This window comes from Rhipicephalus microplus, chromosome 5 (assembly GCF_043290135.1).
Source record: "Rhipicephalus microplus isolate Deutch F79 chromosome 5, USDA_Rmic, whole genome shotgun sequence".
NCBI classification, from domain to species: domain Eukaryota; kingdom Metazoa; phylum Arthropoda; class Arachnida; order Ixodida; family Ixodidae; genus Rhipicephalus; species Rhipicephalus microplus.
In genome coordinates this window covers 203306642-203450820 of record NC_134704.1, presented here as the reverse complement: position 1 = coordinate 203450820, position 144179 = coordinate 203306642, and the positions used below count along the sequence as shown (strand labels likewise).

Below are 144179 nucleotides of genomic sequence, written 5' to 3'. Positions count from 1 at the left end.
CTAAAAACGTTGAGGCATGGAGCAACGCCTAGATTTCCCTTGCCTGCCGGATGAGCGCGAAACGCCCGTCATCAATGGAGACGGTGCCTACGTAGGAGTAAGGGTCTTTGTACTTGACCTTTGAAATTGGCAGTTTGGTGGTTGCTACTAATTTCAGAGGCTATGCCTTGTATTGAAAAAGTTGCTTGCTGTATGACGGTGTCACGTACGTAGGGTTTATTACAATTACGTTTACGCCTTTTAAAAACATTTTTACGTTATTTCTGTTGCATATGCGCTTCAAAAACGTAAAAACCTATTTGTAGACACCCCTACTTTAGTGGCACCACCACCGTAGTTCAGACGACCGCCAGTGTCCAAGTGACCACCGATAATCTGGCAAGCGAGGGAGTGTAGCAGGCGTTGCACGGAGAAAGGAAAGGAAAGAAAGCCCTGAAGTCACTCGCTGTGAAGCCGCGATAAAGCCGGAAGTCAGCCATATCGACTGGGCAAATTCTCCTCTCTTGTTCACATCAGAATGTAAAGCAGAAGGCACGACTCTCTCTCCTGCTCGGAAAGCATGTGAGCTGCGCATTGCGTGTGTCGTGACGATCCGAAACTAATGTAACAGGGCTCAGCACTCTTGGCCAGTGCGAAACCTTCGGCCAAATCATTTAGTCCCAGTATTAATAGTGAGTAACAGCTCACCGACAGCGAAACAAGTACAAGAGAACGTGCGCTAGATGCACTGACAACTGTGAGTTTTTTCAGGTCATTAATTCAGCAACTGTACAGAGAATACGATCGGTCGTGCGCCTTCTACGGTTTCATTCCGCCACGTGGCCGACGCAGCGTCCGGCTACTGTGTCCGTGTTCCGTGCGAAACTCACCGGCGTCAGCATTCTGCGACCGTGGTGACTTTGAGCACGGGGCAAGTGACACTTGAACGCGATTGCGGTTACGTTGAGATTACATGCAATGCTTGGGGAGAGTATACAAAGCGGAAGAAAAAATGTGTTTTAATACGCCCATGCAAGTTGTTACTGTACAGACACAACATGAAACTAGGTATGTGCACATGGTCCTGATGGCGTCTTGCTGGGCTCAACAGCGTCGTCCGTTGTCACAGGCAGGAGCACTGCCCTACTGTTACTGACCCTCAAGGCGTTTGTCGTCGTTCCGCTTCGTCATGGTGCCCAACGCAATTTTGCGAAACACTAATTGCTTCATCCGCGTCATTTGCCGCATGACAATGGATATGCACTCGTTCTATGCACTGCTGAAACCCTGTGATTGACAAAAGGATTTGTAAACGTTTCTAAGAGTACAGTAACTCCCAGGAGAACACTGCGTAAACAATAACGTGGCGCAGGGCAAGGATATTGTCCACCACAACTCAGCGCGAAACCTGGGGAGGCACACATGCCACCTTCAGCTGCGGCCGCTCACTGCTAGACCAGCTCCAATGCGCAACATGTAACCATAGCAACGCCGCCATTGTGCCGAGTGAATATGGCCGCCATGATGTCGTTTCCTCCACACTTTTCCCGCCGCGCGCCGGCTGAGCATGCCCTCTCCTATTTTTCCTTCCTCCGTGACAACAGGCCTGTCGGTTATGTACTTCAGTCCGACTCGGCGCAGAAAACAGCGCTGGATTCTAAGGCAAGCAGGTTATCATTATTTATTCTACCCTACTTGTCGCGTGTGCGATACGGATCGCGCTTGCCGGCAACGGGCTCGGTCGTGTTGTATATCGCACGCACGAAATGCATCGCGAATGTCAGATTCGGTGTCAGCAGTTCGCCTGTGCTTTTCGACCGCCTTGAAATTGGCCGCCTTGCCGTCGGCCTCCCGGACGCTCCCTCATCGAGTGCTCGCCTGTGTTCGCCGCCACAATGAGCACCGGGCTGACGATATTGTGCTCAGACCTCGTCACTGGGTCGGGAGTCGTCGAAAACACGTCGCGAGTTCTCGTAAAGAGCTTGGTTGTAGTTTGTCGTGCGCTATAAGTGCACCAGCACTGGCTGGCAGGGCTTTCGCTAGCGTCGGAACCCAATGAAAATTGGTCGCCATTACAGTTGGCTTTCCCATCAGTCGGTCGCAAGCAGCTCGGGGCAGTTAGTTGGCCGCGGCGGCGGACTCACGTTTGCGCGCTGCACTCGCTCGAGTTTGCGGAAAAGGGCCGCAATACCGTCGATTTCTTCGGCGCTAACTCCAAAACAGCTCGGCGCTGTTCGTGGCGGCGGCCGAGCGTACGCTGGCGGCAGACACGGCGCTGCACTCCGCGTGCAGCGCCATGTTTAGTCTCACGTTGGCTGCTCGAGCTTAACGATGTCTCTTTCAAAAGTTAATTAGAGCGCGAAAACTTGACACAATCACTCACACACGCACACACCCATGCATCAAACACACAGCGCTCACTTCCAACTGATTTATTCATGGCTCAAAGGCTTGAATATATACAGGACACATTGTGCGCACACACACCAAAGAAGGCCAACAGCAACATTATCAAAACGTACAGTTAATCAATGTCATCGCCTAAGATCGATAAACTGAAGTTCGCTTGGTATCAACAAAATTGAAGGGGCGCTTACACAGTTATCTTTATTTTTGTCAATGAAAAATGCTTCTAACACTTCACGTGCAGTTTTACTTGCGCTTCTGCCCAGAATCTTTGTTTCAGAAAATCGTGCGTCACATCCACACGAGATGACATGCGCAACCAGGTGTGCATACTTGTCATCTCTTTTCGTTAATTTTTGGGCGTGTTCCCTTAATCGGTCATTAATACACCGTTTGGTTTGGCCAATATTCACTTTTCCGCAGGATAAGGGTATGGAGTACACAACCCCCATGGAACACTTAACAAAGGCCCTCTCATGTTTCTTCTGACAGCCGCGCTTCTTTCTATCGCACACGCTTTGGCACAGTCTTCCAAGTTTTTCTGGTGCGGAAAACACCATCGGTACGCCATGCCTGGCCGCGACTTTCTTAAGGTTGTGCGAGACCTTATGGATATATGGCACAACTTGTGGCCTAATCCTTGAGGGCTGGGTAGCAGTCATCGCTTCCCGTGTTCCACGTTTAAACTTCTGCAGAAGTTTAAACGTGGAAAAGTGAATATTGGCCTGCGGTTATCCTGCGGAAAAGTGAATATTGGCCAAACCGAACGGTGTATTAATGACCGATTAAGGGAACACGCCCAAAAATTAACGAAAAGAGATGACAAGTATGCGCACCTGGTTGCGCATGTCATCTCGTGTGGATGTGACGCACGATTTTCTGAAACAAAGATTCTGGGCAGAAGCGCAAGTAAAACTGCACGTGAAGTGTTAGAAGCATTTTTCATTGACAAAAATAAAGATAACAGTGTAAGCGCCCCTTCAATTTTGTTGATACCAAGCGAACTTCAGTTTATCGATCTTAGGCGATGACATACTGTACGTTTTGATAATGTTGCTGTTGGCCTTCTTTGGTGTGTGTGCGCACAATGTGTCCTGTATATATTCAAGCCTTTGAGCCATGAATAAATCAGTTGGAAGTGAGCGCTGTGTGTTTGATGCATGGGTGTGTGCGTGTGTGAGTGATTGTGTCAAGTTTTCGCGCTCTAATTAACTTTTGAAATGATCTACCAACTAGCCCAACAACAAGTTCTCTTAACGATGTCGCTCGCTTAGGACTCGCCGACTTGTTAGCGGCACGGTGGTTCGCGGAGTTGTGGCTGCAGCCGCCGCTTCTAAGCTGTTCCGCTTCGGGGATCGAAATGAGTCTTTGACGATGGGTGACATGACGGTGAAATTATTAGCATGTCATATCCTACGTATGTCTTCATATCACCTTGCACGTATTTCTCATATGCATTTGTATTCATCCTCTGTTACATGTGACTCACTATTTTACATACATATTGTGCAGCCGTGGGCACACACTGTGCTGAAGACTGTGTGCGCTGGCGTCTGCGATGCCTGTCATCTATGTCTTTCGTCAGAACAGCTTCAGAAGGACTGTGCGAGATGTGAAGGTAAAGTTATTTGTGTGTCATATTTTAACGCTTGTTTTTATATTAACGTGCACGTACTTGTCATATGCCTGCATCTTCATCTTCTGTCACGTGTGTCTAATTATCTTTACTATATTAATATACGTGCAGCCGTGGTAACACAACAAACAGAAGGCTGCGTGCGCTGGCGTCTGCAATGACTGTCATCTATCGCTTCACTGTGCAGAGCATCGTTGGCGCAAACTTAAAAGACGAAAGAAGAGACTCGTAAAAGCGCACACTCGCAACTAACTTTTATTGAACCGAAGCTCGTCTTATGAAACCCTCACGCATGCGTACAACCACAAGAAGAGACCAACCAACTATAATCACAATCTATCAGATAGAAAAACAAATTCATTATCATACAATGACAGAGATGGAACACTGATACAATGTTCGCCAAATTTTCTAACAAATATTGTCTCTGCCAATTCACGTGCCACTTTGTCTTTGCTTCTTAGTAATATTCTCGTACGGTGCAGTAGCGGTTCACACGAGCATTCCTTAGAATCATGCGGCAAATGCGAACCCGTGCCGTTTCTCATTGACAGTGCATGTTCCCTTAAGCGATTGTTTATCCAACGGCCCGACTGGCCAATGTACACCTTGCCACAACGGATTATAATCAAGTATACAATGCCTACCAAACAATTCAAAAACTTCCTTTCGTGCTTCCTTAAACAGAGAGCACTTGGTAGGCCACACGAACGAGCACAAATGCGCGAAAGCCTCTGAGGTGCCGAGAACAAGACAGGGACCTCAAAACGAGAGGCGACGTGCTTCAAGGAATGAGCCACTCCGTGCACATACGGAATGACAACAGGTCGCTTTTTTGTGTATTTTTCTTTGTGCCGGAATCGCCGGAGGCGTCATGTCGACATTTCCTCAGTAAAGCTTCGCAAACTATCATTAACACCAACAAAGGAAAACCCGCCAACACAAGCCTGGTTATTTGCTCCCTAAAACTTTCATCAATAACGTGGTGGCAAGACCTAGTAAGAGCCAACTGTAATCTCGCACCAGCAATGGCCCTTGTTACTACTTTAGAATGAGCAGAATTATACGGCAAAAAAGCCTTCTGAGCACGAGGGTGATACACCCAACACACATGGTTTTTGTCAAGCCTGAGATGAAAATTTAAAAACTGCAATTCGTCCTTGACAGGAAGCTCATGTGTGTTTTGAGACTTTGTCCAAATGCTCTAAACTTATCTAAAACAAAAGTGACACATGCAGAGTAGTGCTCATTTGACTCCTTTTTCAAAAGAACCGAAAATTGTCGACGTATTGTCTCTGGACAAAACAGAGTCAAGGTGTCGGTCAATCTGATCCAGGAAGATATTATACAGCACAGGCGCTACACACGCACCGATACAAATGCCTTCCTTTTGTGCAAACAACTTGTCTGCAAATAACATTAACGTGGCTCAAAGATAAAATTCTACGAGGGCTAAAAAACTCTCTACCGGCATGGTTCATAAAAGACACAGACCACTTGTTCTCTATGCACGACTGCACGCACCCGAGTAACTCCCTGTGTGGTACCGAATAAAAGAGGTCCTCGACATCGACAGAGAAAAAATGTCCTACAGAGCTACTGTCCTGAAGATACTCAATTATGTCACAGGAATTCTCGACAGCGAACGGGTCGTCTAACAAAAGAGTATTAAATTGTTTCAACAAGTAACGACTTACCATTACCTGCCACGTAGTATTTTCGCTGACAATTGTCTTAAAAGGCATTACTGCTTTGTGAGTTTTCGCACTAAAAAATACATACAGCTTGTCTTTCTTGCACTCACTAATGCTCTTTGCCAGCCTTGTCAGTCCGTGCTCATTACACAAGGCAACAGCCTTAGACTTTTCCTTGGGGGCAGAAACCCGCACTGCCTTGAAGTTCTTCCGTATGGCGTCACTGGCCTTTACTTCGAAGATCTATTTCTTCATGAGCACAAGACCACCTTCTTTGTCCGACACTAGCACACGCAAATAATTCTTCCTGAGGAAGCACACCACCCCATCCATAGGGTTACACTCATTACGACTTACTTTGGAAACTGTCCTTAGCAAGCTATCAGTGCCCCACCGTGGTGGTCTAGTGGCTAAGGTACTCGGCTGCTGACCCGCAGGCCGTGGGTTCGAATCCCGGCCTCGGCGGCTGCATTTACGATGGAGGCGGAAATGTTGTAGGCCCGTGTGCTCAGATTTGGGTGCACGGTAAAGAACCCCAGGTGGTCGAAATTTCCGGAGCCCTCCACTACGACGTCTCTCATAATCATATGGTGGATTTGGGACGTTAAACCACACACATCAATCTAATCATCAAAGCAAGCAATCAGTTCCGTCCAGAACGACACTTTGCGAAGCTTAACTGAGGAAATATCGACATGACGCCACCGGCAATTCTGGCACAAAGGAAAAAAAAACACAGAAGTGACCTGTTGTCATTCCGTATGTGCACATAGTGGCTCATTCATTGAAGCAGGTCGCCTCTCGATTTGAGGTCCTTGTTGTGTTCTCGGCACCTCGGAAGCTTTGGCGCATTTGTGCTCCTTCTTGTGGCAAACCAAGTGCTTTTTGCTTAAAGAAGCACGAAATGAAGTTTTTGAATTGTTTGGTAGGCATTGTCTACTTGATCCTGCTCAGTTGTTGCAAGGTGTACATTGGCCAGTCGGGCCGTTGTATAAACGATCGCTTAAGGAAACATGCACTGTCAATGAGAAACGGCACGGGTTCGCATTTGCCGCGTCATTGTTAGGAATGCTCGTGTGAACCGCTGCTGCACCGTACGAGAATATTGCTAAGAAGCAAAGACAAAGTGGCACGTGAATTGGCAGGGGCAATGTTTATTAGACAATTTGGTGACTAATGTATCAGTGTTCCATGTCTGTCATTGTATAATAATGAATTTGTTTTTCTATCTGATAGATTGTGATTATAGTTGGTTGGTCTCTTCTTGTGGTTGTATGCATGCGTGAGGGTTTCATAAGACGAGTTTCGGTTCAATAAAAGTCAGTTGCGAGTGTGCGCTTTTCCGAGTCTTTTCTTTCGTCTTTGAAGTTTGCGCCAACAATGTTCTGCACAGTTACACACCAACTAGCCTGACAGCATACGTTACTGATCTATCGCTTCCATCGGAGGAGCTCCCCATGGAGTAAACAAGATTTGACACCGAGACAGGACTTGTACATTTCACCTTGAACTCACTTAAAAGAATGGAGAAATTTCATGTGTATGTAGAAAAATAGAAAAAATTCGATGTCTCACTTGTGTCTTTCGTTGTTGCCATGACTGCGAAAGTAGTTACACATAGGTCATTAACTACTTTTTCGCGAGTTCTTTTCTGCGCAATTCGCTGCTCATGCGCAAAAAAAACAGGCGAAAAAAGTATTCAGCCTGGCGAAAAATAAACAAAAAACTCAGTTTGAACTGGGGAAAAAGAGTTCATCCGATATGAGTATTTGAGTGGAGCAATCATTCGACCGGCAAGGTACAACTGTGAGGACTAACGGCTGCCCGGTAAGGTATAAATGTTGGAAGTAACAGTTGCTCTAAAAGTTGCAAATGTGAGGACTAAATGCTAGTTCTTTGAGGTGAAATGGGGGACTAACTGTTAATCAATAAGGTGTAAAGGTGAGGACTAAATGTTAGTCTCTTGAGCTCGTCTGTGGGGACTAACTATTAGACACTGTGCCGTTAGATCTTAAAGGAATTCATGGTTGTGGCAGCCCCATTAGTCACCAAAAGGACGAACCACACACCCTTCTAACATTTTTTTGCCTTAGATTGTATTTACAGAGGTAATTGCAAACAGAATTAGAACAACATTTGAATTCAATCAACCATAGAAACACGCAGGATTTCGAAGAGGCTACTCAACAATTGACCACATTCATACTATCAATCAGGTAATATAGAAATGCTCGATATGTAGCCAACCACTATACACAGCCTTCATAGATTACAAAAAGGCGTTTTATTCAGTAGAAATATCAGCAGTCATGCTGACTTTGTGGAATTTAGGCATCGACGAAGCATACGCAAACATCCTGGAAGAGATCTAAAGGGGATCAACTGCTACCATAGTGATTAATAAAGAAAGCAACAGAATACGAATCATGAACAAGACGAAAACAGGGTGTAAGGCAGGGGGATACAATCTCCCCAATGCTATCTGCCGCGCGCTCACAGGAGGTTTTTAAAGGCCTAGAATAGAAACAGTTAGGCATAAGAGTTAATGGAGAGTACCTTAGTACACTGCGCTTCGCCGATGACTTAGCATCGCTGAGTAACTCAGGGGACGAATTGTTACTCATGATTACGGCGTTAGACAAGGAAGGCAGAAAAGTAGGTCTTAAAGTTAATCTGCAGAAAATGAAAGTAATGTCCGACAACCTCAGAGGAGATTGATTGATTTGTGGGGTTGAACGTCCCAAAACCACCATATGATTATGAGAGACGCTGTAGTGGAGGGCTCCGGAAATTTCAACCACCTGGGGTTCTTTAAAGGCACCCAAATCTGAGCACATTGGCCTACGAAATTTCCGCCTCCATCGGAAATGCAGCCGCCACAGCCGGGATTTGATCCCGCGACCTGCGGGTGAGCAGCCGAGTACCTTAGCCACTATACCACCGTGGCGGGGATAACCTCAGAGGCGAACAGCACTTCGAGATAGGTAATAGGGCACTTGAAGTTGTGAAATACTATGCCTACTTAGGACAGGTAATAACCGTGGAGCCAAACCACGAGACTGAAGTAACTAATGAATAAGAATGGGGTGGAGCACATTTGGCAAGCACTCAAGAATCTTGACAGGTAGATTGCCACTATCCCTCAAGAGCAAGGTATATAACAGCTGCATCTCGCCGGTACTGAGCTACGGAGTGGAAGCCTGCAGATTTACAAAAAAGGGTTCAGCTTAAATTGAGGACGACGCAGCGAGCAATAGGAAAAAAAACATGTTAGGTATAACTTTAACAAACAAGAGGAGAGTAGAGTGGATTAGGGAACAAACCTGGGTTAAGTTTATCATAGTTGATATCAAGAAGATCAAGTGGTTATGGGCCGGGCATGTAGCATGTACCCTGGATAACTGCTGGTCATTAAGGGTAACTAACTGGAAGGCAAGCAGGTTAGGGGTAGACAGAAGGTTAGTTGGGCAGACGAGATTAAGAAGTTTGCGGGTATAAATTGGCAGCAGGAAACACAGGACCGAGATGACTAGCGGAACATGTCAAGTCAAGTCAAGTCAAGTTTATTAAATAATTCAGTTGAGTTACATGGTTAGCATTCTACAGCAGGAGGTCCCAAAGTTTCAAAGAAACTGACAGGGGGACCTTCTATGGCTACATAGATGGGGTAATTAGAAAAATACAGCAATAAAATACGGACAAGTGAGTAATAACGAATAAGCTTGATTAACAATAAAAATACGATCAATAAACAACATAATGGTAATACTCACTATTGAAAAATAACATGGAAATAGTTCAAAAGCAAGTGAAGACAAAATACAATAATAATGAACAACTCTACGTAACAAATGCAGCACGTTTCATTATCAGTGTTATCAATTATAGAAAGGCAAATTGATGTAGTAAAATAGTACAGAAATGTGGAGAGCTATTAACAGTTAAATACACAAATTGGATGAGTTGATTAATTCCAGAACGTAATATTTATTGCTGCGCGAAGTGAAAATATGAATTTTATGCGATGATTTCAATTCGAAAAGCGATGCATCCTAAATGGCTATGCTAGTAAATGAGGTTGAGAACTTGCTGTGGTTTGTCCTTACGGCCGGCAAAAGAAGATTATTGCACTGGTAAAACCGGGTGATGTTACTATTAGTTAAGTAACCATGATCAATACATGCGATAAAAATGCCATGCGTGATGAGTCAAAAGGCGACAATAAACATTCTATGACAAAATAATTGTCTCATCGGGAGTATGTTAAGCTGAGGAAACAACGAGCTACCGGAGAAGTAAAATGTGCTGAAAGTCATTATTCTAACTGCTTGATTCTGAAGTCGCTGCAAACGTTCAATGTGCGTGAAATATGTGTTCGCCCAAAATGATACGCAATACGAAATATGGCTATGAATATAAGCAAAATACAAAGTACGTATGATGTGAGGCGGAAAATTAGTTCGTGTCTTGATGATAACGTGAATACCAAATGCAATCTTTTTAACGAGTGATGCTGCATGTTTATGAAATTTTAGTTCGCTAAGATGACGCCAAGAAACCGCGATTCACTGGAAATGTTTATGACGGTATTACCAATGTGAAAGGAACGTTGTATGTCAAGTGAAATGCACGGAGAACGGAACAACATAAATACGGTTTTAGTAGCATTTATCTGAAGATAATTGGCCTGACACCATAAATTTATGTTATGTAAATCTGTGTTGAGGTCAGACTGGATTGAAGAAACTGATTTAGATGACTGAAAGACGTCGTCAGCGTAAAGTATGCACTTGGTCCTTGTAAGAATGGTATGTAGGTCATTAGTAAATAACAAAAATAATAGTGGGCCTAAAATTGATCGCCGTGGAACACCAACGTTAATTAACTTGGGCGTTAAAAGATGGCCATTAACGTGAACCATTTGAGACCGGTTACTTAGGTAGCTCTTAATAACATTCAGTGGCGGACCAGGCATACCAAATGATTCGAGTTTAGCAAGTAGTACGTGATGATTTATAGTGTCGAAAGCCTTAGTCAAATCGATAAACACAGATCCCACAAGTAACCCTCTATCAATAGATTGTTTGATTTCCTCCATTAAGGTAATTAGTGCCAGCTCAGTTGAATATCCTTGGCGAGATCCGAAATGTTGTGGAGATGAAAGCATAAATTTTTCAGATAACGCATTACTCTAATGTAGAATAACTTTTCAATTACCTTAACGAAGAAAGGCAGGACACAGATTGTTCTATAATTCTGTACAAAAGTCTTATCACCCGTCTTAAAAACTGGAACTATTTTACCAGCCTTAAGGCAGCTCGGAAACACACCCGCTGAAAACAGCTTGTTAATAATTACTGCCAAAGGTGGTGATAATAAATTTGAAGCTAGTTTTACTTTAAGAGTATCAATATGATCTAAACCAGCACTTGTGGTCTTCAGTGATGTGATGACCTGAAGGACTTCATCTGCAGACGTCGAATGCAGATAAAAAGAATGAGTACGACGTGGTATATCGTGTAAATGACCTGGTGATTGCTGCGCATCCGCAGATGCACAGAAATGCTTACTTAACGTGGCAGCCACTCTTACAGGGTCGGTATACATTTTTTCGCCTTGCTTTATTTTTATTGTGGGCTCTGAGCAGTTCCTTGTGTTCAAGAATTCTTTAATGATTTGCCAGCAGCGTCTCATGTTACTTGTGTTTTTTACAATGAGATTCTGATAGTAACTGCGCTTAGCACGCCTAAGTAGGGAAGATAATGTTGCTGAGTATTTGTGAAATCGGGATTTTAATGCGAGGTTATAAGGCTGCGACTGTAGTTTCTTATGAAGGTTATTCTTTTTAATAATAGACTTCAACAACGAGTTGCTTATCCATGGATATATAGGGGAACGATACCACTTCGTGACAGTAGTGAAAGTGGTGCATGCTTTTATACCTGAAGCTATTACTTCCGAGAAAAACTCAAAAGCCTTTTCTGCGCAGACTAGATTAGTCACCGATGTCTTGTCTACTGTGGTAATTATTTGCACAAACTTGTCCGAATCGAATCGGCATTTCGTAAAGATGTTACTGGCCTTGGCATTTTCCGAGCCCAGAATAAAAAATACGGGATTATGATCTGTAATGCTATGATCTAATACACCTGCAACGTGTTCAGTGGAAATGTTGGAGATGTTATGATCTATTAGCGTATTCGAACCTAGTGAATCGTTTCTAGTTGGTGCGGAATTATGCGACCTAAAGCCAAAGCCGTATAAACAGTTTATATATTCTAAGCACGATGCACTATCAGGATCAATAATTACTATATTAAAATCACCACATAAGGCAACATTTTTATTTTCCTTGCCTAGGCTATTAGGAATGATGCTTAACTCATTACAAAAATCGTAATACGATGACGAAGGTGACCGATAAATGGAAGCCATAATAGTACTACGGCTATTAAATGGTGTAACACTATGGTTGAATTCAAGCTAAACACATTCACATAAAATATTGTTGAAGGTGATGTCACTTCGGCGTGCGTAGGTTAAGGATGAGTTGACAAGTACGGCACTACCACCACCATGACAGAGCTCTTGATTACAGTATTCAGAATAATAACCTGGCAATCCGTACAAGTTACCCTAATTTCCACACAACTAAGCTTCAGATAAACATATGACAGAGAATGAATGTTTAAGCAAGGAAATCAATGCAACAAGATCATTCTGGTGCTTTCTAAGACTGCGAATGTTTAAGTAAAGTAGTGATAGGGCTGGTGACTTCTTGAGTAGCAGTTACGATGTTTGCTGGCACGAGAACGCAGCCATGTTGATCTAAGGTCGGTTTAAAAAGGGGACTGATAGGATATCTAAGAGAATACTCGGAGATCTTCCGCACATGAAATTCAAAACACGTGACTGTCATCCACCTTTCTGGCTTTGATTGTACAATTGTCAGTCCAGAGGTGCTTCCACTGGTTGGTTTTCTTAAGCGCAAATGCCTGTGCAAAAAGGCACTTTTGCTACATACACAGGTTTAGGGCCTGTGTATGTGAATGGGAGAGGCCTTTGTCTTGCAGCGAACGTATTCACGATATATATATATATATATATATATATATATATATATATATATATATATATATATATATATATATATATATATATATATATATATATATATATTGTTGGCAGTTTGTATATTCATCCTCTTCATCTGTACATTATCACCATTATCATGTTGCTCATGCATCTTCATCGTTGTCGCGTAGCATCATCATCTTGGTTCGTTCATCGTAGCTGCCGGCTTCCGGTTCCTCGGGCCTAATAAAGGTCTTCCAAACCAAGACTACATACGTCGCACCAAGATGAGGTCGGTGCTGCAGCCGTTCCGACATCGCCACCGCGTGCCGCGCCTTCTCACGCCATTAACAGCCTCTAGCGTGAGCCCCACCCCTTCGCTGGTATGCGCGAGGAAGATGTGGAGGAATGGCTAGACAATTTTGAACATGTCGGCGCTGCTAATCGGTGGGATAACACCTACAAACTCGCTCACGTCTCATTCTACCTCACGAGTTTCGCGAAGACGTGGTTCCTTAACCACTTCATCGACATCCCAAGAACTACTGCAATCACTCTGTACGCAGGTGATACTAGTGTGTTTTTCTCTGACATGCAACTCGATAAAGTAGGCGTTCAAGCTAATGCATGGTTAAAAGAATTAGCATCATATTTACATATAAATAAACTTAACCTGAATGGTAGTAAAACAAAAAGCATTGTATTTAAAGCACGTAACAAACCAGATAACTTCGAACTTAAACTTGCATTTGGAAATAGTGTAATTTAACGTGTTTCTTCCTACAAGTTCTTAGGTCTCTTTTTTGAAGAACACTTAGATTGGTCCCATGGCATTAATAAAATTCATGCTAACATATCAAGGACCCTCGCTGTACTCCACAAGCTTACGAACTTCTTCCAAAAGTGGCAGCTATATTACACCCTAATTCATTCACACTTTCACTACTGTATAGTGATTTGGGGGTCTACATCTAAAAGTAATCTTGTTGGACTAATAAGATTCCAGAAGAAAGCAATACAATATGTAGAAGACCTATCATACAACGATCACACAGGTTCATACTTTTTAGAACACTGTGTTTTAAAGCTGAATCAACTATATGAGTTTCATTTACTCTGTTATGTTTTTAACGAAATTAAGCTTAATCATTCTAGATATATAGAACTGCAATCTAGTAGCAATGTGCTTTATGAATTAGGATACGACCCTTACAGAATTCCACTTTTCCGAACCACGTATGGAACGCAAGCACTTACATATTAAATTCCCAGTCTTCTCAACAAACATATTCATGTCATAGAAATCACGCAGAAATCTTTGTTTCTGAAATCTTTCAAAAAATATATCAAAGCTTACCTTCTATCCTGTCATCAAGATTGATAAGTTGTGTATATAGCAGCCGTATGTTTCTCTGGTTTCGTTATTTGTAGTGTTATGACTCTTTCTTAATTACTGTACAAGTATGTACTCAATTTACTCTGTACAAAACAATGTTACGCATGCTATATTAAAGTGTTATATTGTATTTCTTTGACCATGTTCTGAGTGGTGCCTTCGGGTACTTGGGTCCCGTCAGGCAGAGGACATCTGCCTTTTGTCCTTGTATCCGAGACATACATTTGTCTGAAATAAAGAGAACAACAACAACAACAGCAACAACAACAACATACGCGACAGGTGAGCCTTCAAAGATCAGCTTCGCCATGTCTTTGGCGCACCGGTTGTTCAATCGGCTCTCGCAAAGAAAGCTTTCGCGGCTTGGAAACAGCACATCGGGGAGTCGTATATATCCTACTTCGAGGATGTTCTTTCACTTTGCCGCCGGGTTGACACACCAATGACAGAGTAGGACAAGGTACGCCAGCTTCTTAAGGGGTGTGGGCAAATGTGGGCACAGGTTAGCCAGATGAGGACAGCGGACGTTCGCGGACAACGAGAGGCTTTTATATACACGAAGACGGACAAATGTATACACACAACATAAACTCACACATATATACACGCGTTCACGGTCCTACGCGAAAGGGATTTAATGTTCTTGTTCGTCCACTCACATTCTACTCTTGGGGCGTGAACGTTGCGCTTGACCTTGAGCTCTCTGGTAGTCAGGAGGCGGTGTGCCTTGTGCTTGCGGAGTTCGTACCGAGGTGGGGCCCGGTCTAGAAGATAACCGCCAGGGGCATCCCAGTACGGTGGTCAACGCCTGGGCTTGCCTGTACACCACCGAGAACAGCGCACCGCCGACTGCCGCGAACAGACCTAGGACAGCGTCTCGCTCCGAGACCAGAACAGCAGCTGGCTGTGACGAATGTTGCTTCAGACTAACGTGGGGGTGAGGTGGGGCGACGCCCAGCCCAGGACGCACCCGAGGACTTCAACGCCGAGACAAGGCCCGGACACGGAGGGTCAGAACGAGCAGCCGGGGCGTGGCCCGAACTTGTCCTTGCGCTCTGCTCTCTGGTTAGCCGAGCTGTCCCCGTGGCTCGGGAGCTTTTTCACGTGGTACGCGCACGAGCACGCGCATAGGCGAGCTCATAGTTTTACCGCTATCACCGTCATGATGATTCCCGCGCACCCTGAAATACTAAATCAGCCCCGCACACCAATTTTCTACGTCAAAGCATGACGCACACTCTCCAGGGCAGCGTTTTTTTACCACAAGGGGATTGCACCAGTCGCATTCAATGCCCTTGCAATCCAGAATCCGGCTACCGTTGTTGATGTTGCGACAACCTGTCAGTGCCTCGAAAAATTAAGTCTATGCGCCTACAACCGAACAGTGACGCGGCACATATTACGGCGGATCCAAACCTACGAGATAGGATAAGGGTGATTATACGCGAAGAAATAAAATCAATGCGATTCACACTACCTTTAGTGTGTCCCATTCAGTCTTCTACAACGTCATTGCGGGATTTACTCAGGGAAAAGCTCACGTCCACGACCCACATGGCTCACCTGCAGCCCACTGTCACTCGTACTCTCCCATCGTTCTCGCATGCCGCCGCCGCGCCATCAGGCACAGTCGGCTCGACGTCACCGCCACGAACGTACGCGTTGGTTGCTGCCGCAACTCCCTCAAGCTTTCCCACGAGCTTTCCATCACCCCAGCCTGAGCCGCCATCTGTACCTGTCACTGCTCTCTCTACCAGTGCAGCTAACGCTAGCTACTACCCTTCTTATCAATCAACTCGCCCTACGTGCTATTATTGCGGCTATCATGGTCACATTTCACGCTTTTGCCGCAAGCGCCCGCAACACGAGCGTCAAAGGTTCGACATACGCGAACGTGACTATACCGCAAGACCCTTGTACCAGGGCCACCGTTATTCGTCACCACCGCGTCAGTCTCCATCTCCGCCAGCATTGGGTGAACTGCGCATTGGGTGACCTGCGTCATCGATCAACCTGATGCCGTTCACCGTCGCCCTACCTTCGCTCCTCTTTTCCGCTTCAGCCTGCTTCCCTCGCTTCTGAACGTCGTCCGGAAAACTGAGCGATGCAATTTTCGGAAGACAAACTGCATTCCAACACAGGACTCCAATTCCTCCAGCGCACCCTTACAATGTGTTTTCAGTCACAGTTGAGGGATCGAACGATGATGCTTTGGTGGGCTGTGGGGCTGCTTTTTCTATTATTCGTGCTGATTTGTGTGCCCGTCTTCGAAAAGTCACGGCGCCTTATGATGGGCCAACACAGGTTACAGCACAGGGAACAACGATTCGCACTTCCGCTTTCTGTAATGTCCGTGTGCTAATCGACGGTATTCTTTACCATATAGAATTTGCTGTGCTATCCCCGTGCTCCCTCCAACTCATTTTAGGCTGGGACTTTTTTTCCTCTGTTTCCGCCGCTATTTGTTGTGCACAACCTGTCGTCCACCTTACTAAGATAGACCACTTGCTCAGCGACGAAACCAACAGGCCACTTCAATTCATCGCTGCTGTATACATCGAACTATCACCACACGAACATCAATTAGTCCCAGTTTTGTCCAATGACGTCGACTCTGGTGAAGTTTTGGTCCCTCCGTCACCCCATTGCCTTAATAAAGGCATAGCTCTCGCATCAAGTGTGGCTCGCTTCAAAAATGAATCAGCTGCTACGAACACCACACCAGATAATATTTTACTGCCGCGGGGCACTACTGTCCCCTGCGTTGCCGATCTGGAGCCTGTGTGCGTCGTGCCTCTTACCCCAGTCTCCTCTAAAAGCCATCCTGCTGATCATGCTACTTGCTGCGGCCTCTACAGCAGCCATCAAGAAAGACTTGACAGACCCCCAGAAGCAGCAGCTGCTTGATTTGTTGAAAAAGCATGCAAACTCTTTTGACGTTCATTCATCCACCATAAGCCAGACAGCCGCAACAACACATCGTATTCAGACCGACGGAACATCTATTGTGCACCGCCGTCCATACAGCGCCTCTCTAGCCGACCAAAAAATCATTGAGGAAAACGTAGACGATATGCTGCAACGGGAGATAATCCGACCCTCAACCAGTCCTTTGTCATGTCCCATCGCTTTAACAAGATGCTTGATTGGGCTGGTTTGTGCTGCATGGTAGACGAAGAAAGTGCTTAACAGAGCAAACGACAGGAGGTCCAGTGTTACCGTACCTTTGATTTTTCTTCAGGGCTGTGAATTTCATTATCTAGGGTCCCCTGATATGACTGGCTCTTGACAAGGTAGGCTGTTTGGCACGTGTACGTCCGATTTTACTGATGTTGCGTAATTATGCACAGATTCTGTTTTCCTATATATTGCAGTTGGACTGCAATAAACTTTAGTTGTTAGTTCGGCGCTCTGTTCTCGTCTCTTCTTTCCCCTCCTGTCGTGTGCGCTGTTAAGCACTTTCTTCGTCTCTTATCGTTCTGGTGCGTAAAAAGACAGTTCAGTACGATTTTGCATCGATTACCGAGCACTCAAAGATCACTAGGAAGGACCTCTACCCCATGACACGCATCGACGACCCCCTCAGTTCTTTACAAGGTGCTGAATTTTTTTCAAAACTCGACTTTTGTTTCGGCCATTGGCAAATCCCCTTGCATGAAGAGGATAAAAAAATAACTGCGTTTGCAACCCGGATGGTCAATCCGAATTCAATGTTATGCCGTTCAGTCTATGCATTGCGCTCGCAATTTTTGAGCGCATGATTGACATCGTGCTGCGTGGCCAGAAATGGAAGACTTGCCTATGTTACCTCGATGACATTGTTGTCTTTTCATAGACGTTTCCTCAACATCCGCAACGCTTGGACGAGGTCGTGACTTGCCTTGTGGGCGCTGGTCTTCAAGTTAACACCATGAAGTGCCATTTCGCCAGCAGATCTATCAAGGTCCTCGGTCATGTCGCGAGCAAGGACGGAATTTGTCCAGACCCTCCTAAAACTGCTGCGGTGGTTCGCTGCGGGGCGATCAAACTGCTGCGGGGCGATCAATAACAGCTTCCGGGGTGATCTTGAAAGTGGCCCAAGTGGTAAATTCTGCACGGTGGTTTGTGATCCACAGGCTGGCGACATCTTTGACATAAAATGGGACATAGTACAATTTCGAGGGGTCATCCCACTTGTTGGCAGCGCTCACTTTTTCAAACAGATGCAACCAGTCTTCCACATCTTGGTCCTCAGTGCCGCTGAAGAAGGGGGGATCCCGTTGGCGCAGGGTGGTATGCATGATGATCAGTTGAGATTGGGCCGTGCTTTGCTGGGTGGCACCTTGCTCGGTCATCTGATTAGGCTTTGCTGATGCAGTGGGCAGCTTCCGTCTTCGAAGTTCCAGATTTGCTTACCCAGCACATTTCCACCACTTTGCAAGGAAGTTTAACAGCGACGCCAAGTAGTAGGCAGACAGTGGGTACCGACACAAATGCTTGAGCCGTCCAGCGTCTACAGCTCTTCACACGCTCGCGCTTCGCACTCGGAGATAATCCCAAGGTCATTGCCTTGTGAAGTCCTCACTACAATATATATATATATATATATATATATATATATATATATATATATATATATATATATATATATATATATATATATATATATATATTGTTACACAAGGTAAGGTAACTTAATGGGGGGTTTTTAATGGGCCTTGAGTCCGCGATCGCAGTATAATGATGATGATCTCCACCGCCATGGCTCGTACCCACTCAGGGGAATCGCAGTGGAGGCAACGTCGTCTTCCTTCTCTCTCCGCGCTTCCTTTGTTTTTCCTAGTAGTAATACCCCGTATCATTCCTCCCGTCTCAGACGAAGCCCTCTGGGTGAGTCATTCTTGCATCCTTCGAGTAAACGGCTTCAGGCGGGCAACATGCGTCACCTCTGTCTTGCATGAACGTCGGCCACTAGTGATGACACGTGCGATTTCATAGTTGACCTCGCTGAGACGACGGAGTATCACAAAAGGACCGGCATAGTGTGCCAGTAGCTTTTGGCTCAAGCCACGTCTGCGTATTGGTGCCCCACCCACACTAGATCACCGGGGGCATAGGTTACATGCCTGTGTTAACTGTCGTAGCGAGTTTTGAAGGACTCTTGCGCTGCCAGTGTACGTAAGCAGGCAAGTCGACGTGTCTCTTCCGCACAACACAAAGTTTCCGCTATTGTTAAATCGTCATGGACGACAAAAGGAAAGATAGTGTCCACCGTATGTCGAGGTGAGCGAGCGTAGAGCAGATAGAAAGGGCTGTAGCCGGTCGTTGCGTGTTTCGACGTGTTGAAGGCATACGTGACGAATGGTAATACTTCATCCCAGTTTTTGTGGTCGGAGGTGACGTACATTGACAACATGTTGATCAACGTTCGGTTTGTGCGCTCAGTGAGGCCGTTAGTTTGTGGATGATACGCATATGAGTGTCGGAACTTGGAGGTCCACAAACGAAGTAATGATTCGACAATATCAGCGGTAAATTGTCGTCCACGGTCACGTATTATCACGCGAGGAGCTCCGTGTCGGAGGATGACTGAATGCAACAGGAACTCCGAAATCTGGACTGCCGTGGCGGAGCATAAGGCAGCCGTCTCGCAATACCGCGTCAGCTAGTCGGCGCATACAATTATCCACCAAGTACCTTTTGAGGAGCGTGGAAATGGTCCCTTCAGATCAACGCCGACCTTTTCAAAAGGGAAACCGGGAGGCTTTACAGGTTGCAGGTGACCAACTGGACCCGAGGAGGGCCGCTTGTGGCTCTGGCACTTCGTACAGCTGGCCACGTAGTTCTGAATCATTTTGCTCATTTTCGGCCAATAGAACCGCTCTTTCGTGCGACTAAGTGTTCGTGCGGTGCCTAGATGGCCAGAGGTGGGGTCATCATGCGTGAGACGCAGAACAGACGTTTGGAGGGACACAGGAACAACCAGCAGAAAGCGGGCGCCCGCCGTGGACAAGTTTCTCTGGTAAAGAAGACCATTTCGGACGCAGAATCGGCCTTCGCTTAATGAATTTCTCGCTCCAGGGAAGAGAGCTTTTAAGCTTGGGTCATTACGCTGCTCAGCGGCGAAGGTCATGGCATCGGGAAAGCCAGACGACAGAGAAGCGATAAGGTGGTCAAAGTTATCGGCTTCACAATCTGTCGATGGTAGCGGCATTCTGGAGAGGCAATCCGCATCAGCGTGTAGACGGCCAGTCTTGTATGAGATGGTGAAGACATGTTCTTGCAAACGAATGGCCCATCGTGCGAGGCGGCCGGATGGGTCACGAAGGTTGACAAGCCAACACAGGGAATGGTGATCTGTGACGATAGTGAACGGGCGACCATAGATGTATGAGCGAAACCGTTGCACGGCAAAGACTACCGCTAGGCATTCCTGTTCGATCGCTGTGTAGTTGCGTTCAGGCTTGCTTAAAGAACGGCTTGCGTACGCCACAACGTGTTCCTTCTTGCCAGAACGCTGAACGAGAACGGCACCGATACCGATGCCGATCACACTCGGAGGTCCACTGAAACTGGCTGTTCTTGCGTAGAAGGCTCGTCAGGGGGTGAACGACATCCGCAAACTTGGGTACGAACGGGCGGAAATACGAGCAGAGCCCAATGAAGCTACGCAGTTGTTTCACAGATTTAGGACGCTCGAACGATTCAACGGCCACTGTCTTTTGTGGGTGAGGTCTAATGCCATCTTTGTCGACGAGATGTCCTAACACCAATGTTTGTCGCTCGCCGAAGTGGCACTTTTTGAATTCAATACAAGGACAGCTTTTTCAATGCAGCTGAGCACTAGGTCTAGGCGAGTGTTGTGCTCCTCAAACGTAGGTCCAAAAATTACGACATCATCAAGGTAACACATGCATATCTGCCACTTTAAACCACGCAATATAGAGTCCATAAATCTTTCGAATGTCGCAGGAGCATTACATAATCCGAATGGCATAACGTTGAACTCGTAAAGTCCGTCGGTTGTAACAAATGCCGTCTTTTCTTTGTCAGCTGCGTGCATCGGAATTTGCCGGTAACCTGATCTCAGGTCGACAGATGAAAAGTAGGACGCGGAATGCAGGCAGTCTAGAGCGTCATCGATGTGTGGCAGTGGATAGACGTCTTTCTTGGTACCAGAATTTAGTCGGTGGTAGTCAACGCAAAATCTCCACGTACCATCCTTCTTCCTCACCAGAATGACGGGAGCAGCCCACGGACTTGCCGATTCCTGTATTATTAGATAGGAACAATAATAATGTTCCTTTAAAAAACGTGAAAAAAGTGCAGAAGAATGCGATAAACAAGAATATACAAAACGAATTAACAAGAATGAGGAAGGGGGACAAAGAATTGGATAAATCTGGCACTACCACTAGCAGCGTATCCTTCCGGTTGCCTGAATGAATTTATGTAGCGCTGACAGAATAGCACTGCGGCCCACACCCAACTGACTGGCTCCAAACGATAATAGGGTGGATGTATTGACTGGCAATCCGAGCATACCAATCGGTCTTTCAAGAATTATTTGTCACAGTGAGGCGAAGCGGCAGCATCTGAGAATAAAGTGATATATTGTTTTTGGTTCATTGCAAATTGCACATAGGTTAGTTAACGAAAATCCTGACTTGTTGAGATGAAAATTTAACCGAGGAACTCTACAGCGAAAGCTTGTGAAGGTCACCTCACATTGACGGGAAAGGCATTTTGCGGTGTTCCATGTAAATTGCAAGTGCCGAAATTCTTCAGATTGTAGGAGAGACGTTTCGTTAATTTTTAAGATTAACAGGTGTTTGAATCGTTCGGCAGTAATAAAAGGAAACTGTGGGGCTACTAGCACGACCGGAAAATTTAAAGATGCCGAAGCGAGCGAATCAGCAATTTCATTTAGTACAATTCCAGGATGCCCGGGGACCCAAATAAACCGAACTTCTGATAGGCTATGCGGTACGAGAGACCAAAATATCCTGAGAAGACGAGACTGCTTTGCGGACGTTATATGTGTACATACAGACAAAGAATCGGAAATAACAATAGCTTTTGATTGCTGATAATTTAGTTTTTGAAGAGCCAATGTAATAGCCAGGAATTGTGTGAGATAAATTTGTGTGAAGTCAGGCAATCGAAGCGCAAAAGACCAATTAAGCTGATGAGAAAAAATACCTACTTCAGCCTTCTGAAGATTTTGTGTTGCATCCGTCGAAATCACTACGTATTTAGCAAAACGACTGAGATGGTCTTGAAGGAGGCCCTCCAGAACATGCTTTGGAAGTAACTTGGCATTTTCGGAAAAATTTCATCGAAAATTAAGTCAACTGGCACCGAGAATTGGGTTTGGGGAGTTAAATGCTGGAGGGAAACGTGAAGATTTGATAACAGAGATTAGACGAAAATGACTTGGGGTCTTTGATAACGAAACCACAGGCGCTGAAAGAAAGAAACTGGATGTTTGACGAAAACTGTCTGTGAACAGAAGAGGGGCGCATCGTAAAATGTTAAATATGTTTGCACAGTAAGCTGTCGAAATCTAGCATCAAGTCAAATGATTCTAGCTTCCAAATAAAGAACGCTATTCGACACACCTAGGTAGCCCAAGACACAGCCTTTCTAGCAATATAAGAGGTCTTAATTTGTACTCAGCACTTCCAGAAAACAGAACACAACCAAACTCCAGAATTCGGCGTACGTAAAGTTTGTAGATCATAAGTAACATATCCCTGCGCATCCCTCAATTCTTTTTGCAAAACCGGCGTAGCAACCCTAGGGTGCTTTCTGCTTTACGGGTGTTTGATTCTATTTGTTGGTGTCAATTTAAATTGTCCATGTAAACAATGCCAAGATATTTTAGCGCTGTTACTTGTGGAATCGGATCATTTCGATAATGCAGTGAAAAATTTCGGGAACGGATAGAGGGAATACAAGCAGAGCACATTTGCTAACATTAAGTGAAAAAGACAGCCCGCCAAGCCATACCTCAAGCTCACTCAAATATGACTGTAAGATTTGATACAAGCTATTGATATCTCGAGATGACGAGAAAAAAAGCAATATCATCGGTGTAGACCTAAAGAGGAACATTTTTATGAACGGGAATGGATGATATTATTATATTAAATAAAAGAGGTGACAGGACTAATCCTTGCGGAACACCTCTTGTTTGCTTATATGAGGCAGAAGTAATTCCCTCGCGGCAAAAAAAGAATTGTCTCTGAAAGAGAAACTCCTGAACCCAAGATATAATGTACTTGGGCACCTCACAGTCCACTAATCTTGAAATTAATGTACTGTGTTCCACACTATCGTAGGCTTTTGCGATATCTAACGTGACTAATGCAGAAAGCTCACCTGATACTTTTGTAAGGCAAGTTCGGCTTTCCAAATCAACATGAGGCGACCATATAGAGCACCCTTGTCTATATCCTACTTGTTTTGGTTAAAGAATGTCCTGACGAGCGATGAATTCACTGAGCCTTCTATGAAGAATTCTTTCAATTATTTTAACTAGGTTTGAAGTAAGCGAAATTGGCCGAATGTTATCCAGGACATATCCGAGGCTTGGATTTTTCGCAGCAACACAACTTTAGCAATTTTCCATGCGCTTGGAATCCATGTGTGCTTGCTGTAAGGAGCAGTTAACAATATTCAAAAGCTCATCGAGATGATAATTGAATATCAATTTAATCATAGGGTTTGTAATCTGATCTGGGCCGGGAGCCGCTTGCTTTACAGTTAGTATGACATCTGCCAGCTCCGTCATAGTGACTTCCCGAAAGTCCGAGGTAGCGCTTTTTAATATCACAGGTCTCAAGCATGACGAAGCGAAACGCGTTTCAAGTCCTTTCACGATGCCCTCTAACAAATCTGTTGTCTCTTTAGGAGACAGCACTACTGAATGCGAATATGCTGGTACCTGCGTCAATTTTTCGTTCTGTACAGGGCAGATCTTTTATCAGGTTTTGATAAACGCGAATGTAAGTCAGAATTGTGTTTATCTTTAGCTATAGCAAATGTACGTTTAAACAGCGCTGCGTGGAATTTATAGTCGACCCAATTTTTTAGAGTATGGTTGTGGCGTAAACGTTTCCAAGCAGCCTTACGTCGCCTATACGCAAGCGTACAATCTTCATTCCACTAAGCTGAACTTGACGGTGTGTTCCCGTACTTAACAGAAAACTCTGCCGGCTGGACAGAGTCACTTAGACACGCTACTACTGAAGCAGCTCGTTGCTGTCCGACGCGTCCTCTCAATGACGAGAGCACGGAGTTTGAAACAGTTTTATAAATTTTATAGTTGGTGAACCGTTGTTGCCGGATAGCAGAGGTAAGTTGTGGTAGCATTATTTCATAGATAATCGGTACATGATCCCTACTCGTCCCATTATCAAACGTTTCCCACGATGAAATCATAAACTGGCCACACGAAAATGTTAGGTCTAATGTTGATGAGCTTATCCCACGTAGAAAGGTAACTTGTCCAGAGTTATGACAGCGAAAATTATTATCCTGCAACCGATTCCACAATCTTTTGCCACAGCCATCTGTTTTAATCCACCAAGAAATGTGATGCGAGTTAAAATCACCAGCCAATAAAATTGAATTGGACGAAGAATTCTTGATAACACAATCTAGGTAATCTGTGCGTCTTACTCCATTCGGAAAGTACGCATTAATCACTTTAATCCTGTTTGAGTCAGGTAACAAACAATCTATTCCTAACAATTCACAATCCGGACAAATATGTTCAAAAGTTACAGTAACATGATGACACATTTTTGAAGATATTAGGGCCAATAATCCACCTCCTCTACCTGGCCGATCCAGTCTAAATGTTCGAAAATATTTCAGAGTAAATGTTTGGTTAACTGAAAGCCAAGACTCCTAAAGTAAAATTATATTAGTATTTATTTGCTGTATGAGATAAACTAGATCTATGTAAGCGGAAGATACGGGACGACAATTCCACTGGAGAACTTTTACAGGCGCTATGATGGTCTTAATATAATGTACTCGACTGCAGAACGCAAAGCGTCCTGCTCGTTGTTGGTATTAGTAATAACTTTTTTTGGTTTCGACATTGGCAAACTGGTTGGAGACAATGGAGCATTGCATCGTTCATGAATGATATTACCAAGCCTCATGTCACCAAACGACCCACTGGACCCCACAGGGGTCGGCAAGTGAGCGCTGACGAGCGTTTCAGGGGTACCATCTTGATGCCGATTACTTTGTTCATTGTCGAGATGCTCAGCTTCACCCTGGACCGTGAAAGTGTGTGCAGCGAAGAAGGGAATAAGGCTGTTTAACCTGGCGGCGAGCATCTCGGTCAGACCTTCAGCAAAGGTGTTGAAAAGCCGCTCCATAATCATCGGCATGGCCTTATCTATTGCTGCCAACACTGTGGAAGCGACCGTCGCTTCAGTTGACCCACACTGGCGTGACGTAGCAGCAGCGTACCCCACTTCGCGCTCTTTAATGAAGGATGTTGCCTCAGACCGAGAACAACGGCGTTTCTCAATTATATCTCGAATTTGTGTTTCACGTTCTTGAGCAGGGCAGCTATTGTCCATGGCTGTGTGTGCTCCATCACATAGGCAACACCTGCAGTTGTCTACCTGACAATTTGATGCGGCATATGCCCCACCGCAATTCGCACATCTGAATGAGGACCTGCAAGCATTAGCGCTATGTCCAAATCACCAGCAGTTACGGCATTGCAGTGGGCGAGGTGTCAATGCCTCTATACGGAATAGATAAGGCCAGGCCTTCAGCTCAGAGGGGCGTGTGAGACCAGCAAAGGTAACGATGACGCTTTCAGTAGGGACTCGCGTATCACCTACAGGTCTGCTGCATCTGTAGACAGATATCACGCCAGCTGAAGAGACCATCCTTAAGAATGCTTCAGGACTAATGTTAGTTGGAACACCACGAACAATGCCCTTCACGCAAGCAAGATGAGGGGGGATAAAAGCGCGAACAGCAATGAACGCAAATTTCGTGGTGGCCAGTAAGTCTGTTAAGCATTGAATATTTGAAGACCTGCATAGTATGCCATTCTTGCCCAAACGCCTCACCTCCGAGATGTCCAGAAAATGACCGCTTATGTTGCGAAGTTCTTCTTGAAACACCTCCGTTTCACTCAACCTAATGGCTCCACCATCAGTGGGCACAAGCGCGACAGGCAAACTGCTTACGCCGTTCTTGAGGAAACACTCCAGTGGTACCGATTCAGCAGGGCGACTGGCCGAACAGGGCGAGCCCTGACCGGGACCGGAGACCGGCATTGATGGCTCCTGAAAAATCAGCAAAACGAAATTCTACCGCTAATAAAAACCAAAGGTGATGAGTGTGGCCGATTCCCTCTCACAGGACGCGCAATTGAAAGCACCAGCTACTGCAGGCTTGCGTTCTGCTTCGCCAAACCTCGTTCTCGTTCTGGGCCAGCTGTTCTTATTCTGACTTCGTTCTTCTCTTCTTTGCTCTAGCTACCGGCGCGCCGAAGTGCCAGCGGCTTTCTTGGTCCTGACAATCTATAAATATATATATATATATATATATATATATATATATATATATATATATATATATATATATATATATATATATATATATGATTCAAAAAAGAAATTCTGTGGGTCCGGTGCAAATATAGTGAAGAATAAAGGAGCACACTTACGAAAATTTGATAATTGTTTACTCTACGTTTCGGCCGTGAATCCTGACGAAGGCCGTGCCACGGCCGAAACGTAGAGTAAACAATTATCAAATTTTTGTAAGTGTGCTCCTTTATTCTTCACTATATATATATATATATATATATATATATATATATATATATATATATATGTTTGTGTGTGTGTGTGTGTGTGTTGTTAAAACGATAAGTTAGCTGTTACAGGCACCAGCAATGACGACAGCGCATAACCACGGCGTTCCAGTCACTTCGTGTAGTGATGTCTTGTTGCTCTTGTGAGATTTCACTGTTCTGTAATAAAAGTCTCAACCACCACCACAGTCACCAGAGTCATGAATGCCGGAGCACAGTACCATTCCTATACCTATGTGTGGTAGATACTGCAGAGTGGCATCCATCACTTGTGATGTCTGTCGCCAATGTTGATCCCATTGCTCAATTTTCACAAGCAAGGTTGAGGCGACGGTACCTTGCCCGCTGTTACGAGGCAGCCATGCTTGACTGATGATGATGAAAGTGGCCTACGTTCTTTAAATTTTTCTATCGTTTTCTTCTTTCTAATTTCTTAGGATAGTGTTTACGGACACCGGTGGGGGCACCAGTGGACAACTACGCCACTTTTCGCTTTTAAATGTGCGTGTCACTGGAACGGTGGAGAAAAGAATGAAAAAAAAATGCTGCACAATCACATGAATAATGGCAATCAGCTCCACACTTGCAGCAAGCTTCTTAAGCAAAAAAAGCAAGAGACACGAAAAGAACGCACATTTATTAGCAAATATAGAGCGACCTCTCGAAGTTGTTACTCCAGCAAGCTTCTGCTTTGGCTTTTCCAGCTAGCTGCAGTGCACTATTTTCGCAAAAGAATAGAACTGCAGTGGAGAAGTCACCTTCATGCGGCGTATACGTTGAACGTAACCTTTGCGGCGCAAGAACTGCATAGCTGCCACCCTCAAGATATAAACTTAGGCGATCGCTCCCAAAGTCAGAGGTCCCTAGTTCGGAAAGACATTAAAGTTATAGTAACGGGAACCCAATTGGAGCTGGCATGTGATAAAAATGTTCTAAGTGCAAGTACCCATGTGCAGAATTCTAGCCATCCTTGCATTCTTGCTGTTCCAAGACCTAAAATCGAAAAGTGACGTGAATTGGCTATGATAAGATGCAAACGCAGCGCGGGCGATGATGTACTCCATCGCCCAGAAAAATTGCAGTATGCTTGAACTTCGCCGCTAAGGGTCTAACACGAGAGAGATATCCTGCCCCTCTGGCCGCTGTGAGAGATGAAGAGGGAAAGGGGCAACTTCACGTCCCGCCCTCACGCGGGTCAGGTGACCGCTACTCGAAACGGGTCACTACCGTATATCCCGACAGCTTCCTGTGCTTCATAGTATGCGATTGTTCGGTAATAACATCTGGGGTTTAGCATCCCAAAACCATTAGATGAATATGAAAGACCCCGTAGTGGAGGACTCGGGAAATTAAGACCACCTTGAGTTCCTAAGCGTGCACCTAAATCTAAGTACATGGACCTCAGACATTTCGGCCTCCATAGAAAATGCAGTCGCTGCAGCCGACACTTGATCCCGTGACCTTCGGGTTAGCAGTTGAGCACCGTAGCCATTATACAAGGGTTGATAGGTGGATAGTTGGTATATAATCTTAGTGAAATATTGGGAGTGCAAACTAACGGAACGCAAGAGAGGAGACAAACGAGAACGAAATTTCAGAATCTAACAGTGAGACGGTGAGCTGGCACAACTATCAATATTTTCTTTTATGAACAAGGCTTCCGCAGTCTCTCTGGTTTTTGTGTCATGATGGGTCTATAATATGTACGTGCACGAAAATTCGTGTACGCAGCCAGACTTTTTCGCAATAGGCGGACAAATGTGGACCCGGGGCTGACTTCAAACCATTGTAGTGTCCTTACTAGAGAACGTTCAAGCAGTGCCCAGTCTGCCAATATATAACATGCCACAAGACAGTGGGATACAATAAACCACGTTTGACCGACAATTGGTGAAACGATTGGCATGCTTAACGCCACAACCTTTCTTCGCAAGGCTTGCCTTTATTCTGCTTTTTAAGCCAATTCTAGAACACATACGCTGTGATTTTCCACTGGCGGAAAATACAACGTTAAGCTTAACTTTTTGCACATTTTTTAACTTATGCGAGAGCTATTGAACATACGGAACTACCATTACCTTACGTCGTTATTCTGCATCTTTTATGGGGCATCCCTTTCCTTTCTGCAATCACAATACTTTCTGAGGGTCCAAAAAATACACCATTATATGGAAAGCGTGCCTCTTGCAACCCAATTATTTCATTTGAAAAAGCAGGCCATATTGTGGTCACAAGATTTCGTTACAGCATAAATGAGAAGGTTCATCGCAATACCCAATTTTCCTACTCTAGAATGCGAATAAGAGTAATCTAAGACTGGTTTGGCTTGGAACCACGCAGATCACCTATGCTGGTGTTACTCTCCCCGTTCGTTTTTCTGAATTCCTTGTGGCGGTGCTGACAACACTCACGCTCACTGCCGATTTTCAAAGATCTTCCTTGGTAACCTTCGACGGAAAAGTTTTGGTCTGTCTGTCTGTACGTCTGTCTGTACGTCCGTCTGTACGTCCGTCCGTCTGTACGTCCGTCCGTCTGTCTATACGTCTGTCTGTACGTCTGTCTGTACGTCTGTCTATACGTCCATCCGTCTGTACGTCTGTCTGTACGTCTGTCTATACGTCCATCCGTCTGTACGTCCGTCCGTCTGTACGTCCGTCCGTCTGTACGTCCGTCCGTCTGTACGTCCGTCCGTCCGTCCGTCCGTCCGTCCGTCCGTCTGTACGTACGTCCGTCCGTCCGTCTGTACGTACGTCCGTCCGTCCGTCTGTACGTCCGTCCGTCCGTCCGTCCGTCTGTACGTCCGTACGTCTGTACGTCCGTCTGTACGTCCGTCTGTACGTCCGTCCGTCCGTCTGTCTGTCTGTCTGTACACTTGTCTGTCTGTACACTTGTCTGTCTGTACACTTGTCTGTCTGTACACTTGTCTGTCTGTACACTTGCCTGTCTGTACACTTGTCTGTCTGTCAACCCTTAACGATACCTCAAATGGCACCAAACGGCCGACCCCATCCGCAGCGCGCGCTAATATTTCTCAAGCTGCAGCGTTCATAGTTGTGCGATTGTCAATGAAAAAGCAATTATTGTGCATCTATGATGTGCAATTACAGCACATCAATGTTTTGTATGTGTGCCTTTATACTAGAAGAGGCACACAAAAGCAACTCTGAGGACTGTAGCGTTTATCGCGCTGCGCTGACAGTGCAACGCGATGTTTAAAAAAGGTAAGTGTTTCCAACGCTTTGCTAGCACGATACGGTGGTGGCACCTGCCTGTCGCTTTGCGTTCTACACATTATCACCTCCGAGACAGGCACGCATCTTTCTGTGCGAGTGCGCACGCCTTCGTTCTCGAAGATAACTGCCGGATGGTGCCCGTGTCTGACGCGCCTCGATGCGCTCGTTCGTCTCCACTACACGATCGAGGCACTCTAACGCGGCGCCCCCAAAACACTATTCACCAATTTTCTTGCACACAACATCAAACAAACGTTTTGTTCACTCTCTAGGCGCGACACTATCGCCTTTCGACGACGTTTGCAGTGTAACATGCAGATTCGGGGCCAATTTTTTCTCTAACTTCAAATTGCGCGTTTATTTTTTGTGGTGACACGTAGCAACATAATCGAACTGAAACGAAGAAAAATTAACCAGCAATGCTTCAAATACTTTTTTTCTGTTGAAGTACCCCAAAAAAGACTGTCGTCGTTAAAAACTCTCCTTAAGCGGCTGCAATTCAAACCCAGGCCTTTCGAGGGGAAAGCGGGTGCTTTAACACTGCGCTACTTCGGTTGGGTGCCATGTGACAGTAGAACGATGACACATTCATGGGTCTCTACCACATGCAACACCACAATCTGCAGGACCCTGCTTGCGTTCGACTGTTCGGTGCTCTTTCCGCATGCTCCCCTGTTCTGCACGCTTACCGACGGGAACCCCACCCTCTTTTCCTTCGAACGACAAAGCCAAAGGTGAGACAGCGCACTAACACTCACACACACGCCCCAATGTGGCCAGTGCCCCATGATCCCGCGCTCCGCCCGTGAGTTATGTCAGATCGAACATGAAATAAAATAAGGCTAAGCCACTGCAGACACAAGCGCTCCATGACACAGGACACCAAGACACGCTCTAAAGGCCGGCACCCACTCCCGCCAGAAAAAGAGAAGATGCAGTGTGGACTTGAACCATGCGCAAGACAAGCCACATCCTCCCGCGAAAGCAAGAAGCTGCAGGTATTCCGGGACATGTGCGTGCTTCAACTACCTTTTCCTCACCCCCCCCCCCTCCTTCCTTGTGGCTCCAATGGAAGGAAGAGGTGGGAATGTCGAGTAAAATGCGTAGGGTACAACAAGCGTGAGATGAACATTACAGATATAATGTCTACCAAAACTTTTAGACGCATGTCCTTTTTCACTTTCGGAAATCAGTTTTCATAACCGGTCCTTCAGGTTGAAACCACGCACATGCACGTGCTTTTCGAACCCTCCTCGCAAACTAAGTTCACCGGCGGGAAAACTGAATTGTTATAAGCGTCCGGCTCTCGTCTTCTGCGGAGGGACGCTTGAAGTACTTGCGGCTCGCTAGAGCATCCTTGAACATCTTCTTGAGCAGGTCATAACCCGAAGACCCAGTGTTCAAGGAGTATTGCGGTGGTAGTGCAGCGGCAATCGGAGCGTCTTTCGTTGCACTTTCGCGCTGTCCGTCAGCGTGGGCTGTTGATGTGCCTCGAGTAGAGCCAGCAGGCAGGACGGTCAGCGCAGCACTAGAGCCTTGCACACGAAGCCTGGGTTGTCCCCTCGCGGCGTACATCTTGATCAGCTCTCCTGGCCTCAGCCGACAGCGGTCGTAAGTTTCGCTGCACGTCCGAGCACTGCGCGATGCGTGTCCAATGAAAGCTGCATATTGGAACGGGAAGCTTGCCAGCCTTGACTTCGATGGGTCGGGAAGGCGGGGCTGTTGCCTGCAAGGCATAGGAGACATCTGCCTATTAATGGTGGGTAACACTTACACAAAACGCGAAAGCATTAAACTTTCTTTGCAAACCCGGTTGCATCTCTGCAATATAAAGAACACAATTGATAACTTGCGGCCAATGCTTCGACATTTTCAAGGTTTTAGGAATCACTTTATTTATCTACTGAATTACGCTCAGCGTGAGAAGATGCAAAAGTGGAGAGTGCTTTTTGAAATAAAATTGTTCATATTTGTTAGCACCTCTGCCAGAGTCTCACACTCAAGGGCGGATCAATTTCCAATTTTCTGGAGTCGATGAAGGCGGGTGATTGGTCACATAATTCGACTATCTTCGCTATGAAAGAAAGGACAAGTTTACACATAGCTCGAGCACTCCCGCTGAGCTGTCCCTGTCCTCTGTCTTCGCTGGCCTCGAGGTTTCCTCCGGTGCTTCCTGAAGCCTGAGCGTCCCGTTTCAATTCAAGATCTACCTCCGCTGCTACCTCAAGGGCGCTTTTGTGCTTCCTCCATTTGGGCTGCGGCCGGATCGGGCGGTGCTCTTAAGCATATCAACCTGATGTCTCTCTCCTCTCCCGGCTAGGCATATTCTGCGTGGTTGGCTTTCCTTCCTAACAATGATTTGCCAATCGATCTGTTTTTGCGCAGTGGTATGAAGAGCATTCCGGTGGCCCTGGTTCCAACCAATGGAGAGTTCATCCGCATGAAAAATTTGAAAATAATTCAGGAAGAACTCCGGAAGGTTTCTGATTATCACCAAATAATTACCGAGGTGCGTCTATTATGACGTGAAGGCATCCTGTGCTGCTCGCCGGACCAGGCCTACATCACTGATCTCCTAAAATGCACAATATTTGCCTCAAATCCGGTGAGCTGTTTCGTGCCTGTCCATTTGGCCTGTGGGAAGTGACTAGTTCGAGGAGGAGACTTGAGCTTTCCACCACCTGAAATACTTGAAATGTTTGCGGCTGCATGAGATGTCTCTGTATTTCGATGCCCCCAAAACGTTGAGAACAAAAAGGCCCCCACAGAATCAGTGATCGTGACTTTTGCCGGGACAGTTCAACCAACCGAAGTTAAAGCATGGCCACTAAGTTATCGTGTTGGTGCGTTATCTTCTCGCCCACTGCAGTGCGAAAAATGCTGGAGGTATGGGCATACCCTCAAGAAATGTAGATCGGATGTGACGTGTCGCACATGTACAGATACGATAAAAGTTCAACCCAAGAGGTGAGATGCAGTCTGTGCAGAGGAAATCACGCAGCTGACGATGAAAGCTGCCCCATGAAAACACTTGATTTGCAACTACTAGATATCATGAACAACAACAATGCTCCCGGCGTGAGGCGCGATCTAGTCTCTCTGAGCGCTCACGTGGCTATTTCACCGTTGCCAACCAGGTAAATCAGATGCTTGAGTCATCGTTGCCTGATATAATAAAATAAACGGTGGAAAGGGTCATGACGAAGCTGATGGATTCTCTATTCGTTTGCCTAACAGAGTCATTGGCACAAATAGTGAGCACTTAGTTGACTCAGATCTTGCAGGGAGGTAACAAACCTACATCGCCCCCTTCTATACCTTCACCAGTTAAGGTTACTGATACTCCAGCGGAACAAGGCCCTTCGAAGTCAAAGCAAAACACGCTGAACTCTGGCCGTGGCATAATTGTACCTTTTGTGTAAGGCTTAGATTGGAGCTCTGACTCTGATTCCAATGTCTCACAACCAGAACAAATGGATTCTGACTCAAAAAGTATAAAAACAGAGGCTTCTCCTGAAGCACTGTGCTCCTCAGGTAGTCTTAAATAAAAAATAAGAAATTTCAGAAGAAAAATCCATTAAAAAAGAGATTTTTGAAGGATAGCATCTATGAGAAAGCAGTGAGTGCTGCTGGTATCTCTTCAAAATAGGGAATTTAAAAGTAGTACAATAAAATTGCCGCTCCATTTTTTCAGCAGCTACAGACGTACTTCATCTTTGTGATTATTTTCCCCTGATATTGTTGCTTTACAAGAAACTTGGCTTGCAGAAAATAAGTGCTTTAGAATTAAAAATTACCGCACATTTTGTCTAGACCGCCTAACTCGGGGTTGAGGTTCGGCAATATTTATCTCATCTAATATCGCCCATAAAGCTAAATTTATATATCAGTAAATGACATCAGAAAACTAGATTTTAACATTAGGCATTACTATTCCTGGGTTTCTCCCATTCTCATTTATCAATACTTATTTTCCTGTGGCTGTTCTAAATTCTTCTGTTCTAGATAATGCAGTTTACTATTGCCAAAAATATATTGTATTAGTGGGTGACCTAATTCGCATCATACTTCGTGTGGGTTTCAAACTGATTTGAATGGGAAACGTTTGTGGGACTGGGTGAACAAGAATAACTTCTAATCCATGCACTTTGATATCAGTATTGCACAATACTTTTTCCAGCATTGTTGCCCAGCCCTGATTCTAATTATGTTTTTACTCTAAGTGTTCAGAAACTTTACTCGCAGATAGTGTCTTTCAGCCGACGACTAGAATGTTCTTTATAATAAATATATTCGTCAGCTCACTAATACAAACTAAGTAGTCTGGCTGCACCAGCTTGAACTGACTGCAGCGTTGCAAAGTGTACCTGGTAAGTTTGCAACAGCTAATGATAGCTCGAACACAGCTGGATTTGGCTGTTCTACTTGTCTTTTACTTGTCTTATCGGCAGCGTGGTTGAGCCGACTATTGAAAGCCTTGATAGACAATTCAAACAACGCACTGACCAATATTAAAGCAAATATATGCACTTTCATTTGCTTTTACTCGATATTAAGCACATGTATTTGCTCTTAATTGTAGCCAGTGTGCTGTTTTAATCGTCTTATTATGTCTGTTTCTGCTCAGGCGGGTTTCTGTCCAACTGTCAATTTCATTGACAGCCCTGGCTATTATCAGCTGCCAATAATAACACTTCGCAATGCTGGATCAGTGCAAGGCACTCCAGGCCAAGCTGTGGAGTGGTCGTAAGTAATGATGGTGATTCTACATCTTAACAGATTAAAAGAGGACAACTTCAGCATCCCCTATAGTTAAGGCTTGGGTGTGCAGAAAACTTAGGCATTTTGTTCTTGGTTAGCTCCACCTAATGTTGCTCAAATTTATCTGAATATGATTTTGTGTACGAGATTGATACAGGAGCTTTCTAAAATATTTTGTTTCACGTGGAATGTCAAAATCTCAAGATGTTCTGCAAGTTTATGTGGCTGCGAAACTGGACTACGTACTCACTTGCTATAAGTTTCTGGTGCTTAGGCAAGCCTATGATGTGAGACAAGCTTTGTGACTACTTCATCACTGACGATGGCAGCGTACCCTGGCAACAACGCAACATCAAAAACCTCATATGAAAATCACGTAAGTGTCAAGAGCACGTAAGAAAGTTTTGATAAGCATTTAAGGTACACTGTGAAAGTGAAACTGTAAATGTAAACAAAGGTAAAGCTTCGAAAATACACCTCACTGTGCATTCTGTGCATGGCAGATCTTCAATCTGACAATGAACACAAATCAGTCGTCCACATGTGATGCACATTTACTGCATGCATACATTTAAACAATTGTTGTTCTGCAGTTTTATGCAACAAATTTAAAGTTGCAACCACTAATGAGCTAGTAATTTTAAATGTCTTGTAAATCATGCCCAACAGAAAAACCTTGCAATGTAACTGCACTTCACACTGCCGTGAATACAATGACTAGCTGCGACTACTCATCAGCCCACATTTGAGTGTATACAGAGTAGCTAGAGTGAATAAAGTGGTTGAAAAACATGATAACATAAAAGCTTTGCACGGCACAATTCTGTGCACGCGATGACTAGCTGCGACCACTCATCAGCCCACATTCCAGGGTATTCAAAGTAGCTCGAATGAATAAAGTGGTTAAAAAATATAATAACATAAAAGCTTTGCACGGCACAATTTTGTACACGTGATGACTAGCTGCGACCACTCATCCGCCCACATTTCAGTGTATTCAGAGTAGCTAGAATGAATAAAGTGGTTAGAAAACATGATAACATGCACATAAGATGCACATAGTTAGTATGAGGTAACCATTAGCGGCGTGTTGTGTTTAGCGCAATTAATGCGGCTGATGCAGAGCGTGGAGCCAGTTCCCGACCCATCGAATAACGGAGCTGATCGGTTCCGCGAAGGCGAACGCGGGAGACCCAATCACGCGACAAAAAGTAAACTCCTTCGTTGACACGGTTCACGAGCGGAGCCGTCAAGGTCACCCCGTCTGGGACTAGAAGGGGAAAGCTTACTCTGAGGAGCGTGTTGCAAAAAGCAGGCCAAGCGCCACGGTCTGAGTTTAAGTCATTGTTGGCATACACGCGTGCCATTGAGAATGACGCAGGGACGCGACCATGGGCTACAGTGTACTAGAAGGGGGCAGTGGAATGACCAAGGCGGCCGCGCCGCATCTCGGCTGATTCTCCGGCGGGTGACAGTAGTGGCGGCGCTGCACTCGCATGATGCTGAAGATCTCAGAAGCGTCTGCATTGGGAGCGTGCACGCCATAGCCTGCAAAAGTGTGCAATTGCTAGTTTTTAGTGCGTTTATGGCGTTTCTGAGCCTTTATCAGTGGACGCACCCGCTACGCGTCATGTTGCACGAGTGGATATGCCGACACACCAAAATTGCGCCGATACATTCAATGTTTCAAGAGCCTTTCAACCCACTCGCACGTGCGTACACGCACACGCACACACACACACACAAACACACACACACACACACACACACAAATGTCAATCGGAATTCGCTCGTATTCATCGAGCTTCTCACTTAAGCAGCGATTTGAGCGGCGTTACATCATAAGTGGTTACTGGGAAACTACAAAAGAAGAAGTATCAAAACCACGATTAAATCTTCCTCATATGAGCCTACATGCACTCGATTGTTTCATGAGAATCTCGAGTATAAGTAACGTTGTCACAACATTTATATCGATAATAACTCAGTTTTATATTGCCAATTTTGAGGAAAATAACAAATATTGCTTTCTGAAAGCCTCAATTATTACTTATTATGAATAATGAAAACAACACACAAACATAATAAAAAGTGCCAATTGTGTATATAGTCCGTCTGTTAATTTGCGTAAATTTATTGTAACCGTGCAGTTCTCATTTTGTATAGACAGCTTAAGTTATGCTGCTTTCCAAACAATTCTATTGGCGTAACGTCATTGCAAGCCAGCAAATTTATGATGATGTTTTGTATTACAAGTGTAGTTCTATAATTCAGTGTCAAAAGTGTAGGCAGGCAATGGTGCATCTTATTTTGAGACATTTCTCTTGTATATGTACACAGCAAACACACACACACACTAATAATATATATATATATATATATATATATATATATATATATATATATATATATATATATATATATATATATATATATATATGAGATCTTACAGACAGTAATGCCAAGCAATGTACAGGGGAAGTTATTAGAACCAATTGAATGTCACGGCTGGTTATTTTTTCATCCACTTTTCTTTCTTCTTATTTACATTCAATTGGTTGTAATAACTTCCCCTGTACATTCCTTGGCATTACTGTCTGTAAGATCTCATTAATATTGTGTTAAAACACGGAAAAACGAGCCCTTAGGTATACAACACTTCTTTTCCTTATTTTATATATATATATATATATATATATATATATATATATATATATATATATATATATATTGCCACGTTCTTGTTCTCAAGACTTGTTATCGCCCCAGTACACTACGTATTTCTCAGCGCAACCCACGCCTGCAGATTAGATAAGCTTCAGGACTGTAGTAGGTAATAAGATCACGCCCACTCCGCGAAATATACAGATTATTTTGGAGCCTACGTCACCGCTAGCGATAACGCCAGAACATTAGACGGCAAGTGTAAAATGCCGACGCGCTTCGCCGCTTGTCAGTTGATCGACGGCTGACGATCCGTTCGCTGTTATCAGTGCAGGTCTGCTACTGTGATCCGCCTTTCCGTTTACCGGGCACAAGTTCGCCAAAATAAACAGTTTAACCTTTATCCTACTGTCTGTTTCTTTGTTGACGTGTCGACCCTGTGACATCTGGTGGAGGTGCTGCTTCTTTGATGTTCCGGACGCCCCCTTCAAGCCGCGAACCTATTGCAAACGACAAAGAAGACACGGACGCCAACCTAGAACAGCAAACAAGCCGCAGGCAGAGAGGACTACAACCAGAGTATGGACCCCTTCCTGAAGCAGCCGGGCCGCCCCGGATCCCTACATCAACTAAAGCAACCATTACCACCCTCGTGCAGCCTGCACCAGTCATTCTCCGGCAGCCCAAGGAACCCCCAACGTTCCATGTATCGTCAGGCGAAGACCCTTAAAGCTGGATGGAAGTATACGACCGAGTCACCGCCTTGAACAGGTGGGACCCCAAGGAAAAGTTACGCCGCGTCTATTTCAATTTAGAAGACGCCGTGAAGACGTGTTATGAAAACCACGAATCCACACTACGAACCCGGGAACTCTTTCAAACGACGTTTCTGCGCACGTTCACAATCGTCGTCCGCAAGGAAAGGGCTGCCGCATTGCTGGAGACAAGGGTGCAACTTCTTAATAAAAGCGTAACCTTCTTCGTCGAAGAGACGACCCGGCTCTTTCGACACGCCGACTCTAACATGGCAGAGGAAAAGAAGCTCCAGTTGCTCATGCGTGGAGTCTGGCGCGAGCTGTTCGTGGGACTTGTTCGGAACCCGCCCAAGACTGTAAGCGAATTTCTTGCCGAGGCCACAACTATAGAAAAGGTGCTCTAGATGCGCACAACGCAATACAACTGCTGCGCCTCATAGAACTGCGCGGATACCTTCAATACCGACGACCTGCGCGAGACGATTCGAGTGATCGTACGGGAGGAGCTGCGGAAGTTGTTGCCTTCAACGCAGCATCAAGCCAATTTGATCGCTGACATTCTCCGCGAAGTTCAGCAGTCGCTTGAAATCGCAGAAGCACCGCAGCCTGAACCAGAAGAAATGAGCAGTAGAGTGCGCTGAAACGCTCCTCTACGCCCTCGTCAGGATACAGGCCTGCCGCAGTTCTTCCGCCAGGCACCGCTGCCACCACCGCCGACGCCGTACCGCCCGCCGGCCGGCCAGCACTACGCTGCAAGGAAGACTGACGTCTAGCGCACCCCTGACCACCACCCACTGTGCTACCACTGCGGTGACGCCGGGCACGCCTACCGCCGCTGCCAGTGCCGACAGATGGGACTGCGTGGCTTCGCTGTCAATGCACCACGTCCGCAGCCAAGGGAATGACCACGGGACATCGCCGACTACCTGGAAGGAACACAATGGACACCACGAAGTCTTTCCCGTTCACCGTCGCCCAGCCGCCGCATGTCACCGCACCACCGGCAGTACCCTGGTCCAACGCGGGGCCGGTCTCCTAGCCCGTATCCGGGAAACTAAGGGCAGCAACCGGTGGAGGTGTGGGTGCTGTGTGAGTGACTACCGAAGATTCTTCGACGGCGACGACGCCGCGACGGAGCTTTCCGAACACGACGCCAACCAGGCAAAGTGCTGACGACGAAATCTCACTTACCGAAGGTGACCTGCCGGCTGCGGCGGCTGCATTTCCGATGGAGGCGGAAATGTTGTAGGCCCGTGTGCTCAGATTTGGGTGCACGTTAAAGAACCCCAGGTGGTCTAAATTTCCGGAGCCCTCCACTACGGCGTCTCTCATAATCATATAGTGGTTTTGGGACGTTAAACCCCACATATCAACCAAATCAAGGTGACCTGATGACGCAAATGGAAGCAGCAGAACAAGCCGATGCAGCTGTGACCCAACGCCATGGCACCACACTTCGTCGCGTCTCCGCGGCTGCTTGCCTGCCGTTTCGCAGTCATAGGCCCGTGCACATATGCCCGCGCCGCCGGCACGGCTGACCTCCACCAGTCATCGAGGCAAACGGGGAGGATATTTGTACATATTTATGCTCGTGCGTTTATTTGTATATGTGCGTGTCTACACATACAAAACTAAAATTTTTAGAAGAGTTCACACACCCCCTCCTCACCTACGCTCATGTTGGCTAGAGAGGAGTAAATCATAGCAACGCACCATCTCTGATTCCTGAAAGCGGTGAATCTACGTGTATGTACAGTGGTGAGCACTGTTAGGGTGAACACGCGAGCGTGTGACCAACGACACTATGAGCGCCACGTAACAGCCATCGTTGGAAACATTGCACATGCGCAGCATGTGCTTTGCGAAACACTCTTTCCCCGCGCGCATCACGTCATCGATAGGCTTGTTCGTCGTCTGCTAGCCGCATTTTTGTTCGCTTAGCTGATACCTTCTGCATTTCAAGGTTCATCTGGATTGAAGATTGGCGCGTGAAGAAAAAAAGTTAGTGTAAGAGGGATAATTAGTAAACTTTTTATTCAAGAAAACTACACTTTGGAATTCAAGTTAAACGAGAAAACTTGAGCAAGTATAAAAACGAACAAATCTAATAGCGAGTCATGTGACCACTTACAGCGACGACTGCAGCTATTCAGGACGGTAACGAGTCGTAAAGTGATCAAACGTATTCCTGATCGGCTTTTAGCCTTTCCCACTGGTTGCTGACTTGCACCCACAACTCGTCCGAAGTCGCGGAATAAAAAGGCTTCCTGGCCAAGGAAGCTTTCAGATGGCCCCACACATTTTCTATCACATTCAGGTCCACTCCTTTCGGAGGCCATTCCAGTAGCTGCATGTGCTGCTCCGCCTTGAACTCCTTGACAGCCCGCCCCGTGTGTAATGGTGACCGGTCCTGTTCGAGCAGATAATCACCGTCTGGGAATAAACTGCCCGCATATGGCAACAGCACATTGTTCAAAATGTTGAAGTATTGTTCCGATGATAAGTGTCCACATATACGTTGCAGGGGCCCTAAACCATATTTTGAAACAGCACCCGACACGCTCACACTCGATTTCCCACTGGCAGAAACACCTTGCACATTGTCTGGGTCGTTCCTGCGTGGCATTTTGACGTTAACTAAAACAATTGCTTTTCAAAGCAGGAAGTTTGCCTCACCGTGTGCCTGGTAGTCTCCAAACACGCAATCTTTGGTCTTGTCACGTCGAAAACGTCGACTCATCTGAAAAGATGACGCGACCCCACTATTCTGATGTTCACGCTTCGGGCAACTCAGCGAACTGCCGTCGTGCGTCCTTGTGTGCCGCCGTTAGTAGTGGCTTCTGCGCTGCGGCGCAACTGCGAAGGCCCGCAATACGCAGGCGACATCGAACAGTGGTGTCCGAAACGCCCAAATCCAAGCCCTCGCGTATTGCTGGGGCTGGTAAGAAGGGTTACGAACAGCAGCTGCAACTATGAGGACGTCATTATCATCTGTTGTAGCTTTAGGGAGGGGCGAGCGGGGTGCATCCTGAATGCGACCTTCATACTTGTAGGTTTGAATTATTCTGTTCACAGTCTTCAGGGGCCTATTACCTAAAGCGCTAATATACCGCTGGGAATAACCTTTCAGGGAAAGATCGACAATTGAGCGCCGTTCATCATCAAGAACCCTAGCCATAATACGATCTGGCGACAGAATGAACGGCTGCAAAAGATGTTTGGTTGTTTTATATACGGCGTTGCATGCACAACAACTTTGAAAAGAACGAATAGACACGCCCTCATAGATATACAAGTTTTTTGTCTTGTTCTGTTCAAGCACAGATGTTTAAAGAAATCTTAAAATGCAGGATGCATGGGCTTAGAAAACAAAAATGCGGCTAGCAGACGACAAACAAGTGCATCCATGACATCATGCGCGCGGTGGAACAATTATTTCGCGGAAGGCGTGATGCACATGCGCAATGTTTGCAGTGATGACCGTAACGGGGCGCTGACAGGGCCATCGGGCACGCGCTCGCGTGTTTACCCTAACAGTGCTAACCGCTGTACATCGTTACTGCCCCAATGTCAAACAGTTAAAGTCACCGTAGGTCCTTCGTTTTTGCCATTATTGTTATCCTGTGTTTTCTGTCTTACGTTCGCATATGCAATTGCCTTTTTTGGTACCCTCGCTGAGTACAGAAAAGGTGGAAGCGAAGTGAGCCTGTTTGCCAAAGCAGCCGTTATTGCAGTCAACCTAAACACCTCCACTTCTCTTTATTATTCAAACGAATTGTCTATAACTAGGCTTTACTAAGCACAAATGCTGCTTTTATACCTGCAGGAAATCTTTTCATTTCCGTCATGGGCGTGGATACAGGGAAATAAAAGTATTTGTGTAAGTTCCTCCAGAGTGATCGCAAGGGCGAGGAATTTTCTGAAATGCATAAGTGGCGCCCGCTTTCTATCCCGCATCTGGCGCGGTGTGATTGCATATGTTGACACTGTCGTGATACCGTATCCAATCACACAACAAATAAACGTGGCATGAACTTTATGAATATAAAATGCGACTTTTTTAACAGTGTGCATTGGGGCTGGAATACCGAGGATAACAGCGTTCGTCCTCGATGTGTGATGTTACAATTAGGGCTCCGTGCCGTCGGATAAATAAATAAAAAAATAAACTCACGTCAGTATATGTTTCACCATTCTGTTTTATTGATCAACTCTGAGTTTAACGCAACAAAGGGAAAGAGCTCGTTTTGCAGAAATTCCGCCATTGGTCTCACCTTCGGCGTCATTTGCTATGAGCGAAAAATCACCATATGCGTCACCAAAGTATCGATAACGATGCAAATAGAATAAATAACGAAAACTCCTGGACGAGAGTGGGGATAGAATCCGGGTCAATGGGGTGCTAGCAAAAATTGATCACGTGTCATTTTAGTGTCAAGCGGATCTTCTACCATGCGGTCAAGCGTATGCTTGTGATTACGTTGAGCATTGCTTCCTCTGCTTGAAAACGCAGTGAAAGTGACACATGTTTTACAAACACACGCGTCGTGTATGCATGCTTCACAATGCAACATGAAATAATAATAATGCGTGATACAAGCGCCCATGGAAATCAGGCGTCAAAACATGTGATTTTTACGTTGACTTTCTGGTTTAAAGCCGGTAACCCTCTACAAAAAGCGCACACGCTACTGAGTCTGTTTTTAGACTATGTAAAGGATGCATAGCTAGTTTGAAAAGGTTTCATGCATTAAGTGTTTGAAGTAAGCACTATAGGAACAGCAGATCACTATCGCGTTAAAGTCTTAAAGACGAAGCTTTAATATCCCTTATTTTTTAACGACCACTGTAATATTGTTTCATTTTTATCAAATGAACACGATCTCGGCCGTCATTGACACGTCAGCCGCAAGGACGTTGACAGATTTTTTTTTTTGGGGGGGGGGCAGCATGCACTCCTTTGATATGGGCCTTTTTCGTCGAAGTAGCTTATGCCATAGCGAAGAAAAAGTTCGGTAAGGAACCGGGGGTCGGCGGGGGGGGGGGGGGCACGGGCCTGGTGTGGTGCCATGATATGGCTACGCCATCGGTCGACCTATTCGGCTATTCGGCTAATGAAAACGTCACCATAGTTTTGCTGCGATTCTACGGAATTTTGCTGATGGATCTATTAGACTCTTTCGAATAAAGTGTCTGGTGGCACGCACGATGCAAAGTACTGGCTAACTATAATGGGCCAACTAGCCCAACTTTCAGCCTTGCTTCAGTTTAACTTTCAGTATTTGATAACTATATCAGAATTATAAACAAATGAATTAAGTTCAAGGGGGAAGCTTGCGAGAAACGATCCATAAACAGAGCTTGTATCAAGACTTGTCTTTCTCAACGCTAGAACAGAACAGATTTTTTAGAACTAGCATGTCTACGCTTCGTACTCTCTCCTAAATACATAAGTAACTATATGAAGATGATATGAAGAAGATTGTGTCGACAGACCGTTTTATGAAACACTGCCCCATCATTAAAATCGACCATTCACTGAAGGTTCGCAGATAACAGGCCGAGACAGTTTTTGACCATATGTGGCTAGGAGCTTCCTAGGCGTAGGACCACCATGGTATACTAACAAGTGGTTCAGCAGTGCAAAATATCACTCGGTGTATGCTGATAAACCCCTTCTTCAGAGGCCGGGAATCACCTCTCGAAAGGAGTGTGCTTCCATGACTAACAACAACCTCGTAAAATATTTTGCATTGGTTACCAGTGTACATTTGCGTATATTGTAATAATACAAAGTACTAGGCTAGGGTGTCAGTCATCTTCTTTATTTCTAACCTCTTCTTCCTCCTCGTCTACCTCCGACCCTGCCTCACGTCAACGTACACTCCCCCTCTTTGAAGACTCATCCCTCCTGGGGTGATACATGAAAACGTTTCCAATGGTCGCAAACTCCAGCGCACCATCATTGTTGGTGTAACCGACTCTTTTGAGGACGCCATGTTGCACTGTGATCTGCACCACGCGATAAGGTCCCACATACACCTGCTTTGTGCCGGGAAGGCCTTTTCTGACAAGCACCAGATCGTTCAGTTGTATCTGAGGTATCCGCGTGTTGTAGCGACGGTCAAAGTTCCTCTTCATACTTTCCCGGTATCGCTGGTAGGCTTCCGAAGTTTTTCGTTTTTCGCACAATTGCAGGTGGTCTGCAATGCAAAGTTCTTGATCAGCAGGAAGCACTGGTACCTTTCCGAAAGCTGCAAAATATGGGCTACAGCCGATGCTCGCTGTGTGCGACCGATTGTGATGAGCGACAGCTGCTTCCAAGCAGCACTTCCATCCACCCTGAAAACCTGGATACATTGAAATGAACTGCTTCAAGTCCCGAACGATTCTTTCAGCCATGCCATTTCCTGCAGGATGGTACGGAGCGCAGCGTCGCAATACAACTCCTCGTTCCTGCGCCCAATCTTGCAAACGCTGATTGAGAAACGCTGGCCCATTGTCTGATATTACCATTTTCGTATTCTTCAACACCTCTCGACTCAAAAGAGCGATCACACTATTTGCGTCATTCCTTCCCGGCCGTGCAGCCACTATTCTTGTGCACTGGTCTATTGCCACAAGGAAAGACTGCGTTCTTCTTACTACTGCAGCCTTCTTCGTGAGCTCTGCGAAATTCAGACGATTGACTTCAAATGGTACGTCGGAGTGTTCAGGCAAAACCATCACGTCTGTTCTCTGAAGGTACTTGGCTTTGTGAACTTGACATTGATGACAAGACTGAGCATACCGTTGAACGTCCTCTTTCATGTGTTTCCACTGAAAAAGCTGACGAATCTTGTGATATACCCTCCAAAAGCCGTCATGTCTACCTGAGTGCGGGGAGTTGTGATAGAGCTCTAAAATTCGAGGCACCATTGTTTCTGGGACTGTGAACTTTCTGTTATGGAACTTAAGTTCTTCAGTTCCCTCCCACAACAATGTTGCGTTGACATTTTTATAATCAGGAATTACCGCAAGTCTTGAAAGCGCATCTACGTCCTTGAGGTGTTCTCCTGGCCTGTGGTGGACCATGAAAGTAAACTGCTGGAGTTCACTCACCCACCTAGCAATTTTTTGTCGAGGCTCGGCAAGGTTAAGGATATACGTTAAGGCTTGGTGATCCGTAAAGAGCTTGAAGGTTCTGCCATCCAGGTAAGGTCAAAAATAGCGTACCACCATTAAGACTGCCAAGGCTTCCTTCTCTGTAGTTGTGTAGTTCAGTTGAGTTTTTGAAAAGGTGTACAAATAGTACCCGACGACCTTCTGTTGACGGCTCTGTGGAGAGTCGGTATCTCTCTCTCGTAAAGCACTGCGCCTGTGCCATAATAAGAAGCATCGGTGTTCAGTTCAAAAGGGCAACTTGAAATCTGGAATAGTCAGGACCGGATCCGATGAAACAATGGTCACAAGGCTGTGATAAGCAGATTCACACTCACTAAAATGGCACATTCTTCTTAGTCATTTCTGTGAGGCATTTGGTTTTGGTCGCAGAATCTCTAATGAATGGCCGGAAATGCTCTGCAAGACCTAGAAATACCCGCAAAGAGTGCAAGCTATATGGCTTCTGCATTTTTGCGATTCGTTCGACTGAGTCCTGTTTTGTTGTCTTGGTTTGGCCGTCAAATACTCTTCCAAAAACACCACTTTACTTTGGAAAAACTCCTTCTTCTTGTCATTAATTTTGAGCTCGGCATCACAAAGGGCTTGAGTTACACTAGCCAGATGGTTTCAGTGCTCTTCCTCGTTGCGGGAGTATACTATTATATCGTCTATGTAGACGTTGCAAAACTTCCCAATAAACGGTCGCAAGACGTCGTTCATCATTTTCTGGAACCAAGCGGGTGAGTTCTTCCATTCAAATGGAAGTCGGTTATACTCATAGTTGTCAAAGGGCGTGATGAAGGCAGAATATTTATTGTACTTTTCAGAAATTGGAACATGCCAAAGTCTTTTACATAGGTCAATGCGCGAGAAAACTCTGCAGCTAGCCGTGTCATCTACGATAGAGACTATACGTGGCATAGGAAACGAAAAAAAGCTCAGTCTGCTTATTAATTTGTGTGTAGTTCGTGCAGAGTCGAAGACTTCCATCTTCCTTTGGTGCAATGGTGATGGGTGAAGCGAACGTAGACGTGGATGGACGGATAATCTACGCATCCAACATCTTTTGAATCTCGTTCTGAAACCACACTTTCTTCTCTCGTGACATACTATAGGGCTTTTTTCTCACCACCGTCGTATCACTGAGCTGGAATGGAACCTCAAACTTCGTAGGTGCTGTAGGATATCCTTTCAGACACAGCAATTCCAGGTAAAGCGTCCTAACATCTTCACCTGACGATGGTTTCCGCAGAGTCCTTGAAGGCGAAACTGCAGCGTTGATAGCGCGGCGCTTTTCTTCTGTGGTAATTTTGCCTGTCAAGCAGATATTAAGGCGAAGTGCACTGATGACTGGACGTGAAAGCAGTAGTTCATACGGAACTCCGTCGAGGACCAGTGCTTGTGCAGTGACAGTGTTGCCGAGACAGGATATGATTATACAAGTCTATTTTTCGTGGACATCTCGTCTTCCATCGTATCCGTGCACTTCTACCGGTCTTCCTTCTTTTAATTTCGCCCTCTCAACAATATTTGCGTTATTAACCATGACGCTTGCTCCGCTGTCCACTAATGCACTCCGTTCCTTTCCATCCACAATAACAGATATGTACAATAGACTTGTATGAGACATTTAAACAGTGAGTGAGTGAGAATTTATTAGAAGGCAGAGAGGTCGGCCTGAGCTAGTTCGCTCTAGCCTGCTACTCTACACAGGGAATAAGGGAAAGGGGAAAGAAAGAGGGGTGAAGGGTGATGATGAGGACAAGAAGGAGTGGTGCGTATGTACAGTAGCCACTTAGCATAGTACCCTACAGTCTAGTTTCTAGTCCAGTGCTTTTTATAAAGTCTAGAACAGCCTTTGTAATAGTTTTTGACACTGTTTGGTCGTTCATTGCTGACAATATGTGGCTTTCACCTAATGGTGTTCGTCCAATGCTTGCCAACGTTCTAGTTAGCATTTTTCTTTGCGCCACGTATAATGCACAGTCACAAAATATGTGAGCTATCGTTTCGCGCACTTGGCAGCGTTCACAATTCGGGTTGTCCGCACGGCCGATTAGGTGGGTGTAGTGGCGAGTGAAGGCGATGCCCAGGCGAATTCGGTGCAGTATATTAGCATGTCTTCGGCTTATTTTATCTGGAAGACGAAAAGTCATACTGGGGTCCTTTTCCGGCAGGCGCTTGTTCCGGTGATCTGGTAGCGACCGGTATATGGCAGCGCATTCGCGCATGAGTGATCTCAACAATGTGTTGATGTCATTTCGCGAGTACGGTACTTTGACGTACATAGGAGCGTTGTATATTGCCGCTCTTGCTTCGTTATCGGCTGTTTCATTGCCAACCAGGCCGCAGTGTCCAGGAATCCATTGGAGTGTAATTAAGTGACCACTCCTGTGTGTTAGGTCAAATGCTTGGACGATTCCTAACACTAACTCGTAAAATTGGCCTCTTCTTGAGCAAGAATGGATAGCTTGAAGCACTGATTTTGAATCAGACAGAACCGTCCATTTACGTGGTGCTTGGTCGTTCACAAATTTTATGGCTTCTTGTATAGCAACAAGTTCTGCAGCTGTCGAAGATGACTTATGATCTAATTTGTACTGTCGGGAAATACTGAGTTGAGGGATCACGAAGGCTGCAGCTGAGGCGGATGAAGTTACGGATCCCTCGGTGTAAATGTGCACAGAGTCGCTGTATCGGTCATCTAAATGTGCCAAGGTGAGTTGCTTGAGGGCAATATAAGAAACACGTGAGTTATACGAAATTCCACGTATGTGAAGGCACACCAGCGGTTTAGTCAAGGTCCATGGAGGCACTGCAGGGATTACGGCTGGTGCAAAGCCTGAAGGGATCATGTGCCTATGCGTGTCGAGGCATCGCGAATAGGTACAGACTGGTCGGTCCACTTGTAGCGAAGACAACGGGTGCTGTGCATGCCGGGTCAGCAGACGAAGGTGCACTCGAAGAGGCTCACAGGACGTGTAAACCTGTATAGGGAAGGTGCGGGACTCCTCTATAGTGCCAGAGGTTCTCTTGATGTCGTCGGGTGGAAGCCGAGACCCTCGCTATTTAGTTTTTTGTTACGTCATCTAGCTCTTCGCCATGGTCTGAGCCTCCCTGGGCGGTCAAAAAGTGTACGGGTGTTGCAGTAGGTCTCCAGCTTGCTAGCGGGCGGCGTTCCTCAGCTTGTGTGGCCTCGGTATTCCTTGCAGCAGGTGTCATGGGTTGACGCTGGGTTTCTTGGCCCTGGAGGTAGAGGTCTCGCATTCCCTGTAGAAGTTCTCCGACCGCCTTGGGTCCTCGCATTTGTATTTGCTTCTGGAAGTCCGGACTTAAACCGTAAATGATAAGCAGAACCACAGACGTCTCAGGCAAAGATGAGTCCGCCAGCTGTAGCAGGCGCCTTTTCTCGTAGAAATAGCTGAGTGCAGATCCAGACCTGTATTTGAACGTGATTGCTTTTTCACATAGCAACACCTTGTTCTCGCTGAACAAACTCAAAAAGCTTGCTTTCCACTCTATCCATGGTTTGTTGCTGTGAGCGTTGAGACGTTATTCGTACCAACTCTTTGCTATACCCGATAGGAATAGTCGCATGTTTTTCACTTTATCTTCGTCGCTGCACCAGTAGTTTTCATTGCATGCATACTCGTAAAATGTGAACCAGGACTCGGGACTACTAGACTCTCCGTCAAACATGTCTGGCTTCACGTGTTCGCGACTCGGTCTGCTAAATCTTTCCGTCGCGTTTAGAAGCAAGCACATTAAATAATTTTGCTGCGTATTCTGTTCTTGGTGCAGTTCAAGAAACTTGTTGATCAGCTCGACGGAGCTGTCAGGCGAAGCAGCGGCTTGAGGCGTTGCAATCAAGATCCGGATGCCACCGCGTTGATTTGCTCCATTGGTGAAGTCCACCCACAACTTGAATGTCCGCACAAAAACTATACGCGGCTGCGCCAATTTGTAATACTACACAGTACTAGGCTGGGGTGTCAGCCATCTTGCTTGCTTGCTTGCTTGTTCCTTTCTTTTGTGACTCTCACCCACTAAGAGGGATTGGCCAAGAAGCCGGTGGTTAATGCAAGTCAATACCTTTAGATTTTCTGGACTAGGGGAATATGATTACCGTGTTTTGACTGTGAAATTAATTTGGCGAATTGTAAAAAAATTTTTTATTTCTAACCTCTTCTTCCTCCTCGTCTCCCTCCAACCCTGCCTCACGTCCACGTACATATATTATCATAGCATTTAGGATTATGATTTGGACTAAGTCCTGTATTCCAGTATTTCAACTTAATTTTGCTTGTGTTTGTGCGCATCTGCCTAGCAGTTGAATTATACGTCATGTGTTATGATGTTCTTGTCCTTACATACACAGAATCTGATTTTGGAGCAATGTGGGAAAACTGAGAAAGCAGACGCGAGTTTTTTTACACAATTGAGGATTAGTAATCTATGTATACTGCGATAAAGTAATAATAACCTCCGAAAAACACCATGCGAATTTTAAGAAATAAGCAACTTATATAACATATATTAGGAAAAGATTCACTCCGAACAGGGATATTTTGGTAGCCCTCATTTACCGCTGCGGTGGTCTAGTGGTTAAGGTACTCTGCTGACCCGCAGGTCGCGAGATCGAATCCCGGCTGTGGCGGCTGCATTTCTGATGGAGGCGGAGTTGTAGGCCCGTGTGCTCAGATTTGGGTGCATGGTAAAGAACCCCAGGTGGTCATATTTCCGAAGCTCTTCACTATGGCGTCTCTCATAATCATACGGTGGTTTTGGGACGTTAAACCCCACATATCAATCAATCAATTGGTAGCCCTCATAAACGCTTATCTCGTTCATGTAAATCTTTTAGTCCATTCGGGGTGTCTCAATGCCGGGTAGCCAGGAGTTGGAGCTGCTCTCATCAGTTTAACCTTTACTCATTTGTAGTACTGTTTTTTTTTTCTTTGACAGACTTTGATTATCTCATTTGTTGAGCTCGTTGCAAAGACAAAGTCGCGGTCCACTGCGTTCTCAGCAGTCACAAAATATTTGTTGAATGATTTCTTCGTTGCCACAGTGGTCACACAGGCTGTGGTATCAGCCATCTTAATGCGGAAAGTGAAGTACAAGTGGCTATACTTTCGAGCATAGATATATGTATATGCGCTTCTCACCAAGAAAGCGAAGACGGAGTAGAGCAAATGAAACATGCAAAAAAATGTAGATAGACTCATACAAGTTCACGAAATTTCGAAACGCAATTAATGTGCATGAGCGCAGGTTCCCCTGCTCTTTTGAACAACAAAAAAGACTTAATCGTGATCATAAAACTATGTTCTATTGATGACGGTTTGTTGTTTCGTCTGACAGCTCCAGTCTCTGGAAGTTTTCGAAAGCTTTGATCTACATACGTCTTATCCCACAGACCTATCTTATACAGCGCACAGAGCTTTGTGATGGTCGAGAAAGAATGCATGGTGGTCATTTTCTATTCACGTAGCACTTTTGATGTGACAACTTATGACAAAATATCCCAGTTTCAACGCAAATGTGATGTAATGAGTGTGGTAGTGAGCAACTAACTAAGGCTAAATTTTTACATCCAGTGTTGCGTAACTCTACAAAACGCTGCTGCAATAGAACAAAGCCGCTCGTGGTAAGGAATGGGAATCCGCACAAGCGCTTCTCGTGGAGAGCGAAGAACGCAGAAGAATATACAAGCCACCCGCTGATGTCTATCAATATAGCATATGCCCCCGCGTCCTTATAGTCAACGTTCAAGGCCGCTGCTCGAACGCTCTTCCCCAACTCCCACCTTCAGCTCCGTATCTTTTCGTGCGCCTTCAAAGCAGACATGACGTTTACCCTTTGCTTCTGCAGCATTTGAAGGCATGCTTCACCCGCGGCTTAATCTTATCGCATGCGCCCTCTGATCGATGGAGATGGGCCGATACGTTTGGTCAGCCGTGTTCGTCCCCGCCGCTCACGCGCTTCTACCTGCGCGTAGATTATACGATACACCGACGATTGATGCCATGGCGATGACGGGGATGACGTGACGTCGATGACGATGATGAACATGAAGGTGATGGTGACGTCAACGGCGAGAACCTATCGATAGTGTCCATACCGTTGATATCACAATAACACACGGCTGAGATAAAACACGAAATTATAGGTTTACTGGAATGCTATTTTTCTTTGCCTCTCTGAGAAAGCAAACAAACAACAACAAACAAAGATTGACAAACGTTCCCATCCCAGAGACAGGATAGACTTTTCGTTATTTTTATTAGCAGATCCCACGTAACATGGGGATCAATGTAAATCGAAGCATTCACAAGGAGTGTGACCTTGTTGTATCTTTAATTATTTATTTATTTTATTTATTTGCAGAGTACCTACATCGCCATATAGGCATTACTTGGGGGGGGGGACAAAAAACAATCCCTACAAATGAATTTGAAGCAAAATACATAAACGCACATGAAAAACAATGTCAAATTTATCAGAACATAATAATGAATCGTAAGCACGTTTTCTTTCACACAGAACATACACAATGCAAGGAGAATTTCACAGCATAGAAAAAATAAATCATGATTTGTTATACTAACCAATTCATCACTTAAGCTGTTCCACTCTCTTATTGTTTTTGGAAAGAATGAGTAGAAAAATGTATTGGATCTGCATCTAAAGGTAGACATCTTTTCGTTATTGTCATAGTGAATGACGGGATTGATTCCTGTGTTAAAGTAATATACCTGGTGCAACAGTTGAAGCCGTAGTTTTTGTCTACGTGCAAGTAGCAGATCCCATCCCAAAGCGGCCTTCATTTGTGAAACGCTGGCATAGGGGCTATAAATAATTAAAACGAACCTTGCCACTTGATTCTGAAGTTTTCTATTTTATTTATAAGATAGTCTTGGCGGCGGTCCTATAGACCCTTTTCATAAATACGCCTCCTGATGGTAAGCTTTTCGTCCGTTTCGCTTCGCAAAAGAGCGCGGGATAGCTAGCGCCATCATGAGGGCATGAAAAGCGAGCCGTCAAATGCGTGAGTGCTGTGATGTTTGTGTTGGCGGCTTGTTCTCCGTATCATTCGCTGCAATCGCACCGCTTTCTAGCTTGAACGAGCTCCTAATACTCTCCGATAAGCTTTATGAGCTTCTTCCACTACACAATGAGCAATATTTGTACCCTTCAACGGGTTGGATGAGCAGTTTGGCTTATTATGACTGGCATTGCATGGATCCGGCCTGCAAGAGACTCCCATCGGCTTGCCCTCCCGGCACGGTCCGTGTCCTGCAGGAACGCAAGACGTGTCTGTGTGCGCTGCAAGAAATGCGCATCAGTGTCGCTGGGACACAGAGCCTGCGTCGTCTGCTGCGGTGCCCTCACAATGGCGGCAGACTGTAGTTCGCGTCTGCGGCGCTAGGGGCACCCTTTTTCGAAAAGGGTCTATACTACACATGCATAATCAAGTATATACCTGACCTGCAAGAAATGTAGAGTTTCCTTGATTTCGCGCGACGCCTGTTTGAAATTCCTTCGAATAAAGTATAGCATCCTACCAGCTTTTGCTATGACAGTGTCAATGTGTTTGCTCCATGTGTATGATTCATTAAAATGAACACCAAGATACTTATAGTCGCAGTGTGTGTTATTGAGTACGCCATTGATGCTATATTGATGAAATGATTTGGATATTTTTTTGAGAAGCTCACACTGGAACTCTTTTTAATGTTTAAATTCAATTTCTATTTTTTACAGCAAGCCAACATTAAGAAATTATGCTAAATACATACATGTACAAATATTTTCACTCGGGCACATGTTAAACAGTAGCATATGCTTTATATAACGAGATGTTTACAGTTGTGCATTAATAGCAGCAGCAACATAGTTATTACCAACACCGAAGAGGTAAGCGGATATAGCGCTTGGGCTTGAAGGATGGTAACTCTGGTTAGTGGTGCGTAGACCAACTTCAGTGGAAGTTGATGAAGCGTATAACTGACACCGAGCCAACGTGAATCATGTGTCATAGGAGTACATATGTGATGTTTATAAATTTCAATGACCAGCAAAGCAACCACCATTGCCGTTTCGCCAGCAATATGGCGTTGCCCCGCTGCGGTGGTCTAGTGGCTAAGGTACTCGGCTGCTGACCCGCAGTTCGCGGGATAGAATTCCGACTGGGGCGGCTGCTTTTTCGATGGAGCCGGAAATGCTGTAGGCCCGTGTGCTCAGATTTGGGTGCACGTTAAACAACCCCTGGTGGCCAAGATTTTCGGAGCCCTCCACTACGGCGTCTCTCATAATCATATCGTGGTTTTGGGACGTTCAACCCCACAAATCAATCATCTATACTTTTAACTATTTAGTCCTCTGTACTGCTTTTTACAACATCCCAAATTTTCCCGCAACGTACCCTTAAAACTCCCGCAAAAACTAACACCTCAAAGCAATATGGCGTTTTTACAAAGCCGTTTTGAGACCTAACGTGGCGCTGTGGTACTGTACTTGATTGTCACGCAGAATGCTTGTTTTAAATTTCTGCTGGGACCCTAATATTTAACTTTTACATTCATCGGGTCTCCTCGTTTCAGTTTTTCTTGGCACTATAGCACTTGAACTACAAATGTTTGTTCCCGCCGCTCCAGGGTCCTCTATGCTAGTCCTCTATGTTGTATACCAGCATACCGCCAAATGAGATTTATTTAGTTTATTTATTTACAATACAGTGCAAGTAAAAAAGTTGATATAATACAGAAGGAGGTCCCAAAGTGAAAACTGTCAGGGGGACCTCCTGTGAATTCATGTATAAAAATATAGGACAAAGGTTGGCAACTAAGGAAAAATCAGCAAGCGAATAAAACAAAATGAACGTAATGAAAATTATTATTGAAACTTATGGTAGTTCAAAATATTTACATGTAAGTGATAAAACCAAAGATAACTAATTGGATTAAGTGAATATAACATAACACTTACATAACTAATACAGTGTCACTTAAGAACCTATACACGTACACATAAATGCATATAACCGTATTTAAACACACATATGTATACACATACATACGAGACCTTCGTTCGCCCACAACTTGAATTCGCCGCATCGATCTGGTCCCCATACCAAAGTTACTTAATCAACATGCTTCAAGCTATTCAAAATAGGGCAGCCCGATTTATCTCACGAAATTACGACTACCATAGCAGGATAACGGAAATTAAACTTTGCCTTTCTCTTCAACTGTTGAGTACTCGGCGGGATATTTCTCTCCTATGCCTCTTCCATAAGTATGTTTACAGTAACAAACCATTCCCATTTCAACTCGATAAACCTTGCGTTACATCTTGTAGGCTGCATAATAACTTAAGTTTCACGCGATTATATGGGTCAACGGACGCCTTTAACTCATCGGCTCTTCCTCGCGTCATCCGCTTGTGAAATGATCTCTCGAATGACATTGCATATCAATCAGACCCCGAAAAATTAAGACAACTTCTTCACTCTTTCTTTCAGTCATAGACACTTCGATTGGTTCCTTTTTACAAGTACTTATTGCACCTCCTGTATTGTTCCAGTGTAATTATATTCATTCGTTTTTTTCCATTTCCTCCCGCTTACAGCTTAGGGCCTTGTGTTCGTTCAGTAAAGAGCACGCGTTTTTTTTTTTTCATCACACTATGTGACCGCCTGCATTTTCCTACTTTATAATGTTCTTATACACACGAGAAAAGCTCTCTTATCACCCTTTATTATCCTGTATTTCTTAAACAAGAACAAATCGCTTTCTGCGCGCTGCTCTAAAATATTTTTGGCTACGTGTGTGCTAGGTGTTTTTTAGCAAGTGTATTGCGGATATTTGTTCTCCTCCCACCAGCAATGTTCCGTTGTGTAACTTCAAATGACTTTTTGTACATTCTCTTTTTAGCGACATATAACGCGTTATTTTTTGTTGTGTTCTTTCAAAGTTTGATGTTTCTTTACGGTTTTGTCGCGACACTCACCCTTTGTAACCCCCCTTACACAATGCCCTGAAACAAGGGCCTTCAAGGTATTTTTAAATAAATAAATAAATAAACATATATATTCAGGTGTCGCATGTTGTTTGTAAGAACTGCTTTAGATGCTGCCGGAAACAATGTAATGAGGGGCTTGATGTAATAATTTATGGTAATGAGTTCCAGAAAGAAATTGCAGGAAACAAGGCTGTCATTTTGCCGTAGTTAGTGCTTACTTTTGGAAGCAGAAGGTTACTATTTTCAGAAAACCGTGTGTTAATAGTATTGTGGAGATGTGTGAGGGGAAGTATGTCAGTGGGAATGTCACTGACTCTACTTCTGAATAATAAAATTCCAAGTTTGAGATCAAAGGTGGAAATGAGCGGTAGAATTTCGAGAGCGCTAAAGAGGGGTGCTGCTGATGCTGTGTTCGGACTGCTCTTTTCTTCGGACTGCTCTTTTCTGAAGGTGAATGAGAGATATTAGGTGTGTGGCGTAGGTATTCGCCCAGAATAAAATGCAGTAGGTTAGGTTACTGTTAATGAAAGCCTAGCAAAGTGATTTTAAAATGTGTTGCTAAAAACAATGTATTGTGCGAATAAGTATGCGGATGCCAAAAGCAGTCTTCTTGATGACAGATTTCACGTGAGTGTAATATTTGAGTTAAGGGTCTGATGTGACACCTAGAAAAAGAGTGAACTTTCATGGGGTGATGACTCAGTTATCAATGTATATTTTGGGTGAAATCGTAATGCTTTTTTTGGGACGAGTGAAATTACATAAAAGTTGTTTTAACAGGGTTGATTTTCAATAAGTGATTTTTGCACCATAAAACAAGTTTCGCGACATCAGTGTTTAATTTTGCTATTAGATTGTTAAGATCTTTGTCACTAGAAAACATCGTGGTATCGTCAGCATAAAGGATGCAGTCAGATTAGTTAAGTGATGATGATGTGTGGATATGTGCCATAATTGTGTGGAGAAAAAGTTTCTCGTCGTACATACGCAACGAAATTTGCAAGTTAATAATGTCATGACCCGTCAAACTTATTCGACAAGCTTTCTTACCTTTGAATACAAATTCTGGTTTACCCCAAGATAAGGAGGAGATACACGAAGTATATATAGCGGTATATGATAAACGGTGATATATACCACGATATATACACACACAGACAGACAGACACACAGAGACACACACAGACAGACACACAGAGACACACACAGACAGACACACAGACACACACAGACAGACACACAGACACACACAGACAGACACACAGACACACACACAGACACACACACAGACACACACACAGACACACACACAGACACACACACACAGACAGACAGACAGACAGACACACACACACACACACACACAGACAGATAGACAGATAGATAGACAGACAGACAGACAGATAGATAGATATTACGCAAAAAAGCGCTTCCCATTCAAAAAGCAATGGCAAAACGTATAACTTCACATATACAATGCCTTGCTTCTCTATTCTTAGTTTGTGTTCTTTCCACCGATGAATTGTGGGAACCTGAGAAGAGCATAACAAAATCATGAAAGTGGCAAGGAAGTTTACACTATATTACGCGAAAGAAAAAAAGAAGGTGCTTTGTTTTCCCAACTTGATTGACTGTTGTTTTGCTTAGGATGTGTAAAATAATAAATTAAGAATTACAAATGTACATATTAAGACTGTGAAATGCGTGAAGTATTTAAAAATGCACTAAAAAGTTATGAGTGTGAAGAAAAACAAGACTTCTCGAGGTCACAGTGACAAATCAAAATGGAAACAGAAACTTGTTTGATTTGTTTTGGTAGCGACATGTCATGAGATTCTGCGGAACTACTTAACGGGCTGGGGAAAAAATTTCTCTGACGTGCGACATTGAACCTATGACGGCGCGCTGATGTTGCGCCCCTCAACTATGCGATTAACGCACTCGGCGACAAATGCCACTGAGCAGGTGGCGAGACACAAGAGTTTATTAGTATGCCACAAGCATTTGGAGCACTGCGTCACAAAAAAACGCGTTAGAGAACAATGTTTTGCCAATTGCGGCACGTTGAGAATGGCTTTAATCGAAAGCTAAGTATCAGGACTAAATACGGCGCACTGACCAATAATAGAACCTGCTTAGTTTTTCGGCAGAGAACGTTTTTGTCTCGAAAAACAGGTCACTCTTTTTGCTGTTTCCGTAGACTCCCATTGTACGATTTTTACCTGCTCTCGGAACGAAATTGAAGCTTACCCCAACATGATCACTGCCGCCTTCTCGTTTGTTTAGTTTCCCAGACACGCGCTGCTGTTTGCGTTTTTCAACATTCACTCTCCTCAATTAGTTAATCGAGAAAAGCTCACTGATTCTATTGAAAACGCGCTAGCTTCGAGCCGGGACCACCAGGGGCGCTGGCTGTTATGTGTCCAGCTGACATAAACAACTACCGTCCATAACAGTGACATCAGTGGTCTACAGGCTGGCGATGCAGATTATAAAGGAAAGACTGCAGGCGTGGATAGAGGATGAGGGGGTGCTGGGGGAACTGCAGAATGGATTTCGGAAACACAGGAGGTTGGAAGACAATCTGTTCTCACTGAAGCAGTGCATCGAAATAGCAGAAAAGGAACACAGGCCCCTGTGGCTAGCATTTTTGGATATCAAGGGAGCGTACGATAGCGTGGTTCAAGAGGAATTGTGGGGAATACTGGACACACTAGGCGTGGAACATGTAGTCACTAATCTTTTAAAGGGTATCTATAAAGGTAACAAGGTAGTTATAAAGTGGGAAAAACAGGTATCCAAGCCTGCAGAGGTAAAACGGGGGCTTAGGCAGGGGTGCCCCCTGTCACCCTTATTATTCATGATGTACCTACAAGGAGTAGAGGCAAAATTAGAGGGAAGTGGACTGGGCTTCAACCTCCCTTTAGTCAAACAAGGAAAACTTATTGATCAGGCACTACCAGCATTAATGTACGCAGATGATATAGTGCTAATGGCCAACAACAAGGAAAATTTGCAGAGATTGATGGACATCTGCGGTAATGAGGGAGATAGGTTAGATTTCAGCTTCAGTAAGGAAAAATCAGCAGTCATGATTTTCAATGACAACGAAGGTAGTGAGCTTAGAATACAGGAGGTCACGCTAGAGATAACAGATAAATACAAATATCTGGGCGTATGGATAAGCAATGGGACCGAGTATCTGAGGGAACACGAAATATACGTGACGACTAAAGGTAACAGGAATGCAGCAGTCATGAAAAATAGGGCACTGTGGAATTACAATAGGTATGATGTTGTGAGAGGAATATGGAAAGGGGTCATGGTTCCTGGGCTGACGTTCGGCAATGCGGTCTTGTGCATGAGATCAGAAGTTCAAGCAAGATTAGAAATTAAGCAACGTGGAATAGGTAGGCTTGCTTTAGGAGCTCACGGGAATACACCAAATCAGGGAGTACAAGGTGATATGGGATGGACATCATTTGAGGGCAGGGAAGCTAGCAGCAAGATAAAATTTGAAAAGCGATTGAGAGAAATGGGGGAAGAGCGTTGGGCTAGGAAGGTTTTCAGCTACTTGTACATGAAGAATGTCGATACAAAATGGAGGAAGCGAACCAGGAAGTTGACTGGTAAATACTTAGAAAACAGCAGGTGGCCAAACCAAAAAGAACTATCGGTTAAGAAGAAAGTGAAGGAAACGGAGACTGACATGTGGAGAATGGGCATGATTAAGAAGTCCGCACTAGAGGTCTATCGAACGTTTAAGCAGGAAATTGCCAAGAAAAGGATCTATGATAATACTCGGGGTAGTTCTCTACTGTTTGAGGCCAGAACGGGAGTACTGCGAACCAAGACATATCGGGCCAAATACGAAGGGGTAGACACAGTATGCAGTGCGTGTGGAGAGGAAGAAGAAACTGCCGAACACTTGATAATGTTCTGTAAAGGGCTTCACCCTATAGTTCAGGATGATGGCGCAGAGTATTTCAAAGCACTGGGGTTTAGGGACCGGGAGGGCAAAATAGACTTTAAGCGGGTAGACTTCACTAGAAGGAGGTTGTCTGATTGGTGGCTAAAGTCAAGGCGCGAGTGAAAACTAAACTCATCACTGCAAAGTACGAATCCTCAAACTCTTTTTTAAGGAAAAAAAATAAATATAGTTTTTGGTTCATTATATATTACGGCTTGGTGGCGCTAGCCACCGCCCGATCTAAAGGGTACAGCCATATCCATCCATCCATCCATCCATCCATCCATCCATCCATCCATCCATCCATCCAGAGAAACTGGATATGCTCTTTTTATTAGGGGGCGGCAACATACGCAATGGTTGGGTGGGACGCATACGTTTTCTGCAAAAATTGGCTCCTCGCTTTTCTTCTACCGTCGTGGTGTTTGGCCAACATGTTCTTTGTCTGTGGTTTTATGAGGAAATTCTAATGTGGAGGGAGATGACGGAGGGATCGTTACCCGTAGAAAGTACCATGTGGCCAATTTTAGGAACAATCCAATGCCTCGTCCTGCTTCCCTGTAATCAGTGAGTTTGCACCGGGAGATGCGCTTCCATATGTTCTAATAAGGTGTTGTGCAGTTCAAGGCTGAGGAGGTGCTCTGGCGAGGTGTTTCGGGGGAGCCCCAATGCCACCTTATAATCCTTGTGTATAAGCCTGCTTAGTTGGGTTCACTCAGGCTGACTGAGGTGCCAATAAGGAAGGTCGTGCGTCAAGCCCAACAAAACAAAGACCTGGATTTTCTGAAGCAGCTCCTCCTCCTTCATGCCTCGGTTGCTCGCACTCACTCGAGATATGAGGTGGGGTGTCTGGCTGGTTGTTACGGTGATACGGTGTAGGGTAATGTTGTTATGGTGGTTTGTTTGCACAATAAGTCCCAGTACTCTCCTGTGGGCCACTTGCAGTATTGGTGTGTCATTGACATACACGTTAATATTATAAAGCGGAATCTTAATTTTTTTTGGCGGTTTGAAGGACTCTATGATAGTAGCTTCGATTTGCTCTGCGAACACTCCAAACCTGCATTTGACACGCGCTGAATGACTGCGTCAATAGTCCTATGAAGAGTTTCCTCAATTTGACCTTCGGATCCCACAGTAGTCATGAGCGTGATGTCATCGGCGCATAGGGTGTATCGCAGGTCGTGTACGATGTTTTGAAGGTGGTGACCTCATAAAAAGGTTGAATAGAAAAGAGGACAAAACAGCTCCTCACGGAGTGCCGCGCTCACCGAGAGGGATGAACTTAGATCAGAGGACGCCCACCAAGAAATCAACTGTTCGATGAGATGAGAAATCACGGGTGTAGGTAAATATGCGTTCTTCTCATTGTAGCTCGGAGAGACTACCTAAAATAGCACTGTGCTCCACGTTGTGAAATGTTTTGTGAAGGTTAAGACCTAGCAAAGCCTTGGTACTAGTGCCACTCCCACGTCGTCAGAGGTCGGGGTGCAACTGGATGAGCACATCCTGAGGACATAGATGGGCCCTGAAGGTCAGCATCGTCGAGGGAAGTAGGCGCCACCCTTCCACGAAATTTTGCAAGTGCCAGAACGCAACATTCTTCATTGCTTTGCCCAGGTCAGTGAGATTGAGTGAAGATACTCCAGGTCTAGTTTCTTGCCAGCTTTCGATATAAACATGACTCTAGCGTGTTTCCATTCTGTTGGTAAAAGGCAGGACCTCCAGCACTCATTCATATATTCAGTATTGGCCCCTACTGACTTTGGACTCGGGTTGCACAGCGTCTTATTTGCCACCCTGTCAGTGCCGAGTGCAGTGCAGTTTATGTAGCGCTACGCAAATCTCTCTTTCCAAAAGGTCGGCGTCCAACTGTTTGTTGGCGGTTCTAGTGTACTTGGCAACTACTCAATGCTGCTTTGTTTTTGAGATGTGTTGTTATAGCACGTGATGAGCTCCTCCGGCAGCTCTACGTCAATGTCTGGGTATTGATGAACAATTCATTCAAGCTGCTAGCGTGCCACTGTCTTGGAGCTACCAGGGTCCAGCAGCTGTCGCAGAAAGCGCCATGTGTTTTTGCAGCCCATCTGACCTTTGAGGCTGCCGCTAGGTTGGCCCCACTGTTGGCATGTTAGCAAAGCGGTGTGAACTTCTCATCGTGTTCGAGCCTTGAAATGTGGTGGGGGCGCCTAGTGTTGTGACGTTGGCGCAGCCACATACGCATAAGGCTTTCATGCACCTCCCACATATGTAGAAGACGTGAATCTGTTGAAGGCTATCCGGGAGTTACGTCGATTTGGTATGTTGTAGCTTCCACATCTTGTCTAACATGTTTGCAAGTACAAAAGAAACTACAACGTGCGGTATCGACGTCTACATATCTCAATATCTGCGGACTGCAAGTGTCACCGACGAAAAGTGCAACTCTGCCATTCACGAGAAAATACATGGCTTGCTACCCCAGCGTGATAGATGGGAACATAATACCTTCGGTAACTCATCACAAGTTCCTCGGAGTTATCATCAGTGGTTATTTGTCTTGGTCGAAGCACATCTCATCGCTAAGAAAAAAACTAGACAGCTTTGTCCAGGTCATTTGCCATACGTCTGGAAAATCATGGAGACCATCGAAATCATCTCTTCTGCAGCTATACCAGGCACTTTTTATTGGATACCTTCGCTACAGTGCTCCTGTTTTCTCCCATGCTCGCACATCGGCTGTACGTACACTCGAAGGAGCTCAGGCGCGTTCCCTAAGAATTTGCCTAGGAGTACCTCGATGCACTTCTACATGGGGTGCCATTGCAGAAGCACGTGCTTGTCCAGCTCGTATTTATCTTCAACACGTACCACTACAAGTACATTTGAGGCTACTGACAAGGCATCGGGACCATCCACTGAGAGACACTTTTAACAAACGAGCCCCGCCACGGTGGTCTAGGGGCTAAGGTACTCGGCTGCTGACCCGCAGGTCGCGGGTTCGATTCCCGGCTGCGGCGGCTGCATTTCCGATGGGGGCGGAAATGTTGTAGGCCCGTGTGCTCAGATTTGGGTGCACATTAAAGAACCCCAGGTGGTCGAAATTTCCGGAGCCCTCCACTACGGCGTCTCTCATAATCATATGGTGGTTTTGGGACGTTAAACCCCACAAATCAATCAATTTTAACAAACGACCCAATGCTGCATACTCCGAAGCCGTTACGTCGCACCGAGATCGGCTGCTTTCAAATTGTGCACCACATGTTATCTCCGATCTAGCCCTCTGGATTATTCCTAAGCCGATCGTGCGACTTTCGATCCCAGGAATAAAAAAAAGTCAAAAATACCAACTGCTGGTCTTAAGCATTTTACTTTGTCGTATAATGACTATAGTTACGGACATACAGTACACATTTTTGCAGATGGCTCTGTCACGCAGACCTTCTCAGCAGCGGCTTTCGCTGTGCCTCAAATGTGAATCACTCAACGCTTCAAAATAGCACACCGGACATCATCTCCTGCCACCGAGCTGACCGGCATCCGACAAGCTGCGTGCTACATTTTACAGCAGAGTCCAGCGAAATGTACATTACTTTGCGACTCCAAGCCGGCCCTTCAGCTAATTAGAAACTACATGAAACAAGACACTGCATACAGTCCTCTGGTGTGTGACATGATGAATATGTTGAATGAGGCCGGACATACCGTTGCGTTGCAATGGAATCCCAGTCATTGTGACATATTGCTGGGAATGAACAAACTGATGCAGAAGCGAAAATGGCGCACACTAGTGGCGAAGTGATATCAATTCACTTTTCCCGATGCGACATCAACGCCTTGCTGCCTAAAGGTATGAAGACATCTATGCAAAGACTATGGAATGATCCAGATTATCGCCACAACCGCATTCACAGGCTTGACTCTTGTCGTGTTTTTCGCCTTCCGTTCCTACTAAGTAGAGACCAAGAAACGCTACTACATAGACTAGGGCTTGGTGTTGCATACACGTGACGATACTTATGCATGATAGGACAAAAGCAAAATCCTAACTGCAACTTGTGTAACACGCCACAAACTATTAATCACATCCTGTGTGTGTGCCCTTCATACGCAGTTGAAAGACAATCTCTTAAGTGCCTCACAGATGACCTAGACTGTCGACCCTTTTCGGAAGAAAAACGTTTGGGTGCTTCGGACCGTTTGGATCACGCTCAACGCAGTTTAAAGGGCCTGCTCGCATTTCTAAGCAAGAGAGGTTTAGATTCCCATCTTTAGAGAATGTGATAATGTAGAGACTTTTGTGCGTGTACTACACCGAGCAAGGCATTGTGTGCAGTGACTCATTGGGCTATACCACAATCCCCCCTCATCATACTCTCCTCTTTCTTTCCCTTTTCTCCTTACCCCCGTGTGGAGTAGCAGGCCAGAAACTCACCTCTAAGGCCGACCTCTCCTCTTTCTTCTCATTAAACACCTTCTTCTTCCACATCTCGACTAAAAAAATGCATCCATCTGTTCAAGTCTGATACAGACTCGGGTGCCGTTTCTTTGCCCAGTTGACAGAATTTATCCCAATATGTAATGCGAGTCGTGGCTCGTTTTTTCACAAAGCTGGTGGTCATCTCGATGGTTATCGCTAGCAGAAAATGGTCACTTCCTACCGTGTGTCCCGTATTTTGCCATCGGGCACTCTCTGTGCTTTTGCAAAGGGAGAGGTCTGGTGTAGTATGGCTACATACGCTGTTTCCGACTCACGTCAATTTCATTAGGTTATTGAGAACACTTACGCCTACGTCGTATGTAATGCCCCATATTTGCCTACCCTTGGGATCGGATTTGCAAGGGGTATCCCCATTTAGGCTGTTTTGCGTCAAAATCGCCTAGTACGAGCAGCTTTCCACACTTTGCCAGAATCGTTGCTTTCCGATAGATGCAGGAGAGATCCGCATCTTTATTTCTCGAAGGGCTATATATAAATAAAATTAGAAGGGGCTTGTCTCCTATTCTTTTTGGTACGATTTGCACAAGTGCGTGATGAACGCTCGTACCCTCAATTTCATGTTGAACGCCTGTGAGACTTTTGTGTACTAAGATGGCAGTGTGGCACTGTGCGATTACAGACATGTCTAGTTTTTGATTATATGATGCGTATCCGGGCAGTTGAGCGGCTGTGTTCGTTTACTGCAAAATTGTGATGTCTGGCGAACATTCCTCATTCGATGCAGGGTTGTGAATATGCTGGACATGTTGCTGCAGATGGCCCTTTTTATTGCGGAAGCCCCTGCAGTTCCACTGCCCAACGGTAAGCGCTTGCAGGGACGCCATGACTACGTAGTTCTCGGTGTGGAGGCTGCCGTTCGCCTGCCATTGGATGGTGTGAGGTTCGGCCCACTGCACCCGGGTGTCGGCCAGTGCAGCTTCAGTCGAGCTCTGTAGCACGGCAAACGAGGTGGTTGTTTCAAGGATACGTTAGTGGATCACATTAAAGCGTGTTTCCAGTTAAGATTTTGAATAGGATCTCAGCGTAGAGGATACCGTGACTGTCGTCGTTACTGTTGCTGTGATGTCCACTTCTGCACAGGGTGAAGTGACGGGTGTAGCTGCCTTGCGTTTATTGACATTTTGAGGTTGAGTAGCTGGCACGAGCGCCATGTTGTTCGGTGCCAGTGGGTTCGGGTGTGTTTCTTGCATTTAGGATGATGTGGGCGTAGTTTGTTTATGAACGCTTAGTGCTCTATCAATTTTGGCTTTTGGTGGTAGCGGTTGTGGTTGTGATGTTGCAAAGGCGAGGTTAGTCTGACCTCAAAGGCCAGCAATCTTTCCGCCTGAGCATCTCTTAAACTAAAGGCGTCATTCACCAAATGTCACTCAGCCCAGTGTCTCGCAGAAAAGTCATCACGCTCTTTCTCATCACCGTGTGTCCTTCAGGAAAAAGGACAGTTTCCAATGTCACATGCTCGTGAAAACCTTTCTGCAAGCTACATAGCATCTCTGTTCTTTCTCTCTCAAACTGCGGGCACAGCCCAATGCAATCTTCGATGTCACTGATGTCACCACAAATTGCAAAAAACGGGAAAGCATCCCGCGCTGTTTTTAATTACCAAGACGGCGTGTATGCAGAGTAAGTTCTTAACCAATAAAGCAGCGTCGCTTGTTTTCTGGAAATTTCGTGGATTAGGCACGACTGACGTGGAAACTTGCGAACCGCCCTGAGGTTATTGCGTATTACATTCTTGTTGTTCTGGTAGTTTTCGAAGCTCTTATTTTTAGAACGAAAGTTCGCGCTTCGCGTGCAATGGCATCAGTTTTTTATTGCCTTCAATTCCGACGGGCGACGGGATCCATCCAAATTTTACATTAAAGCTCTTACTGATCAGCTGTTTATTGAGCGCCAGAGATTGTCTTGTGAATTTTTTCGTAGTGGCTCTCGATGCAGCCACTGCAACGCCGACTTTGAATCAGTCAATGCTACCATATCTTGTGCAAAAAGCGTTTGTAATTGTCGAAAATCTGCGGGTATTGCAGCGTTGTTTACTGTTGCGGACGACACAACACAATACAGGAGGCCTGACCTGGACACGCCCACAGAGGGTATGCAAAAAGCCGCTGCACAACTATCCGCCTGGGTGCACACCAATTCGTCATTGCAATTTTGTAGGTGACCACGGTGCGTGGTACTGAAATGGTCCAGTACCAGGAACATGGCTTCCTCAGCTGGAAACGTGCGTTAGATTGGCTGTTTAGGGCCCCTGAAGTTACATGCAACATCCACAAAGTACCATGGCGGATTGATAAGATTCCGTTGAGGTGATTTTAAGCCTAAATGTCGAAATGTGTTGGGCGCCGCGTGAAAATGTGACTCAGGTCTTTCTTTTAGCCACCAGAGAAGGGTCGGGCCTGTGCAGGACTCACCCAGTCTTGATTGCTGCGTCAAAAATCCTGAGACGCCAGGAGGCGAAGTGGTAGCGACTGGGCTTCATCACTGACCTTGTTGTTTGACGCCACCTGAGGCACTCCCATCGCCAATCGAAGACCCTTTCTGTGCACTGCCTCCAAGCGTGTGAACTTGCTCAATGAGGGCGATATATCAGCGGCAGCTGGTAAAGAATGCGGCTTGGATCACAGCATTCAGCTTAAGCATCGACATAGGTTTTTTGCCCCAGCATACACTTGCCATGCAACGAAGAGTGTTGAGTCTCTGCACGGATGTGGCCACAATACCATCAACCACATATCGTCATAGTAACTTGTCATCGATGGTAACGCCCAGGAAACGAACACTCGTCTAATGACGGATGGAATGGCCTCTGATACTCGGCGACAGGTGCGTTGACTTCCACCGCACCCGCGGAAAGAGCTTGAAGGCAGACTTCCCCGCTGATAGAGACAGGCCAAGTCTCAACAACTGGCGTTCGATGATTGAATTGGCACCCTGTGCTATCCGGGCCAGACATTTGTGTTAGTACCCTGAGATGCAGATATTATCGGAATAGACTGATATTTTAACTGGTTTCAGAGCTACTTTCGGAGTTCCAGGAAGGCTGGTAATGGCATCGTTTAAAAGCAAAGAATATAAAACACTTCCTTGTGGAGCACCGAGGGAAACGCTTCGCTCTTCGCTTATCAAATTTCCGAGCTCGACCCGGGCGCGCCAGTCTGTGCTAAATTCATGTACAAAACGATGAGCAAACGGGCATTGTCCATTGCTGATGCCTGTTTCAAGCACACAGTCATATGCTTTGGCAACGTCCATGAAGATGGCGAGCGTCGAGACGCCGCTGACATGGCGGTGCTCGATTTCACTCAGCAGGTCCGAAACACTGTCCCGAGTGCTCAGCCATGGCTAATATTCCATCATACACGCGTGCCATCTCCCTTGTTGCTCAAGGTACCAAGTTATCCTTGTGCATACGAGTCTTTCCATCAACTTAGATATGTATGATGTTAGCGATACCGGACGATATAAGCTGAGACTCGCAGGACATTTTCCGGGCTTCAGCACTGGCACCACTCATGCTGTCTTTCATACAAATGGGATCTCTCGTGTGCTCTAGACATGATTAATTATGCCCAAAATGGTGCGTCTTTAACCATGTGGCAGATTTGTAAACATCTGATTGCTATCATATCAGGACCTACAGCACAGCGCCTTTTTAATTGGCTAAGTGCCATATTCAGTTCTCAAAATGTAAACGGCGTATCCACTGTATGGAATAATCGAAGTCGCAGAGGTATCACCACTCCTGCTGATCTACCACATGTGTATTTGTCTGGGAAATTTTCGGCAAGGTTTTGCAAATCTTTTTCTTGCTTCAAATCGAGTGCTTTGAATCATCTGTGAGAGTTGATCTTTTCAGAAAGACTATTTATGACTCTCTATAATCTTGTCAAGGGTGTAAGCGGTGATAAATTTTCCCAGAAAGCAGCCTATTGAACTCTGCGTTGTTTTGTGTGTGTGGTGTGGTGTGTGTGGTGTGTGTGTGTGTGTGTGTGTGTGTGTGTGGCGACGAACGACAGCGTTAACTGATTATATTCAGTTTTCGCCGATAAGCTTCCTTTTTTTTCCTCGTGAGTTTCCGCTCCACTCTTCTACGTGATGTACAAAGGTTCTTTATATTAAAGTGAGGAACCGGGAAATGATCGGGCAATTTAGGTATCAACATAGCCGCTCGCATACTTTGTAACATATCAGCTAACACTTCAACGGAATATTCGTCCAGCGTTGTTTTGTACGTGTCCCAGCGAATCACATTGCAGAAATGTCGACCAGTGGTCCCACATCCGATTATAGTTGTGAATATGGGAAAATGGTCGCTGCCCATCTTGGCTGGAGCCGTTGCTGATGATACCAGAAGGTTCGCGGATTTTAATACAAGGTCTATAGTACTCCGCGAGTATGGTGGACGAAAAAATGTTCGTTTGAAGTATATTTATTTATTTATTTATTTATTAGTACATACTGCAGCCCTATTCAGGGCTATCGCAGGAATGGCACGTTATATAATAGTAGGCATTGTTGAAAAAACAGGTCACTGACCAATGTCAAAAAAAACAATGACGTTTCGGGACCCGTACGGGTCCCTTGTTCACAATGGAATGACGGCTGAGCAACAGGTTCTTATGTAACGTTGAGCGCATGACGCAAAGTCCGGGAGTACACGTGGTTTAGTGTGCCAGATGATCTATTGATTGTGTTACTTGTCGTCTGAATGATTAGTGATTCGAGGTTCAGTCTGGTTGTAAAATTCTTCTCCGTGGCCATGATGCGTGCGTTGTCCCAGCTTATCTCGTGGCCCGTCTTCTCGGCATGCTCTGCGAGTGCATTTGTCACTGTGTGGCCCTTGGCGACGTCATTCTTGTGTTGCATCAGACGTTTGCAGTAATTTCCACTCGTGCCAATGTACACCGATTCGCAATCGGCGCATGGTATCTTGTAGACCACACCAGGAAAGTGTTGCCGAGGGAGAGGATCCTTCACGTTTAGCAACTCAGCCTTAAGCTTGCTTGCTGGAACATGCGCGATTTGTACACCACGTTTCCTAATAGACGGGCTAGGGCTTCGCTTATATTTCGAATATAAGGAATCGATGCACGCTTTTTTGTAGACGATGTGTTATGCATGGCCTGACTAGTTGACTGCAGTTTATGCATGACGGATTTAGTTGTTTTTCTAATAAAAGTCCTGGGGTATCCATTCTTGATCAGGTCATCTTCAATGGTCCGGAGCTCCTCCTGCAGGCTTTCTTCATCGGAACAAATGCGAATCGCTCGTTGAACTAAAGACCGAATCACTGAGCGTTTGTGGGCTACCGGGTGGACTGACTCATAGTCGAGGTATCTACCGGAGTGCGTTGGCTTTCGGTACACAGCGAAGGCGAGGCCTGTGGGAGAACGTTTTACAACTGCATCCAAGAAAGGGAGGCAACCGTCTTTTTCTTCTTCCACAGTAAACTTGATGGAAGTCTCGACGCCATTTAGGCAGTCAAGGAAAGCTTGGACGTCTTTCTTCTTTATCACGCAGAAGCAGTCGTCGACGTATCTCAGAAAAACCTTGGGTCTCGACTGAAATGTTCCCAATGCTTTCTGCTCAATTGCTTCCATTGTGATATTCGCAGTTGTGACCGAAATCGAAGCTCCCATTGCGGTACCGAAAACTTGCCTGTAGAATTCACCCTTGTACGAGAAGTAAGTGTTGGATAGGCAAAACCGTAACAAGGTGCACAGCTCGGTGACGTCGAACGGTGTGCGATCGGCCAATGTCGTGTCCTTGTGAAGCAATTGTCTGGAAGTGTCTACAGCAAGGTCGACGGGAACACTTGTGAAGAGGGAGCAGAGATCAAATGAAACCAGTACTTCGTCGACATCCACAGTGATACTCTTCATTTTGCTTTTGAAGTCATTGGTGTTCCGGAGGTTAGTTTCAGTCTTGCCTGCAAGGGGAGCCAGGATGCCGTGAAGATACTTTGAGAGGCTGTATAGGGGTGACCTAGTGAAATCTACTATGGGCCTTAGAGGCGTTCCGCTTTTGTGAATCTTCGGTAAAACGTATATCGCTGGAGCAGAACCATTGGTGCGCAGCAGCCGGAAGTATAACCTTTTTGCTGATGCAGGAAGCGTCTGAAAAATACTAGAGAGCGTCTTTTTCAGGCCCGTTTGGACTTTCGAGGTAGGATCCTTGTTAATCTTGGCATACGTTGTACAGTCCCCCACTATCTCCGTCATCTTCGACTCATACGTCGACCGGTCAAGCACAACCGTCACGTTGCCTTTGTCCGCAGGAAGTACGGCAATCTTCTTGTTTTTGTGCAATGCCTTAATCGCTTTTTCCTCGTATTCTGAGAGGACTTGCTGGCAGCCATACTTGCGAATTCTCGATAGTATACCTACTGCTCTCGTACGGATTTCGTCTCGTTCACTTTCTCCAAGTAGACCAATAGCGTTTTCGACAGCACACACGACCTTGCGTGTGTCCGGCTGCTTCGCTTGGTTGAAGTTGAGACCACGGCTCAAAACTTGGCATTCCGCAGGAGTTAGCTCGTATGACGACAAGTTCCTGACCTCGAACATGGGTCCTCTTGCAGTTAAAGCACCCCGTGAAATCGGCATTCGGTCATCAAGTCATTTCAAAAGCTGAACGGCAGCTTCTTCAAGCACGGATAGAAGACTGCAAGCAGACTGTGAAGCGCCTTGAGACTGACATTTTCTTCACAACACGCCAGCTGGAATTCATCATGCCTGAATTACTCCCTGAAATACATCTCGTGGCAAACCAAGCATCGCGACGACGAACAGAAAAGCAGGAAACGTCACAAGAGCGCAAACTGAGTGCTTTGCTAGAAAAAGGCAGAAAAACCAGAGGACCCATGTTCGAGGTCAGGAGCTTGTCATCATACGAGCTGACTCCTGCGGAATGCCAAGTTTTGAGCCGTGGTCTCAACTTCAACCAAGCAAAGCAGCCGGACACACGCAAGGTCGTGTGTGCTGTCGAAAACGCTATTGGTCTACTTGGAGAAAGTGAACGAGACGAAATCCGTACGAGAGCAGTAGGTATCCTATCGAGAATTCGCAAGTCTGGCTGCCAGCAAGTCCTCTCAGAAGACGAGGAAAAAAGCGATTAAGGCATTGCACAAAAGCAAGAAGATTGCCGTACTTCCTGCGGACAAAGGCAACGTGACGGTTGTGCTTGACCGGTCGACATATGAGTCGAAGATGACGGAGATAGTGGGGGACTGTACAACGTACGCAGAGATTAACAAGGATCCTACCTCTAAAGTCCAAACGGGCCTGAAAAAGACAATCTCTAGTATTTTTCAGACGCTTCCTGCATCAGCAAAAAGGTTATACTTCCAGCTGCTGTGCACCAATGGTTCTGCTCCAGCGACATACGGTTTACCGAAGATTCACAAAAGCGGAACGCCTCTAAGGCCCATAGTAGATTTCACTAGGTCACCCCTATACAGCCTCTCAAAGTATCTTCAGGGCATCCTGGCTCCCCTTGCAGGCAAGACTGAAACTAACCTCCGGAACACCAATGACTTCATAAGCAAAATGAAGAGTATCACTGTGGATGTCGACGAAGTACTGGTTTCATTTGATGTCTGCTCCCTCTTCACAAGTGTTCCCGTCGACCTTGCTGTAGACACTTCCAGACAATTGCTTCACAAGGACACGACATTGGCCGATCGCACACCGTTCGACGTCACCGAGCTGTGCACCTTGTTACGGTTTTGCCTATCCAACACTTACTTCTCGTACAAGGGTGAATTCTACAGGCAAGTTTTCGGTACCGCAATGGGAGCTTCGATTTCGGTCACAACTGCGAATATCACAATGGAAGCAATTGAGCAGAAAGCATTGGGATCATTTCAGGCGAGACCCAAGGTTTTTTTGAGATACGTCGACGACTGCTTCTGCGTGATAAAGAAGAAAGACGTCCAAGCTTTCCTTGACTGCCTAAATGGCGTCGAGACTTCCATCAAGTTTACTGTGGAAGAAGAAAAAGACGGTTGCCTCCCTTTCTTGGATGCAGTTGTAAAACGTTCTCCCACAGGCCTCGCCTTCGCTGTGTACCGAAAGCCAACGTACTCCGGTAGATACCTCGACTATGAGTCAGTCCACCCGGTAGCCCACAAACGCTCAGTGATTCGGTCTTTAGTTCAACGAGCGATTCGCATTTGTTCCGATGAAGAAAGCCTGCAGGAGGAGCTCCGGACCATTGAAGATGACCTGATCAAGAATGAATACCCCAAGACTTTTATTAGAAAAACAACTAAATCCGTCATGCATAAACTGCAGTCAACTAGTCAGGCCATGCATAACACATCGTCTACAAAAAAGCGTGCATCGATTCCTTATATTCGAAATATAAGCGAAGCCCTAGCCCGTCTATTCAGAAAACGTGGTGTACAGATCGCGCATGTTCCAGCAAGCAAGCTTAAGGCTGAGTTGCTAAATGTCAAGGATCCTCTCCCTCGGCAACACTTTCCTGGTGTGGTCTACAAGATACCATGCGCCGATTGCGAATCGGTGTACATTGGCACGAGTGGAAATAACTGCAAACGTCTGATGCAACACAAGAATGACGTCGCCAAGGGCCACACAGTGACAAATGCACTCGCAGAGCATGCCGAGAAGACGGGCCACGAGATAAGCTGGGACAACGCACGCATCGTGGCCACGGAGAAGAATTTTACAACCAGACTGAACCTCGAATCACTAATCATTCAGACGACAAGTAACACAATCAATAGATCATCTGGCACACTAAACCACGTGTACTCTCGGACTTTGCGTCATGCGCTCAACGTTACATAAGAACCTGTTGCTCAGCCGTCATTCCATTGTGAACAAGGGACCCGTACGGGTCCCGAAACGTCATTGTTTTGTTTGACATTGGTCAGTGACCTGTTTTTTCAACAATGCCTTTACCTGACCAGACGGCATTCCGTCGAACTCTCGACTATAATAGTAGGCAACAGAGAAAAATACAAACAAACAATAGAAATTGTGAAGCAAGTACACTCGTAACAAAGCAAAAGTAAAAATGAAGTTAGTTACGCGTCAGTAAGATATTTATCGACAGCAACTATGAAGTCGGTTAGTGGTAAGGAGCAAATGCTACCAGGCGGGGAAATCCATAGTTCTATTGCACGCGGAAAAAAACTGTATATAAAGGTATTAGTACGAGCAAAGAAAGGTGTTACATTCAAAGCGTGGTAACTGCGGGTACAACTATCATCAGTAAATGTGATGAGGTTACCATGACCAAGGTCGGAGGAGGAGTTAATAATTCCGTATAAAAATTTTAAAGCTTCGTTTTGGTATTGCGAGAGTTGTGATGGGATGTTTAATGATTGAAGGGCTGTGGTCGGCGAGAATTCGCGGCTATAGTTATGAAAAACGAAACGGATAGATTTTCGCTGAATGTTATCTAGCAAGCTTATTTCACAGTGTTTGTAAGGGAACCAAACTACGGATGCATATTCGAGAACAGGGTGAATGAGTGATTTATATAAAAGCAGTTTAGTATCTCGAGGGGCGTTAGGTAAAGTGCGGTGCAAATAACCCAATTTTTTTTAGAGCTTTACGACATATATGATCAATGTGGCTAGTCCACGAAAGGTGTTCGGTTAGAATTACTCCTAAATATTTGTACTATGAAGTCTAGTGCCATCTAGAAAATAGTCAAAAGAGAAGGGGTTGCGCCTATTGGTAAAAGACAATACGGCTGCTTTAGTGCAGTTAACGTTCGTTTGCCACGTGTCACACCAGTTGCTAAAAGACGTGAGTGATTGCGCGAGACGGTAATGATCGTCAATGGAGTTGATAGTTTCATAAAGGACGCAATCATCTACGTAGAGTCTTATTTTAGATGAGATGCTATGAGGTAAATCATTATTGAAGAGTAAAAATAATAAAGGGCCTAGAACTGATCCCTGTGACGTCAAAGGGAGATGAATCTGTCGAGCTGAAAAAAAAACGAATTGTGAGAGCGAATGAGGAAAACTAGCTATCCAAGAAACAATGCGAGGGTTATAAAGAATGAGGTTTAGTTTTAACAATAGCTTAGAATGAATGACGGAATCAAAAGCTTTGGAGAAATCAATGAAAACGGCATCTATTTGGTTACCTAGGTCTAAGTTATAAGCAAGGTCATGCATGAAATCGACTAATTGTGTTACAGTACTATATCCGCGACGGAAACTACGTTGAGCTGATGATAGGATATTATTAGAGTCAAGGAATTTGATTATATGGTTGTGAATGATGTGTTCTATCATCTTGCAAGAATAAGGCGTAAGAGATATTGGTCTGTAATTAGAAAAAAGTTGTTTATCGCCTGATTTATGCAAGGGAAGTACTCATGGCAGATTTGCATGATTGCGGTATTACAGCAGAGTCTAAGAATTTCTGAAAAATTAAGATAAGGTATTTTGCTGTCCATAAAGAGTATCCTGAGAGAAAAGGATTAGGAATGCCATCGGAACCGGTACATTTTTTAGTATCAAGTTTTTGGATAATGTTTAGGACACCATCACAACTAATTGCAATATTTTCTAGTGTATTATTCTGAGCAACATACCCAAATTCTGGAACTGCATGGTTATCGAGGGTGAAAACAGATTGGAAGTACGAGTTGAAAACATTCCAAATGACATCAGGGTCGTTGGTTATAGCATCGTTAATCTTAAAACAGGTACTGCCAGTCGTACTAGGCGACTAGGCGATACTGATGTCCAGAACTTTCGAGGATTTGATTTTAGTAGTTGAGGAAGTTGTACTGAAAAATAGAAATATTTAGCATTTTTAGTAATAGTGCAAAGTTCATCCTTAGCTTTTTCAAAGGAGACGCGAGCCACAGGATTATATTATTTTACGCAGCCTGCTAACACGTCGTGATAGGTGCAAGATATCGCGGTTAATCCAAGGAAGTTTACTGTTTATTTTTTTTTTGTTTTCAGTGGAACGTGGCAAGTTATGCATGACCTCACTAGCGACTCAAAGTCATCGACAAGCACGTCAACATGACACTCGGTACCGAGCGACACAAAATGATCAAGATTGTCTGCCAGGGCGTCAACAATAGCCGTATCATCAGCCTTAGAAAAATCATGATATGTGGTATAGCTGAAACGTTCATGTGGAATGGGACAGTTAATGTGCACGTGGACTGAATTATGATCAGACATACCTTCTAAGATCTCGTATGTGACACCTAAATGAGCAAGACTGTTCCTAACAAACACTAGATCAAGAATGGAGTTCTGCCGAGTATTTTTATGAACTAGTTGTATTAGGTTATGTGACAAGGAAAACGTAACTAGATCCCTACAGACAAGGGCACTAGAAGCGGAATACGTAAGTGAAGGCCAGTGAATGGCGGTGATGTTGAAGTCCCCTAGAAGTATCAAATTCGAACTATCCAGGTGATCCTCATGTATGAAATGTGAGAGATCGTCGAACAGATCGTTAGGGCCATTAGGAGGGCGATAATTCCATATATGGTTAAATTCTGCTTATTTATTACTACCTTGCACCAAACTGATTCAGCGTTAGGGGGACCAGATAGAGCCTTAAAACTAAAATGTGAGCGTAAAAGCAAGGCGACACCACCCCCTTTTCTATTCTGGCGATCACAACGGAGAGCAAGGTAACCAGGAGGCGTGAATTCAGAATCGTGAATTTCATCGTGAAGCATGTTTCCGTGATGCATTTAACATGAGAAGAACATGAAGAAACTAGCGAAAAAATTGGGGGAATTTGTTAGCAATTCTTCTGGCATTAACGTTCAAAAACGCAAGATCGGAGGCGGGTTGATAAGACGGTCAAGGCAGTGATGCAGATGCGTTAGTCGTTCTGGCATTGCTGTCAGAACCACGAGCTATTATTAGTCTGTTTGAGGGGAGTTACACCGAACGTTATCGATAAATAAATGATCAAACCTCATCTTGACAATTGATCCGTTATTACGATGCTCAGCTGAAGCGTCCCATAGCTTTTTACGTACGGCGCGTACTTTCGAGGAAACGTCTTCGGACAGTTTTATATCAGAATTTTTCAACTTGTAAGCATTATTTAGCAGTCATAGTTTGACATTGAAATCTAGCAATACCAGAATGACAGGCCGAGAACGTCCAGGACGTGTTCTACCTAACCTATGGGAACAATCAACACGCGGACAATCAACGGCAAGCCTGTTGAACACGTTCACTACCTTGGAATGCAAAGTGTCACGATTCTCATCCTTATCTTCTGGTATACCATGAATAATGATGTTGTTCCTTCGTGAACGGTTTTCAAGATCATGAAATTTAGCCGTTATGTCAGCCACTATGCGTTTTAAGCAAACGAATTCGGAACGAAGTTGCTCAGAATCTTGCTCAGTCAGAGCTTTGGAGCATGTGTTTTCGAGAGCAGTCACACGCAGTTCCAAGGCGTCAAAACGTGTCTTCACAGTATTTCTTATTTCGCATAAGTCTTGCGATAAATTTTTCTGGCAAGCGAATAAATCAGAAAGAACCTTCACGAGGGAAGGATTATCACAATCTGACACTGCCAGCTCAACCAACGACTCAAGAGCGCTTAGGGAATATTCACGTGACTCGTCAGGTTTACTCAATTTTGAAGCAGCCACTTTGGGCCTGGGTTAAGCTCAACGTCCCCGCTCAGGAGTAGGCGACTGAGGCAATAAACGACATGGGAACAGCAGCACAAAAGACCAATACGCGAATAACCATGTGGGCAACACTACAGCAGCAAGAATCGATCGTCAGACCGGATACAGCACGAGTTGTCAAGGTAACATACCTGTGCAAACAAGAAGACGCATTGAGGCAACATGCCGAGGCTGCTGCTGCTGCTGCTGCATTGCCCACTGCCGAGATGTGTGAACGACCAGGCTTTTATACTGGTGACGCCTGACGTCACCAATGTGGTGGCGTCACTTAGCGGAGCTGCGATGATTGTAGCGTCCACGGGTGTGCGCAAGATCCCAGCTGTGTCAAGCAAACACGCCGAGAAACCAAGCCAATGCCGCTCTTCGCTGAGGGGACTATCCCACAGAAAACCACCGGTGATTGCCATGTGTGCGTCTGAACTAGAGATCTCCGGGCAATGGACACGAGCGGCGAGGCCGGCAATGAAATTCAGGAGCTGTGCAAACAAGAAGATGCATTTAGGCAACATGCCGAGGCTGCTGCTGCTGCTGCTGCATTGCCCACTGCCGAGATGTGCGAACGACCGGGCTTTTATACTGTTGATGCCTGACGTCACCGATGTTGTGGCGTCACTTAGCGGAGCTGCGATGATTGTAGCGTCCACGGGTGTGCGCAAGATCCCAGCTGTGTCAAGCAAACACGCCGAGAAACCCAGCCGATGTCGCTCTTCGCTGAGGGGACTATCCCACAGCAAACCACCGGTGATCGCCACGTGTGCGTCCGAACTATAGATCGCCGGGCACTGGAAACGAGCGGTGAGGCCGGCAATGAAATTCAGGAGCTGTGCAAACAAGAAGATGCATTTAGGCAACATGCAGAGGCTGCTGCTGCTTCTGCATTGCCCACTCAACATTACCCACTCAACGGTGAACATATGAAGTTTATGTTCACCGTTGCCTCTATTACCAGCAATGTCATGTCCAAGAGAGGACACATAAACATGAATATTCTAAGCCACCTACAAAAATGAGGAAATAGCAGAAGAGATTAGAAGAGAGGGCCGAGTGGAAAGAAACTAGGAAAGAAAGAAATTTGGACGCTAACGCTTATCGCTAACGCGCTGGCGACGACGTTGATGCTGGCACTCATCGCTGCGTTGCGCAGGAGATAACCTTGGGGAGGTGCAAATCACGCAGTGATGAACCGGTGTTTCGTATTGGAACATGTCCATTGGTAGTGATGGGCAGTGGTAGACAGTATACTCTGATTAGACACAGAGACTCGCTATCGGCTTTTAGTTTACGCGCTCACTGCAAACTCGTTTGTTCAACAACGCACAAGAGAGATCTCCTTTGAAGAAACGTAGAAACCAGCATAGGGACGCGTACACAAGAGGAGAAAACAAAACATACACTCTGGAACTTGCAAGAGGTTTAATGAAACCAAGTTCTCAGAAAAGGCAATCGCGCATGCGTACAACAAAAAAAACTAGATACACTACAAAAGAGACTGTCATCAGTACCCATATTTCTAAATAAGCAATCTCTTTCCTTGATAGTGGTAGCAAAGGTGCAATAATGCATTTTTTAGTCATGTTGCCACGCTTCAACCACTTCACGTTCCTGTTGCGTGGTTCCCTTGCCTATTATTTACGTAGCTTTCAGATCAGGAGAACAGCCGCACATCTGGCAATGAGCAGGCGCATCTGCTCCTCCTCCCGACCTGATAGACGTTTCATGCTCTTTTAATCGGACATTAATGCATCGTCCCGTCTGTCCTATATACAGAAAACCACACGACAAGAGAATACAATAAATGACCTTGAGTTGCGCGCAGCGAAAGATGATTCATGGGCGGTAAAGAAAACATTCTCAGGTTTCCGCCCATCAATCTTACCACAGAGACTTGATAGCTTCCACGGCGCCGAAAACTAACGCGAACACCATGCCGTATGGCAACTTTTTTTCACGTCATGTGAGACCTTATGGGTGTAAGACATTACTTCTACTCACTTGCGGTCATAATTATCAATATTACTAGCACTGCTAACTCGTCCTTCTTTATTTCTTTGTTTCATTTTTTTAGCTTTGTCTCAGTTGCTGCTTTAAGGACCGCTTTTGGAAAGCCAGCCGCCTCCAGACGTTTTACCTGTTCGTGAAAGCTTTGTTCCATCAAGTGATGACAGCTTGTGTTCTGGGCATCGTTGATGCATAAGTTGGCTATAGCAGGCTTCACTATTTTAGAGTGCGAATACTGAAACGGTAGAAGGTTTTTTTTGGTACGATGCGCGTACATACAGCACACGTCCCATTGATAGAGGAGCCGAAAAACCTTATAGCGTTCCGCGATGGTAGTTCCATAGTAAACCTTCGAGCGTTGATTGATTGATATGGAGGTTTATCGCCCCGAAACCATCGTATGATTATGAGAGACGCCGTAGTGAAGGGCTCTGGAAATTTCGACCACCTGGGGTTGTTTAACGTGCACCCAAATCTGAGAACACGGGCCTACAACATTTCCGCCTCCATCGGAAAAACAGGAGAGCGTTGCTGCGCGCATTAAAATGGCTAAAATATCATCTCACACTGATTCTATCTTCAGAAGGTCCTTCAGGTTTAACAAAACAAAAGGTTATCAACATACCTGAAGGTTTTCACTACCTTAACGCCATTGAAAGAGCTGCTCACAACGTTGTCAAATTTAGAAAAGTAAATGCGGCATAACACTGGCGCTACGCTGGATCCTATGCAGATCCCATCTTTTTGCACAAACGATTTATCCTCAGCTTATCTAACTCAACAACCGTCGACGATAAGTACTAGGCGAGCAGTTCCAGAAACGAGTCAGCTGGGTTACCACAAGCTATCTGAAAGGATATTGCCACGTTTTTGTCTGATGAGTTCTGGTACAGCCACAAACAGTTCGGCGTGTGGCAGAGTGGAGCAGCTCCTCTACGTCTAAAGAGAACTCCGACGGGCTGTTTATTGCGCAGAACGTTCACAATCCAATCCGAAGTGGCAAACGGGTCAGCTACAACTATAGCGTGTCCAGCCATCGTTCAAAGTACTGACCCACAAGTTGCTACCAAGTTTCCTTCTCCGTCACTATGGCTCTAAAAGGGCATTGTACCTTGAGAGTTTGGCTGCAAAGAAAACTGACAACTTGTGCGTCTTGCTCTTCCGTGGCTAGTTTATTCAAATTTACCTCACTGAGAAACTTGATAGCTTTCGTCTTAAGTTTTGCCAGTTTAAGGTTGCAGGTTTGAAGGTTTTCATAGTGGGTGGCACGGCTTTTTATGGGAAGAGTTCACGTGTGGAAAATCCGGCTTCTTTATCAACTTGTAGTAATCTGAGGTTGCGCTCATGAAAATTGCTGACAACAGCACGTAGTGCACGTTCGCTGTTTCTACGTGGTCTCTAACCAGAAGGAAATCCACGCCATCCGAAATGCATATTTTCTTCTCAGGGTGCGATGTGATGGATCGCTGAGAGAAGCCGTGAAGAGGTTACAGATGGTTTCAGGCTGAACTTTGTCCCTTTTTCTAGAAGCGTCTGAATATCAGGTGGTACTGTTGGTGCCTTCAAGTATGTCACAGATCCAGAAGGTTGGCTTGATGTCAACGGCTTGCGCCAGAAATGCTGTCGCATATAGTTCCAGTACACTTCCGTCAGCTGAGTAGCCATGAGGAAGTGTTTCCGCAGTGCATACAATGAGCTGAAGTTTTTTTTTACATTCAAACAAATCACCTGAAGTCAATCTTGTAAATGGCTCACCTGTCTGTCGCCATCGACCTTTGTAGTAATTATTAACAAACTGTATATATCCTTAAAAAATGGAGCAATGTGGAAAGTATAAGAAAAATTCAGCTTTTACTCGGCCTATCTCCTCCATAGGATTTGAGCCATGTACAGAGGAATACCATGGCAATAACAATAACATCAACACAGCTTCTGACGTCTGATGGCAACGTACGCTTGTGCCACGCAGTGTTACTGGGTGATTCCACGTAAGACCGAACAAAGCACTGCTGGTCCACCTCCTAAATTTATTTAAAAATAATACAAATTGTTGTGTGATGGTTGCGAAGAAAAACTCTGCAATTGGCTTCGCCGGAAAAAATTTTGAAACAGTAAATTAGTAATTACGAATATGTGAAGCCTCACTTACCTGCTCGGCTATCTTTTTTTACTTTCGCGATGAATTGAACAGAAAAAACTAAAGCTGCTAACTTCAAACTTCTTTGGCTAGGTATATACGCATTTGTTCTTACGTTCAATTATATTTCCATTCTCTGTGCAGTGCAGATATTTTAATCAGAATTCACGAACTTGACCTACAAACGTGTTTTTTTTCGCAGTTTGCAGGCCTTTGTTACAAAAACGGCATATGACAGAACGGGGAAGCTTATAGTAATACCGCTTTTCAATAAAAAAGATATATTCACGCTAACTTCAACAAAATAGCACGCATGGTAATGTTCTGACGATGAGTAAAAAAACATTTTCCATAATATTTGAACTTTCCCCATATATTCTGCTGCATATCAGCTTTCACTAACAGCAGTCCCGCCGTGGTAGTCTAGTGGCTAAGGTACTCGGCTGCTGACCCGCAGGTTGCGGGTTCAAATCCCGGCTGCGGCGGCTGCATTTCCGATGAAGGCGGAAATGTTGTAGGCCCGTGTACTCAGATTTGGGTGCACGTTAAAGAACCCCAGGTGGTCAAAATTTCTGGAGCCCTCCACTACGGCGTCTCTCATAATAATATGGTGGTTTTGGGACGTTAAACCCCACATATCAATCAATCAATCACAAACAGCAAAAACGTGTTGAGTAATGTGGTTTCATTTACAGTAACAACCTGTCAAAAACACCCTCTCGCAAGGATAGTCCATTGGAGATCGGGCTTTCTGCCCGCTAAGTATGTACTGCAAGCCCATACTTCAGTTTCCGAAAGGGCAAGCAGCAGTGAAATAGCTATCGGCTGCATTGAATATGCCAATTTCGAAATGATTTGGTCATGGGAGCGGCAATGAGCGCGAGAATACTGAGCAAACAGGCGCGCACCGTCCTTACTCCGATGTGAACGGGGCCCGTTCAATAAGACTTTTTCGCAAGAATGAGCACAAAATGTAGGTCTAAAAATTGTATGTAATTGTGATCGTGTACGGTTTTCCTATTTGGCATGATATTGTATTGAGTAATTATGTCTTCTCGCTGCAAATTATCAGCAGTTGTAAGCATGGTAGTGAATGACTAGAACTTAGTGTTGTGCGCGTGAGGCTCAAAGCGGCATTGCTATATGAAGCTGTGATGTATAAGTCGGCAGCTTTGCTACAATTTTGTGTCTTTGAAGTGAGCTTCTTGTGCTCCGAATGGTATAGTCTGCACTGTATTTTGGCTAAGAGCCATAATTTGCCGCCACAAAATGCACAGGAGCAGAGCGAAGCACGAGCAGTATCCGAGTCGAATGAAGTCTGAGCAGTGGACTGTGCGCACGGCCAGTACAAGATGGGTGGACACACCCAGATGCGTATAGATTGGCATTTGTTCCCTTTTGATTTGGTTCCTCGAGCAGCACCTATCAAGGTTGTCACTGAGATTAATTCATGCTGCGAGGTTTCTCTAGCTAAAGCGGCTGTCGCCCGCGTGCGGGAGGCGAGCACTTGCAGCTTCCTGACAAGAGTTTTCAGGTGCTTCCCGCCATGGGAACGCAGTCGAACTTGAACTTCCACGTTGACGTCTAGAAGTGTTTCTTTTGTGGTGCCGCATGGGGTCGGGGAACTCGACAACGAATCCGTGACCGGTCGCCTCGGTTTACGCGCCAAGCACATGCGCTGGACTCCTGCCGTGTCCAAGTTAAATCAGTAGGTTCGGGACGCTTTTTTTATATACTAGTACGTGTTGCAGACGTGTTTTTATTCACGCCTACTTTGAACACACAAAAAGCGCAAACAATGCGTGCTCTGTCTGCAATGTTAACAGCGCGTGGCTCCTATGCGAGCAAAGGCTGGATAAAATAGCTGTGCTACAATTGCCATGCGTGGAATTTACGTCCGGCTGTATCGCAATTTGTCTGAGGACACGAAAACAAGCCCTGTTGCCCCGGAACAAGTCGGACTGTGGACGCTTGCTTGCTCGTTACTCCAGTACTCTTGGCCGTTTCCATGACCAAATCTGTTCGAAATTGTTAACTCAGTGCAGTCAACAGCGATTTCAGTGCTGTCTTGCCTTTTAGAAAACCAAAGTATATGGCTGCATCCCACACTCTGCGGGCAGGATGTCCAATCTGCAATTGCCTATCCTGACGCAATGGCAATTTTTCACGGGCCTTCATTGCAAGTGAAAGCATAATATGCAACATGTTCTTACTGATTAGGAAAGCTTATGGGCTAGAGAATGAGTAGGAAAAGTTCACAAAATATCAAAAACGGGCTTATTTTATTCGACGTCAAAAGTTTTCCTAGCATGCTAATTTCTTAAAATTAGCGCAATTATATCTTTTTTATTGAAGAGTGTTATTCTTTTTATGAATAGGCTTGCTGAGAATGTAGTGCGGAATTTCCCCACTCTGTCGTAAGCCGTTTATGTGATAAAAACCTGAAAACTAGCCAAAAGAAGACGTTTCCTGGGTATAATTTGAGGTTTTTTTTACAAAGATATCTGAAACACTTAGAAAAGCGAAGTTAACAGAACGCAAGCATAAACATGAATATATTTAGCTAAAGAAGTTTAATTAGGTAGCTTAAATTTATTTTGTGTGATTCATCGCCAAAGTCACAAAAAACAGCAGAGCAGGTAAGCATGGCACTCCCTCTCTTCGTCATTATTTATTAGCTGGGCTTCGAAAAAATTTTCTCCGGCAAAACCAATTGCAGATTTTTCTTTCCTGTTATCAGTCAACAATACGTAAAGTTTTGTAAAAATATAGAAGTTATGTAGTATATGTATGTTGTAAACTCTTGTTTATTGCTATAGTAGCGTTACAAATTTGCAGTCCTGATTTTTCTGTTTACTTTGTTTTTCTTGTTTATTTTGTTTGAATTTTCACACCTGCTCGGGCCTATCTGCTACCACGGTACGTCTTCTCCGCATATTTACCATTTTTTATTTATTAACTAAATAAAATACAAATAAAATGGTCTGAATTATAACAAGTATAAAGGCCCTGTCTCTCAATGCACAGATTATGCATCGCCATAAACAACGAATGAACAATATTTTTGCTAATTCCAAAAGACAATTTTTTTTTTCGCGTCAATGAAGAAAATGCATCTACCACTCTTGACGGCTACACGCAAGTGTGTATGAGGTAAATATCTGTGTGCACAATTCAGGAACGCGTGCGTCGGACAGATGGTGCCTGAAAACATTTTCTTGCGTACAGTTTCATGTTATACATTGCTGCTTCCCGGAGTGCTGCAACTGTATGCATGATGAACGGCCCATAACGATGAATGCATCTTGGAGAAATATACCCGCAATAAAACTGCAGCACACGCCCACACACGTTTTGTGCGTAGGACCCCTGATATTGACGTAGCTATAAGTGTCAACATCCATCATCAGCTATCCCTCACTGAGAGTGATCAATACTATTTCAATTAAACGTGTAGTGACGGCGGCTCAGTTTAACGTTTCTTAACGCATGTCAACTAAATATGTAGTGACTGCGGTTCAGTTGAATATTTGTTAACGCAAATCAATTAAAACTGCAGTTAATTCGGTTCAATAGAACGTTTCTTAAAGCATGTCAATTAAAAATGTAAAGAGTGCAAGTAAATTGACGTGTTTGTACCTAATCTCAATTATATTTTCATTGAGTGCACTCATCAGAAGATGCCGTTTAATTGACTATCTATTGAGTCAAAAAAAGACCTCGGTGCGCGTTCAATTGAAACTCAAATTTCATTTTTGTAAGGGTACGATGGTCTGCAGTATTGTAAAGTAGATAAACAAACAAATAAACAGAGAAAATTTCCCCGGTGTTGTCTTTTGCCGCAGGTGTCGGAAAGCGTCGGCGGTGCCGCTCATTCAAAGTCTGTTGCCGGAAGTTTCCCAGTACAAAGGTGTTTGTCTTTCGATGAAGGGGGTGCAGACGGAAACTCCAGACCTAATAAAGTTGAGGAGCAACCAGTTCGGCTTATGCAGCATAACCCATTTGTTCGAAGCGAGCCGACGAATGCTCTGGTTGAAGTATAGTTTTGGACGCATGCTCTGCCGATCTTGCGTCCTTATCTCTCAATGAGTGCTTCTAGAAGGGACAAGCAATACTAGCCGACTCGAGTACTCCTTTCATGTATTTTTGGCTCAAGTATATTGCTCTGAATATCGACTTTAAAATATTCCTTCTCCAGATCAGCTTAAAAGTGGAACCAAGAGGGGCCACGAGGTTCATGTGGTTCAAAGATGTACGCTCCGGGAGTAATCCTAAGCCTCAAATGAAGAAATGGCGTGTGAAACAGGCGCCTTTTGGAACAGTGGGAAGCCAATTTTTTGCTCTACGCCACACTGCAACTTCGCCTGAACGCTGTGAAATGACCATAAGAGGGACCCCGCAGAAGACCAGCTCTGAAGAAGGTTATCAGAGCAGCTACTAGCTAGTCGGTGTTGAATCGGGTAAACTCGCTTTTAGACGTAAAATAATGGACTGAATAGTTATTCTGCGCTCTGCGTTCATGGTGTGTCCAGTCGTCTCTGTATGGTTAAAAGACACAACGTCCTCGGAGCTTGCAATGCTTGCGTCAAAACATGCCTAAACAGCCTCTAAACCAAAACGAGTGCGAAGGTGAGACAGTAGTTACCTTCCTACCTTCACTGCCCTTCCCCGAACGCGGCTTGGTGCTTGTAACTTATTTGTTAAGAAAACACGTGAATATGAGCACCGAGCGCCAAGCTGTTAAGAATTTCGCCATTTTTGACTACAACGCTGCTATTTACGCATTCGAATTCGCAGCGAAGTAAAGGCTATGGCCAGGCGATAAAAGGCAGAACTGGCATGCGCCTTCATGGCAAAGCAAATTAGAGGAAAATTCACAACAGGTAACTCTCGTATATTGAACAATAGAGATCCTATATTCTCGTGACGTCACGTTAACAAGCTTCTGGCTTTACCAATTGCGCTACATTGACGGTAAACAACGGGAGAAAACAACGCACGCGTTCTTTGTCTTTCAGATGTTGTCCGGGGCCCTCTAAAGCCAAGCAGCGTGCTTACTGCACCACTATCAAGTGAACGAGTGCGCCGAACTGATCGTTTTCAAATGGTTGGACTGAATTTGATGGACCTCTCTATTTGAAAGGCAGTTGCACCAGAACCACACCTTGATCAGGACCTACATTGTACAATTCACTTGCGCCACCACAAGAGTGGTACATTTTGAATCTGCCACCAAAGTATCATCAGAAACCTTTCTGCTCACGTTTCAGTGGTTTTTATGAAGTGGTGAGTCGTGTGACGTGATATATACGAACGACGCGCCGACTTTACAGAGAGCGTTCAAAGTAGTCTGCCCTTCAGCAGGAGTATTGTTTGGCGCAGAGCCCCAAAACTACGGCTCTTGAAAAAGAATTGACTGAAAGTTCGTCGCAGAAAGGGGAGCCTGGGCTTTTGACAGCGATTGCTAAAAATTTCAAGACCACTCTCCATAAGATTCGCGGCGAACTAAAAATTCCGCTTTAGGAGTTAGTAAAAAGTCTACATGAGCTATAGAAGCCGTGGTCTACTCTCGGCATCTCACAAACCGGTCAACGTCAACCAAGGATATCAAAACACTCACACTGGTGCACTTCTCAAGAGCTAAACGCTTATCCAGCCTTGATAACCTGAGCAAGAAGTTTGACAGTACGGAGTCACGCTATCATCTGTTCAATCTGAAGTAATAAATCACTCAATTGCATAAAATATCATCAGTTGCTGGTTAAAGAAACAAATCTTTGGTTCGGATATTCTGTGCAACTTTGGATTTCTTGCGGTTGCCACAACATTAGCATTCAGCAAAAACGCCACTCACAGTAAAAGGTGAAGAATATTTACGGGCGTCTCACCCAAATAATCCCACAAAAAATTGCTCGAGGTCACTCAGACTGCGTTGGTGTTTGGCTGCCTCCTGCTCACAGATGGCGCGCTTGAAACAGTCACTCGGGTCGTTCGCCTCGAGAACCTCGAATAGCTGCTCGATGTGCGCGTCAGCCTCGTCGTGGCGAAGTATCACCGTGCGTGGTGTCGTAGTCGTCGGAGCCGACAGGTCCCGCTTTCTGCGGAACAGACTCGTCAGGAAAGCCAGCTGCGAAGCAAAAGAGCATCCTGTGATAACATCACGCACCATGGGCTTTTGAGCAGCCTTCATTAGTGGCGGACTTATACTAAGCGTGTTCATGACCTGTAATTAGTCCATGGGAGATAATACGATCGGGCGTGTAGTGCCTAGTAAATAGATAAACCATAGAAGCACATGTCCGGTAGCCGAGCCTCCAGCCCTTGGAATCTGCTCGGCGATTGCCTCTCTATTAACGGGACTCGTTACAATTACCTGGCGTCCACGACAGAACCTTTTTGATGTACAGTGTCCAAATGTAGAGCAAAAGGGCCTTGAGTCATTGGTGCATTGTAAGCAAAAACTATCCGAGTTTGGGGTTTTGTGGCTCATGACCTCTGAAGACTCTCTCGCGTTTAAAATTACTACCTCGTGTTGGAGTAAAGGTGGTACATTACATAGTTGTGCCACTACCCGCGAAGCACGTAGGTAAAGGATGTCGAAATGCAGTTTTACCTTGGGGGCAGTTTTCTATCCCGTGGTTTGTAACCTGCATTTCAAAGTTTTTTACCACATGACTGCAAGCTGCAGTTACTTCGGCGGCTTTTGCTACGGGACGAGTCAAGACTTCGAAGCGATAAAAAAGAGGCTTCACTAAGTCGTCGGCAACGAGTGGCCAGTGGCCAGTGTGAGTGCGTCCCCATGGCAGGGAAAAGAATCATCGCATAGATTTTGTTCCACAGAAGCCGATGTCTGCTGGAGTAGTGTAAAGCACGAATTGTCCGCGCCATGCGCCAACCCTTGTCAAGCATGTACCGCTAAGGCGACCACCGATACGAGGCAGATGGAAGCAACGAGTGGCTGCCGGTGAGCACAGGTGAAAACCCGCATGGTGGTCCGTTTCTTTCGTCGGAAGTACATACGCGTACATCACCCTTTAAGACGCCAAAGTTAGTAGACACGTATTTTTCATTCGTGTCTTTACAATCTATACTTCAACTTCTAGGTGGTAAAAAAACAAAAGGGGTGTGCACAGGTGGTTCACCCAGTTTCTGAGGTTATTTCTGGTTGTTTATGTTTAGCGTGTCAGTGCTATCGGAACAAGTTTTGTGTGTTGCACAGCGTTTTCGTTAACGAGTGTGCAGAGTCTTCGCGAATAAACTGTAGCCTTGTGCACAGAATATCTGCCCAATTATGTCTATCTCGCTAAAGAGTGTACAGATTGTCACTCTGTACACACGTTAGCGAGATAGACAGGGTTGGGCATATATTTTGTGCACGCAGCTAGAGTTCACTTGAGAGGCGTCATAGCTAGATCCGGAAAAGTTGGTTGCTCTTGTTGAGAAAATGGTTCTTGCTGGGGCCGAACTACGGAAGTGCGTTAGCCAGAAGGAAAAACAAATAGAAAAGACAGGGCTCAAGAAGAAAAGGCAGCTAAGCTGGAAAGAAGGTTGGGGGCCAGTAAGAGGGCCAAAGCGGTAAAAATCAGCTGAGCTTGAGATACAAAGTTTGGTGGCTGAGATGGTGAAAGAAGAAATGGAGGCAAAAGACCGACAGTTGAAGGAAGAAATATAGCAGCTATCGAAACTGGAGCTGGAAAAAGAAAGGCTGGGAGCTGAAAGGGCGAAAAAAGAAAAAGAAGCTTAGGTGGTTCAGAAGTATGGCCGTGGCAGAATGAGAAAGAATTCGAATGGCTCCGTTTGCAACAATGAATTGAAGCTTCTGTTAGGGACTACTGAATGTACGAAAATCAGCGCTCTTTTTTATCCTTGTTTTTTCGCCTCTGTATTTACGTTGTAACTACTTCTAGGTTGCATGGTTCATACATTCAGTTATGACTTCTCAACTTGCCTAAGTTTCTACTCTCCCTTCTAGGCTAGCGACTTGCCTAAGTTTCTACTCTCCCTTCTAGGCTAGCGTCGAGAGCCACGAAAAAGACAATAGCTTCCGTTTGAACCGAACCAAACTGCTTGCGGAGTTCTATGAGAGGAAAGGCTACCGCGATGCGTACCTCCACATATTTCACACGATTGGTAGAAGCCAAAATCGGTAAGATCAGTGGGCAACTGCTTTGAGTAGTTGCTGAAGCGGCAAAGTGCTAAGTGTGTATTGTAGGTTAATGCCAACTGATGCAGCTAACTATGCAAAAGTAAAAGCTGCTCTGCTGAGCGATTAAGACTCACTGTAGAAGGTTTATGAGACAGATATTGAATTCGAAAGCGAGCTGATGGTTAGACGGCTACACAGTATGCCGTCCGACTTGGCCGTTATTTTCAGAGATGGATCGAGCTTTCAGCGACAGCACAGGAGTACGGTGAGCTTAAGAGATCCTTATTAGAGGGCAATTTCTGATCAGCTGCCACCCGAGCCTGTCACTGTACTTGAAAGAGATGAGAGCCTAATCACTTGAAGGCAGGCTTGAATGGGTCTGTCAAACTTTCGATGCACAAGGTGGAAAAAAAATTGTTCAAGGTCAAGAACTAGAGCCTCTAAGATTCAAGAGAATCGGCACCTGAAGAAAACAAGCATGCATCTAAGAGTGTTACGCGATGCTTTCTCTGCAACCGAGTGGGCCATCGCGCTAACAGTTTTCGAAATAAATTTACGCGTCCTAGTGTAACAAAATCTTTTAAATAGGGACATATTGGGCACAAGGCCGATGCATGTCGTTACGAAGCGAGTAAAACCCACCAAGTAGTCTGTGTGCATGCACCACGAAAAGATGATGAAGACATCAGTGACGGATTTTCGGAGCTCATAAACGGGAAAAAATTGCGGTGGTCGCGGTGACGCATAATAATGTTTAAGGAGACACCAGAAGCAATACTGTTATAATTCCAGAAGTATAGTAGGGAACAGCAAGCAAAGAGGCAAAACCGTGCCTGTTTATGTACTTGATGGTTCAGTTCGGATGCTTTTCTAAGCTTAGTTTGAGACTTGAACACCTTATTTCAGCATGAAAGTTGTTGCCCCGCGCATGACGACCCTCGTGTACGACCTATTCATAGGAAACATCGGCGAAGCGTGAAGGCCGAATGATCCAATACGTGTGGGGGGGGGGAGGACTAAAAAAAGGAGCCCTCGTGAATGCAGGATCCGCGACATACAGTGGAGGAAAATTCCGTGAAAATTTTCACCCGAGCTCTACAGGAAGCCGAAGTGAAAAGTACAATCGTGAGGTCATTGTGTCAGATGATAAAACATGCTGTACAGATGAAGCCGCAGCTAAACAACCACCGTCAACGACGAGCGAAATAGAGGCGAAGTTGTTCAGTCAGGCTCCACGCCACGTCGTGCACTAGCTGGCGAAGAACCAGCAAAGATAGGTCGATCGCTATGACGCCCTGTCAGTGTCGAATGTGTTGTGTCAGCGGCGACAAACAGCAGTTATGCGACACCATCTTCCGAGGTTGCTCGCGGAAATACGCGAACGAAAAACAAGAAGAGGTCGAGTGAGCGCCGCAAGAAATGACTCAAGCGCAGCGCGATGTACAAGGGATAGCAGTTGGGGTAGGATTTGCTTGTGTTTGGCAGTGTTAAACCTCAATGTGTTGTGTTGTTGCCAATATCCTGTTGAGTCAGTGAGTCAACGTCACTTGACTTGTGAGTCAACATCACTCACAAGTCGAGTGAGTGCGTGTTGTGGTGACGTGATGTTTTTGATAAGATTGCATAAGCGTTGTAAAGGCGTACCGTTGTACGTTTGCATCGTTTGAAATGCGTGACGTAGTGCTGTATTCATGTTAGTTTGGTTATTTTTCTCTTGTAATATAGTATCTCAATGTGAATTGTATTGAGCGTTCTATTGTGACTGTGACACATCATCAGTGGTGGACTATGTTAAAGACTGTTGCTGTGTGGTGTTCGCGCTCATTTGTGTGTTTTAAATATTTTAGAATAATATTCGGGAAGTGGGGGGCAGTGTCACAAACGAGTGTTCAAGAAAGCGCGTGGCTCCAATTTCTAACGGCTACGTGAAAACCAGGCACCCAGAAGACGTTTCAAAAGCTGGCGCAACAAAGAAACAAGCAGCAGAAGACGGCACCCGCCCACCTCCATTCTTCACTGGAAACAGCCGTCGCCGCACTGACGAAATCATGAACGGAATGCCGAGTAAACTCAAGAAGCATCTCGAAGGAAAAGGGCGTAGTTCTGCAGAGTTCCGTCCCAATACGAGAGAGGTTCTGCCCTTTTCACAGCCTTGGCTGTGTGGTGTGCCACCGAAAAGCCTGGTAATATTTAGAGCCAAGCGGAGGACAATCGGGGGGAACTTTTTGGGGCAATGAAGGTAAAGCTATACGGCGGTGGAGCTACTGCCCATGTAGTCCTTCGTGAAAACGTCTGGCTCGCCAGGCTTTTCCAATGCCAATTGTGTTTGAATAATACCACTGCATAGAAGTTACTACGTCTGCTTGCACAGCTACTAGCGAGTGGAATTCGACACAAGCTCCTTCAGCGATTCGTCGGAATAGCTGGAGAGTGGCGAGCACTCACCTTAAGACGAAGACGCCATTTTGACTGTGTGGTGCACCTAAAACATGCGACGTTATCATGCGCGCAAAAACGTGAAATAACGCTTCATGAAGCAAAACAAATATTAGATGTGATACAGCTCTTTGAATAGCCTGTCTAACGCTGTCCCTCCATCCGCACCGCACTTCCCGGACCGCAGGTGTTGGTTTGGCACCAAACAGGTCACGCCTTCTCTCGCAGTGCGCGCGCGTTGACCTCACTCTTTTTCTAGCCTGCCACCTCTCGCAGCGCGTCATCTTTCTCGTTTCACCCTCTCCACCACTCATAACGTTCGAGCACACACCGAGCAAACAGTCTTTTTCTGCAATGAAACACGCAACCCAAACCACCTCGCATGTGTTTGCTTTACGAACAAACGTTTACTCTAGTAAAGGCTACATCGAGTTTTGCTTCTAACCATCCCCCCAGCACTGCGTCGACGCCCATTTCAACCGGGTGAACGCCGTGCGCACCGCTGCTGCTTCGCATTCTTTCAGCAATCTTTTCGGGTAGATGGTCCATAATATTTATGATCTCCGTGGTTCGTGCAAAATCACTATTTAAACAGCATCCCAAAGAAATAAAGTGATATTGTTTTTATTATGTCCATGCGGAGAACACACGCATTTGCGGGACATGTTCTTCAGCGGTGACACACGCCCACTTTGCTTCTGTAGCCTTCCTTTCATTGCCACATAAAGTTGTCAGCGGCTATAGTGTATAGCCGCCGACAACAGCTGAGGGTGCCGAGGAAGAGATGAAAAGGGTTTTTCGCCAGTGATTGAAGGTTTTTTTAAAAGCCGGTGATAGACTGAGTGTGTGTTTTCTACCAGTGGACGAAGACGTGTCATGTGGTAGCAGCACGTGAGTGGCCAGTGTGTCTTCGGCGAAGCAGCTTTGTTATTAAAGAGTGGTCAGTTGACGACGCGAAAGTTTCCTGAAAGAGAGACATCAGACGCAGCGGAACGGCAACCAGTGCTGGACTTTGAGTGAGTGTTTCGTTGAAGAGAAGCATGCAAGTTTTGTTCCATGAAATTTGGACTGCATACGTTTGACGAGCATTTTAGTCTATGAGTGTCTTGGTAAGTTAATGCGTAAGGCTGCATTTCGGCGTGAGTTGTTGTTTATGCTCGTTGTTTTGAATGTGTCTGAGTGCTGTGTGCGTTGTATTGAATTGTTTTTTATTATTGCCGGGTGCGCAGGTTTGTGCGTTGTTTTTTCTGCTGTATCTGAGAATTGATTTTATTGTGATAGCAATTATATGGACACTCTCAGCTGGATTTTGCCGCCGTTGTCGGCGTCGACGTGGATGTCCCCATGCTCACCGTATATGTATACATATATACATATATAAAAACGCAAAAAAGAAAAAATACAGAAAGGACTCTGGCGCTTGGTCTTGAGAGTGGGACCTCCGCGACGTGAATGCTGGGCGTTAACCACTGAGCCACTGAGGGGCACCCTTTGAATGGTGAGACGGCAAGCTATTTATATTAACCACTTACCAATGTTGCCGGGCATCTCAGGAGGGGGGGGGGGGCTCACGTTTTTTCAGCATTATCAGCAAGATGACGCAATGAGCGCGCAGCGGTTCTCATCTTTCACGCGTACATCGGCCCACGGAGAAGAGGGGAGAGGATGATATGTCGCGCGCCCTTATCTTCAGGTGGGGAGTATCATACGTCTTGGCTGGCGTTGGGCTTGCACTCAAGCGATTCTGTTGTAGTTACGGGGTGCATAAAGTTCACTGCGATCGTTGCATAGCCTCCGTTTGAGAAAATGACGCGCTTTTCAGACACAGCGAAGTAACTACTGTTCTGACTTCCCTTTATTCATTCCTCGCAGCAGAAGAGCAGCGATCATCATTATTGAGCCTCCTCACGAGCTGACGCTTGGCTTCGTGGCAACGCCGGCTCACCCTTTTCTTCTTCTTTCTTCTTGAGTTTCATTGAAGCCTTTCATCTTGCAAGATGTGCTTTTGCTCGATGTGAGCCGCACCGCAGCATCAAGACTCACAGGTCCAACACATGGTAAAAACCCGGGATCTTTGACGACACCAACATCATCGACGTTAGGAGCCGCAACACATCAGAAGACGGCGCCTACGATTTTGGCGAGATACATACACTGCGGGCGGCAGAAAGGAAACGATATCTTAGACGACTCCACAGCTTGCGATCCAAACCGGATGACTTCTTGTCCGTGGCGAAAGACCACTTGCGAGGAAATCAAGGCGTCATGGCAACAGCAGTAAGTGTATTTTTGACCGAATAAGCTCATTTTATGGTCAGATAGAGAAAGTGGATGTGGCAATTTTTGAAGAGACGCTAGAAGACCTGTTGCACAGCAAGACGTTACACGGTACAGAATACTGGGACAAGGTTGTTACTCTCACAGCGAATTTACGAGTCAAGCTGAATGAATGTCTGGCGCCTGCAGCACCGCGCTTTAAGAACGTCTACTCGTCATCTGACAAAAGCAAGCTTCTCAACTGAAACTCATGAAACTTAATGATAACCGCAGACTGTGGCCGAGATTTAGGACGCAGTTTACGTCAGCAGTCCACAACAACACCGAGTTAAGCACACCTGACAAGTTCAACTAATTGAACAGCTTGGTTACCGGAGCGGCCACGTCGGCCATATTGGGATTACAAGCTACAGAAGAGTGCCATAAAGACGCTATTGAAATTTAAAGAAGCTTTCCAAAAAGAACCGATCATTGTGCAGGACCATTTGCATGGTTTACTGGATCTAAAGCTGTTGCCGTCGTCAGCAGACGCTCGTCAGCTGAGGCGACTTTATGACAAGATACAGGTTCTTATTCGAAGCCTCAAGATGCTTGGCATGAACTCGACAACCTATTGCTCCATGCTTCGAGAAATCCTGCTAAAATTTCTACCGACAGACATGGTGCTCCGTTTCCACGAGATGCGCAAGGCATGCTCACCGGTTGCATCATTTTCGAATACGCAAAGCAATTCAAACCGTGTAACAGTTCCAGAAGAGAATGATCTTCGAATGCTTCTGGAATTATTCAACGTTCAACTCACTCGTCGCGAAGCTGTTGCTGAACAAGACGTCACGAGAACTCGTCACGCCCCAGACAAAGGAGGAATAAAGGCCAGTCATCCACGTGACGTTTCCACAACAGCTGCTCTTCAAAGCTGAACAAGAAGTCCACAACAATACCTGTTCTGCCTACCTGAAAAGCATTTTGTCGAAGTCTCTGATACGAAGAATATCGATTTCTCAAACAAAAAAGAGATGCTCATCAAAGCGGGATGATGCTTTTGTTGCCTAAAACAGGGTTACATGGCAAAATATTACAGAATATGGTTAAAATGTGGCAGTGCGCCAGAAGGCACGCAACATCAGTTTGCGCATCCAACGACATCAAATACGACAAGAAGGTGATATCTGCATCGGTCAATCTACAGTACGAGCAGGCAAGGTCAGTCGTAATGCTGCAGAGTCTGACAGCCCACCGTATTGGGCGCCATATCACCCGGTAGCAACCGAGTCATTTTTGATGGCGGAAGTCAGTGCAGATTTATTACAACCGAAGCTTATGGAAGACTTGGCTGCGAACTAATAGAAGAGGAAACGTTGACCGTCAGTGTGTTCCGGGGCGATAACACACGGAAAACCATGAAGAAGGTACGCGTATTGATTCTTCCTGCAAACCAGAAGTTTCCGATTTCAATAGAGGTGCTGGTGGTGGGCACGACATGCACTGAATGCATTCCGGTACCCAAAAGAAAACGTTATAGGAAAAAAATGAACAAGCTGCTCTTGAATACGCGAGCTCTCTCTAAACAAGGAGTAGAATGCAAACAGATTGCGGTTCTTATTAGATCAGGCTACTATTGCGATATAGAAACTGGTACCGTGAAGCCTGTGTTCGAAAAGCTGAAAGCTGTCAAGACGAAACTGGGATGGATTGTACAAGGATCATTGTCTCCTGCCGCCGGTGTTATGCAGTGTGCCAGTATTGCAGTTCTACAATCCACGGAGACCGAGAAAGATATCTTGAAACTTTTGACTCGTTTTTGGGATCTAGAAAGCACCAGTATGCAGGCCGAAAACGAAGGAATGACCGTCTCGGAATCGATGGTGGCAAAATTTTAGAACAAGATCAAAAAGAAGACAATTGATATGAAGCAGCGCTACCGAGGAAGGAAAGGGTTGACCTGGATGAAAACCACACATTTGCACTCCAACGTCTACAAATTTTTATGAAGAAGCTTAACAAGGGCAGTGCATCAAATCGCTCTTAAAGTGATACGATGCAACTATTCGATTGTACCTCGAAGAAGGAAGTGCTGAAAAAGTGCCTACAAAAGAAGACCAACCATTTGGACCCCGGTATTATATGCCACAATGAGCCGTCATACGTGAGAACCAATCTTGTACAAAGTCACGCATCGTGTTCGACGCTTCGTCTCACGAATCCGGGATGAAGTCCCTAGACGACAATCTAGAAGCTTGGCAAATCTGAATCCCGACGTTGTGAAGCTACTGCTTCGTTTCCAACGCTACGAGATAGCGATGCATGCTGATGTTGAGAAGATGTTCCTTCAAAATGGCCTGCAAGAACCCGGCAAAGACGCGCTTCTATTTCCGGCAGAGACTTCAACGCAAGTAGACTGACCACTGCCGGAAATAGAAGTTTTGAGAATGACTAGAGTGCCCTTTGGAGCTACTTCAAGTCATTTCCTATTGACTGCTACCTTGAAGCACCACTTCAGGTCCGAAGAAAATTGCTTTCCTTCGACAGCCCGGCTATTGCAAGACTCCATGTGTATGAATGATCTTCTTATTGGTGCTAACACCATTGAACAAGCTCTTCAAATACACAAAGAGATTATTGAAATATTCATGGATGCTTCGATGAACATTTTTGAACGGGTCAGCAACGACCCTGTTGCAGCTGCCGTCTTCGAACAAGAAATCAGTTCTGCCGAAAAATTACTTTGCTCCCTTTCTGGACCTCTGAAAGTCCTGGAACTCTATTGGAACAAGCAGACGGATACCTTTTCGTTTTGGCCCCAGGATATTCTACAGTTTATGAAGGAGCATCGAATTACCAAACGCTTTGTGCTCCTGACTGTTGCAAGGACCTACGACCGTTTGGGATTTCTGTCACCCTTTTTACTAAGAGCGAAGGTGTCTTACAAGATCTCTGGAGGGAAAACCTCGGCTGGGATGACACTATGGTAATGAAGCTGCAAGCTGTCTGGAAAAAATTGGCACATCCAACGTACAGTGCGAATCGGCGATGTGCGAAGCACAAACGAGAAAGGTTGATATGTCACTTTAAAATTAGCACAAAGTTACGAGGCGGAGGTAAATGATGCCATACTTGGCTTCCGTGTCATATTTAACATGTTTGGATGTACCCTTTATCTTCATCTATTGACGTCACGTGATACCAAATTTAGTATATGTGGAGCTAGTGGAACGCCCGCAAGCGCGCTATGAGAGTGGTATGTTGTCATGTTCTTACAAGACATGTGTGTGAGCATTATCATGTTTGCACCAGTCATATATGTCATCATCTATTGACGTCACGTAACACCTAATTTGGTATATTTGGAGCTAGCGAAATGCCAACGAGCGCATCATGAAGGGTCCATTATACTCCGAAGGGGCATTGACGCATGCGCACAGCGATGCTACGTTAGCAAAACGCGAGCACTGCATAGTCTGACGCCAGGCGCGACCGGTGTGACCAGCGTCCGTCGGCGCAGCCTGACGGTAGCCGGCACGAAGTGCGACACGCCGCCTTTCGTGCTGATGTGTTACCCGAAAACACTGCGTCTCCCTTTTTACGTGAAGGAGGGATGCCAGACGCGCTGAAACGCTCATGCGTCAAAGCAACGCAGCGCAGCGCGTGCCTGCGAGTATATGGCAGCACCGGCGCCTGGCGAGGCAACGCCGGCGTGACGCAACGAAATAAACGCCGGTGAGCGCGCGCACCGCCTCACGTCGAAATGCATTGGTGCCTTGGCATGTAGTCATGTTCTTACATGACACGCATCTCATGATAATTATGTTTGCACATTTACATATGTTCGTCACCTATTGGTGTCACGTAATACAAAATTTGGCATATATGAAGCTAGCGAAATGGCCATGAGCGCATCATGAGTGTGGCATGTAGTCTTGGTGTCATATGACCCGCATCTCATGTTTATCATGTATAGATGTGTCATTTACCTATGTCGTCCACTCACGTCTCGTAATACCGAATTTGGTACATGTGAAACTAGCGAAACGGCTGCGAGCACATCAAGAGCGTAGCATGTACTCATGTTATATGAGACGCATCTCGTCTTTATCCTGTTTTCGCCTGTATCATACCTTCGTCATTAATTCTTGTCCCTTAATACCAAATTTGGCATAGGTGAAGCTAGCAAAACGGCCGCGAGCGCATCATGACCATGGCATGTATTCATGTTGTTACATGACACGCATGTGATGATTTTCATGTTAAAGTCTGTCGCTTGCGTTCTCCATGCAATCATGCCATACCATATCAGTTTTGCAACATGCCATGTGAATGAAACCACCGCAAGAGCTGCAGGACCATGATATATAAATCATGAGATTAATGGCATGTATCATGATTTTCATGTTATGACTTGTCAAATTTGTTATTCATACAGTGATGTTATGCCATAGCATGTTTCGTATCGATGCAACTGTCGAAACGGCCAGGAGAGCTAAAAGTCGTAGGCGGCTAGGTAGATAGATACGCTCAAAGTCGCCGAAGTTTGCTAATAAATGCTTCGTTTTTAAAAATGGAGCGAGGAGGTAGCCTTGCTACATAAACTCCATATTCCAAGGTTCCTCGCGGCGGGCAGTGAAGGCGCTTACCAAAAGGCAGATGTGCACACCTTTTCCGACGAAAGTGAGCCAGCATACGAAAGTGAGCAGCCTATTTTCGTACCGTCGACTCAAGTGGTACCGTCACACTATACAAATTATTTTTTCTCGTTCTACTTTCTTTATCGCAACAGCAAAAGGGCTCAGGCTCCTTTTCACCTGTTCAGTGATCGCCAACTCCCCGTGGTTCCTCTCTGCACGGGCAACCCCCCCGCTCTAGACTTGCTAAAAAAAGAAAGCAAAAAAAAAACTGTCAGACCGGTGAGATTTCGAACAATGGAGTGCGCATTCCACAGCCCACTAATCTCCCGCACACGAGTCGGCAACAGGGGAAAAAGGGCCCGACCTTTGAAAGACGCGGCGAATCTGCAATGTTTTCGCGGAGAACAGCTACCACGATACGTCTTCTCCGTGTGTTTACCATGCTTTTATTGAATAAATAAATATAAAGAAAATAAAGTAATAGGAATAATTATAAAGGCCCTGTTTCTCAATGTACAGAATCTGCATCCCTATAAACAACGAATGAACAACACTTTTGCTAATCCGAGAAGGCAAGTTTTTTTTCGCGTCTATGAAAAAAATCTCTCTTGACTGCTACACGCTAGCGTGTATTAGATAAATATCCGTGCTCGCAATTCAGAAACATGTGCGTTGGACAGCTATTACCTGAAAACATTTCCTTGCGCACAGTTTTATGTTATACATTGCTGCTTCCCGGAGTGCTGCAACTGTATGCATGATGCAGGGCCCATAATGACGAATGGATCTTGCAGAAATATACCCGAAATAAAACTGCAGAACACGCATACACACACACGCACACACACACACACACACACACAACACACACACACACACACACACACACGTTTTATGCGTTGAGCCCCCAATATTGATGTAGCTATAGGTGTCAACATCCATCTTCAGCTATCCCTCAGTGAGAGTGATCAGTACTAGGTCAATTAAACATGTAGTGACGGCGGTTTCGTTTAACGTTTCTTAACGTATGTCAATTAATTATGTAGTGACTGTGGTTCAGTTGAACATTTCTTAATGCATGTCAATTAAAATTGTAGTGACTGCGGTTCAATTGAACATTTCTTAACGCGTGTCAACTAAAAATGTAAGGAGTGAGATGAATAGACTTTTTCATACATCATCTCCAATAAACTTTTATTGAGTGCACTCATCAGAAGATGCCGTTTAATTGACCATCTATTGAGCCAAAAGGCCTCGGTTCGTTGTCAATTGAAACTCAAGGTTCATTTTTGTAAGGATAGTCTTTCTGGCCAGATTTGTGCCAAGCCAATGATGCAATGCGATGTGCGAGTTGTCTATACGAGAATCCGCTTTCCCTGTCTGGCCAGACAGGTCACTGTGTAAACGACCGTGCTCCTGATCCCAGCTCTCTGCCTAAAATAATGCAATGGATCTTTCACCCGTTCACTGCGCACCCTGTGAGGCACAATTTCAGCAAATCAAGACGCTGAGGCGTAGCACGAGCACGTGTGTTAGGGAAAATTTGGAAAGTTTGATCATCACAACAAAACCTGATAGCTATATAGGTGAATTTTGAATGTCACTTTATGGTGCACAAGTGCGTTTTTTGATGGTTAAGGTTCATTAGCGCTTGGTGTCTTTTCAAGCTTTGCACAAATATTTATCTACATGGATTGAATCAAGCAGCCCCTCAAGCCGTCCTGATCAAAAATAGGTCGTTCGTTAGAAACACTTCCGAACTGTATCGCAAAGACTATATACGTAGGGCTTTTATATCCTGTTTACCCTTTTTACTCTTCCATCGAGGCGTCGAAACTATCGAACAATGGATAGATAGTCTCGACCACGTGATGCACAACGCACAAACTGTGGTCAAATATGCGGCTATGGCCTTGCTTGCGTCACAATTTATGCTTCACTTGACAATTATACGCCGTGCTCCTCAGGGTTTTGTCATTTTACCGGGAAACCTATCGACGTCATCGAAATGATCATGCGTGCGTGCCTGGCGTATCCTGTCTCCATCCGCACAACACGCGCGGACTAACGGCCTCGTAGAACGTACAAACAAAACTGCTTTCTTGGTTTTTGTTTCACTTGTACGTTGAATTCAAGCACGAGAAGAGGAATGAAGTACTGGAGTGCAACACCTACGTTCAATATAGCGAGAAAAATGATACAACAATATACAAGCATTCTTATCATCTCCACAGCAAAAGGTCTTGACAACGTGCTGCCTTGGGCGATAGAAGTAGAAAGGCCGGTTTTCAAGTTCCGATGCCACTTTCACAAAATTCGTCAGATACCCAGCACTACGGGAATAAATTAAATTCGCAGCATGTGGAGTTATAGTGTACGGGTTGTAGTTTTTTTAATAAATGATAATAATATTTATTTATTTAATAAATAAATTCTTGTGACATGGCGCTAAGGTTATGTACAAATGTTGTACGCACATACATATATTCAACAGCCACATATGTTTCATATAACCAGTTGTTCACAGTTGCATAAGGATGCGTACAGAAACATTGGTATTACTAACACCAGAAGTGGTAAGCTGACATGTAGCGATCGCGCTTGCGAAAATGGTAGCCCTGGATTGGGCCATGTAAACCAACTACAATGCATGACACGTAATTATACAACTGGCGTTAACCTGACATGATTTCTGCATGAAATAAGCACATATTGCCACACATGCCACTTTCTTTTTACGTTTAATTCACCCGCCTATGCAAGTGTAGATAATGCTTGCGCAACCGTACCACAAAGCCTGTGATCATTGCCGGTTAACTTGGCATAATCAGTTAGGATTGGGCACGCAAACACACAGAGCTGAGTTCTTTCTCCAATGAACGCGGCCGCCTGTGATAGTGTTCGCTGCCACGTGTATAAACGCCGATGCTTATCGTCCCGGATTAAATTATAGATGGCCACTCACCGTTCTCAGTTGCAGTGTGTATTACTATAGCCGGACCTTAAGTTTTAGGGCCAAAATTTCAGCAAAATAAAGAGCTTCTCCTTTGGCACGCCTACTGTTACCTTCATCAACGTTACGACCACGTACTGATATAAAACTTTTTGAAACAGCCCTGCAAACAAAACTGGCTTTTCACCAACATTATGCTGCATAAAGTCTTTTTTAGAGCAGTTTCGACACCCGACGTGGCTCTGTGGTTAGAAAACGTGATTGCTTGGATTCGATTCTTGCTCGGTGTCCGATTTCTATTCTTTGCATTTGTCAGGCCAGCTGCGCCATTGTCAGTTTTTCTTGGTGTTCTCCCATTTATATTACCAATGTGTTATTTGCAAGTTTTTTTCAGCGCGCGAACAATGGAAAAGAGAAACAGAGTAGAGAAAAAAAATGGCTCACTTCCAAACAAAGCTATTTTGTGGAGTGGGAAATATATGCATCGAAAAAGATGATACAGAACAGGAAGATTATCATGAATTCAAACCAACTAGATAAAAGACAAGCCTAATCAATCGGGATAATTCAATCAAGCCTAATAGATATTTCACACTCGTAAACAATGTCTGTCTTCGCAGCTTCTGAATGGATATGGGTGCGGCACTCTTCTTCTGGGCACGAACTTACGTTGATTCATGAATCAGGTGCTGCCCGGTACCCTTGTGGCTGCGGCGTTCATCGGCGGAGCGGCTGCTGAGTCTACCACACAGCCATGGATGGCAGCTATGGCGGATGTGCAGTGCGCCCCTCCTTGCCATCTACTGATGCGAGCTGACACGCCTGATACCTTGCCTGAACTGCGGACAGGCCACGTGACTGCGTGGCGGGGAGCCCTTCCGTATCCGCCTTACGAGGCCGATAAAAGGGAGAAACTCGGCCGCCGTCGACTGGGGTGCGGCACTCTTCTTCTGGGCACGAACTTACGTTCCTTCATGTATCAGGTTTGTTATTTGAATTACGCAAAATGTTATCGCACGACTAATGTGATGCTTGTAAGAGTGTCGTACCCCATCAATAGACAAAAGTTGTGCTTGTTCATTGACACCGTTTGCAAATACTTGGTTGACTCTGTTTGGGTGCTAATCTGCAAGGATTGTTCTTTGTTGGGGGAGGCTCTATTGCTACTCTCAGGGGATGTAGAGCTAAACCTAGGCCCTATGAACTCAACCGAAAAAGAGCAGGTGGCGACTATTGAGAAGATACTTTTGGATGTACAAAGCAGTCAGAAAACCATGCTTACTAAACTTGCAGAAATAGTGACGAAGCAAGCCGAGCTGGAACAGAAAATATACAGCGTGATAGCAAAATCAAATGTAATCGAGGAGCGCATTAAGATTGTTGAAATATCTGAAAGAAAGATAGAGGCTAAGATTGACGATCTCGAAAACAGGAGCCGCTGGTTAAACTTCGTTTTCTTTGGTGTGCCAGACAATGAGCGCAAAGAAACATGAAAAAAATCTGAGAGCCTGGTTGAAGAGATTTGCAGTGACATGCTCAAGCTTAGTAACACTTCGATAGAAAGAGCTCACCGGCTGGGGGCCTTTACAGAGGGGCGCATTAGGCCTATCGTGGCAACTTTTTCAGGGTGGAAAGCCAGGGAAGGTGTTATGCGTAATGCTTACAAATTTAAGAACACCTGTTCTAGTGTATCCGAAGACTTCAGTCATGTTGTTCGCGAAAAACGATGGCTTCTTTGGAATTCTGCCAGGGAAAAGAGCGATAGCAAGGGATGCCGAGTGCGCCTTAACTATGATAAGCTTGTTATCAACGGAAAGACGTCGTGTGGGACAGTGAATTGAACCAACCCATCTCACTTCATGGACATGCGCGATCTCAAGAAGCCGACTGACGTGACGTCAGTTATCGCAGAACTGGGAAAATTGATACTTCAAACACGTGCGAGCGCATACCACTGCTTCTCTTGAACTGTCGAAGTATTAATAATAAAGTTGACGTCTTTGCGTCTCTTGTGGCGACTACTCAATCAATTGGGCGATCAATTGCGTAAAGAACTATCTAACCAATCGACAGCAGAACGTAGTGCTTAACGGCTCAAAATCATCTGCGGTAACCGTTACGTCCGGTGTACCAAAGGGGAGTGTATTAGGACCTTTGCTTTTCCTGATGTATAATAATAGCATGGTTGATGTTATTACCTCTCCCATTAAGTTACTCGCAGATGCTTGTGTAGTATTTAGCGTGAATAAATCGCACAAGGATGCTGAAATTCTGCAGCATGATCTGTACCAAATATCAACGTGGTGCCAAAAATGAAAAATGAGTATAAACGTCCGTAAATGTTTCTGTGTATCATTCACCAACCGGATTAGCAAACTAGATGCCAAATGCGAAATAAATAATTCAATAATTAGCAATGAATCCTATTACAAGTATCTGGGCGTCTATTTTTCTGACAACTTCAAGTGGAATAAACACATTGACATAACTGTGACCAAGGCAGGTTGGATGCTATACTTCTTACGCAGAAATTTTAGGCAAGCTTCACAGACCATGAAAAAAATCCTTTATCTCATGTATGTAAGGCCTGTTCTAGATTATGCTTGCGTAATCTGGGATACCCATCAGCAATACTTGATTGACGCACTGGAAAAAGTTCAAAACCAAGCAGCCAGATTTGTTAGCAACAACTATAATTCCTTTGCAAGCATCACAGAAGTGAAACGAGCATTGAAATGGGAGACACTGATGGTAAGGGGGCAGAAACTGTGGCCTAAATTTCTTCAATGTATATATTATAATGAAAATGCCATTAACCCACTTGATTATCTGTTCACACCAACATACGTCTCTGATCGTTAAGACCATTCACGAAAAATATTAGAATACCACTACAAAACCAACCCTTTTGGTAATTCTTTTTTCGTAAAACCAATACAGGAATGGAACCGTCTACCGGATGATCTCGTCAATGAAACTGATAATGAATCCTTTTTTTCTTCCTTGTAACAACGCCTACTATATCACTGCTACTAAGAATGGTTTGTTCTCTCGAAGCGTGTGGGTGTTTACAAATGCATGACTGTGACGTTGTTTTCGCTCACGAATATTCGAGTGTTTTTGTTTGTTATCTTAAAATATTTTGAGTGCTGTTGTATTTGTTGTATCTAGGGTTTCGATTGAAAACTACGTAGTCAAATTATTATGTGTACCTCCCCTACGTAATGCCTTACGGCGATTTAGGTGAAATGTAAATAAATAAATAAATGAATAAATATAAATTGTTGAGCACCTGTGTCACAAACATGTATACTGCAGCCTGTAGTATACGGGTATGAGCCACACGTGTTCAGAGAAATTAGTTTGCGGACGGACGTGACGGGATTTGCACGTTAATATTGTCATGACTAGACACAGAACGCATTCGTCAAATCCTCTATGCATAACATACTAATCTTTATCGAGCTCAAGTAAAGAGGTGATCATGAAAGCACCCAGACTTTGATGGACAGACAGACAGACAGACAGACAGACAGACAGACAGACAGACAGACAGACAGACAGACAGACAGACAGACAGATAGATAGACAGATAGATAGACAGATAGATAGATAGATAGATAGACAGATAGATAGATAGATAGATAGATAGATAGATAGATAGATAGATAGATAGATAGATAGATAGATAGATAGATAGATAGATAGATAGATAGATAGATAGATAGATAGATAGATAGATAGATAGATAGATAGATAGATAGATAGATAAGCGTAAAACAGAAAAGTGCTTGCAGAACACGTAGAAATGACTCGTATTTAGTAAGCCTATTTCACTACCCTATTCCGCGCTCTGGCACCACAACAACGTTCTAAGACCCATGACGATGGCCGCCACCAGTCCTTTTCTTACACTGATGAGGATTTTCTCTGGACACTTGCCCGCGAGCATGGTTTCATCCTGTAGTTCTTGGCCTGCTACGGGTTCACCCGTCATCCTCAATCCCCACAGTGACGCTACGTGTATACTCTCTAAAGTATCGAGGAAAAGCCGCTACTCTTGCAACAAAAAAGTATTGAACGTCACGCGCCTGGAACGTTACTATAGGCAATCTTCTTACTGTCTCGTCCAGTTGTCATTGTCGGCGAACCGGAAAGTTCAACGTGCCAGCGAAATTTTGATGATGAGAAGCGCGTTGCTGGGCTCTAGCAGCTATTAGATTAGCTTTTTTTTTCACCCAATTAATATAAGTGCTTTTTAATTCCACAGAATTTTTAAAGCTTTATCTTATTTTGCAATCATTTAGATTATTTAGTCAGTTCCAACTTTCAAAAGCGCACGTTGACGTGTTTAACGTGTTCATAGGTTAAATTGTAAGACATGGCTTGTTTGCCTGCATGTGTCTGCATATGCCTGCATTGCCTGCATGTGAACGTATGTGCCTGCAGTCTTTTCGTATGCTGTGATGCATATTACCAGCGAACAATAAATGACAATGAACATTCCCCAGTGTGCTTCAAAAGTCAGTTAATTTTCATAAAGAACCCACATTGGGACACACCAGCACTGCATAAGTGGGAAGTCATCTTGCCTTTGCGTACTTGACTGCCTTGAATGTGAACAGTGCCGTCAGTGGTATTCCCAGGCGAAAGGGCTTTATGAACTTGGGCACAATAATCTTGATGGTGATGGGAAGCAACACGGCGTCGGTCGCCAGAAGGAACATTAGCACAAACAGCACCAGCCGCATAGCTCCCCTTGTACGGCACCTTCCACTCAGATGACGTGGTCCTGTCCTGTTGGAACAGTGCGTTTCTGTTAGAAGCGCAAAACATAAGGCCACAAAGGCAGGTAACTCTAGCTTCCTTGCAATGCTAAGGGCTATAAGCTGCGTAATGTGCTTCGCTGTGGCGCATTGAAATTACCTTCTCAATATAAAGAAATTAAACTAAATAGTATGTAGTATGCTTAGGTGAAGAAAAGAAATTACTTTTGTAATAGTAAATTACTATTTCAGAATGCTAAAATTATTACACTTACCACGAAGAGAGGGCTCTTACTAAGCGAGAAAATTATTGTGCAAAAGGTGATTGGGATGCCGCTAAAGTCATGGCAAAAATGACATCACATTCTGATAAAACTTGCATTCATTGGGTGCAGGGATGAAAACGGATCTTCCAGACCACTATTCGAAGCCACGTTTTCTTTCGAGTGGCAATGGCATCAGCAGCCTTACAGTCACGTCTCGAAAATCGGCATGGCATGTTGCGAGGGGAGCTCTGGCAATTTTTTTTAATTCTCTGATTATGATGGAACTTTGAGCATGAATTCTATTTGGCATCGTGATACAGATATTATCATAAATATATAGATGTAACAAAAAAGTAACGGCAGGCTGCAGGCAGCAGACCAGAAGGCTCGTAAAGTTATAAGAGAATTCGTTTATTTGGTGGACTTGCCCCCATTAAGAAAAAAAATCTCAAAGCTTTGCCACAAAAACGAAGCAATGAATGCGATGGCAACAAATTGGAATATCACCTGAAAAATTGGAAGCAGATTAAAACAAGCCACGCGTTTCTCACGCACAAATGACGCACTAAACGTACTCAGAGGTACAGATCAACACGAATAAGCATCTCAGTTGTTGCTTCGCTGTGTCTGAAAAGCGCGCCCTTTTCCTAAGCGGAGACTGTGCAGCGAGTGACGTGGCCTTTGTGTGCCTGATAACTACAACAAAACCATGCTGGTAAAAGCCCAATGCATACGATTTTCCCCAACCTGAGATAACCCCACGCCCGCGTGAGCGTCCACCTCCCCCCCCCCCCCCCCCCCCAGCGCGGGGCAGAGTAAGCGTCGAAGGTGAACGCATGAGCACGCGTTGCCTCTTCGTTGGCGACGCGCACTCATTCCGCCTTCTCGCTGATAATACTGAACACAAGATAGTTCCCCTGAAATCAGTGATGTTCCGTATTGCATTCAGACAAAAAAATTCTATATTTCAGAATTTTTTCCCGCAAACGTTGAAAAAATTTCCAGCATATTTCCCGGCACAACAGTACTCATTTCCGCCCCAATCCACGCACACACATACCATAACTACAATGATATGCGGGGTTTAACGTTCCAAAAGCACCATATGAATATGAGAAATGCCGTAGTGGAGGGCTCTGGAGATTTCGACTACCTGGGGTTCTTTTACGTGCACCCATATCGGAGCACACGGGCCTACAGCATTTCTGCCTCCATCGAAAATGCAGCCGCCGCAGCCGGGATTGGATCCCGAAATCTGCGGGTCAGCATCCGAGTACGTTAGCCACCAGACCACCACTGCAAGCTGTACTAGAATTACAAGCGTCTAACGTACTGGCGACTTTTGAAATCATGACTAGCCCTTTCACTGACGCACAACAAAAGCATGACTTTTGTTGTACAACAAAAGCACAAATCGCTTCGTGTAAATAGCAGAAACAAATCTCGAGAGCTACGCTTGTGAGGTGCATGCGACAGAACCGATTACTGCAGATGAAGGTGCGCTGTGACTGCTAATTATCGGTTGTCATAGGAGAGTTTAACCATTCCTGAATTTGCGTGCAATGTCACGAAGAGTCTCTATTTCCCTTTGGCTCAAAGTGACAGGCGAAAATTTTCTGAAAAAGGGAACATTTCCTGCACGGAACATCACTGCCTGAAATCGGCATTGCGAGCGGTAACTGGTAGATATTGAATAGCTTTTGGTTTCAACAATAAAGGAGGTACTCCTTCGTTGCTCCATGGCTAACACCACGCACTCAAACGCAATAGGTCAGATGTTCAATTCTGCGTGGCGGAATCTTTTTAAACACGAAACTTTTCTAGGACAACTTCAAAGCCACTGAGCATATCTATCTATCATCTGTCTAGCCACCTATGACGTTTAGCTCACCTGGCCGTTTCGGCAATGGCATCAATACCGAAATTGCTATGGCGTAATATGACTGTAAAACAAGCACAATCGACTAATATTACCAAGAAAATTCTTACATGGATGTCATGAATGTCATTATTTGCATTTCATGGTCTTGCTGCTCTTGCGGTGGTCAAAGTGGACGATTAGGTCACTTCGTGATTCATGATCTGAGATACTACGCGGTAGAAAACAGGGACGGAAAAAGACAAGGCCAAGCACAGACTATTAACTGAAAGTTTATTTATTCCACACTGCTTTTATATATGACGACCAGACAAAAAAAACAGAAGAAAGGAAAGTAGCATTTGAACAAACTTCGAACTTCATACACCTGAAGCACGAGGCATAATATCAGAGTCATTACACACATGCGTCATTTGCCAGATAATGAAATTCTTTATTTAGGAGAGCAACCGATGGTTTGCTCACGCGATTGTCAGGTTCCCGAGCCATTCTCTTTGCTTCAATAATCATGTATTTGTGATAATGTCTGTGTCTATAAATTAAACCTGTATTTCAAACAGCGCATGAAACCACACCTACTGAAAAGCTGAGCCAACATGCCTTCATTACCACTCTGAACATTACGTGTGTGTTGACGCAGGTGCTCAATGAGGCACCTATCAGTCTGCCCGATGTAGCATGCCCCGCATGTCAGTGAAATCCTGTACACTATATTCGTGACACATCGGACAAACTGGAATTTATGCCTGACATTGCAGGAGTGCTTAGGCTTATTGTTTGCACTTGTCGGTCTGGCGAGCTGGGAAAGTTTGTGAAGTGCATTGCAGAAGTGTAGAAAGTGCTGATCGCAGGAAGAAACGTAAGCGCAATAAAGTTGCGTTGATCCCGTACATGCACCACTAATCAAAACCAGTAAAAAAAGTCGGCCAACGCATAAGCGTGCAGGCTGTTTGCTGCACTTCCATAACTTTTTCAGATGGTGAACATCAATGACACATGCAAATATGATAATCATGACGTGGAAGTTCATGTAAAGCATTATGAAACCTCGTAACGTTACGCCTATATTAAGATGACGTATCAACAGTCCTCATTATGTATATAAATACACACACACACACACACACACACACACACACACACACACACACATATATATATATATATATATATATATATATATATATATATATATATATATATATATATATATATATATATAAAGTGTCATGACCAAGAAAGACACTGGGGCGCACGGATAGCTAGAGCAAGGAAGAGAAGAACGAAGTAAGAATAAGAACAGCTGGCCCAGGATCGGGTGTTGTCTCTTGTTCTCTGTCCAGTACATGACAATGGCGCAGTCGACGAAGAAGAAGTCTTACGTCCCGGCTTCGTCATCCAAGACAGCCGCGATAAGCGCCGCTTGAGGACAGCGTCAGGGCCTCCTCGGCAGCTTTTCACCTGCCGCCACTGCCACCACCGTTCGGGGATGGCGTCAAGGCCTCCTCGGCGGCTGCAGTACACGTTAGCGGTACCATTTGGCATTTCACAAGGGACGCCGTCCACGCGTCCTTGGCTATGGATTCTACCGTCAGCGCAAGCCGACAAATGAGCCCTCTGCGGGAAGGAACCGGTATGTGTATTCGTGGTTCGTCGGCAGTGCGGGCTTCTCCATCCAGGAACGCCGTTCGCGCTTCTTGTGCGATGGAGTCAACAACCCAGCCGCCGCTTCAGCAGCCCATCGAACAATCAGTAGACGGTGTCCATGTCTCCTCTGTGGTACCAGCGCATCACCCAATGAGCACTATGCTACCACTTCGCGGCCGTAATACGCAGGGGCTCCTGTCCTTATGGAATGCTGTTCAAGCTTCCCACGGCCTGCACTCCCTGTCGGGAACTCTTCCAACACATGAGGCGCCAAGAAACGCTGTTCATGCTTCCTTGGACGTGCGTGTCACCACCGTGAGTACTACTAGAACCACGTGCTTCACGGACACAAACCAAAGCGGTTCGGAAGCCTCGTGCGACAGTGCCGTGGAACTGTGGCGTACCATCGCACTGCTCCGCGCCGAGACTAACAAACTGACAGCGTTGATGGCCGAGCGAGCTCCTACATTGTTGTCAGCATTGTGTGACATTAACGCAGTGTTGGATGTAGCTGCCTCATACGACCTTGAGGCAAGCACACCGGAGCAACACAGGGAGCTTCGGTCTTCTCTGATCGAGCTCTCACACCAGCTCGACTGCTTCGCGTCGGTGATCTCTGCGTTGCCAAAAGCTACCTCACAATCACCAGCCGTCTGCGAACTACCGGAATTCCACGGGGTCCGGAACGACGCCGACAGCTGGGTGGCAACCGTCAATGCGATAGCAATGCGCGAGGCCTGGACGGAATCTCAGAAATGGACCGTGGCTGTAGACCGTCTTCGGGAAGGTGCAGCGGCGTGGCACCGGTATGAAGGCTTCAAGCAGCAGTCCTGGGTGAAGTGGAGCTCCAAGCTCATAGCTGCCTTCGGCCGGACACTCTCCGATCTCCCTTCCACCACCCAGTCTAACCTGACCGGTATCGAGGATGGAGTTCAAGAAGGGTTCCATCTCGAGGATCCAGCTGAGCACTCCAGTTCACATGAGCTTCTAGTTTCGTCGCTGGTACCGGACCCAAATTCGTGTCAGCCATCGGCCACCCCGTCCTCTTTTGTGGGGGGAGATACAGAGGGGCACAGGGTAGCTGGACACCCTGGACCCTCTGTAACAAGAAAAGATAGAGATGGCGGCGCAGAGGCTCCTGCGTCAAATCTTGATGCGCGGGCATGGCAGCCTGTCCAGAACGCCGACGGCAAAAAAGACCAGTGCCCCAAACTGTACCTTTGGAATTGCCTGCTAAACATGCTGCGAGCGCCACAAGATAGTCATGGTCACCGACCAGAGTGTTCGACAGCTCCGCAAGGCGAGTCATCGCGTCCACGAGAGGGACCCCACAGACGCAGCCAATAGGATGACAGCTTCACAGAATGTCCTGCCACAGATGCCAAGACCGGCCGTGAATTATGTTTTCTGCCACACATCACAGAAGTTGTGTACCCACTCTCTACACCAGCCAAGGCACCTCGCGCGTCTTTTGGGATACGCTTTCGGCAACCCTCGTCCGGCGTTTTACGTCAGCCGCTGATTTCGCGGCCCGTCCGAAGCGCGGTGTCAGTTGCATGTTTAGCTGCTTCCCACAGAGAGCCTTTGCATGGCCGAGACCAACCCCAACGATGCAGCCAGTCTCGACCTCCCGATAGAGTCGTGGCAGACTCCGGCACCCAGTTCCAGCGTGGTCGAGGCCGACCTCCGAGATGCAGCCAGTATCGACCACCAGATCTACTTCTGGCAGATACCCGGGCCAAATCGCAGCATGGCCGAGAGCGTCGGCCGCAAAGGGGCAGCCAGTGCCGGCCGCCTGAGTCCACAGCACTTTTTCAAGAGACATCGTGGTGTGCAAAAGAGCGACCTGCTCGAGGCAGCCAGTGCCGTCCACCAGAGACGCTTCCCCCAGGCCGTCACTCCGTGTTGCATTGTGGTCCGGGCTGACCACCACAATGCAGCCAAGCCCACCCACCAAAAACTTTGCCGCCAGCTCCACGCGTGCGCAGTCATCGCCGAGTGCCATGACCAAGAAAGACACTGGGGCTCCGGCGCGCGGATAGCTAGAGCAAGGAAGAGAAAAACGAAGTCAGAATAAGAACAGCTGGCCCAGAATCGAGTGTGGTCTCTTGTTCTCTGTCTAGTACATCACAATATATATATATATATATATATATATATATATATATATATATATATATATATATATGGTGGGGTGATATTCAATGGATCCGGTGGATCCATTGTACTGAATATATTGTCGCGGTACAACGCGAATAAAACACAGATACACCTTTTGACGACGAAAGGCAGCGTGTCCTGAACAGCTCAGTCACAAGATCGTCTTCTTCAGCCTCGAGAGAAGCTAGAGGCCCACTACCTCGTGCCCACTAAATGCCCCATCATCGCTATCGTCCACATGTAGACACGCGTCATTTGCCTCTCTCCCAAAGAGCATCGCCCCGATGCGCAGTCTGTAATGCAGTTTTTTTTTCTAAATTAAAGTATCATGCAATCACTCGCTGACGTAGGGTTTCATGCGGACTACGTGAACGAGTTCAGGATGGTGCTGGCGACGCCTTGTACTATACGGACAGTCGGGAACAACTTCGTAAGTGACATCGCTCAGTCGTCGCACAACTAGGTACGGTCCAAAGTATCTTCTTAAAAGTTTTTCGGAAAGTCCTCGTTTTCGTATGGGCGTCCAAACCCATACTTTGTCGCCAGTTTGGTAGACGACTGTTCTGCGGTGAGCATTGTAGCGGCCTGCATCGTAGTCTTGCTGCTGGCTGATCCGTAAACGTGCAAGTTGCCTAGCTTCTTCTGCGCGTTCCGTAAACGTGTCGGCGTCCGGGACGATGTCGTCGCCTTCGTGCGGTAACATTGCACCTAACATGGTTCGTACTTCCCGTCCATGAACGAGGCTGAAAGGTGTCATGCGGGTCGTTTCTTGCTTGGCCGTGTTGTATGCAAACGTTATGTAAGGCAAGATTGTATCCCAGTTTTTGTGTTCGACGTCAACGTACATCGAAAGCATGTCTTCAATGGTTTTGTTTAGACGCTCTGTCAGCCCGTTTGTTTGTGGGTGGTATGCGGTGGTCTTACGATGCGTTGTTCTACTCAGCATCAAAACATGGTCCAAAAGAGCTGCTGTAAATGCGGTTCCTCTGTCTGTGATTACGACGGTTGGTGCACCATGCCTCAGTACAATATTCTCGATAAAAAATCTTGCCACCTCCGCTGCTGTACCTCTCTGGATAGCCTTTATCTCGGCATAACGGGTCAAATAATCCGTCGCGACGATAACCCATCGGTTGCCTGCAGTAGAAGTAGGGAGTGGGCCCAAAATGTCCATGCCGATCTGGTGGAATGGAGTCATTGGGACCTGTACGGGTTGCAGGAGGCCAGCTGGTTTAGTTGGCGGTGACTTGCGTCGCTGGCAGTCGAGACAGGTACGGACGTGGTGCTTCACGGCTGTGGTTGATCTTGGCCAGTAATACCTTTGCTGTACCCTGGCCAGCGTTCTTGTGTAACCCAAGTGGCCAGAGGTAACCTCGTTGTGGCATGCTTTCAGTACTTCGGTGCGAAGGGCTGCTGGGATGACGAGCAGATAGGCAGATCCCATCGACGAAAAATTTCTTTTATAGAGTACTCCGCCACGTAAACAAAATGATGACAACGCTCTTGCGAAAACTCTTGGCGCCTTCCGAGATCTGCCATCCAAGTAGGTAATTAAGCCAAGCAACTCAGCGTCGTCTCGTTGTTGCTGCGCAATGGTGGTCGTGTCGAGGACACCGAGAAATGATGTTTCCTCCTCATCGGGTAGGGTTGCCGACTCAATGGGTGAACGGGACAAACAGTCGGCGTCCATATGTTGCTTCCCTGACTTATGTACGACTGTCATGTCGAATTCCTGCAGCCTGAGACTCCAACGCGCTAATCGGCCGGTAGGGTCTTTAAGATTAGTTAACCAACACAGTGAGTGGTGGTCGCTAATTACTTTGAAGGGGCGGCCATATAAATACGGACGAAATTTTGTAACCGCCCATACCACGGCGAGACACTCCTTCTCAGTCGTGGAGTAATTAGCCTCAGCACGTGTTAACGTTCTGCTTGCGTAAGCGATTACCCTTTCTGCGCCATCTTGCTGCTGCACAAGCACAGCTCCCAGACCGACATTGCTAGCATCGGTGTGAAGCACCGTAGGGGCTCTCTCGTCGAAGTGGGCAAGGACTGGGGGTGTTTGTAGTCGCTGGCGAAGATCGTTAAAAGCAGCTTCCTCTTCGTTATTCCACTCAAAGGTGACGTCTTCTCTTGTTAGGCGAGTTAGTGGTGATGCTATGCGTGCGAAGTCTGCGATAAATCGTCGATAATACGCGCAGAGGCCGAGAAAGCGTCTGACAGCCTTTTTATTGGTCGGCATAGGGAACTGTTCTACGGCTGCGATTTTTTTTCAGGATCGGGACGAATACCAGCATGACTGACGACATGACCAAGAAATCGCAGCTCTTCGTAGCAAAAGTGGCACTTCTCAGGCTTCAACGTCAGGCCCGCGGACTTTATGGCTCGTAAGACCACCTCAAGTCTTTCAAGGTGCTCGTCAAACGTCGCGGAAAACACTATGACGTCGTCCAGATATACTAAGCATGTTTTCCACTTCAACCCAGAAAGCACGGTATCCATGAGTCTTTGAAAGGTAGCAGGGGCTGAGCACAAACCGAATGGCAAGACCTTAAATTCATATAACCCATCTGGTGTCACAAAAGCGGTCTTCTCGCGGTCTCTCGGGTCCACCTCGATTTGCCAATATCCACTCCGCAAGTCCATTGAAGAGAAGTATCGAGCATGTCGAAGTCTGTCGAGAGAGTCGTCTATACGCGGTAGTGGGTATACGTCTTTCTTGGTCACCTGATTTAGCTTCCGGTAATCCACACAGAAGCGCAGGCTGCCGTCCTTTTTCTTAACGAGGACTACAGGCGACGCCCAGGGGCTCTGTGAAGGCTGAATGACGTCATCTTCAAGCATTCTGTCTACCTGCTGTTGTATCGCTTCACGTTCTTTTGGAGCCACGCGATAAGGGTTCTGGTGAATAGGTCTCGCCATTTCCTCGGTAATTATTCGATGCCTGGTTAGAGGCGTGCGGCCAACTCTTGATGTTGTCGAAAAGCAGTTTTGAAATTTGGCCAGTAACTCAAGGAGTCTGCGCCGGTCGTCTTTTGGCAACGTAATGCTAACGTCCAGAACAGGCGCTGAATCAAGATTTAGCGACTCGTCGACTACCGCCAAGCAGCCTTCGGCATCTATGACATCGTCGAAGTAAGCGACAGCCGTGCCTTTAGGAAGATGCCGGTGCTCAGCACTAAAATTGGTCAGCAGCAAGTCCGTGCGTCCAGCAGCAACTCTGACGATACCTCGTGCGACAGAAATACCGTGGGTGAAGAGCAGCGAGCTTATTCGGTCCGCAACTCCTTCGGCGTCAAACTGAGCAGCGGCGGCCACAGAAACAAGCGTGCATGACCTCGGAGGGAGAACCACATCGTCATCAGTAAGACGCAGTTGGTTTGGTCGCGCCTCTGGGGAATCGGGTAAGCCCGAACTGTTGCAAAACGTAATCAAGCTCTATGGTATGTTGATGACGGCACCATATTCCCGTAAAAAGTCCATGCCGAGAATTACGTCTCTGCAGCATGCGGCGATAACGACGAACGACGCCGTGAAAGGAGAACCTCCGATGTCAATTCTTGCGGTACATCTTCCCGAGGGCATCAATAACTGGCCTCCTGCTGTTCTTATATGAGGGCCAGTCCACGGCGTCTTCACTTTTCTGAGGCTGTCGGCGAGGTCCTGACTGATAATGGAGAAGTCGGCACCAGTGTCGGCTAAAGCTGTCACTTTCTGGCCGTCGAGAAGAACACTAAGGTCAGCAGTCACAATTTCATCGTTTTCACGGCTTATCGGCTGTATGGCGTCGTGCTGTGGGGGCTTCTTGTCGTTATCTTTATGGCCTGCAACCTTGCCCCCGGAGGTCGCCGCTCTCAGTTTCCCCGGCGCGGGCTAGGTGACCTTCTTGTATTAAGGTTCGCATAGGTGCGGTGGTGCGACAAAGGCGAACGCGCGGGGGACGGAGAGCGGGACTGACGTCTCGGACCAGGAGGCTGAGCAGGCATTGCCTTCTCTGCAGTGGTAGAGCCGTCCTCAAAGTGATAACGGGCTCCATAGAAAGAGGTGTCGTCACGGCGCGGAGTGTATTCGTCGTTGGCACGTCGACCGTCAAAGCAAGGTCGTTGAGGACGGAATGAATCACCTCGATGCCAGCAATGACGGGCAATATGTCCTGCACCTCCGCAGTGAAAGCATAGTGGACGCCTGTCCACGGTGCGCCATGCATCTGTTTTCCGGGTCGGTGGACGCGTCGATGCCCATGGGGTGGCTGTGGATGGCTGGTTGTGTGGCTGTAGCGTAGGTGTTTGATGCAGTGTCTGCTCTTGCAGCGGATACGAAGGGGCCATCGGCACCTGGTGGTACAGCGTCGGCATGGCGGGTGGTGGACGTCGGAGAGCGGCAGCGTAGCTCATAGGACGCTGCTGAGCATCAGGACTAGCCGTAGACAACGCTTGGTGGATTTCATCGCGTACGACTTCAGCGATCGATGCGATGGGATTTTCAGCAACAGGATTCCGCAACTTCTGCAGTTCCTCGCGAACTATCTCCCTAATCAAGTCTCGCAAGCAGCTCTGACTCTCAGACGTCATGGCGGTAGCATTGATTGGGACATTGCAGGACATGCGGTCATATGGCCTGCAGCGTTGATGAAGGGCCCGCTCGATAGCCGTAGCCTCCTTAATGAAGTCAACCACGGTAGTCGGAGGGTTGCGCAGTAGCCCGGCAAAAAGCTGCTCCTTGACACCGCGCATGAGGTAACTCAACTTTTTATCTTCCGTCATGTGCGGGTTAGCTCGTTGAAAGAGACGAGTCATGTCCTCGGCAAACATTGCAACGGTTTCGTTGGGTTTTTGAACCCGTAGCTCCAATAACTGCTGCGCGCGGTCCCTTCTATCGATATTGGCGAAGGTATCGACGAACTTCTCTCGAAAGTCGGGCCAAGCTGACAGATTGCCTTCTCTATTCTCATACCAAGTACGAGCACCGTCGTCAAGGTAGAAATAGGCGCGCCAAAGCTTTTCCTGTTCCGACCAAAGATTTACCTTGGCAACACGCTCATAGTGGTCAAGCCAGTCGTGAACGTCTTCATGGGCACCGCCACTAAAGCGATCGGGAACGAGGGGTTGAAAGAGGGTCACCTGAGATGGGTGCGTCGGAAAGCTGCCTTGGGGAACCTGTTGCGGGCTTGCGTTGGCCATTGGTTGAGCTGTGCGGTGCCTAGCAGGTTCCAGCGAGTGAGTCAGCTCTGGCGCGAGGCCTCGCAACCGTCGACTGGAGCGATGCACCGGTGTTTCTACAGGTGACAGTGCGTTTGGACTCGATGAGCGGCTCCCAGCGGGCGTGTGGAGCATCAGACAGGGTTGCGGCCCAGCACCTCCACCAGTGTCGCGGTACAACGCGAATAAAACACAGATACACCTTGGGACGACGAAAGGCAGCGTGTCCTGAACAGCTCAGTCACAAGATCGTCTTCTTCAGCCTCGAGAGAAGCTAGAGGCCCACTACCTCGTGCCCACTAAATGCCCCATCATCGCTATCGTCCACATGTAGACACGCGTCAATATATATATGTATATATATATATATATATATATATATATATATATATATATATATATATATATATATATATATATATATATATGGGAAAGAAGTGTATACCAAAGGGCTTGTTTTTCCGTGTTTTAACACTAATATTATTGAGATCTAACAGACAGTAATGCCAAGGAATGTACTGGGGAAGTTATTGGAACCAATGGAATGTAAATAAGCAGAAAGAAGAAAGAAAAGTGGATGAAAAAATACCCAGCCGTGAGCATATATATATATATATATATATATATATATATATATATATATATATATATATATATATATATATATATATATACATATATATATATATATATATATATATATATATATATATATTTTGACACGAGCTTGTAGTAGGTTTTCGGCTGTTACGTGGCTAGTGTCATCATTACTTGTGCGTGTCGAAGAATTTGGTCGGCAGAAAAGACGACGACGAACTCACGCTGCTCGATTAAAGCTGTTCTGCTGTTTGCTACACTGTTTATTACCGTGATAATATATATAAATAGTGATGATGACACTAGCCACACAACAGCCAGAAACCCACTACATGCTCGTGTCGATATATATATAGGGAAAGAAGTGTATACTTAAGGGCTCGTTTTTTTTTCTGTTTTGACACAATAATAATGAGATCTAACACATAAGAATCCCAAGGAAAGTATAGGGGAAGGTATTGCACCGACTTTTAATGTGAATGCGTAGAAGGGAAAATGGGTGAAAAGATAACTTGCCGTGGGCAGAAACCAAACCTGCGACCTTCGAATAACGCGTTCGATGCTTTACCTGTGAGCTACCACGGCGGCTATCCTCCCAGCCCCTTTATTGGGTTTATATGTGAATTTAAGCGTGGGAGTGTCAGTCAGCACCATCTGTAGCAATGGCGACGAATGTGGCACATTTTTTATGAGCCTGTATGGCATCACGTAGCACGTGAACTTGTTAAGAGCTGGCAGCTGACCAATAGTCCCTCGTTTACAACCTAAGGCACCAATTCCGCCAGTACGAGACTCTCGTTAATGAATAAGGCAAAGGAGTGTATACTTAAGGCTTCGTTTTTCCGTGTTCTGACACAGTAATAATGAGATCTACAAGACAATTATGCCAAGGAAAGTTTAGGGGAAGATATCAGACCGAGTTTTAATGTAAATGTGTAGAAAGAAAAGTGAGTGAAAAGATAACTTGCCATGCGCAGGAACCATATATATATATATATATATATATATATATATATATATATATATATATATATATATATATATATATATATATCACTTTTCTTTAGAGGCACAGGCGTTGTTTATTGGACGTAGAAGCACATGGATTCTTACCAGAGGAGTCGATTGGGCGTGTAGTCGAGAACGGAGGATAGTACGTGCACTTTTGTGTGCACCACATCCTGTGCGAATGTCTGTTATATGACATCCAGAGGCAGTCGCTGGCGTCCGTTCTTGCGCGCATCGACAACAGCCAAATGCCTGTGGACACTATTCTTTCAAGTGCCCATGAGAAGACGTTGCAACAGAAGGCGATAAAAACTCTGTGGAAATTCCTACGCGCCACGGACTTGAACAAGCAGCTGCAACAGCAATGTCACACTGCGCGAAAGACAAGTCTGGACTATGACTAAGTGTGTGAACGTGTGCTGCCGAATATGCTGCGTTTATCTCTATTCCCTCCATCCCCTCTATCTTTCATCTCCCCCATCCCCTCCCATGACCAAGGTAGCAAACCGGCTTCCTATAGCCTGGTTAACCTCCCTGACATTCTTTTCCTCCTATTTTCCTTCCTTCAATTTTGTCATGTGCCTCTGCAAAAGCATGATACCCACTATGTGCTACGGGTGTCATCATTCCCTGCTCTGCGAAAAAAGCACCACCTCAATGCTGCAAGGTAGGCATAAGCCGAAAAAGCAAACGAATTACGCAGCGTGATAACATAAGGATGATTAAAGGCTAATCTCAAGCAGCGAATGGGTTTAGGCGTAATAGGAAAGAGAAATGAGTCGCAGGAGAAATTATCAACTGGCAAAATAAGATTTAATGCGCACTATATGAACTATGTCGAACCTTGGTTGTCGTTTTGTTCAAGCTGACTACCCACTGTCCAGAACTACCCCGTAGTTCACGTCACTCATGCAGCACAGCAACCTACAGGGTCCAAAGTACCGGCTGAGCCACTTTTCCGAGACCTATGGTGACGAACAGGGGTCCACACCCAAACAAGGTCTCCTGAACTGTAGGGCACGTCTCGATAGCGGGTATTGTAGCGTCGTGCATCTACCTGCTGTTGCAGACCGATGTGCAGCGGCGCAAGCTGGCGAGCTTACTTGGTGCTTTCAGTGAATTCTTTGGCGTCGGCTGTTAACTGGTCAGCGTATAGACTGCGAAGCACAGCGTCCAACATGGTTTGAACTTCCCGGCCGTATAGAAGGCAAAATGGCGTGAATCGCGTTGTTTCCTGAACGGCGGTTTTGTAAGCGGTCACATAAGGTAATATCTGATCCCATGTTTTTTCTGGAAGTTACTGTACGTAAGGATCACATCGGTGACTGTCTTATTTTGTCACTCAGTAGTGCTGTTGCTGTTTCTGTGGATGGTAAGCAGTCGTCTTCTGGTGCCTTGTGTTGCTTAGCCGAAAAATGTCGTTCATAAGTTGCGCAGTGAACACTCTCTCTCGGTCTGTTATCATACAAAGACAAAATAAGGTTGAGTGAAAGGCAGGGAGGTTAACAAGAATTAAATTTCCAGTTTGCTACCCTGCACTGAGAATGAAAAATGGGCATGAAAGGTAAGGTGGGAAAATGAGGGAAAGGAGTGCACAATGAAAAGAAAATAGAAAGCGCGCACATACTCAAGCACGAGAATAGCACAGTCGTTTAGCGAGCCTGGTTGACCGCAGAAACGTCAGCAGCGCCTTCGTCGATTTATGTTTTGAAGGTCGAACGTTCTGGCACTCCGAAATTGACTGTTCCGAAAGCAGCTGGTCGTCGAGCCGCGTTAATGTTACCGAAAGTTCTTGTCTTTGGCCGCTATAATGAGGACGGTCCGAAGAACGTGGGCAATGGTTTTTTCACTGCCCCTTGCAGTGATCACTGTCAGTCATCCCTATCTGGTAAGCCAAACTACTCGTGAATGACACTCGAAGTCACAAGTGACGTGGGACAGTTGTTTCGAACCGTGATATTCCGAATAAAATTCACAGTTGCAGTGACGGATCTAAACGACGTAGGCGAGTATGCAGAACACCGGCCGTGCTTCACATTGAGTGCAAGCAAGCGAATCTTGAAGGCTGCTTTGCTTCTTGGTAGTGAAATGGATTCTTCTACCCCACTTTCATGAACATTCCTGGCAGAATTATCGGCGCGTTCATCACTGTCAATGCTACAGTGGCCTAGAGGCCACTGAAAAGAGCTTCACGACGTGATACGATGTAGCACATAAAACTGCGCTACCCCAGCAACTGTGGCTCGGGGTATTGCTTCTGTCTTGGCTTGCGTGTCAAATAGTAGGTTGCGACTATCACCCATTTGTTGACGATGGTAGCGAGTGAAAAAGGGCTTAGAAGGTCCATGCCGACTTGGTGAAATGACTTGCGATGTGGGTAAAGTGGTTGAGGTAATCCAGCCAGCTTGCTTGATGGTGAATTGCAACGCTTAGACTCATGATAGTCTTTTATGTACTGCTTGACGTTTGCCGAAGAACCAGGCCTATAGTATGCCTCGGCTACTCTAGTGAGTTTTCATAAGTAGCCTAGGTGGCTAAGGTGCGCTCGTCGGCTAAGGTGTGCTCGTAGAACTGGTAACTTTCTTACACAAGACGTTGTTGTGAAGACAAAAGAATATCAACACAGGGGATAGATGGCGTGGTATAACTGTGGTACGACCTTCTAAACAATCGATTACCGGTCGAATTTTGTCTTCGTATCGCCGCCGTCTGCTCAAGCCCTATGAGCTGAGAGAACGTAAGAAACCGTCATCGTCTTCTGCTTCCCGATTGACGGGAAGAATTGGTGCACGTTACAGCGTCTCCACGTCTTCATGCTTCCAGCCAGACTTACAGATGATGGTAATGAAGAATTCCTGTGGGCGCAAGCTCCCCCAGGCCAGTCGTCCTGAGGGATCACGTATGTTGGCAAACCAACAGAGAGCATGAAGGTCCGTCACTACTTTCAATGAACGACCATAGAGTTAGGGGGAAACTTGGTGATCACTCATACGACAGCGAGACGCTCTTTTTTTGTGGTCGAGTAATTTTCCTGGGCACGGGACAGTGAGCGACTTGCATAGGCTGTAACTCTGTCCTTTCCGTATTCACGTTGGACGAGCAGAGCGCCGAGGTTGATGTTACTGGCTTCAGTATGCACATCTGTCTCTACATCCTCGTCAAAATGTGCAAGAACGGGTGCTGGCTGCATGCACTGTCGTAGCTCGGCAAAAGAAGCCTGCTGCTTGGTGACCCAGACAAATGGCGTGTCATCTCTTCTAAGACGAGTCAAGGGTTCCGCTATTTTTATAAGCCTTTAATAAAGCTCCCCTGATAAGCGCTCAAGCTCGAAAAGCGTCAGATAGCCTTTTTGTCATTAGGAGCTCGAAAAGCAGCCGCAGCGGCAAGCTTGTCAGGACCAGGTCGGACACCTCTGGTGCTTACCAGATGGCCGGAGAACTTCAGCTCTTCGAACCTAAAGTGGCACATTTCTGGTTTTAGTGTCAGATTTGCGGATCGAATAGCCTTTAGCACACTCCGTAGGAGGTGAAGATGTTGTTCAAACGTTTCAGAAAAGATTACCACATCATCGAGGCACACGATACAAGTTTTCCCAGTGAGTATAGTGAGTACAGTGTTGATCCTTCGCTGGAAAGTTGCCGGTGCTGAACACAAGGCAAAAGAAAGCACTCGAAACTTGCAAATGCCATCGGGGGTCACAAAGACGGCATTCTCGCGGTCTCTCTCATCTTCATCTGTCTGCCAGTACACATTTTGTGAATACAAAAACAGAAATAGCGGGCGCGGCGTAGCCAATCTAACGAGTCGTCGATGCGTGACAGCGAGTACACATCCTTTTTAGCCAGCTCCCGGTAGTTGAGGGAGAAGTTCAGCGTTCTGTTTTCCCTTTATGCTAAGAGGACTGGAGATGACCAGGCATTGTTGGAAAGCTCCGTTATGTCGTCGTCAAGCATTTTTCGCGCTTGCGTACAAATTGCTTCAAGTTCTTTTGTTGACATGCAGTAAGGTTACTGGTGCATGGGGCGGGCGTCTTCGTAGGTGATGATCGGGTGCTGAGTGATGAAAGTTTGACAAACCTTCGAAGAACTGGCGAAGCATGAGAGGAACTCAAGCAAAAGCTTCCACAGTGCGGCCTGGTTATCGGATGGTAGGTGAGAACATATGTCAATATTAACCAGTGGAATGTTGGCAGTATCCACTGCTTCAGATGTAAAGAAGGTCCCAACGTTTGCTATTTCATTTGCGAATAATAATGAAGTACCGCGTTAAAGGTGTCGGTGTACGTTACTGAAATTCGTAACAAGCAACTGAGATCGGCCATCACTCCGAGCTGCACATATATTACTCCAAGCTGTACAAACACATTTGGCCAGTAAGTGGTTCAAGTTAATTTTTGCGACTGCTTCACTATTTCGAAATCCACAGCGCGTGACGTCATTGATAACACTGGCCCACGGAGGGAGACTTATACTGTCAGCGGGAACACGAAGAACGCCGGGGCGCCGTTGATCATCATGCTCGTTGATTTCTCAGTCAGCTGAGAAGGTGATGCGACGCTCTTGGAGATTGATAACAGCCCCATAGTCTTGGAGGAAGTCTACACCGAGAATAACATGACGAGAACATTCACGTAGTACAAGGTAACTTGATAAAGTCAATCCGGAAATCTAAACTCTGCGCGTACAACTTACGATCGCAGTGACACCGTGCCCACCAGCTGCTCAAATCTACGGGCCGTGCCAGGGCGTGGTCAACTTTTTCAGAAGAGTGAGCGATTTCACACCTAATATAGAATACTCGGCACTGGTATCTACTAAAGCCCTAACTGCGTAACCGTTAATCAACACCACGCTATCAAGCGAAAATCGTTCAGTCGTATCTGCACACTTTCTTGCTTGCGTCGATCAGAAGTATTCAGCACGTTGACTGCCAGTGACCTCGTCTCCAAAGGTCACTTGAGTTATATTTCCCGGCGGGGACCGCCAACCAGCAGATCGCTGGGGTGGAGGCGAAAAGCGCCCCGGTGAAGGTGAGCGTGACTGTCGCCCGACAGCAGGTGGCATGCGCTGCTGAGCCAGGTAACCCTCAATATCCCGGGGTCGTTGGTCATACCGGGAAGGCGGCGAATATGCAGAGGAGCCCCACCGCCCACTGCGTCGGTATGGGTGATTGTGGTACAAAGAATCGGCTTCACCGCAGTGTAAACACAAAGGTCTGCGATCTGGAGTGCGCCACACATCAGATTTCCTAGAGGAAGGGCGTCTATCATTGAGCTAGTTATCAGGTTGCTCAGAACGATATGCACTAGGAGTGGTATAAACGAAAGGGGGTGACAGGCGGGGATTTTCATAGTATTGTAGTGGCTGCGCCAAATGAAGTGAAGCCGCAGGAGGCGCAGGAAAGCACAAGAGGACGTACGTCACCTGCCGGTATTCAGATGGTACTTCGGCGGTGTTGACAAGAGTTACAGAATCCCGAATAGTCTGGTGTAGCTTGTTCTTTATGATACTTGCTATAGAGCTGCCGTCGGAACGGGTAATGCAGCGGCCTTATGCAACTCCTCCCGTACTGTGGGAGCTGATGAGCTCTCGCAGACACTCAGTGCTGGTAGCAGTGAAAACTTCAGTAACAGAAGTACTGTTGATTGGCCGCTCGAACTGGTTTGATCAATTCTGGAGCATCTTCTCCATTGTTACCGACTCAGACAAAACTCGGCAACCATTTTAGGTGAGCTACGCAAAATACCAGCGAAAATAATAGCGAAAGTTGGGCTACTCGGTGGTTCATACTTGGGAAATAAAAACAGCGCAAATATATAGACAAGGACAGAGGAAGAGACGACGCCACGCTGAACTCGCAACTAAACTTTATTGAAAGACACACGCACGTACATCAAGCATTTGACCCGGTCACGTGGACAACCAAAGGCGTCTGCGCATCAAAGCAAACAAGGCATGAAACAAGCCTAATCATATCGATCATCAACACGTGTGTAACAACCACAAAAAAACACAAAAAACATGCCTTCCTACTTGCCAAGAACTTACGGAACAGTCCCCAACAAACTAACAATCACTTTAACACGGCAGCGCTAAACCCATGAACCGAACTCCTTTTTCACCAAGGGCCACATACGGCTTGCTTACACACTTTTCACCCTCCTTTTCAATGAAAAAAGCCTCCGTCACTTCCCTGGCGCACTTATCTCCATGTCCAAACAAACAAGTAGCTTTATCTGCCAAAGGCTGGCAGCCACACTTCCTACAATGAGCTGGCAGGTGCAACCCGCCGGCGGCCATTAAAGTGGTTAAATATTCTTTTAGTCTCATGGTATTGCACCGCCCGGTTTGTCCTATGTAAACCTTCCCGCATGTCAAAGGCAACATATATACAACTAACGAGCTACACTGAACATATCTATTTTTTCTCTTCTCCAGACAGTACGAGCAGGTCTTTCGTAAATATGAACTTCTTTAATGCACGTGGGAGCAAATGAAGGACAACTTCTTGGAAGCGGATATCACCACGCGTAACCCATACCTAATGGCCACATTTTTCAAGCAATGTGTAAACTCGTGCACGTAGGGTACCAGAACCGGTTTTTTTTTTCATTGCACACGCGCTCTTTTCTCCTGTGCGTATCACTTCTCCTGTGCGTTCTCCTGTGCGTATCACTCCACTAACTCCGCCGTGTCTGTTTCGAACGACGCAGCCTTTGTGGAAGCAAAGGTGGTTGCCGCGGTACGCGGCTTAAACACTGCGAGTGCAGACGCAAACGCGCGCAGTGAATGACGTAGCGCGCTTCATCACCCACTCGGTTCCTCACAGAGCACAGCTCGCGGCGCCTACCTGTCTAGAAAGCGCCAGCGTACACTGCACATGGTCAGTGTATGCTCAGCTCAGCGACAGTGTAAGCACCTGACTCAGCAATTCAGGCCCTCACCGGCCGGTTCAGCAGTCACAGCAGCAACCGCAGCAACAACTTACGCCTTTGACTCAATTTATTACCTTTTGACAACTCCCTAAGGTTTCCGTATCAGGGTAGCCCGCCAACTTCAGCCTCTCGACCTGGCTCATGAAACTTTCTTTCAACGCATGCGTGCACGTTTTCAGGAGTGCACCCCACAGCACAGCATATATAATGCCGGACTTGACCATCTTAGAGTGGCCTGAGGCGAACGGCAAGATACCCTTTACTGATCGGGGATTGTACCACCAACACAAATATTCCTCGTGAAACCGCATCCTAATATCAAGAAACTGAAGCTCTCCTTTTTCAGGCAGCTCATAGGTGAACTTGAGCCCATGGCCAGAATCCTTAAATAAATTTGTTATGTGAGTTCGCATGCTATTCTGGCTGTCGGTTTTCTTTACAATAAAGAAATCATCAACATACTGAAAATGCGGCAGCACATATTCAATTTATCGACAACGAACCTGTCGACTTACTTGTCCCAGGAAAATTTACTTAAAACTGGTGCCACCCTACATCCCATGCAAACATCAGATTTCTGGACATAAAAGCCCCCTTTCCGCTCCAAACACATTGATCGCAAGTAAAACGTCAGCAATTATAGAAAGCTTTCCAAGGAAATACCGCAACTGTTAACGAAATTAACTTCGTTGTTGTCCTCAACAACACCTGACTTAACAATCTGCAAAAGTTCAACATGCGGTAAGGAGTAAAACATGTCCCCAATGTCGATGCTGAAAGCCGAATAAGAACCCGGGTTATTAGTTTTGAGAAAATCTACTACACCATCAGTGTTCTTAACGACAAAACGAGGACGTTAACAATGTTTTAAAACAGGGACACAAGCTCGCGTTTGAACCTAATGTTCCACCGGTAGAAAAGGTCGCTTTTTCGAGGAACATTTCCCGGTATAAGCCTGAAGGCGAGCAGATAAGGTGCGTGTCTGATTGTATAGATGTATGCACTCAAACAACGTCGGCTAGGCGAAGGCTCTCTCTGTCAAGGTGGTCATGAAATTTTTAGAGGGGAATGGGCTTAGGGTTTGTTTGTCAAATAAGGAAGGAATGTTTGTGGTCATGCATGAGGGCGTCTGCAATGAAAAATCTGAGACAGCCGTATTGAATAATTTTAAAAAGGTGGACGTTAAAACAGGGAAGGTGAAACAGCAGGCTATTGCTATGCTGCAAAGCAGGAATCTGTCCAGTCTTGTCAGTATAGGGAAAAAGGCAAAAGAATTAAACTTGCCAGTTTTTTTCCCCGTGAATACCCATAAACTTGATTCCTCGTTCAGAGCCATTGTATCGGAAAAAGGGACTTGGCTGTCTGAGATGTCGTGTTACTTGTAGATGCACCTGGAAGCCCTCAATGTAGTCGACCCGTTAGTAGTAAAGAACTCTGAAGGTGTAGTAGATTTTCTCAAAACAAATAACCCTGGTTCTTGTTCGGCTTTCAGCATCGACATTGGGGACATGTTTTACACTTACCGCATGTTGAACTTCTGCAAAGTGTTGAGTCACGTGTGGTCGAGGACAATAATGAAGTTAATTTCGTTAACAGTTGCGGCATTTCCTTGGAAAGCTTTCTGGAATTGCTGACGTTTTACTTGTGGTCAATGTGTGTGAAGGGAAAAGGGGGATTTTATGTCCACAAATCTGGTATTTGCATCGGACCTAGGGTGGCACCAGTTTCAAGTAATATTTTCCTGGCACAAGTCGACAGAACCGTTGCCGATAAATTGAATATGTCCTGCCGCATTTTTCGGTATGTTGATGATTTCCTTATTGTAATGAAAACCGACAATCAGAATAGCATGAGAGCCAAAATATTAAACTTTTTTAAGGATTATGGCCATGGGCTCAAGTTCATTTATGAGCTGCCTGAGAAAGAAGAGCTTCAGTTTCTTGATAGTAAAATGCGGTTTCACGAGGAACATTTGTGTTGGCGGTACAAACCCCGAACCGTAGAGGGTATGCTGCCGTTCACCTCAGGCATTTCTAAGACAGTTAAGTCCGGCATTATTTATGCTGCGCTGCGGAGTGCGCTACTGAAAACGTGCACGCATGCGTCGAAAGAAAGTTTCATGAGCCAGGTTGAGAGGCTGAAGTTGGCGGGCTACCCTGATACGGAAATCTTGAGGAGTTGTCAAAAGCTAATCACATGGGTCAAAGGCGTAAGTGATACGCACAGGAGAACAGAGCGCGTGCGCAATGAAAAAAAAAACTGTTTGTGGTACCCTACGTGCACGAGTTTACACATTGCTTGAAAAATGTGGCCATTAGGTATGGGTTACGCGTGGTGATATCCGCTTCCAAGAAGTTGTCCTTCATTTGCTCCCGCGTGCATTAAAGAAGTTCATATTTACGAAAGACCTGCTCGTACTGTTTGGAGAAGAGAAAAAATAGATATGTTCAGTGTAGCTCGTTAGTTGTATATATGTTGCCATTGACATGCGGGAAGGTGTACATAGGACAAACCGGGCGGTGCAATACCATGAGACTAAAAGAATATTTAACCTCTTTAACGGCCACCGGTGAGTTGCACCTGCCAGCTCATTGTAGGGAGTGTGGCTGCCAGCCTTTGGCAGATAAAGCCCCTTGTTTGTTTGGACATCGAGATAAGTGCACCAGGGAAATGATGGAGGCTTTTTTCATTGAAAAGGAGGGTGAAAAGTGTTTAAGCAAGCCGTCTGTGGCCCTTGGTGAAAAAGGAGTTCGGTTCATGAGTTCAGCGCTGCCGTGTTAAAATGATTGTTAGTTTGTTGGGGACCGTTCCGCAATTTCTTGGAAAGTAGGAAGGCATTTTTTGTATTTTTGCGTGGTTGTTACACACGCGCTGATCATCACTATAATTATGCTTGTTTCATGCCTTGTTTGCTTTGATGCGCAGACGCCTTTGGTTGTCCACGTGACCGGGTCAAATGCTTGATATATGTGCGTGTGTCTTTCAATAATGTTTAGTTGTGAGTTCAGCGCGGTGTCGTCTCTTCCTCTGTCTTTGTCTATATTTGTGCGCTGTTTTTACTTCCCGAATACCAGCGAAAAGCTGCTCCTTGACACCTCGCACCAGGTGGCACAACTTCTCCTCTGACAATCTCGGATCCGCCGATTTGAAGTGGCGCGTCACATTTTCGATGAACGTCGTCACGGTTTCGTAAGCCATCTGGATGCGGGTCTGGATCACTCATTCTGCTCGTTCGTGGTGACCAGCACTGGTGTAAGTGTAACCAGCCGGCAGTAAAATTTGTCCTCCAAATAGAATGACACCTGTCGTAGTTTGTCCGCGTTGTTCAACTCGTTCAATGCTGCTACGCGCTCGAAGTCAGTCGACGTCTTCGTTTTCGATGCCATACGGAACAGCTTCGGCATTTCAGGCTCCCCAATATGCAGCGATTCATCGTAGTGCTATCCATACAGGTTGCGGTGGTCTGGACGGAACTGCTGTCATACCGGGTGAAGTGGTGGAAACGGCGTCGGCGTTTGAGGATAATCCCATGATTTAACGGCTTGTCCGATGCAGAGAAGTGTTGACTGGCACTGTGGGGCGACTCCCTGAAGAGGTGTGCAGTATTCGTGAGGGCTACTCAGCACCCGTACCAATTGTCACTTTCCTTTAGGAGTTCAGGTGAGGTTTATTGATCATAGAGCAGCAGAAATCGTACCAGACGCGTCGCCTGGGCGTGCACTTGAGAGACAGATACTATGTGCACGTTTGTGTCCTATCCCTCTGTCTAAGCATGTCACCCACTATATAATACAGGGGGCAATATACGTCGCAATAGGTTGGCCATGTTCAAGTAGCCCGCCGCAACCATCGTGACACGAGCACCAGGCAAGACCCGGCTGGCATACTTCACGCGCTCGGGCTACGAGAAATAGGAAGACAGTTGGATCTGTGAAACTCGACTACGCGATCTTCGACGACCATAGTCATCAGACTCGCGGGCACAAGTTCGCCCTAATAAAGACTCTTGCGGAATTAGCGTGTCTGCTTCAGCATCGCTACATTTCTGGAGAAGGTGCTGGACATGGATCGAAGCCCCGCGAGCTCAAGACGGCGTAGCCCCGACGACCAGTGAGTCAACCTCATGGAAGTGACTCTTGTACACCACGGGGCAAGTCGCTGTCTTCGAGGTGACTCACCAGAGTTGAGTCCTCTTCACTTCACACCAAAAGAGTTTCAAACGAAGGACGCCACTACTATGACTAGCCAGGTAACACCGGCACAAGTGTTTATCAGCCAACTGCACCAGCCGCCAGTATTTCACGGTGACTCGTATGAACACGTGGAAGATTGGTTGCCCCTGTTCCACAGAGTGGCGAGCTTGAATAGATGGGACGACAGAGAGAAGCTCCGTCGCGTATAATTCGCCCTGGAAGACTTCGCAAAGACATGGTTCTCAAACCACGGAACCTCGTCGTCTACATGAGAGGTATTTCGACGACAAGCGGTGGCTACGTACGCGAACATAGAGCAGAAAGTAAAAGCAGAGGCTGCACTTCAATCGAGGAACCAGCTAACAAACGAGAGTGTTGCTATGTACATCGAAGACATGGTCCGTCTGTTGAAGCGTGTGTATTCCAACGTGGCTGGGCATAAGAAGGTGCGCCATCTAATGCGCGGGGTGAAGCAAGAGCTCTTCGCCATTCTCGTCCGCAACACCAAAGCACAGTTGCTGAGTTTTATTTGGAAGCAACGGCCATCAAAAAAACACTGGAACAGCGGGCTAAGCGGTACAACTGGAATTTATACTGCGCATCTGCACAGGTATTGTCTGGAGGCGTGCAGAACGACGTTGAAGCCCTGCTAGAACTCATTAGATCAGTTATTACAGAAGAACTGAGCAGGCTGCAAATGCCTCAGACTCCAACTGCACTACCTGTTACCGACGTTGTTCGAGATCAACTTAGGCAGATAATACGAGAGCCAGAGCGTGAGCTGCAGCTGGTTCTACCTATTCGAACATACTCTGAAGTTCTCAGACAACCTATGGTACACATCAATGCAGCAGTTGCGATGGCGGCCACTCCTCTCCCACCTGTAGCATGCTACGCACCTTGTACACGGGAACCAACGGCTACCTGTTTGCCCCCAGAAACACGTAGAATACATCGCTATGTGGAACATAGGCCCAGGAAAAGTGACGTCTGGCGAGCACAGGCATTTGTGTTTTCATTGTGGCAAAGCGAGTCATCTGTACAAAGCTGTCCTTACCAACAGGCTGGATTAAGAGGCTTCTCGTCGTATGCACCGTGCCTTCGAAACGGCGAACGACCAGCGGTGATTGAGGAGTACTTGTCCACGTGCCAGAACTCATCACCTCTACGCCAACATCGGTCATGGTCACAATGACCAAAATGCGCTACCGGTCACCCAGCCCACGCGCATTTTCAAGGTATCCTGGTCATGGTTCTCCAAGTCCACTCCTGGAAAACTGAAGCAAGCAATTCGTGAAGGTGAGGTGGCTGATAACGTCTAGTGCTGATTATTCAGTGAGAAATCACAAGATGGTGAAAAAGTTAAAAAGTTATGACACAGTGGAGTGGATCGCAGATACGCATTGCAGGCGTTCTCATTATTGCGCCCATTGGCAGATGCACTGCAACACTTGAAATACGGGGTTTCATTCACGTTGCCGATTTTATTGTGCTACCAGAATGTTCAAGGCAACCTAATATTATTATGGTGACTGAACTATGCAGCTTAACGACGTCGACCACTCGTCCGATGGCCTGCAACATCAACACATCCGTGACCATCAACTAGAGCTTTCCGGACAATCAAAAGAAAGAGATTTATGCCTTGGTAAAAGAATTCTCTGATTGCTCATCAACTGCCTCGAAGGTCCAGCACACGTCAATTACGAAACACAAAATTATAACGCCAGACGCCACGAGGCCTATATGCCAGCATCCATATCGAGTGTCAGAGAAAGAAGGGGAAATTATCAAGAAGCAAGTAGAGGAGATTCTTTCGGATGATGTCATCCAGCCTTCGAATAGTTCATGCCCGTAGTGCTCGTTGAGAAGAAATGCTACACACTTAGATTCTGCGTCGACTACCGAAAACTGAACAGTGTAACTAAACAAGTTGTATACCGCTTGCCACGTATCGACGATGCACTAGATCGGCTGCGATCCGCAAAGTTTTTCCCCTCCTTGGATCTGAAAAGCGGATAATGACAAATAGAAGTCGACGAGCGGGACCATGAAAAAACGGCATTCGTAACACCGGATAGCCTCTACGAATTCAAAGCGCTTCCATTCTGCCTCTGTTCTACGCCAGCGACATTCCAGCGAATGATGGACACTGTCCTTGTGGGATTGAAATGGCAGTCATGCCTAGTGTATTTGAATGGCGTGGTGATATTCTCTGCAACGTTTGACTAACATCTAGAGCAACTACGCTCAGTATTTGAAGCCATCCGGTCAGTAAACTTGAAAAATAAACCCGGAAAATGCCACTTCTGCTTCTAAGAGCTGCGATTCTTTGGACATATCATTAGTTCTGACAGCGTTCGTCCGGATCCCAGAAAAACATACACTGTTCAGAGATTCCCCCATCCAGAAACAAATGCCAGTGCGTCGATTTTCGGGTTTGTGTGCCTACAATAGGCGATTGGTTGAAAAGTTCACAAAGATTGCGGAACCTATTTCAAGACTAACACAAGACGACGTGCCCTTCACACGGGAAAGTGAACAACACGAAGCTTTTGACGAATGAAGATAACGGTGACAGGGTTCACCAATACTTGCCCATTTTGATGAGACAGCTGACACTTAAGTTCATACCTATGCCAGGAGTTTTGGCCTCGTCACCATCCTGGTCCAGTGGCAAAATGGTCAAGAGAAAGTGTTAGCCTATGCCAGCCGCAAACTCCCCAAAGCTTAGATAAACTACAATGCAACTAAAAAAGAGTGCCTCGCAGTCATCTGGGCAATAAAAAGCTTCGACCCAATCTTTTTGGTAGACCGTTCAGAGCTCTCAGTGACTACTACCATGCTACATGCTGGCTGGCTAATCTCAAGGATCCGTCATGTCGACTAGAAAGATGAAGCCTTAGGCTGCAGGAGTATGACATTAGTGTCGTGTACAAATCTGGAAGGAAACACAGTGATGCAAACTTCCTGTCACGCTCCCCCGTTGATCAAAGTGTATCTGAGCAGGAAGACTTCTTGTTGTTTCTGGCCGTTGTCGACGCATCCGAAATCGCACAACAACAACGAGATGACCCGGATTTGATGGCGCTTATGCAACACCTGCAAGGTTCTCGACGTTCAAATTCCTCGCATATTCTCTAAAGAGCTCTCCACCTTCTGTCTTCGAGGAAGTGTGCTTTACACGAAGAACCTCGAAACTAATAGCGAAACGTTTTTACCAGTCGTACTTACAGCCATGCGAGAAGAATTCCGAATGCATGCCACGACAAGCCAACATCTGGACACATGGCTGTGAGCCATGGACACATGGCTGTAAAGAAAAGTATAAAACCCCTGGACCTGGTCTCCGTCGTTAGGGGGCTGGGCAGTGGAGTGCCGGCAGTATGCCTAACCGCTTCGTTTTTATACTGCAGGTTTTTAGATTCCTGACGACCCTGAATCAACACTCCTGTGTAACAACCTGCTTTGAGCATGTGCCGACCACCGCTGCGTTATCGTTCTTTGAGAACTTCACGCCCAGCATCAACCGTTACCATATGGACTGCTCTGTCACTCGCGCGTGTGCCTTCCGTGGCGTGCCCTGCAGCTGTTTGACCGGAGTGCTGCATGCGCAAGACCACCTCGACCAGCCAATCATCGACTGTCATCATTCTGTTACGTCATCAAAGAAAAGTATAAAACCCCTGGACCTGGTCTCCGTCGTCAGTGGGCTGGGCAGCGGCAGTGCCGGCAGTATGCCTAACCGCTTCATTTTTATACTGCAGGTATGTTATCTTGATCTTACCAAGTGTTTTCACACTGACGATCGGTGTTTGCTGCTGCTGCCCTGCCCACAGAATTTTGTCAGTGTTTGTTCCCATGCCGTATATAGTTTACGTCGCCTTCTCTTGAGCGGCGATGTTGAACTAAATCCCGGCTTCCCTAAACCTTCTGCCGCTAAAGGAAGCAGTAATGATGGGAATGCTCAGGGGTCCCCAACACGTTCTAAGAATGAGGCAGGCACTGTTTTGATGGATGGTAAATCGTCTGTGGAGCAACTCCTTTCTAAAATCCTCCAAGGTCAAAGTCAAATGGCCAAAGATATTCTTCACATCAAAAATTTTCACCATACCGTCAACGCTAGATTGGATTCTCTGGATTCGCGTGTTTCGGCCCTTGAGTCTTCCCATGCCGTCTCAGCACCGCCTGTTTCATCGGTACCATTTAACAGTGAATTTGCGGCTTTGTCACAGACAGTTAATGAACTGAGATTAAAAAATGATGATCTTGAAAATTGCATGAGACGCAAAAACTTAATCTTGCATGGTTTGAAAGAAGAGGACGACGAAAATAGTGACAGTCCCCGGGCTAGGGTATCACAAGTATTCAGTGATACCTTGCTCATAGACTGTCCTCCCATTGAACGTTGTCATAGGCTAGGGCGGTCCCGAGTCAACCATGTTCGGCCCGTCATTGTGAGGCTTCTAGACTTCAGCGATAAAATAAAAGTGATGAAGAACGTCTCAAAGTTCAAAGGATCTGACTGCTACGTTACGGAAGATTATTCCCAAAGTGTGCACTCTGTTTGGAGAAAGCTCTGGGGTGCTTCTGCTTCATTTCGTGACGGCGGGTCTAAAGTACGTTTGCGCTTCAATAAACTTTTTATTGATGACATTCAGTATACCTTTGATGCGACTTCTAACAAGCTTGTTAAAGTACCCTCCCGTAGATCTTCACGTCACCCTGCTCCCACCGCTGAATCTTCCTCTCCTCTCTCACTATTCCAATATCCATGTAATGACCTAATAATTTTGAATGTCAATGCAAGAAGTCTACTGAATAAATTTCCTAGCTTTTTTTCTCTGGTATCCACGTTTTCCCCGCACATAGTAGGTGTAACTGAATCTTGGCTACATGAAGGCGTTTACGACTCTGAGATAACCCCACCCGGGTACGCCCTAATTCGTTGTGATCGACGGAGCGGCAAAGGCGGGGGAGTTGCTTTACTCTTTCGGTCGGACTTGACGTTCTCTGTTTTGCCTGTGCCTCTAGATGTTGAATCGGTATGGTGCAAGCTTTACTTAAACAAGCATTATCTCATGGTCTGTGTCTGCTACCGCCCACCTGGCACCTCCGTCGATCTGATACGCAATCTCAATAGTTATATTTATAACCACAATATTGGTTCATCTAATATTATCTGTATGGGTGATTTCAATGCCCCCGGAATTCATTGGCCTTTTCTGACACCTTTCGGTCGAGAACCTGGCCTCGGCCGAGAGCTAATCAATTTTTCGTTGTCGCATGACTTTGTGCAGTTGGTTAGTGATGCAACTCGAATGCACGCACTTCTCGATCTAATGTTTGTAAGCTCTAACATTGCGGAAGCTGGATTTATATATGAAACTACCGAAGGTATATCGGATCATAAGGCGGTCATCGTGACCCTGTCTTATCTTGTGTTTAAAACCTTGTATTCGTTCAACATTCCCGGATTTTAATCGTGCTAACAATACTTCGATCTTGGATGGCCTTGCTGATGCTTTTTCTGTGTTCGAATCCATGAGCAGCAACTGTGACGTAGATACTCTTGTGTCGTACTTTGAAAACATTGTAAAATCGTGCATTCATCGCTTTGTTCCAATAAAAACTAAAAAAACGAATAAGAAACTTCCTAGGATGAATAGAGATATTCTTCGCCTATCTCGTCGTGTACGCAGGCTGAGGCGTAGAATGAACCTTGATATACCTAATAGCACGAATGAGTTCCTGAAAGCTAAAAAACAGCTTGCCGCAATGATGGCTTCTGCAAAGAATTTTTTCTTTGGCACACAATTACACTCTTTACTCAAAAATTATCCTCGCAAATTCTGGACATCAGTTCTGCCTAGTAGCTGCTCTTCCTCCTCATTCTTGATTAACGGTGAAACTATTACTGATGGCCAGAAAATCTCCCATGCGTTTAATACTTACTTCCACTCTGTATTTTCCGTCGATAATCATGTTGCCCCTGCCTTTAACTCCCCTTCCGATATAGGCTCAATTACTGATGTAACTGTAAGTCATGCTGGTGTGTTGAATCTTATTCTGAATCTAGACGCAAAAAAGGGAGACGGTCCCGATGGTATTTCAAACTCTTTTTTTATTTCGGTATGCGTTATGGACATATCTTTACCTTACCATCGTATTTCAGAAGTGTTTATTCTCGGGTGTTTTTCCTAGTGCCTGGAAACTGGCCAAGGTTCGGCCGATTTATAAGTCTGGTGATAAGCAGCTTTTGCCAAACTATCGTCCCATCTCGCTGACACCACATTCCGGCCAGCTGTTAGAGCACATCATTTATAAACATATAATCGACTTTCTTGAGACTAACAACGTCTTATCTAATCTGCAGCATGGCTTTCGCAGGGGATTCAGCACTTTAACTCAATTGACAGAATTTACCCATGACATTTCTGCAAGTCTTGACTGTGGCCACCAGGTCGACGTAATATTCATTGATTTCGCAAAAGCTTTCGACACTGCTTCGCATTCTAAGTTGCTCAAAAAACTCGGTGCCATCCTAAAAAATTCCAGTCTAGTAGACCTAATTGCCAATTTTCTGTTTAATCGCTCCCAATACGTTAGCTTTAACTTTCATCTCAAATCAAAGTCACATCAGGGGTACCACAAGGGTTCGTTCTTGGTCCTTTATTATTTTTGATTTTTATTAATGACTTACCACAATCTATTACTTGTAAATTACGTCTCTACGCCGATGACTGCGTTCTATATAACACCATTAACTCCGTTCAAGATCACTATCTTCTCAATGATTCGTTTAGTGCCTTTTGCTCTTGGTGTGACACATGGCAAATGAATATCAATTTCCGTAAAGCTGTCTCAATGTCGTTCACTACCAAAACGCAGACTTCCGTTTTCAACTTCTCTTTCAATGACCTAATGCTCCAAAAGGTTTAGACTATAAATACCTTGGCGTGATTTTCACCACTAACCTCTCCTGGTCTAAACATATCAATTCAGTATGCACCAAATCTCTTAAAAAACTAGGCTACCTAAAAAGTACCCTCAGAACTTCCCCACATGAAACTAAATTACTAATGTACAAAACACTAATTCGTCCAGTTCTTGATTATGCCTCTATCGTTTGGTGTCCGTACAAAAAACAGAGAAATAAAACAAATTGAATCTGTGCAAAAAAAGCAATCCGTTTCATTTGTCGACGCTATGACCACCATTTTTCGCCTACATCCGCCATTACTACTTTGAATCTAACCTCACTCTCTACTCGATGCGATATCGAGTCGCTCAAATTCTTGCATGCCATCGTTCACTCAGTTAACCGTTTCTCCGATAACAGCTATCTTACGTATGCTATGCCAACCGTTACTCGAAATAATCATGCCCTAAACCTCTCCCCTTTTCACGCACACACCAATCTATTCAAATTTAGCTTTTTTCCTAGAACGATAGAACAATAAAATTTACTGCCGGGTGAGATTAGGAGTGCATCAATAAAGTAATTCCTGCCTTCTCTTGGAAGTCGTATCTAACCAATAGTTCCTTGCTTTGTTCTGTTAATATGTACGCCCCGCAGTGCCCATTCATTGGATGTTTATTTTTGTACTGAATGGAATTGCCATGTATATTGTATTTTGTTCGTGTGTTATATTGTAATGTGTTCCCGGAAGTGGTACTTTTGTAATTCACTGCTCTGTTTTTTTTCACCCACTCCTGCTATAGCCCTTAATGGGCTGCAGTATGTGAATAAAAATAAAAAAAGAATAATAGACCTAGAATATGAAGTTCTAGAAAATATTACTGAGCCAAACACAAAATTATGAAAAATACTTTTAAAAACTTTTGACGTCACGCATTGACATTTGGGCACAACTTTCAATAGTGAAACTTCAACCTTAACTTTCTCCGCTAATATTGAACTTGGGATAGTGAAACAGATGGCATTGGAAATACAGTTCTCAGAGTGCAGTTTGTCATTCTAAACAAAGTCACTGTTTCTCTTTAGTATCCTTGTAATGCTTTTGTAAAACACACAAGAAAGCTTGTGAATCAAGTGAAAAGCTGCACACCAAACTGGTGTTGGAGGTATGGAGTTTGTACAATGCGATTTCACCCATGTTGCATTGCTGCAGTGAAGAGAACAGATCTGCTTGAGACTACAGCAGCAGAGGCCTAAAAATCCCTCTAGAGTTTCCTTCCAGAGTTTCAACTACATGGGTTCAATAGTGGCAAAGCATGACATTTGTTCCACTTGTTCGTTGCAGCTCTATCATAAACAGAAACTAACACATGCATTTTTCTTGGTTTAAATGTTGTTTTTTTATCTTTCAGTGGATAAGTTGTCTTGAGGTAACACTGATATTATTAAATATAGAATCATTTTAAAGAATTTATTCAATATCTCTGCTGCTAGCCTCCAGTCTGACATGCATTCATGACAATTGCAATAATTAGCAATTGTAAGAAGCTTGACCCTAGTAGTAAATCTACCTTGCACCACCCTTTAAGCAAGTTTAACTTCCTAGATATCACGGTATCTATTGAAACATTCTTTAATGAGAGGTATGTGAGGAGAAAAGCTTTGGAAAGCATGCAAAGAGGCAAAGCTGCTGGTGAGGGTCAGGTAACATCAGATCAGCTGAAAGATTGAGGACAGATTGGGTTAAAAAAAAACTAGTCACCCTGTTTACGAGGTGTCTCCTGACGGGAACAGTACCAGGGTCTTGGAAGAATGCTAAAATCATCTTAATACATAAGAAAAGAGATGACAAGGGCTTGAAGAATTACAGGCCGATCAGCTTGCTCTCTGTAGTATACAAGCTATTTACAAAGGTAACTGATAGCAGAGTAAAGAAATCATTAGAATTCAATCAACCAAAGGAACAAGCAGGATTTTGAACAGGCTACTCAACAATCGACCACATTCATACTATCAATCAGGTAATAGAGAAATGCTCAGAATATAACCAACCACTATACATATTCTCATAAATTTCGAGAAGGCGTTTGATTCAGTAGAAATATCAGCTGTCATGCAGAATCTGCAGAATCAGGGCGTCGATGAAGCATATATAAACATCCTGGAAAACATCTACAGGGGATTACCTGCTACCATAGTGCTTCAAAAAAAGCAACAAAATACCAATCAAAAAGAGTGCAAGGGGGGGGACACAATCTCCCCAATGCTATTCACTGCGTGCTTACAGTAGGTTTTCAGCAACCTAGAATGGGAACAGTTAGAGATAAGAGTTAATGGACAGTACCTTATTAACCTGCGCCTCGCCGATAACATTGCATAGCTGACTAACTCAGGGGGCTAATTGGAACTCATGATTACGGAGTTTGACAAGGAGAGCAGTAAGGTGGGTCTTTAATTAATCTGAAGAAAACGAAAGTAATGTACAACAAGAGCAGCGTTTCAAGATAGGTAATAGTGCACTTCAAGTTGTAAAAGACTATATCTACTTAGGGCAGGTAATAATTGCGGAGCCGAACCACGAGATTGAAGTAACTAGAAGAAGAAGAATGGGGTGGAGCACATTTGGCAAGCACTCTCAAGTTATGACAGGTATATTGCCACTATCCCTCGAGAGAATGTATATAAGAGCTGTATCTTGCCGGTACTTAGCTACGGAGCAGAAACCTGGAGGCTTACAAAGAGGGTTCGGCCTAAATTGAGAATGACGCAGCGAACAATGGAAAGAAAATTGGTAGGTGTAACCTTGAGAGACAAAAAGAGAGCAGATTGTATTAGAGAACAAACGGGGGTTAAGGATATCATGGTTGAATTCAAGAAGAGGAAATGGACATGGGCTGGGCATGTAGCGCGTAGACAGGATAACTGCTGGTTATTAAGGGTAACTGACTGGATTCCCAGAGAAGACAAGCGGGTTAGGAGACAGAAGGTTAGGTGGACAGATGAGGTTAAGAAGTTTGCGGGTATAAATTGGCAGCAGCTAGCACAAGACCGGGTTAACTGGCGGAACATGGGAGAGGCCTTTGTCCTGCCGTGGACGTGGTCAGGCTGATGCTGATGATGAAAAAAATACCAACCCTCGGCCCGCACCATAAACATATAGCAGGAAATGCCAATTAGAAAAAAAAAGAACACGGCAGAGCCAAGTGAATTTTTGAGGAGGAAGAATGTGCAGGAGAAACGGACTCCACCCCCAGTCGACCCGGACAAAAAGAAGGAAAATAATATCTTGGTTTGGTTTGCCAGGCTATGAATCCGAATATTGTCATCGTGTCACAAATCGTGGTGGCGGATCTGCAGTCCTAATAACTTCATCAATACCATACAAACGCCGTCAGGATCTGTTTTTTGACAACATTAATTGTGACTCTGTTTGGCTTGAAGTAGAATCTTCTGCTCTGCCATTGAACAATCGTCATACAGTCATTGCATCCATCTACCGTTCTCCCTCATCCTCAAATTCCGAGTTTTGCATGCAGCTTGAAAGAATCCTTGCTACTCTAACCCTGGAAAACAAAAACATTGTTATTTGCGGTGACGTAAACATAAATATCTTTGATACTAACAGTCCAGTTTGCTTGGAATATGTTCGCTGTTTTCTTAGTTTTGGCCTACAATCTCTGATTCACTCCCCGACTAGATGTGATATGAATGGGTCTAACACAATAATCGACCATGTACTGTCGAATATCTTTGCTGATTCGAAGTCCGGGGTTATTGACTATTTATTCACCGACAACTATCCTGTATTTTTCTGTCTTGATGGCTGTATTCCCATAAAAAATAAGCATAATACCAAGACAGTATTCAACTCAGCGGAATTTGTTGAGATAGTGCGTAATGCTGACTGGGACTTTGTTGCGCAAGAAGAATGTGGCGAGAAAGCGTTTAATGAATTTTCGGCAAAAATAAGCGCATTAATTGCAGAATGCACAACCACAAGTACCGTCATTCATTGGTTTCGGACGCCTAAAAACCCATGGATAACTCTTGGTCTCTTGCATTCCATATCTAAAAAGGAAAACATGCGAAAAAAATTAAAATCTCAGCCTTCAAACAGCTCTCTAAAAGCGCGCTTAAACAGATATTCAAATCTACTTTCAATGCTGCTCAAGAGGGCCAAACGCGAGTATTATGAAAAACAAATAGATAAGAACGGTAATGATACCAGGAAAAACTAGCAGTTAATAAAAAAATTCTTGAACAGCAGCGAGACCACATGCTTATCAAAAATAACGGTTGATGGACGTTCCCTTACCGAGCCACTCGATATCGCTAATGCTTTCAGTGATACTTTTGCATCAAGTTCCCCCGATTCACTAGTTGGCCTTCATTTTCCTATTCTATCTCGTTCACTTCAGTATTTTTACTTACGTCCTACATCTGCAGACGAAGTCTTTCAAATCATGTCATCTCTTAAAACCAAAGGGCCAGTCTTACATTCCATTCACCCTTCTAAAATAAAGCTCGTGGCACGTGAACTGTCTCCTATCTTAGCTGAAATAATTAACAAATTGTTCAAAGCAGTTGCATTTTCTGATGCTTTAAAGGTAGGAAAGATAACACCTGTTTTCAAAAAGGGCGATCGTTTGTCAACTAATAAGTACCGTTCGATTTGTGTACTTCCTTTCTTAAGCAAAGTAATCGAAAAGCTTTTTTATTTGCGTTTGATGTGCTATCTGCTTAAATTTAACTTACTCTCTCCCCACCAATTTGGTTTTCGACCTGGCTACTCGACAGAGCTCGCCTTGCTCATCTTTACTGACCAAATTAAACAAGCCATAGACGATGGATTACTTACTGCGGCAGTTTTTTATTGACCTCACGAAGGCTTTCGACACAATTAACCACCGGATCCTTGTGTGTAAACTTGAATCTTTCGGAATTGTGGGTCCCGCTTTGCAGTTCATTCGCAATTACTTAACAAATCGCTCACAGGTAGTTTATGTCAATAACATTGCGTCATCTACTAAGCCCGTTACCATGGGCGTCCCTCAAGGTTCAATCTTAGGCCCTCTTCTATTCCTACTTTTTATTAACGACCTACCTAGTTCCTTAACCATACTAACTGTCTTCTTTACGCCGATGACACTACTATTTTCACATCCCAAAAAACAACTGCTGAACTTGAAAGTAGCTTAAACTCCGATCTCTGTAATATTTATCAATGATGTGTTAGCAATGATCTTTATATGAATCCCTCTAAAACTACATTTGTGGTGTTTTCATCCGCACAGAACACATTTTCCTCACCAGTTTCCGTATCTCTTAACAACCATATAATTTCCGTATCGGATCATGTGAAGTTCTTAGGCGTAATACTAGACAAGCATTTGAAATATAACTATCATGTACTCTCAATATTGCCACGTTCCATTTCCCAAGTTTTCTAGAAGGTTCCGGACTGTAGTAGATCATTTCGATAAGATCACGCCCACTACGCGAACGGTACAGATTGTTCTGGAAGCTAAGCCACCGCCAGCGATAACGCTAGAACATTCGACGGCAAGAGTATAAATGCCGACGCGCTTCGCCGCTTGTCAGTTGTTGATCGAAGGCCGACGCTTCGTTCGCCGCTATCAGTCCGAGACTGCTATCTGTGCGAGACTGCTGCTGTAATTGGACTTTCAGTTTACCGGGCACAGGTTCGCCCAAATAAACAGTTATATCCTAACACGAAGTCTCCTGTCTTCGGCCACGTCACGACCCCGTGACATCTGGTGGAGGTGCTGCTTCGTTCATGTACCGGACGCCCCCGTCAAGCCGTGAACCCAGCCCACGTCACGGAGAAGACACCGACACCAACCAGGAGCAGCGAACAAGCCGCCGACAGCAAGGGCTACCACCGGAGTACGGGCTTCTACCAGACAAGGCGCGGAAGACGAAGGCCATGACCACGACTGCAGCGACAATGACAACCGCAGCGTCCCAGCCCACGATGGTCATGCATCAACCCAGGGAACCACCAATTTTCCTTGGGTCATCGTTCGAAGACCCGGAGTCCTGGCTGGAGACATACGACCGTGTGGCCGCCCTCAACCACTGGGACCATGACGAAAAGCTGCGTCGTGTGTTCTTCTATTTGGAAGACACCGCAAGGACTTGGCTTGAAAATCGGGAGTTCACGCTCCGAACGTGGGATGTTTTCTGCGGCGCATTCCTTCAAACGTTCGCGAGCGTCGCTCGCAAAGAGAGGGCCGCTGCTTTATTAGAGACTCGGGTTCAGCTACCAAATGAAAATGTCGCCACTTTCACAGAAGAAATGACCCGACTATTCCGTCACGCTGATCCAGACATGCCTGAGGAGAAAAAAGTTCGTTTCCTCATGCGAGGGGTCAAACAGGAGCTCTTCGCGGGACTGATGAGAAACCCACCGATAACCGTCCAAGAATTTGTAGCAGAAGCGACCACCATCGAAAAAACCCTGGACATGCGCACCAGACAGTATAATCGTCGCCTGACTGCAGACTGCGCTGCTGCTCAAGCCAGTAACTCCGGAGACCTGCGTGAAATGATCCGAGCGATCGTGCGGGAAGAGCTGCGCAAGCTGTTGCCTTCGGCCCAGCCTCAAGTGGATTCAATTGCCGACATTGTGCGAGAAGAAGTTCGGCAATCGCTTCAAATTCCCCACGCACCGCTGCCCGAGCCGGAAGCTATGAGCTACGCCGCTGCACTGCGCCACAACGCTCCTCCCCGTCCACGCCAAAACGCCGCCCCATCGCACTTCCGTCGACAGACGCCACCGCCGCCACCATCCCCACCGCCGTCATACCGTTCGCCAGCGGCCCAGCGCAGTGCACCGAGGAAGACTGACGTCTGGCGCACCCCTGACCATCGCCCGCTCTGCTACCACTGCGGCGAGGCCGGACACACATACCGCCGTTGCCAGTACCGACAGATGGGACTGCGTGGCTTCGCCGTCAATGCACCGCGTCCACAGCCAGGAGAACGACCACGTGACATCGCCGACTACCTGACAGTAACTCGGTGGACACCACGAAGCCCTTCGCGTTCGCCGTCGCCCAGCCGCCGCACGTCACCGCACCACCGGCAGTACTCTGGCCCAACGCGGGGCCGGTCTCCTAGCCCGTATCCGGGAAACTAAGGGCAGCAACCGGTGGAGGGGCGGTTCCTGTGCGACGAACTACCGAAGATCCTCCGACGACGACGACGCCGCGACGGAGCTTTCCGAACACAACGCCAGCCAGGCAAAGCCCTGACGGCGAAAGCTCATTTACCGAAGGTGGCCT

At 45.6% G+C, this 144179-nt stretch overlaps 1 protein-coding gene across 1 annotated transcript; it reads right to left on the bottom strand.

Annotated features, from left to right (window-relative positions):
- Positions 1-30237: 30237 nt before the first annotated feature.
- On the bottom strand, positions 30238-106053 carry LOC142817625 (uncharacterized). Its single transcript, XM_075894679.1, has 3 exons — positions 105895-106053; positions 86757-86995; positions 30238-31985 (listed from the first exon to the last, which is right to left on the bottom strand). The coding sequence occupies exons 1-3, from the start codon at positions 106051-106053 to the stop codon at positions 31526-31528; spliced, it is 858 nt and encodes a 285-aa protein (XP_075750794.1). The 3' UTR covers positions 30238-31525.
- Between the last annotated feature and the right edge of the window lie 38126 nt (positions 106054-144179).

Coding starts and splice junctions, on each gene's coding strand:
- LOC142817625 (XM_075894679.1), bottom strand. CDS start 106,053: ATGCGGCTGGTGCTGTTTGTGCTAATGTTCCTTCTGGCGACCGACGCC. Junction 86,996..105,894: donor AGGCAGTCAAGTACGCAAAG/GCAAGATGACTT, acceptor TTTGCTTCGCAG/CTGGCTTTCCTGACGAGTCT. Junction 31,986..86,756: donor TTTTTTGTGGGATTATTTGG/GTGAGACGCCCG, acceptor TATGCCTTGCAG/GCAACAGCCCCGCCTTCCCG.